Source organism: Abrus precatorius, unplaced genomic scaffold (assembly GCF_003935025.1).
Source record: "Abrus precatorius isolate BTA unplaced genomic scaffold, Abrus_2018 Scaffold7, whole genome shotgun sequence".
NCBI lineage: Eukaryota > Viridiplantae > Streptophyta > Magnoliopsida > Fabales > Fabaceae > Abrus > Abrus precatorius.
The window spans coordinates 17,682,348-17,792,465 of NW_020874417.1; the positions used below are offsets into that span (position 1 = coordinate 17,682,348).

The 110,118-nt window shown below is 33.0% G+C and overlaps 9 protein-coding genes and 1 pseudogene across 12 annotated transcripts; 3 read left to right on the top strand and 7 right to left on the bottom strand.

The window, feature by feature from the left end:
• Positions 1 to 408: 408 nt before the first annotated feature.
• LOC113871578 (protein MIZU-KUSSEI 1-like) lies at positions 409 to 1,041 on the bottom strand. Its single transcript, XM_027508669.1, has one exon. The coding sequence runs from the start codon at positions 1,039 to 1,041 to the stop codon at positions 409 to 411; it is 633 nt and encodes a 210-aa protein (XP_027364470.1).
• A 5,729-nt stretch (positions 1,042 to 6,770) lies between these two features.
• On the top strand, positions 6,771 to 7,936 carry LOC113873326 (putative clathrin assembly protein At4g40080). The gene has a single exon (XM_027511397.1). The coding sequence runs from the start codon at positions 6,950 to 6,952 to the stop codon at positions 7,934 to 7,936; it is 987 nt and encodes a 328-aa protein (XP_027367198.1). The 5' UTR covers positions 6,771 to 6,949.
• A 23,007-nt stretch (positions 7,937 to 30,943) lies between these two features.
• On the bottom strand, positions 30,944 to 35,622 carry LOC113871579 (annotated as a pseudogene).
• Positions 35,623 to 51,609: 15,987 nt separating this feature from the next.
• On the top strand, positions 51,610 to 54,471 carry LOC113872575. Its single transcript, XM_027510227.1, has 2 exons — positions 51,610 to 51,980; positions 52,810 to 54,471. The coding sequence occupies exons 1-2, from the start codon at positions 51,900 to 51,902 to the stop codon at positions 53,902 to 53,904; spliced, it is 1,176 nt and encodes a 391-aa protein (XP_027366028.1). The 5' UTR covers positions 51,610 to 51,899; the 3' UTR covers positions 53,905 to 54,471.
• A 1,408-nt stretch (positions 54,472 to 55,879) lies between these two features.
• Positions 55,880 to 56,577, top strand: LOC113873595. The gene has a single exon (XM_027511784.1). The coding sequence runs from the start codon at positions 55,892 to 55,894 to the stop codon at positions 56,165 to 56,167; it is 276 nt and encodes a 91-aa protein (XP_027367585.1). The 5' UTR covers positions 55,880 to 55,891; the 3' UTR covers positions 56,168 to 56,577.
• Positions 56,578 to 70,995: 14,418 nt separating this feature from the next.
• LOC113871580 lies at positions 70,996 to 75,796 on the bottom strand. Its single transcript, XM_027508671.1, has 14 exons — positions 75,356 to 75,796; positions 75,123 to 75,237; positions 74,867 to 74,983; positions 73,916 to 74,020; positions 73,169 to 73,252; positions 72,966 to 73,081; positions 72,770 to 72,871; positions 72,548 to 72,673; positions 72,412 to 72,468; positions 72,166 to 72,232; positions 71,922 to 71,975; positions 71,691 to 71,765; positions 71,555 to 71,590; positions 70,996 to 71,112 (listed from the first exon to the last, which is right to left on the bottom strand). The coding sequence occupies exons 1-14, from the start codon at positions 75,373 to 75,375 to the stop codon at positions 70,996 to 70,998; spliced, it is 1,191 nt and encodes a 396-aa protein (XP_027364472.1). The 5' UTR covers positions 75,376 to 75,796.
• Positions 75,797 to 77,991: 2,195 nt separating this feature from the next.
• LOC113872984 lies at positions 77,992 to 84,678 on the bottom strand. 2 transcript variants are annotated; one of them, XM_027510909.1, is made up of 15 exons: positions 84,327 to 84,678; positions 82,195 to 82,336; positions 81,971 to 82,079; positions 81,709 to 81,849; positions 80,727 to 80,831; positions 80,209 to 80,292; positions 80,016 to 80,131; positions 79,761 to 79,862; positions 79,343 to 79,456; positions 79,188 to 79,244; positions 79,043 to 79,109; positions 78,861 to 78,914; positions 78,699 to 78,773; positions 78,569 to 78,604; positions 77,992 to 78,396 (listed from the first exon to the last, which is right to left on the bottom strand). In XM_027510909.1, exons 2-15 carry the CDS (start codon positions 82,212 to 82,214, stop codon positions 78,283 to 78,285), a joined length of 1,194 nt encoding a protein of 397 aa, XP_027366710.1. In that variant the 5' UTR covers positions 82,215 to 82,336; positions 84,327 to 84,678; the 3' UTR covers positions 77,992 to 78,282. The 2 variants fall into 2 exon arrangements, with proteins under 2 accessions (XP_027366710.1, XP_027366709.1); XM_027510908.1 differs by lacking the exons at positions 81,709 to 81,849; positions 82,195 to 82,336; positions 84,327 to 84,678 and having other exon boundaries at positions 78,025 to 78,396; positions 81,998 to 82,063.
• A 2,665-nt stretch (positions 84,679 to 87,343) lies between these two features.
• LOC113871222 (chloroplast sensor kinase, chloroplastic) lies at positions 87,344 to 92,552 on the bottom strand. Of its 3 annotated transcripts, none has more exons than XM_027508165.1 (9): positions 92,125 to 92,552; positions 91,853 to 92,023; positions 91,453 to 91,773; positions 91,187 to 91,252; positions 91,036 to 91,104; positions 90,384 to 90,476; positions 89,158 to 89,381; positions 88,587 to 88,860; positions 87,344 to 88,083 (listed from the first exon to the last, which is right to left on the bottom strand). In XM_027508165.1, exons 1-9 carry the CDS (start codon positions 92,467 to 92,469, stop codon positions 87,835 to 87,837), a joined length of 1,812 nt encoding a protein of 603 aa, XP_027363966.1. In that variant the 5' UTR covers positions 92,470 to 92,552; the 3' UTR covers positions 87,344 to 87,834. The 3 variants fall into 3 exon arrangements, with proteins under 3 accessions (XP_027363966.1, XP_027363967.1, XP_027363969.1); XM_027508166.1 differs by having other exon boundaries at positions 87,433 to 88,083; positions 91,453 to 91,722; positions 92,125 to 92,540; XM_027508168.1 differs by lacking the exon at positions 87,344 to 88,083 and having other exon boundaries at positions 88,701 to 88,864; positions 92,125 to 92,542.
• Positions 92,553 to 93,424: 872 nt separating this feature from the next.
• Positions 93,425 to 95,829, bottom strand: LOC113872238 (GDSL esterase/lipase At3g26430-like). The gene is made up of 5 exons (XM_027509636.1): positions 95,489 to 95,829; positions 95,179 to 95,388; positions 94,567 to 94,736; positions 94,215 to 94,485; positions 93,425 to 93,829 (listed from the first exon to the last, which is right to left on the bottom strand). Exons 1-5 carry the CDS (start codon positions 95,772 to 95,774, stop codon positions 93,552 to 93,554), a joined length of 1,215 nt encoding a protein of 404 aa, XP_027365437.1. The 5' UTR covers positions 95,775 to 95,829; the 3' UTR covers positions 93,425 to 93,551.
• Positions 95,830 to 97,551: 1,722 nt separating this feature from the next.
• Positions 97,552 to 104,116, bottom strand: LOC113872237 (eukaryotic translation initiation factor 4B2-like). The gene is made up of 3 exons (XM_027509635.1): positions 102,668 to 104,116; positions 98,162 to 98,593; positions 97,552 to 97,958 (listed from the first exon to the last, which is right to left on the bottom strand). Exons 1-3 carry the CDS (start codon positions 103,804 to 103,806, stop codon positions 97,934 to 97,936), a joined length of 1,596 nt encoding a protein of 531 aa, XP_027365436.1. The 5' UTR covers positions 103,807 to 104,116; the 3' UTR covers positions 97,552 to 97,933.
• Between the last annotated feature and the right edge of the window lie 6,002 nt (positions 104,117 to 110,118).

Consider the following 110,118-nt stretch of genomic DNA (forward strand, 5'->3'; position numbering starts at 1 on the left):
GGTGATCATTTCAAACAATTATGGCGAAAAAAGTAAAAATCTAAGCAGCATATGTTCGGATTTCAGACAAAACACTATTGATTCATTTTATTCTGCAAAACGGATCCAAATAAACCGAAGCAAAACTAAGTAGTTAATAATTTCAATAGAGAACGGCTCTGAAAAATAAAAGCCTACCAACTTAACGTTCTCCTCGGAAAGTATGACAATCTGACCATGATATCCTACTAAGCAGTTTCGTGAGAGAAAAATGAAAATAACAAACAAAAACGAAAGAGTTCGAAGGATAAAGCCATGGTAGCTAATATGCTAGCTCTGGTCTGGTTGACCATAATGATTAAGCACAGCTCAGAAAGCTAAGGGAAGTGATGAAAAAAGAAACAAATAAAAAAATAATAATAATCACCTTCACCTAATAAAGAAAATACTAAGTTCTTGATCTATGTCTCCATCTGGATTAATCAAATGGAAAGATTCACAGTTGGATGAGGCGCGAACCCTCTTAAAGTGGGCTCTAAGGTACATAAGTTGATCATCTTTATTCACGAAATCCTTCAAGTTCATTACACCAGTTCCCACAACAACCGAACGCATCAACCTCAGCGCTTCAAAATCGGTATTCGATGGCCTTCGCTTCAGAGCATACCCCACTCTCTTCCCATTGCAATACATAGTCCACAAAGGCGTGGACAAAAGAGTGTTGCCACAACCACTATTACTCTCTAACGCGATTCTAAGCGTTCCTTCTCTCATTTCCTTTGCTAAGATGGTTGTCGGAACTGCTAGTTCTAGGAGGAGAATTGGGTTGGTGGAGTTGGCGTTTGATTGAATGCAGAAACTCACGTTTGCTCTTCGGTACCCGAATATTGTGCCTGTGATAATGGGTGATGAGCACTTAGTGGTGTTTTGGAGGCACTCCTTTTGTATTGCATCTTGGTTTTCTATAATGGTGGCGCAGTTGCACGTGGGGATTAGTAGTTGCATGAGAGAACGTAGCAGCCTCCATGACCTAACTTGTTTGTGGCACTCCACTGTAGTCATGCCAGTCTCCGTGTTGTTATAATTACTTCCTTTAACTTGGTGGTTGTATTGTAGGTCTTGCGTTTGGTTTAGGATTTGTTTAAATACTATAAATTAAGATTATGTAATGTACACCAAGTACTTACCTTTAAAAACATGAATGGTAAGTGCTTGTTTGAATGAGTTTTTATGGGACAAAAATTAAAACTTTAGTATAATATATGAAAACCAATTGGAATATGAAATTAGATAAAAATGCTGCTCTTTATGGTTTTTCATTTTTTTAATATTGAACGGTTGACCTCATGCACACTTGTTCGAAAGAAATCCGCAAATTCACGGATCACAAAGACATGTGTCGATTAGTGAGAAATTAGCCAATCAGGTTCAATATTTTTGGCTGGCCAACCAACAAGAATATCTAATGTAACCCCGTTTCTGGATCTGAAACAACTAATGCACACGCTTCCAGAGATATAGTTCTTAATTTGCTGCTTTATCTCCCTTCTTTATTCGTTGAGGCCTTTCTTTCATTTGTGGACACCAGTACCTGTAGCAAGCTGGAGCAGCCATAGCTGAAAATAACTAATATATATGCAAATAATTAGGTGTCTTCTCGATTTCCATTGTTTTGGCGTGATTAATTTTGATTTCAGCCATTGAAAAGGGCAGAAAATTTGGGATAGAGATTTCCGTACCGCCATAACCCATTAATTCATTATCATTCAATCGTTAGGCCACTAGATTTTGGACCATAGAAAAACTATAGTTATAATAAAAATTTATTATTAATAATTTTTTATTGAATTCCCTTAAATATACATTAAAAAATGTTTAATATATATACACACACGAGCATCTTTTTTCATGCTTTCCTCAAATATGTGACCTGCTTCAACAAAATAAAAGAGAAAAAACGATATGTCGGACTTATTATAGCAGACCCACAAACTAGCACTAAATCCTATTTTCATGTATTATTTTGCATAAACCATGTGAGATGAACTTGGGGGCAAAGCGTGTTGTGTGGAGGCTAAAAAATTGTGGATGTTTACCTTTCTAGCCTGGTTGCTCCACTCTTGTCCTCGCCTTTCCTTTCCTTTCATTTATATATTTGTTACTGAAAAAATGTCCACTAGAAAAAACCTTCTTTTTTTTTTTTCCATTTTTTTATGCATCTCCGGCTTTTTTTAGAAACGGATCGGTTTTTCCTTTTTTTTATTTTATTTTGCGAGGATCAGAAGAATTTATCAAAATTTAATTTTCATTTACGGTAAATGTAAACATTTAGATACAAGAATCTACATACAAAAGATAAAGTTTTCAAATTATATTCTAATCCTAAATACACATAGCAACATGATTAAATTAAAAATTACGGTTTGGTTACCCATTTAAGATCGATAATGGTGAGAAATCCAACCATATGAAAAAAAATAATATACAAAATTACCGGTCTTTCTTTGTGTAGACGAGAGAGAGAATATGTATTAAAAAAAAAAAAAGAGGAAATAAGCTGCTTCTATTCTACGATGTTCTACACAACATAGTAAAAGGAGGGGCGAGAGAAAAGGCTTATCTCACTTCTACAAGAGATTAACTAAGTTGCTTAAGTCTAATCCCATAGTTTTACGCGCATAACCCACGTGAAACTAATGTTAACTCAGTATTTATGGCACAGTGAACCTGATTTTTTTTAGTTTTTGAAAAAGGTAATTTTTATAATACGTACAAGTATTTTTTTTTTTAAATTTACAAAAAATAATTTGTTCCTAAATAGTTATAAGTATAAAGTACTTTAATTTTAGTAAGCAGTTATAATTTTTTCTTTTTAATAAAAGCTTTTCAAAATAGGTTCTAAAAATATAGAATAAATTAATTTTTAATTTTATAGTTTTTTAATAATCTTGACTGGACCACAAAGAGAACTGAAAATATTCTTTTTGAAGCATAGTACATTAATTCATACAAAGTATAGTACATTAATAACTCGAGTAGTACGTCCTCATGAGGGTTAGATAAAATAAATTGAAATTGGGTAAACCAACAAGGCCTAAAACTTCCTATATATAACATTGTTGACCTTTTAGCTGCTGGATATCAATTTGGGCCAAGCCCTTACTTCAAGCCCCATTAAGTTGTGTGTGTATGTCTATATATTTAATGTTCCAAACACCTCTATACAAGAAAATCATAGTTAAGAAGAGTTAAGTGTACATTGCAGGGTTCATAATCTTTCGTAGTTGTGTCACGTTGACTAGTCCTATGGGAATTTATTACAAACATGTTTGGTTACACAGGTCATATGTACATAATTTTAAAACTACAAAAAGTAGCTTTTATGTAAAAAACGTATGTACGGTGGAAACGAACGTGTAAGCAAATACATACTATATTAGCCTAGTTTTGTACCACTCACATCCAAGCCTATATAATTAACCAATTAATGTCATTATATTAGATGTGTAATTTACTCTGTATTGTTATTTGGTAAAAATATCAACAAAAACATTTAAGGTATTTTTTAAGGACACTTTCAATCATCTTCAATCTTTCGCTTACTAATACAATATTAACTTACCTTTAAATTTCATTGAACTCATTTTTAATGGACTCATTTACGAGATATTATATCATAAATTATATGTTATTTTAAATATTTATGATGCTCTTTATAACAAAATAAAATTATATTTTCATCTAAATTTACTCTTAAATATTTTATTTTTATTTGATAAATAATGAACTAAAAACTTGTCTTCTTCAAGTATCCCATAGCTATTCTAGAGAGTTTGGTAACATTTGTTCCTCGTGTGGATGATATTTACCAACAAAGAAAGAGTGGTTCTTACTCCAACAGACACAATAGTTACTTATCTCTGCTGAGCAGAGATAAAAAAAGTTAGGTCGCTTATTATATATATTATATTAAAGTTAAATTTATTTATTTTTTAAAATATATTAATTTTCTTTTAGCTAATTTAAAAAATTGTGTAAATGTTATTTTTTATGATTAATTTTATATGTTCATTATGACTTTATTTATTAACTATACGATGCTTTTAAACAAATAAAATATGATCCTAAAAAAACTAAAATCTTCAATACTTTAATAATTTTTTAAAAAAAAATCAAGAAAAATAAAAATAATTTTTTTAATATAAAACATTTATAATTAATGCTCAAATAATATTTTAAAAATTATTATAATTATTTAATAATTATCAATAACATAAATGAAAATTAAAAAAATATGTAAACTAATTTAATAATAAAATATTTATATTTTCATTAATATTAAAATATTTGTTTTCTAGCAAACTTTTTTAATAGGTTTCATGTCAGGCTAGACTATCTAAATAGGTTAGGTTAGACTGAAAATAAAATTTTTAATAAGTAACAGTTCAAGCTCAAGCCTAATAATTATGTTACAATTTATTTAGAATAAAATTTAGTCTAACCTAACTTATTTTCATCTTTACTATTAAACGAGATTAATTCAGTTATGAAATTGACCCATGAAATGACTCTCAACTTAAGAGCAAACTGTGTCTAGAAAGAATTGAAAATGCAAGATAAAAGAATTGATCAAGCAAAAGAAAAACATATAGGTAATTTAATATGTTTGTTTTCTATTTTTAAAAGAGTTTTTAATTTTTTTAAATACAATATAAATTTATATTATATTTAAAAAAAATTAAAAACTCTTTTTAAAAGAGAAATTAAACATATAGTAACAGATGCATACTTGCTTTTATGAACTCAAATTAGTCCACCGTGTCGTCGCCTTCATCCAACAAACCTTTCGGTCGATTATGTATTTATGTTCATATATATCACTAGACAACGATTTAAACATTCAATTAAATGTCTTAATTTCATGAGATCTTCAAAAATTTCATAAGAAATTGAATTTGTTTTACTATATTTGCTTACTTTTTAAATTCAATTTTAAAAGCTAGATCAATTTAAATTAAATCGAACTTTTGCTAACATAATTTTATCTATAGACTCAACATATTTCTCATATTTATATAATAAATAATTATAAAAAAACTATCAATTTATTTTTTTAAATTAATTATCCTATTTTTGAATTGCATCTTATTATTTTAATATTTTTATTAGTTTCAAATTAATATTAAATTTGTTTTTTTTTGTATTTTTACCTATAATATAACTATTGTGTTTTATATGGAAAAATCAATAAAAATAAGTATAAGATATAAAATAAGATCTTCTTAACAAAGTCACATAGCAAATCAAATCAAAGAAAAGAAAGCTATGACTTTAAAAAAATTACTTAGTTGCATGTGGCGTTTGTTTATTTTTGTTTGGGTAAGGTATATTTAATTTTAAATTTATAAGATTTGATTAATTTATGAGATAAACATGTTGATATTTTGAATTAATTTTTAATTACTTATTATATATTATTTTTATTTATTTTTCTTTAAAAAATAAAATAAAGACCTAACGACTCATCCAGTCTAAAATAACGAGTGATACAATTCAATTGAATTTAACTTAAGTAAATTTTAAATTTATAATTAAATTAATTGAATGATAAAAAAATGTTAAAACATTAAATTTCTTTTTCATTCAAACTAATCCAGTTCAATAGACGAACACTTTTAAAGTTATATCAATAGCACGTGGACTATTAATTGTTAGTATTCTTCTAGAACCTGCCTTTAAAATTTAATTTGATTCAAACAATCGTCTCTGTCACTCAACTTGTATTAAAAATTGTGAATACGATATATGTAGATTCATAACACATTTTCTTAAGATTATTTTAATTTTTAAAAAGTTGACCAATCATAAAAAATAGTAAAAAATGTGTTTTAAAAAATAATTGTTAACATTGATCTTCTGCGTAATTCTTTTTATCGTTGATTTTTATTTTAAAATTGATTTTGACTCGGCAAAATGGAAAACAACAAACACCCGGTCCGTTTACCAGTCTACGATTACTATATCAGTTTTAGAAGAAGCTACTGGTCAAACCGTTAATATTTTCCCTTTACATTTTTTTTATCTGCAATCCAGACAATACAAATTTCAGGTCAGCATCGATTGCATAAAAATTTACTATCAAAGCTATGCAAAATCCTTATTACCGTTGACTTTTAAGTTTTGTGCTTCATAATATAATGTTGCAAGTAGATTTACCAATAAACACATTCGTTGCATGCTATGGAATGGGAGAAATTAAAAAAAAAAAAAAATGTATAAGGACAAGAATAAAACAATAGTTAGGAGCACGTATACTTTGAAAGAAAGCTGGGAAGCAAATTCTTTTATTTGGGACATGTTAATTTAAAAAGTATTGTGTTAATTGTAGATTTCGGTGTTAATTTTTATCGAAGCAACACAACATTAACAATATTTATTTCAATTTTTTAATAAAAATAAATTTGTTTATTGAAAAAGTAATTTTGCTTACAAAATTTTAAAATATTACAGAAATTAGAAAAAACTTGTCTGCGTGTCACTTTCATCTCTCACATATCTTATGTCTTATTTCGTTTGAACTCATGACACAATTAGACTATATATACTTCTAAAAGGATAGAAGACCACAATTATTAAGAAGTAAAATAAATGAATAAATAAAAACTATACAAGTATATGTATAATATTCTAGAATTATGAACGTATCAACAATCTAATGTGAACATGCTCAAATGTGAATTGTGTATAAAAATAAAATAAAATGCAGCTAATTATAGCAGGAGTAGAGAAGGCAAAATGATTTAATAAAATCACATTCATACATACCCCACTTGCGCAACAAACTGGATCTTAATTCCCAAACTAGAACTACTCCCTCTCTTTCTACTTTCGGCGAGAGCAAGTGTTGATTTTGTGTCTACTCAAACTCTCACGGTTTGGTGTTTGGCTTTCAATTTCAACACTTCAAAACATGACAAAACTCACACATCTAATAGGCATACTCAAGGACAAGGCATCGCAGAGCAAGGCGGCGTTACTCTCCAAACGCACCACTCTCTCCCTCTTACGCGCCACCAGCCACGACTCCTTCACGCCCCCGACCTTCAGACATCTCTCCACGCTCCTATCCTCGGGCAACGGCTCACGCGCCACTGCATCCACCGCGGTGGAAGTCCTGATGGACCGGCTGCAGGGCACGAACAACGCCGCCGTGGCCCTCAAGTGCCTGATCGCCGTCCACCACATCATCCACCACGGAAGCTTCATCCTTCAAGACCAACTCTCCGTGTACCCCAACACCGGCGGCAGAAACTACCTTAACCTCTCCAATTTCCGACACAACACCGACCCCACGATGTGGGAACTCTCGTCCTGGGTCCGATGGTTCGCCCAGCACATCGAACAACTCCTCTGCACTTCTAGAATCCTCGGATTCTTCCTCGGAAACTCCAACTCTCGAAACAACAGAGAGGAGAGAGTTTCGGGTCTCACCAACGCTGATTTGTTGACCGAGTTTGACTCTTTGGTGAGTTTGGTAGAGGGGATTTGCAAGAGACCCAATCCTGCGTGCAACAACGGGAACAGGTTGGTGGATGAGATAGTGAGTTTGGCGCGTGGCGATTGGGATGTGATAGGAATTGAAGTGTGTGTTCGTGTGAGTGAGTTTAGGGAAAGGTTAGGGGGTTTCAAGTTCGGAGAAGCGGTGGAATTGGTTTGTTGTTTGAAGAGGCTGGAGCAGTGTGAAGAGATTGTGGTGATGATGGAAGGGTCACGTGAATCGAGGTTGTGGGATTCAGCGAAAGAACTGAAGGAGAAGGTGGGAATGGGAGTGTATAGGGAAGAGGGTAAGTTAGTGAATGAGAGTAGAAAGTTACGAGTTAGTGAGTCGGATCGGTTTGCTGCCCGAGTTCTTAGTTACAATGATTTCCTCCGCTTTCCCTCTGGAAGGTTGTTGTAATATAACATCTTGATGTTCATGTCATTAAATACGACAAAAAAATCCAATTTCTGTCTATTTAGTGTTATATACTATGATATGAAACAGGGATGGTTCAATTCTATATATGTTAGAGTGAGATTTTTGCTGAGAAAAGAATGTTGTCGTATACCAAATAAAAAAGAACATGTATAAGCTAAATGGAATCTTTCACGTAACAAGCATTGGGAGCAGCAGCTGCATTCTCCGGAATGCACTCGTAGGGGTAACTTGTTGAAATGATAAGAAGAGCATGAGAATAGTAGTTAGGGTCCACGAATTACACAACAAAGCAATATAAATAAATATCTTTAGCTACCCCCGACAAAGAAAAAGAAAAGAAAGCACCTCACGGCTCGTGTTACCAATCAAATGGCATGCGAAATAAATAGGCTAGCATGGAGCAAATGCCACATAAGAAGACGTAAGTTCATCATTCCAACATCTCACTTCAAATTTCATCTTGAAATTTCATCTTTAGGCATGTTTCTCTTTCACATGACTTGGGATTGTTAAGAGTCATATAGTTCTCTTTCTTTGAAAATCAAAGAAATATTTGAATACTTCAAATTCAAAGGAGATATATCTTGAAGATTAGTTGAACCTAGAGATGACTATTGGTAACTTGGATGACTAAATCTCAACGGAATCAAGGTTAAGAAGGATAAAGGAGCAAGAGATTGACAGCAATCTAGGTCAGTCAAACTTATCCTATGTAAAACTTAGATAATACAAGATGACAATTTTTGTATAAACAACAAATATTACTTGTTTACTTGATATCCACTTTTTTATTATTATTATTATATAACATCATAATAATGTCTATTGTTTCTATAAACGCACATCTTTCCAAACTTCTTATATGGGTTGAAAAAGTAAGGAGTTTCAATACAATAAAGTATTAATTCATTTTATAATAAATAACAGCTAATAAAATATTAATCATAAAAATTTGACATATTCATATCTATATCTAAATAATTAAATATAATTATTTTAAGAAATAAGAGTTATACAGTAATTTATGGCCTATCAATTGTAAAATAAATTATATATATATATATATATATATAATTTTAGAAAGATACATTATTATTTTTAAAAATAGATTTAATTATATTTTTAGTCTTGTACTTTTAATTTATGTACAATTTTCATCTTTTAATTTAAACTGTTCATACCTATTTTTTTAATTTTAGAATTGTTTAAAGTAATTTTTTCACTTCAAAATTTTATTTAATAAGTAATAAAATATAAAAAATATGTATTATTAATTTATATAGATTTATACATAAATTATGTATAAATAATAACTGTAGCAAAACATGCGTGGCATTGTTATTAATTAGGCATTAGTCATAATGATTAAAAAGGGATCAATGTAAGCCACATTTGTTAAGATGCATATCCATTTGGAATGCTGCTTATAAGCGGTTTCTTTATATATCATAGTTGCTTAAAATATAGTCAAGCTTAATAGGTCCGTTCGGTGGAATGAAGTCAATTGTAAACTATCATTACATGACAAATCAAAAATTAAAAACAAACTATGTGATTGATTGCTGTGATTCTGTTACAACATATTCATTTTCTTTGACTGTGATTTTATTTGTGTATACCTCAATTTCTCCTTAATCATTATAAAACTTCTTAGCTGGCCTTGTTATTTTATCAAGTTTTTTTGGCCTGTTATTTTGTCAAGTTTTTGTCTATTCCTTCAAGGTCTGATTCTTCCAACTCTCAGCATTCAACAATGTTGAACAGCTCCAAGAAGATATGTCTATTCCATTTATAAAATATATTAACATTCCTCTAAAAAGATTGTAGCCGTTGCATTTATCTGATGAGATGAAGTTAGGACAACGACACAGACTTCAAAAGAGTTCGGCTTTAACAGTGAATAGTTAGACAAACTCGAAGAAATAATTAATTCCAAATAACAAATCTTCTTTCTCCACGAAAGTTAAATTGGAAATTAGATTGAAGGATGAGATAGAAACTTTGAAAGAAAGACATGATTGGATCAAACAAGGATTGTTCGCTAAAACTCAGCAAAATCATAGAAAAGAAGGAAATAATGCTTAAAACTAGGGATGACCTTAGGGTCTATCATTGATTTTGAAGAAAATTGTTATTCTTTTCAAGTTTTTATTTCAATTTCAATTCTAAAGTTTGTTGTTCTTTTTTAGTTTTCATTTTAATTTTAATTCTGAAAGTTAGGTTTTTTTTTTTTTAAAATTTGAATGAACTTTGTTTTACTGATTTAATTTGTTTTGTCTATGATTTTTGTTCTGCCGGGTCTTTTTGTTGGTGTGATTCTTGCTTTTCTGATTTTTTGCTATCTAATCTAAGTTTCTGAAATTTTTCTTTTTCTTTTCTTGTTTTATTGTTTATGAATAAATATTGTAGATTGTTTAGTTAGACTTGATAATGCACTCTGACTATTATTTTTTTATTTTTATTTTTGGCTAAAAAAAGGAGCTAAAAGCCCAAACAACACCAAATTATAGAGTTTCTAGTGAGCCTTATACCAAGGGAATCCATACAAAGAAAGGAGAGAATACTATGAGGAGTTGATTCAAATATTGAGGGGTACACATACTCCTCTAAACTAGCCTTAGCTAGGCTGTCAACACATGAATCAGCCTCCCTACAAATATACCTAAGTCTGATACATTTGATGGGATGAAGACTACTCTTAATGTCCTGTGTCAGCTTAAACAGCGAATGAGAAGGAAGTTGTACCTCTTGAATGAGGTGAATAGCTTGTTGACTATCACGACTTCTTTTTATAGAGAATTAATGGCATTTTCGCTTACCTTTTTTATATTCATTTATTTAATTTGTGAGGCATTATATATCAGTAAAAGAGTATAAGTTTTCTAAAAACTAAACTTCAACATTCAAATATACAAATAACAAGCCTCATGGGCATTTATATACAATATTCAAAGTCTTTACATAAATTTCCACACTTACATATGCTAACTCAGTGAAGATTGAATACAATTGTTTAAAACATAAATTACATTATTTGAAAAGTATGGCCTAAGAGTCTAGACCTATTACTAAAACCTAGACTAACCACAAATATTCAACACTAAAATTTTCTCAAAATGCCAACTTTGTTGTCCTTCAGCTAGATCTTCTAGCTTGAAAAGTAGACGCATTCCCTGTACCTTTTGTTCACGTACCAACGTACGATCATTCAGCACACATATCAACATAACAAAAATGCAAGGGAGAGCTTATATAACTGACAACCTTATTAATGAAATGTGAATGAGTATAGATAAAAATTTTTAAACAGCTCATAATAGTTAGCACACAACACATTACATAGCTTCATTAAAACAATGTAGCATGTCTAGCCCATTCCAATCTATCTAATGCAAATACAACAGTTTAGTTTCCATCTAGTTTCACAGTCTAAGTAATCCAGATGAATTGTTTCTGGTCTGGGAGCGACCCATCCCTGTATCTGGATCCAGACACAGCACAGCTCAATGTCCTAGGCAACTCTAGGATGACAGTGGTAAATGTGATGTAGTACAGCTAAATCAGCATATTACAGCACAGCAAAATTTTCATTTTCAGCTTTAACAACTCAGCCATATTTATATTCATAGTAAAGCTCAACATTTCAATATACAACACACAATGAAAACTAAGTAGCTCAAAATACTAATTAAATATTCCAGCATATATTAACACTCTCGGCTCATATGTCACTGCATTCCAGCATGTTATATTTTATCATGGTTTTCTAAATAATCATCAGACAGTTGAGAAATCTACTTAACTACACAGACTCTTGGTTTTAGTCCAAAATTAACTCATACAACCCACTATTCTTAGCTAGAATGAAATAATTGATATAAACATCACGATCTCTATTAAATGAACTAGATTAAATCAGGTAAGCTCCTCTAACCTGGAATGAATTCTAAGATATTGTTTCTAGTGGGTTCTGTAGAGAGAGGTTGGCCGTTTGAGTGTGGAATAAAGCTTGAACGGTTCAGATCTATTCAAAATAACCTGATTTAAGTCCCTTGAGAAAGAGAGAAAAGACATAAGGTAAAAACTGAAAACTGAGCTCTGAGAACTCACCTAGATCTCAATGAGATAGAAGATCTCGCTTTGATCGGGAAAGAATTTAGCTTTGAGGAAGTTTTTTCTAAGAGTAATAGGAGAGAGAACAAAGAGAGAATGAGAGAGAGAAGCTATCTGGTGAAAAAAATGAAGTTTCTGAATACTGAGGCCCCTTAAATACCCCTCCAGCCCATGCACTCTGTAACACCTTAAATTTAATTTCAAAATAATAAATTTTCGCAAATTCTGGATAATAAATTTTCACTTTTAAATACCACTTCAGTACGTGGTTCCATCAATATTTCAAAATAAAGTAAAGGGTTACAAGTTTATTATCCAATAACCACTACAGGACTTATTCAAATACAACAAATTTTAAAATACTGTTCTAAGTCCTATAGCAGTTCCATCCGCCTTTCATCGAGTTCGGTGTTGATCGTCTTGATTACTTGAAAAATAAACGTAAGGGTGAGTACCCTACACTACCAAAACGCAACAATCAATCATAGAATCTCACCTCCAAATCATTTAAAATACATTAAAACAAGTATAATCACAGTCAGCATTATCTCACAGTACATTTTAATTCCATAATTCACAACATATTATACCGGCGTTTCACGCCCATTCACAGCATATCATACCGGCGTTACCCGCCCCATTTACAGCATATTATACCGACGTTATACGCCCATTTACAGTACATTATACCGGCGTTAGCACGCCTCATTACAGCACATTATACCGACGTTAACACGCCCCATTACACGCATGCAACATTCATGCCTCACACGACACCCAATCCATATTTCATTCGCAATATACGGCACTAGGCCCATATTGATTTCACAGCACACGGCACATAGCCTACAATTATCCATAATACACGGCACCTTGCCTATTTTCATTTGTATTGCACGGCATATAGCCTACATCCACTAGTAGTTCACGGCACGTAGCTTACATTCATTTACACGTCACCGTACACAACAATTTCCATCCAATACATATTCTCTCATCCTCACACACGATATTCACATGTCATGGCGCATGCCCTCATCACATTTCACAATCAACTTTCATTCTCTACACGTTTTCTACCTTCTAACTCAGCCACAACTCCATATTCAATAAATTTCACATAAAAAAAAGAGTAGGGTAGAGTCCCCCTTACCTTGGATTGACGACCCACACTCGGATTTTACAACGGAAGTATTCTCCACACAGGTTTCGGCCTAAAACAGATGGAAAAACTCCATGAGAACCCAAGGAAACCGAGAAACAGGAAAAAGGGGATGAGAAACGGAACCCTAACCATTAAAACTCACCTCCAAGCGTTTCCCACATGGATTCAACCTTCAATCAAGCTCCCGAACGGCTTTGGAGGCAATTAATCGGTGGAATAGGGCTTTAGGTCAAGAGGATTGAAGAGATTTGGGAGGGAATGTGAGAAATAAATCTCAAATCCCTAAACTCCCTTTTAAAACCTCTCTGATCGTGACACTCTCGCTACAACGATAAATTCTCGCTGCAGCGAGGCATCTCTCGCTGCAGCGACAACCTTTGTCGCCATAGCAAAAAACTCAGACGAAATTGCATTCTGGTTTCTGCAGAATCTCACTATAGCGAGACTGCACCCAAAAATGTACTCTTCTCTGTCACTCTCTCGCTACAGCGAGGAGGCAACAGTTCGCCCTTTTCTTCCCAGGTCCCTCGCGCTACGGCAAGAATTCTCCTCACTATAGCGAGGATGCCTTGCATCTAGGCACTCAACCTATTTTTAGCCCAATCCAGTCATGCACACATAAATACACACATCCATATACTTAATATACATAAACATCATTATTACACACTTGAGTGCACGTTCCAATACTCATTCGCACACTATAAATATTGATAATTTATATTACCAAAATTTGGGGCGTTACAACTCTCCCCACCTTTAAGGAATTTTGTCCTCGAAATTTAACCAAACATATACAGTTACAAGAACAACCCCAGATACAATTCTCTCATTCTACTCTCTGTTTCCCATGTGGCATCTCCCTCATCACTTGAGCTCTATATTACCTTCACCAATGAGATCTCTTTCCCCCTCAGCTGTTTAATGTGGTGATCAGCAATTCTCACCGGGTATACGTCATACGACAAGTCCTCTCTCACTTAAACCGGGTCAAGATCAATCACATGGGAAGGATATAGCACATATTGCCTAAGCTGTGACACATGGAACATCGGATGTAGATTCGAGAGGTTTGGAGGCAACGCAATCCGGTATGCAGCAGGACCAATTCTACTCAGCACTTCGAACGGTCCATTGAACTTAGGAGATAGCTTCCGGGATTTCAAAGTTCTCCCAACTCTGGTCACAGGTGAGACCTTCAGAAACACATGGTCCCCCACCAGGAACTCTAACGGCTTCCACCTCCTATCACAGTAACTCTTCTGTCGATCCTGGGCAATCTTTATTGTCTCTTTGATCATTTTGATCTGCTCAGTCTGCCTTTGGACCATATCTGGAGCACACAGAGTCGCGTCTCCAGTTTCATACCAACACAACAGAGTTCTGCACCTCCGCCCATACAAGGCCTCAAACGGTGTCATTGCAATGCTAGCATGGTACGTGTTGTTGTACGTGAATTCTACCAGCGGCGGGCACTCTTCCCAAGTTCCTAGCTGTTCAAGTACACAAGCCCTTAATAAGTCCTCCAGGAAATAGATGGTCCGCTCAGTCTGACCCTCAGTCTGTGGGTGATAAGCCGAGCTTAGTCTCAACTTAGTCCCTAACGCCCGTTGCAGGCTCTCCCAAAACCTCGAGGTAAACCTCGGATCTCTATCTGACACACACTAGTTGGCACTCCATGCAGTCTGACTATCTCCCGCATATATAACTCTGCAAGTCTTTCCAACTTATACTTCATGTTGATTGGGAGAAAGTATGCAGCCTTGGTTAACCGATCCACTATCACCCAGATGACATCATAGTTGTTCTTGGTCTTAGGCAACCTAGAAACAAAGTTCATGGAAATACTATCCCATTTCCACTCAGGGATCTCCAGCGGTTGTAACAACCCAGGTGGACACTGGTGTTCTACCTTCACCTTCTGGCAAGTTAGGCATCTAGCCACATATTCAGCCACGTCCCTCTTCATTCCATTCCACCAAAAACTCTTCCAGAGATTCTGATACATTTTAGTTACACTGGGGTGAAAACTCATCCTACTCTTATGCGCTCCCTCTAGCACCATCTGTCTCAGCTCATCCACTTGAGGAATGCACACTCGATTCCGGAACTTAACCACCCCGTTCTCATCACAGTGGAAATCCAAGTCCTTTCTCTCATCCTTCTGCCTCATCATGTCTTGCAGGAAGACATCTCCCTGCTGAGCATCTCGGATGTACACCAGAAAGTCGTTGTGAATCATCGTCGCTCTAAGATATAAACTCCTCGGCCTCACCTCCATTGCCAAATTCATGTCCTAAAATTCCTCAATTAACTACATTTCTTTCACCATCATTACTGCCACGTGCAATGATTTCTGGCTCAACGCATCGGCTACCACATTTGCCTTGCCAGGGTGGTAAGACAATGTGAAGTTGTAGTTCTTGAGGAATTCTATCCATCTCCTCTGCCGCATATTTAGTTCCCTCTGGTCAAACAGGTACTTCAAACTCTTGTGGTCACTGAACACTTCAAACCTCGCTCCATACAGGTAATGCTTCCATACTTTAATAGAAAAAACCACTGTGGCTAACTCCAAGTCATGGGTCAGGTAGTTGACTTCGTGCGAGCGTAACTGTCTTGAGACATAGGCAACCACTCGCCCGTCTTGCATCAAAACACAACAAAGTCCATGCCCGGACGTATCACAGTACACATCAAATTTATGCTCCGGGTCGGGTAGAGCCAACACCAGTGCTGAAGTCAACCTTATTTTCAACTCTAGGAAAACTAGCTTCACACCCGTTGGTCCACTTGAACTCTTTTCCCTTGCGGGTCAGCTTCATTAAGGCCAAAACTATCTTAGAAAATCCTTCAATGAACTTTCTATAATAGCCTGTTAGTCCTAGAAAGCTGCGAACCTCAGTCACGTTCGTCGGCGTCGGCCATTCAGCCACTGCTTCCACCTTGGCAGGGTCTACCGTGATTCCTTCCCTCGACACTACGTGTCCCAGAAACTGGATCTCTTTGCCAGAATTCGCACTTGGAGAATTTCGCAACAGTTGTCTCTTCCTCAGAATTTGCAGAACAATCCTCAAGTGCTCAGCGTGCTCTTCCTGAGTCTTTGAATAAATTAGGATGTCGTCAATAAACACCACCACAAACTTATCCAAAAACTCGTGGAAGATTCTGTTCATGTAATCCATGAACACCGCAGGCGCATTAGTCACCCTAAACGGCATCCCCAAATACTCATACTGACCATACCACGTCCTGAACGCCGTCTTAGGCACATCCTCATTCTTCACTCGGATTTGATGGTATCCCGATCTCAAATCGATCTTCGAGAACAATGCGGCTCCCCTCAACTGATCCATCAAATCGTCAATCCTTGGAAGCGGATACTTGTTCTTGACTGTTACCTTGTTCAACTGCCGATAATCTACACATATCCTTTTGTTTCCATCTTTCTTTTTCACCAAGAGCATTGGTGCTCCCCATGGTGACACACTCGGTCTCACAAACCATTTCTGTAACAAATCTTCTACTTGCTTCTTGACCTCCGCCAACTCCATTGGTGACATCCTGTAAGGTGCCACAGAAATTGGATTTGCCCCCGGAATGAGGTCAATAGCAAACTTTATTTCCCTCTCAGGCGGTAGCTCAGAAACATCTTCGGGGAAAACTTCCAAAAAATCCCTCACCACCAGAATATACTCTGGCTCCACCACGCTCTCGGCCTCTATTGAGAACATAACCATAAAAGCCTTGGTATTTACAGTGTTCTCCCACGCCCCTTGGCTCGTAAGCCTTGGAACCTTTGCCATTGTCGTACCGAAGATCAAAGTCTTCTCCCTACAATTCAGCAGCATATGGTTGGCAGCAAGCCAATCCATTCCCAGAATCACATCCAATTGAAAAAGAGGTAAACAGATCAAGTTCACCTCAAACTCTCTGCCATGTACCATTTTTGGACGCCCCAGACACACCTATGAAATTACAACCGGCTTACCTGTAGGGGTAGTCACCACAACATTGCACAGCAGTTCGATCACATATAGACCTAGACTCTTCACACAGTCCACCGATATAAAAGAGTGCGTAGCATCCGAGTAAAACAACATATCAAGTAATTTGCCTTTAAGTATGCATTTACCTCGGATCAGCTCCTCAGATTGTGAAGCCTCTGCTCTAGTCATAGCAAAGACTTTCCCAGGAACACTCGGCTTTTGCCTCGTACTCAGCCCCGCACTTTCCCTCGATTCAGGCCTCTGAGTTGTACTTGCATTGCCACTTCGCTTGGTGGCCCAACACACATTAGCAGTGTGCCTCGACTTCCCACAGTTGTTGCAAGTAATCTTTGGTTGTGGGCAGTCCTTCACCATGTGTGGCCCTCCACACCTAAAGCACTTGAGTGGTCCTCTGAAAGAACCCGATCCCGAGCCACTCCCACTGCTCTTCTCTTGAGACGAGCTCTCTCGGGATTGAGAACTGTTCGAGCCCAAATACAGCCCCTTTAAAAACCTCAGGGGTCTTCTATCATGTCTCACCGGGCCAGCTCCCCTAATGTCCACTATCTTACCCCTTGTGTTAGCTTAAAAAATCCTACTCTTGCTCACCAGAGTGGGCAAGTCCGTCAGTTGAAACACACTGACTGCAGCTCATACGTCCAGCCTCAATCCATTCTCAAAGTGAGAACACAAATATTCCTCTCCATCCCTATGCTGGTAATGAGGTTAGTACTTCATCAGCTCGTGAAATTTCGCAGCATATTCCCCCACAGTCACGTCTCCTTGATTCAGCTCAAGGAACTCTCTAGCCTTCTGCTTTTTCAGGTCCCGGGGAAAGTAATTCCCTAGGAAGATTGCCTTGAAGGTCTCCCACTGGATGTAACCACCTTCTTGTGGCAGAGTCTGACCGGCAAACCTCCATTAGTCTTCTACTTCACCACACAACAAGTAAGTGGCATAGGCCACCTTGCTCCTCACGGCACCCCATAGCATTAAAGACTTTCTCTACATCAGCCACCCACCTTTGAGCTCCTTCGGGATTGAACCCTTCCTCAAACTTCGGAGGATCATGCCTAGTGAAGGCAGACAATCCTTGATATTCAGTTGGCTCTCCGCCTTGATTGTGTACTAGAGCCTCCAACATTTGACCTATGCGCTCCATGTGATCATTAGTACTTCTAGATCCTCTACCTCTACCAGACATGCTTAAGCTAAGCTAATCACAAATCAGCAGTCACATCTCAGCATATCAGATCAACCAATACATTTATAATTTAGGCAAACGAAACAATCAACACTTAACCTTGGACGTCACGTCTCAGCCTGACACCCCAGTCCAGTTGGATGAACTGCTCTGATACCAAAATTGTAACACCTTAAATTTAATTTTAAAATAATAAATTTTTGCAAATTTTGGATAATAAATTTTCACTTTTAAATACCACTTCAATACGTAGTTCCATCAATATTTCAAAATAAAGTAAAGGGTTACAAGTTCATTATCCAATAATCACTACAGGACTTATTCAAATACAACAAATTTTAAAATACTGTTCCAAGTCCTATAGCAGTTCCATCTGCCTTTCACCGAGTCCAGTGCTGATCGTCTTGATTACCTAAAAAATGAACGTAAGGGTGAGTACCTTACACTACCAAAACGCAGCAATCAATCGTAGAGTCTCACCTTCGAATCATTTAAAATACAATAAAACAAGTATAATCACAGTCAACATTATCTCACAGTATATTTTAATTCCATAATTCATACCATATTATACCGGTGCTTCACGCCCATTCACAGTACATTATACTAGCATTAGCACGCCCCATTACAACACATTATACCGACGTTAGCACGCCCTATTACACGCATGCAACATTCATGCCTCACACGACACCCAATCCACATTTCATTCGGAATATACGGCGCTAGGCCCACATTGATTTCACAGCGCACGACACATAGCCTATAATTATCCATAATACACGGCACCTTGCCTATTTTCATTTGTATTGCAAAACATATAGCCTACATCCACTAGTAGTTCACAGCACGTAGCTTACATTCATTTACATGTCACCGTACACAACAATTTTCATCCAATACATATTCTCTCGTCCTCACACACAATATTCACATATCACGACACATGGCTCTCATCACATTTCACAATCAACTTTCATTCTCTACACGTTTTCTACCTTTTAACTCAGTCACAACTTCATATTCAATCAATTTCACATAAAAAAAAGAGTAGGGTAGAGTCCCTCTTGCCTTGAATTGATGACCCACACTCAGATTTTACAACAGAATTATTCTCCACACAGGTATCGGCCTAAAACAGATAAAACTCCATGAGAACCCAAGGAAACCAAGAAACAGAGAAAAATGGATGAGAAATGAAACCTAACCATTAAAACTCACCTTTAAGCGTTTTTCACACGGATTCAACCTTCAATCAAGCTCCCGAACAGCTTTGGAGGCAATTAATCGATGGAATAGGGCTTTGGGTCGAGAGGGTTGAAGAGATTTGGGAGGGAATTTGAGAAATGAATCTCAAATCTTTAATCCCTATTTTAAAACTCCTCTGATTGCGACACTCTCGGTACAGCGATAAATTCTTGCTATAGCAACAACCTCTGTCGCCACAGCGAAAAACTCAAACGAAATTGCATTCTGGTTTATGCAAAATCTCGCTACAGCGAGACCCTATCGCTACAGCCAGACTGCACCTAGAAATGCACTCATCTCTGTCGCTCTCTTGCTATAGTGAGACATTTCTTACTAGAGCGAGGAGGCGACAGTTCACACTTTTCTTCCCAGATCCCTCTCGCTATTGCAAGAATTTTCCTCGCTACAGCGAGGATGCCCCGCATCTAGGCACTTATCCTATTTTCAGCCCAATCCAGTCATGCACACATAAATACACACATCCATATACTTAATATACATAAACATCATTATTACACACTTGAGTGCACGTTCCAATACTCATTCGCACACATATAAATATCGATAATTTATATTACCAAAATTTGGGGTGTTACACGCTCTTGCCTAAGCGAGCTACTTCTTGCTTGAGCGAGATCTACTCTCGTCTGGGTGAGCTATCCCTCGCCCGGGCGAGAAAATCAAACAGTAGAACGTCTCAATTCACTAATATTCTCGCTTAAGCAAGAAGCATGTCGCTTGAGCGAGATGCATCTCGCCTGAGCGAGCAACATTCTTACTTGGGCGATATTGCGTCTAGAGAACTACCTATTACTCCTACGACACATCGCTTGAGCAAGATCACCTTTCGCCTGAGCGAGATTCTTTCTCGCCTGGGCGAGGTTACAGCTATGACAATCCTATTCACTCTCGCTTAAGCGAAACTAATCTCGCTTGAACGAAATACCCTGCACCCAGACTACAAACACTCAACACATTTAACAATCATTCTTCAATTCACACGACACTTCACATATATTAACATCATCATATGACACAACAATTGCTTTGCTCCTTATTCAACAATTACATAACCTTTATATTCCAACATATAACTAATTCACATGGTTCAAGTCTACACAACTATAATCAATCGGCCTAACAAGAAATACATATAATTACACTAATCTAACATTTACAATCACTCTCAATTTAAACCCAATGAAAATATTTCTTCATAATCAGTTGAATACCAAAATAGAGGGTCCAAAGTTCAGCTTCTAAAGGTGAACAAGGACTAATTCTCTTGTTAAATCCTAGCAGCAGATTTCCTCCACTATCTAGCACAAGCCCACCACAAGCAGCAGCACCAGAACTCCTAGAGACTGCAGCGTCCAAATTGAGCTTCACATGGTTGGGAGGAGGAGACGTCCAATTCACCATAGGCTGATAAGAGACCTGTCTTTGCAAACAACTGAGAGTATTCCTATCATGAGAAAGAATTAAAATAAGAAAGAATTCTATGGTGTAGATTATCAGGGTCCAAGGAACTGTTCTAAAAAACTAAGGCATTTCTATCCTTTCAGAGATTCCAACTAATAATCCCAAAGAGTCTCCTCTAGTCAAAAAAAGAGGCTATGATTTAGGATAGATAAGTTAAAAACCAGCCAATCTAATACTCTTTTACTGAAAAAAAAAAAATCATCCACTGATGAGGGAAAACAAAGTGGTTCCAAATGGATTGGGCATAAAAACAATCCCTAAGCACATGCATAAGGGTTTCAGAAGCCTCACGACATCTAGGACAGGTAGAAGAATATGTCATATTGCGTCTGCAACGCTCCTTATTGCTCAAGAATTTCTCATGGGCCACTTTCCAGAAAAAAAGATTAAGTTTGGGAGGGCCGTTCCTGTCCCAGACAAGCATAAAAGCTTTTTTGTTATACTCAGGTATTAGGATAGAATTTGAGAGAAGATTATTGGCCGACTTAAGAGTAAAAATCCTATTACTAGTTCTATTCTAGAACATGGAATACGCACCACCCAAACTTGAAGGAGGATTTATGAGGGATGTGGCTTGGTGTCGCAACCGGGGTCACAACGGGACAGCGATGAAAAGGAGTCACCACTAAATTTTATTAAAGAAAACGTTGGAAAAATTTTTGATAAAAAAAAAAATCTTCGAAACCAGATTTGGGTTAGGAAGTCGTTTACGTGTAGGAAAGGTATTAGCACCTTACGACGTCCGTTGCGTAAAATGGTTACCTTATAATTAATTGTGCAAAAATTATTTTAACTTAAAAAATATTTCACTCTAAAATTATTTAACATAAAAAATTATTTTAACTTAAACCCTAAACCCTAAAAGAAAACAATTAACATTTCTTACTATTTTCAAATTTGTTTTTGTTATTACTTTTTAGATTTATTTTAAATTTTTACAATTTTTTAGAGATGTTAATTTTATTTTTTAAAATAAGGAAGCACACAAAAAAATTTATTTGAATTAATATTATTATTTTTTTATTTTTGTATAAAAGAACTATATTATATAAAAAAATTTATCTTAACACTTTATTTTCTTTTTGTCTTTATATATTTTTTATTTTTTAAAATAAAATAAAAATTTCATTTTTTATTTTTTATAAATAGAATGTGCTTAAAATTAGTTTAAAACAATTTAAAAAATATTTTTAACCTAAAAAAAATTAAAAGGTCAGGTTCTCGCTCCTATGTATCCTCTGTATGCAACGGAAGAATCAAAGTTGTCAGATAGTTCTTTTCAAAAATTGTGTTTTGAATAAGTTTCAAAGATTTTCAATCTTTTTTTTGTTGTGAAAAACTTGATTTTTTTTAATTTTTTAAGTAAATTCACTCCTGCATAGAGTTCAAGTTAGCACACGGCTACTCAATAAACCCTTACGATCTAAGCAGGGTTGAAGATGGATCCTTCACTCTGTTAAAATTACTTGGCCGTTGCATGGATTCCAAAGACTCCTTTTTTTTTTAATAATGAAAAATTGATGTAACTTTTAATATGAGATTCTTCCACACAAAAAAGGAACAAACAAGAGACATACATAACAAATAAATAAATGCAAGAGCAAACAAAAATGATGAGAAAATAACTCTAATTTGATTAAGGAATTAAGTTTTTTTTTAAGGTTAGGATATGCAAAGAAATTAGGGTTTTTAGAATTTTTGAAAAGAAAGAATTTTTTAAGATTTGAAAAAATTAAATATTTATATTTTACAAAATTGTTAGGGTTGAAAAAATAGTTTGTTTTAGACCTTGCAAAAAATTGAATGATTTTGGGTTAGAAAATCAAATATTATTTTTAGAGTTTGCAAAAAAAAAAAATTAGAGTTAGAAAAAATAGTTTATTTTTAAGGTTTGCAAAAAAGGTAATACAAAGTTAGAAAAATAAATAATTTTCATGGATTTGAATTATTATTTTTTTTAGGGGTTTGACTGAGGGAGAAGTAATTTAGGGTTAGCAAAATTACTAGAATTTATAAAAGGAAATTTTATTGAATTTTCTCTTTTCATTTATTTATTTATTTACTACACTTGCAAAAAATGTTAGATTATGAAGAAGAAGAGAAGAACGTACAAAATAAATAAACAAAGAAGGAGAATCCTTAATAAATATAGGGAGGATGAGAAATGAACAAAGAAGAAAAATTCTTATTAGAAAAAGGGATGATGGAAAATGAACAAAGAGGAAAAATCTTTATTAGATAAAGAGAGGATGAGAAACAAACCAAAGAATAAAATGAAGAACACTTATTTGATGAAATTTTTTTCTTTTTCCCCTCATGGTTGGATTTCTCCTTCGATTTGTTCTCTGTAATCAATCTCGAGATGTGTTTTAAGATTTTTGGCACTGTCAGATAATTTTCTTTGATCCCCTCTCCTCATTTTGCTCTTTGTTTCCTAGACTCTCTCTAGAACTCTCTCAAAGAAGTCTCATAAAAATAAAAGGTGTTCACCTCCCCCCTTTCTAAAGACCTAAGCTTCCTATTTATAAGCCTTTTCTAAAATCCTAGATCCTATTTATTTATTTATTTTTAATAAAGGTTCCCTTATTTTTCGATGACCAGTAAAAAATTTACAAACTACTTTGACCATTTCTAAATCTAATTTTAAATTTAAAAATTGAAAATTTGAATTTAAATTTTAAATTAGTTTTTTTCTATTTTCTTAACCTTTTTAAAAAAATAAAATTATATTTAATTTTTTATTTTGAAATTTATTATATTTAATTTTTTGTTTTGAAATTTATTTTTGACAGGGACCCGAATAAAATTGGGTATTCACAATTGCCCCTCTTTAATTATATTTTACTAAATAATATAAATAATAAAATTTTTCATATTATTATAGTAAGAAATAAATAAAGAAGTGAATTAATTTTATCTGTGGTCCTGTGTAACACAAGTATTGTATACGAGCCAAGTTTTGGTGAAGGAGAACCAGTCAGGTTCTAGACATTGTGAAAATGTAAAAGGTGTCAGTCAGATTCTGGACTTTGGAAACTTTAAAAGTGAAGGTGCTAGTCAGATTCTAGACTTTTGAAACATATAAAGGTGCCAGTCAGATTCTGGACTTTGATAAATCTAAAGGTGTCAGTCAGGTTTTGAACTTTAGAAAATATAAATGTGCCAGTCAGGTTCTAGACTTCTGAGAAAGTAAAGGTGTTAGTCAAATTCTGGACTTTTGATGAAAGTAAATGTGTCAGTCAGGTTCTAGACTTCTGAGAAAGTAAAGGTGCCAGTCAAATTCTGGACTTTTGATGAAAGTAAATGTGCCAGTCAGGTTCTGGACTTTCAATGAAAGTGAACGTGCTAGTTAGATTCTAGACTTTAAAAAATGTAAAAGTGTCAGTCAGGTTCTGGACTTTGAAAGAATATATACGTGTCGGTCTAATTTCAGAGGAAAGTATAGCAGCCAGTCAACTTCTGAACATTTGCATCAGTACAAAGAGGCTAGTCAGATTCTGGGCCTTAACAAGAAAGTAAGGAGGGGAGAGGAGAGGACTTGTTTTGTCTGCTCTGTCTTTCATTTGATGATAGGTCAGGAAGAGAAAGGAGGTCTGGTCCTGTTCCTAGTCTTGTGTCTGAGTGTCAGATTTTAGATTTCGAACATTGATAAGAAGTAAAAGAGTTGATAAGATTTCAAGCTTTAACAAAAAATTAAAGATACAATTAGCTACTGATCTTTGGTAGAACAATAAAGAAGTAAGTCAAGTCTTGACTTTTGATATGAAAAAAGGCATGAGAGCTTTGGAAAAAGAGTAGGAACAAAAAACTCCAGGAGGCATACTAGGCATGTGAGCATGTGAAATGAATAAGTACAAGGCCTACAAAATGAGGTATGTGTGAGGCTCACAAGATGATTCAAACATGCAAGGGTGTAAGATGAGAATAAAACATAGGCATGTGAGATAACAGAAAGCCTTGCAGGATCCAACTAGAATGAAAGTAAAGTTTATGAGATATAAGGGCATGAGTGGTGGAATAAGCATGTGGACCTTTAAAAAAAATTGGTATGAGTGCCTCTGAAATGTGAAGCATAAGAATTGTGAATTGCAACAAGCACAACATTCTTTGATGCACAAAATACATGAAGCTTATGATTAAGTACATGTATTGGCTTAGGCCTCAGGGATGTATGAACACGGGTACTTGTAAGATGAATGGGCATTATAGCTTTTAAAACAAACTAACATAAAAGCCTAAAAGGTAAAATAGGCATTAGGCCTAAGATTACATTAGGCACTAAGACCTTGGAGATGAAGCGCACGTAAAGACTTATGAGATAAACTTACTTGAGGGCTTAGTTGGTAAGCGAGTAAGAATAGATGCGCTAACCTATTAGGTACAACGAGCTTAGAGATTAGTTGTAAGATGGTTAGGTACAGAAGTATGTAAGATGAAGAATGCACAAAAATCTATTAGAAGAAACAAGCACAAGAGCTTGAGATTAGTTGACATCATAGCTCGTAAGGCACACGGTGAACAAATATAAGCATAACAAGCTTATGAGACTTTGAGGTGAGTAGCAACTAGAGCTTATGAGATGCAATAGCAAACACAAAGACCTATAAGATTAGGAAAGCATGACAAGTTATGAAAGATAACATATATAAAAGTCTATGAGATGATAGGTGCGAGGCTTAAGGTGTGGCAAATGCATGAGCCATTAAGAAATAATGAGTACAAGGTGCTAAGGAATGAAGTAGACACAAAGACATTTCAATGGTTAAAGAAAAAAGAAAGAGTTATGAGATAAAACTAATTAGACGATCTTTGAACTAGGAGTAAATGGTGTCTTCGATAGGAAGTGGGCATAGGGACTTGAACAACATGAACAAAGGCTTATGAGATGCGACTAGTAGGGCGATCTTTAAACCAGGAGTCATTGGTGTGCTCGATCAGAAGTAGGCATAAGAACTTGAACAACAAGAAATCTTATGATGCAACAAGTGTGTTTATGAAATAGAATTGACATGAACGTTTATCATATGCAATAAGCACAAAATAAAGCTAGAACTATGGGTGCCTGAGAGATCAAGATCATCTAAGTAATATGAAAGACAATCCTAGCTGAATTAATTGATACATGATAATGTCGAAGGTGCAAGATGTCAAGATGATGTAAAATGTAAAAAAAGATGCAAAATGAATATTAACAAATTATTTTTATTTTGAAATAGTTTAAAACCTATCATCTTTACAAAGTCATGCACCCAATGAATCAAAATATGAGCAATCAAGATGGTGTTCAAAAATGATGCAAGACAAGTTATTTTCATTTTCAAATAGTTTAAAGCCTATCATCCTTACAAAGTCATGCTCCTTATGAATCAAATATGAGCAAGGACTCATTTTTTTTTTTTGGGACACATGTTTCCTTTCGATATATGTTTATCGAAATGCAAAATGAGTTAATGGTGAAGCAAAGAGGGTAATGTACAGTGGGTGAGAATGAAATGCATATAGTTTGAAGTGGATGGAATCAAAATGAATGATTACAATGATACTGTAGTAATTTTTTTTTAATAATTTCTAGTAGCACATGTCAGTAATAGTAACCATTCATTAACAAGCTTAGGAGTAGGTTAATCAAACTTAAAGTCTTATCAATTATCCCAATTTGAAGTCATACACTTCAATTGGTTCTCTTTTGCCCCAATTTGCATTCATGTCAACTTAAATTCATCAATTGCCCCAGTTTGAAACCTTGGAACACCATTTACTCCAATTCAGGGTCTGAAACTTATTGATTGCCCCTGTTTGAATCTATGTTATGCCATTTGCCCCAGTTGAAATTTTTTTTTTATTCCATGAAACATTTTGCCCAAGTCTATATTCTTGCCACTTAATTTTTTTCAACTTAAATTTATCAATTGCCGTCGTTTTAAAGCTTGGACACCTTTTACTCTAATTTAGGGTCTACATTAATTGCCCTTATCTGAATCTATGTCGTGCCATTTGCCTTAGTTGAAAATTTTCAACACACCAACTGTCCCAACTTGAACTCTTATACTGCCTTTCAGCGACATTTATGATTCTTTTTGACAATTTTTTGTTGCATATTTTTCAACTTGTGAAACTTTTCTCCTTTATTTTCTCTTCTTTTTTTTTTGTTGTATTTTTCAAATCTAACAATCAAATCTTTTTGTTTTCTAACTTTTGCCTAGGTTGTTCTTTTGAGTTTTCAACCTAGCAGACAGTTTTTTCTTTTTCTTTCCCCCACCCTCCCCTTTTTTTTTATCTTTCCAAACCTGATAGTCATTTTTTCCTCACTTTTGCCTAGGTTGTTCTTTTGAGTTTTCAACCTAGCAGACAACTTTTTCTTTCTTTTGCCCATCCTTTTGTTTCTTTTTTTTTTTTGTCTTTATTTTCTTTTGGAAGAGATCTCAACCATCATATCTGCGAGAAGTAAAGTCTTATTAGGAAATCCTTATGGCGTAATGTATTCAACCTTAGATGTCCAAGTAGGGTCTAATTCATGAGTATGATCACATTCTTCATTTTCAAACATTGTTCCCATTTGTACTTTTTATAACAAGATTTTGTCTTCCTTGCGAAAAGTTATCTCAATTCTACACAAAGTTGCCCTAGTTATATGTGTACGAAAGTACGATACCATTGCACTTATTCTTCTTTGATTTAAATCTCTTTCTTTCTCCCAAAATAATTGCCCCAATTGCAATCCAATCTTTGTGACCATTCATTACACCGATATTCATATATCAAGATAAAGCTTCTAAATACATGCATTTTTTTCATTTGCTTGAATAATGAAACAGTCAAAGTTACTTGATATGATACTACCATTATTGCATTGTTTGGGATAAAAATTATGGATAGTGAACTTAAAACAAAAGATAATGAGTAAGAAAATAAAGTTCAAAATGTACAAAAAGGAAACGTGTTAGTTCAAATTCCAAAAAAAAGGGATACCCTAAAGCCTTAGGTAAAGCATTAGAATTATTGCAAAATTGTTTTGAAGAATTAAAAATCAAAGGAAGATTGATGGTTTCTCAATTGTTAAATTTTTATTTGGCGAACAAACATAGAAAAATGTCTTCCTTGGGGTATGACATTCCATCTTAGGACTCAGTTCAAATTAATGAAGTAAACTGAATAGGCATTGGAGAGATATCTAAAAAGAACCAATTTACTCTATTTCTTTAGAGATCATTGTGGCTTTAAAATCCTGGTCATTTTTACCTTTGGTTGGTTGATATCCCTCTTCATCTCTTGGTTATGGTATTCTAACTCATGATCATGTCCAATTAGGAACGTTCAATGTAAGGATGTAAGATTTGAAATTGATTTATATATATATATATATACAAAAGATAGGAATTGGTGGTGAAAAGGCTTATATGTTTATTTTTTATTTAAAGAAGTTCCCTAAATTCTAACACTATAAGTATGCTTCCTCTTAGGTCAGAAAGTGGTCGACTCTCATTCTAAAGGAGCATTCACTCCTCAGTAGATGAGGTCTATCTACTAGCAATGTGTAGAACATCATATATTTTCAATCAAAAGACTATTGTTCATCAATGAATATTGTTTAAATCAAACTCAATAATGAGTAAACATAATCTTGATATTTCTCATTTGCTAATATAACATTGAACAACTTTAAATATGTGAATGCATTAATTATTTTTTTTGTATACGAATGCATGAATCATTTTTATATGTGAATGGATGAATATATTTTTTTTTTGCATATACGAATTCATGAATATTTTATTTTTGTATGGATCAATTCTTTTTGTATATACAAATGGATAAATTATTTTTTTTGTATATACGAATTCATGAATATTTTATTTTTGTATGAATCAATTTTTTTGTATATGCGAATGCATGAATCATTTTTTTTTTGTACAAAACGTGTAGGATGAATAATTATGAATGTGATTTTAAACAAATGAAGGAACAGGATAAATTTTGTAAAGAAAATATATTTTATTTTTATTTATTTTAATTTTTCTATATTCCTATGGTAAAAACTCTAAGTTTTGGAGTTCACTATGTCCTTTTGTTAGTGCATGGTTTCATAGATAGATATAGATTCCTATGGTCTTGTATGTTTCCCAGATTGTCCCTATTAAATAATAAGGACCTAGCTCATGACTTAGTCATAAGTAGGGATGTGCCCTCTCAATATGAGTAAGTCAATGTACTAGTAACAATCTAAGTGGTAGCTCAACAGCTACCAAGTGAGCATAAAGTCCCTCAATAGTAGTTGTTAAGGCACATTCTACTCCTAGGCTCGCATAGGCTTGGGTATAAAGCCCAAATGTGTGTGAGGTAAGTGTTAGTGATGTGTGTGTATAGAGCATACAAGTCTTTACCCTATTAACTACCCATCTAACACAAACTAACAAATACCAAAAAATGTACAAAAGTCATCTACCCTAAGACTCAAAATATAGTAAGAGAAATAATAGTAACAAGATATTTACAAAAATAAACTGAACAATAAATAAAATAAAAGGAATACACAAACAAAATGATGAGTGAAATAAAAAAAAAGATTAAAACTTTTGCACACTTAATTAGATTAGGTTTGACTCTTAAAAATGTCCCCAGTGGAGTCGTCATCAGTCGCAACTGGGGTCACAATGGGACAGCGATGACAAGGAGTCGCCACCAAAGTTTATTAAAGAAAACGTTAAAAAAACTTTTGATAAAAAAAACTCTTCGAAACCAGATTTGGGTTAGGGAGTCATTTACGTATAGGAAAGGTATTAACACCCTACGACGTCCGTTGATTAAAACGGTTACCTTATAATTAATTGTGCAAAAATTATTTTAACTTGAAAAAATTTCACTCTAAAAGAAAATAATTAATATTTCTTACTATTTTCAAATTTGTTTTCGTTATTACTTTTTAGATTTATTTTAAATTTTTACAAATTTTTAGAGATGTTAATTTTATTTTTCAAAATAAGGAAGCACACAAAAAAATTTATTTGAATTAATATTATTCTTTTTCTATTTTTGTATAAAAGAAATATATTATATAAAAAAAACTTATCTTAACACTTTATTTTTTTTGTCTTTATATATTTTTTATTTTTTAAAATAAAATAAAATTTTCATTTTTTATTTTTTATAAAGAGAATGTGCTTGAAATTAGTTTAAAACAATTTGAAAAACATTTTTAACCTAAAAAAAATTAAAAGAAAAATGGACTTGACGAGTCAGGTTCTCGTTCCTACATATCCTCCGTATACTTAGGGTTGTCAATTTTAGGGATGAGGGTGATCCCAGTGTGATTGATAGAGGTAATTTTAGAAGGATTATTAAAATTATTTTAGACAAAATTAAAAATAAAAAGGACTAGGTGTTGCTACTGGTTTTTGAAGAAGATGGCATGAATGTCATCTAGACTAGGAGACTTGAGATTAGCTATACTAAAGAGTGCAGTTTTAACCTCCTCAAGGGAAATACTAGAGAGGAGGAGAATCCTATCCTCTTCTCTCGGAGGGGGAAAAGATACCTGACAGGACAAGGTACTATCATGAGTATTAGGATCATGGTAGATATCCCTAAAATAACTAAGAGTCATGGACTTAAACTTATCATGATTATAAATTCAATTCTCCTGGTCATCTTTTAGGACTTCAATCAAGTTTTTACGCCTATGTTAAACTGCTGCTCTGTGAAAAAACTTGGGATTCCTATCAATTATTTACAATTATTTTTGTGCATTTTTCTTAAAGATAAAATAATGGCATAATGCTTTAGTAGATTTATTTAAACGTGTTCATTGAATTCTGAGTGTCTATTTCTAAGATGACAGATACTCTTCTTCTTATGAAGTCAAAAGGAATCTCGTCTATCTTCCTCCACTTAGATGGCTTGAACCTGAATTCATTTGAATATACATATGCTAGAATTGCATCATCCAGAGGATACTTCTGATCATACTTAAAGTAAGAGTTAAGGAAAGCATAGCGTAGAACCTTTTCTTGGGGTAAGTCCCTCCAATCAAGATGATTAACCATGATTGCATGATTCATTTTAAGGGTTCTTGTCTTGTCTATACAAAAGATATTCATGCAACATTAAAAAAAAAAGTACATATAAAAAAAAATGCTAAAATGATGCATATATATATATATAATCATAGGTTCTTCTCTCCATCGGAACAATAGGACCATTATGCTCATTACTAAATTTGTTGAAAAGATAAAATAGAACCAAGATATATCTTTTTTATCAGAGGTTGAATCGATCATCAGAAGAAGAATTAGGCCAAAAATTAGGATATATTATGGAAAAATAAATCAGATCTTGATGAATAATAATTTGCAACTTGACAAATTAAAGGAAACTCTTCAAGTATTCAAATATTATTTAATGGACAAAAATGAGAGAATTTATAAACCTGATAGATGCAATAATATCATTTTAAATCCATTCTATTTGAATTGGCATTTTATCCATCACAATTATTATGAAAAAAAGGTTTCCAATAATAAGTCTCAGGAAATTTATTTGTGAAAATGTATGTATAGTGCAAACAAAAAATGCACCACACTTAAAATTGGGTCAAGTTCTAACTATTCAAATAGATTTTGTAGAAATAAGATCGGCTAACCCTTATTTGGCAATTCCAGGAGCAACTGTTCATGGACATTATGGAGAAATACTTTATGAAGGAGATATATTAGTTACATTTATATATGAAAAATCAAGATCGGGTGATATAACACAAGGTCTTCCAATCTCAAGCATTTTCAATTTTCCCGTGAATTTTATAGTAAAATATCTCACGATTTGTTGTCATTCTTTATCAAATCACATTAATAGATTTAGCAAAAATAGAATTTCTTTTCTTTTTCTTTTTACTGAATTACATGAAATTTTACCTAATCCTATGTATGAAATACCTATTATAAAAAGAAGAATAAATAAAATATGATTATATACTCAACTATGAATTTGCAACAAAACAAACAGATGGAATCGAAATTCAAATATAAATATAAAATGGAAACAAATTGAATAATTCCACTTTCATTTTTGGATTTTTTAAGGCATATAAAAAAAAAAAAGATTCCATTTATACCATTATTCTGATATTAAATATTCCAATTTAATTTGATACCTGAAAAAAATCAATTCGGGATAAAATATTATATTTATAAAGCAGAAACATAAATGACTCCTATGAATATGAAAAATAACTAGGTTAGTATTAATTATTAATCAATTTGAATGAAAATTTGAGAATGATTATTATAGTGATGAATATTTATAGAATAATAAATATGAAATATATTCTAAATAAAAATGCTTTTTCTAAAATAAAATAAAAATAAATTATTTCCAAACAAATGAGACTAGTATTCGAATATACTAATATTAATATTATTTTATCAAATAATAATATATTCTTAAAAGTAATTTAAGAATTCTTTCTATTCTATTACTAAAACTATATATATATATATATATATATATATATGGAACGAAACAAGTCTCTTAATCTTATATCTTTTACAATCATTTTGGACCTTATGTTTTCATTCAATTTTAATAATATTATTGTATCATTTTCTTTTTTCACTTGGATGTGCATTTTTATGGTTATTTGGGGGCATATGGATGGGTTCAATTATTAACAGACAAGGAGTTTAGCACCATAAACGTACCTCAACGCATATGATTAGAGGTTAGATCATAATTTAGACTCAAGCATCATACGAAGAAGAGTCAAAGAGTTCATTATTGAATATTTATTTCTCTATTTATTACTGTCAAATTTATATTTATTCATTATGTTTCTAATATATCATTCCTATACACACATCTCGATAATGATATATTTTTACATTATGACTTCCCCTAGCTTAATCTTAAAAATTAAATAGCATGCTAACCTAATCATTAATTGTAGATTCCAATTCTCTTTTCTCTTTTTTTTTTACTTTGATTTTCGAGACAAGGTAAGAGATTGCAAGGGGTCAGAATTGTAACATAAATTTATATGTTTACTTAGTTTGATTCAAATTTGTGCAACTGCCATATGAATATAGTGCCCAAATCATCAATCATTTCATTTGTAACGTGAATTTATATTTACATTGATCCCATCTCGTGTATAGCTATTAAACTCTTTACATCTGTCTTTGGCCATAGTAAGTGCTCCTCTTGCAAGGCATGTGTTAATGATGAGGGGAAGCATTTGAGGATTGAGGGTAGATGCAACTGAGATCGTGAAAAAAAAATACTTTCGCTCAAATCAAGAAATGTAGTGTAATTTATCACAAACATGATTGTAACAACTACTAGAATAATAGAAATAAGCAAGTAAAATATCCATCAGAGACCCTTTTCAAATTCATCTGGTAGCTTCTTCTTCCAACCTTTTGAAAACATGGTGCTCATGCAAGTATTGGATCCAGTAGGTATAAATAAGCCTGTTCTGGTACCCGATAACACATTTGTGCCCTGTAATGTTCACAACTAATCAATTCACAGAAAAATTTTCTATTTAATCTGACAATCTTTGTTTGAAAATTAAATATTATGAAATTCTAAAGGAGGTAAATAATGATCGACATAAATTTGGATCCTCATGAGTTAAGTGCAACAATAATGTTAGTGTGTTACTGTGATTTGAGTTTCTTAATGTATACGATTTAACGGAAATCATCTTTGTCAAAGAAGAGAATTAGAGAAATAAACTTACTGTTTCTATTTCTATTCATGTCCTTAAAATATTCACACAGATCTTACCTACTCTCTCTCTTTTATCTCTCTTTTTTTTTTCTCTATCATGTTCTTTATTCATATGGCTACATTAATCAATTCCTAGCATTTTGTTCTATGAAGTATTCTTGTTGGGGCTTTTATGGGATGTAACTCTATAAATTGAAGCTATAACTTCCATTGTAACAAAATAGATAGAGGGAGTTGTGTTACTAACCATAAAGCATATGTTCTTTAAATCTAGTGAAGGAGTGTTATGATCTTCTGTGATGTCAGCTGTTTTGTCAGTTGTCCAAGATTCTCCAGTAAGTGAGGCCTGTTAATAAGGTATGAAATCACCATGTTATACTTTGTTAAAACCATCCACTTAGTCCAACATGACCATCATCAACTAAACATGCAGATTTTTCAATCAATATGACATACCTTACAACAAGTTGTTTAGAAGATAACAATCTGACATCTCCAGGAAAGAGGTCACCAGGTTCAAAAATCACAATGTCACCTGGAACTACATCCGTATGATCAACTTGAACTATTAATTCTGTTTGCACAACTCTACCAGCGCATCTTTGAACTTTTATTGGGCATCTTACGAATTCTGAAAGCTTCATTGCTGCTGTATTCCTAAGAGGCACACACAATTAAGGTGCAAGTTTAAAGGGAAGAGAAATAAATATTCATTCATTCAACACAACCAACTATTGCAGAAAATACCTGATAGAAACGGAAGGTGACACTGATGAAAACCAATATCAGCATGATAAATCCATTTGGGTTGTCACTGATAATGAATGACAGCTTGGAAAAGAATACTCGAGTGGAACATTTGGACCATTTTCCCGCAATCTCCTATCTGCTTCTGTGAAACTGAAGCCTGCGCAGAATTCAGAAACACCTTTCAGATGGAACTAGAGGGTGGAGTTTAATATACTGACTACCACAATAAAAAGCTTAAAACACTATACACTGCTATCTATTTTATTTGTACTGATGTACACAAACGTAGGTAAAACTCTAGTTTTGTATAATACAAAAAGTATTGAACTAGCTAAGTTTTATCTTAACTCTATGTTCTGAATATCTCTGATGTACACAACCATGCATCCAAGACATATTTTCTATTCACAATTACAATTTCCAAAGTCAATCTACAAAATGAAAAATGATATTTAAACATCCGTACAGTATTTTCACCTCTCTATTATCTTTTTTTTTTTTTTTCTCTAACTCTTTCCTTCTATTATATTATATTACTTGTTATATCTTTTATTTCTATTTATTCTTTTCTATTCTCTCACTAGATGTACATATCAAGCATTTTTCAAAGTAGTGCAGAGTGCAGACACTTGCCTCTTTCTGTTGACTTAACGTATTCGAAGACCAAGTTTTTGTCTGATTGAGCCAAAGTGTATAACCAAGAGTACACTTTCTCTTCTTCCTCAGTTCGGGAGCTCTCATTAACTTTCCCTACAATTGACCTAAACCCACATAAATAAAGCACCAAAAAAAGGTACCTTGATGACACTAACCGCAAAAGGAAGATGTGTAAATAATATTATATATAAAGCATTCTTAATTGAAAATATGAGGCGCCACAATAATCCTAAGACTAATAAAGAGGGGCATCGATCTTTGTGGGTATTTGGTTTGTTTACAAGAGTTTGTCTAATGGTGTTGGAATAAGGAAGCATGTAATTGTGATGGTCATTATGGGCATTTGGCAGAGAAGAAGGTGAAAATATGAAATGACAAATAGAAATGCGAGGAAGAGAAAGGGTGGAGTTGAGAAAGAAGAGAGAAATATGTCATTTTGTTGAACTCAATGTTCGGAGATTTGAATAGAAGGTGGACACTGAAAGGAAGTATGCATTTTTTGAGGTGAATCTTACTATAACTTCTCTCCCATGTCTCTCCTCTAGTTACCGTTTCAATTCGGTGAATTCTCATTCTTTAATTAAATAAATAAGCAAGGAAAAAGATAAACAAATAGACAATGGAAAATGTTAATCATTTCAGAATTAAAAACAAAAATATTTAAAATCATTTCATAATTTTAAATATATCTCTGAAATGATTTTTAACAATTTTTTCTAATTTCTTAATTCATTTTTAAGAATAATTATTAATAAGACCCACAAATATGGGACATGTAGCAGAAAAGTATTCAAACTATGTGTTGTTTTTCTTTTAATTACTATGTGTATCAAAAGAAAATGTTTCTTTTTAAACAGTAATAGTTCGTTTTTCTTAGCTGTTTATTTCGTTTTGGCAAGATGTTATTTTTCAATTAAATAAACAAGAGTTTATTTGATTTCTACTAAAATTAGACTAAAAAATTCAGAAACTCTTTTAAAAAAGAAAAAATAAATATGTAAATTTAATTATTACAAAATAGTTATATGTAATGTTATTTATGAAGCTTGTCAATTAATTATTTATATATATTTCTCATCATTCAAATAATAATAATTTATGTTTAAAGTAGTTGAAAAATATATTTTATAAAATTTAATTTCTATTTAATATTTTTACCTATAATCCTTGAAACGGGCAAACAATGTGCATTTTTAGTTTTATTTAATAGTTGTCTACTTACTTTAGGCCTTTCTTAATATCCTTACTCGTTGAAGATTATTTAAATTTTTAGACTTTAGTCATTGTTTCACAGGTTATTTTTTAGCACTCTCAGTCAAAATAGTATTCATGTTTTTATTAATTTACTTTTCTTGATAATACGAGAAATTATGGTTATTTATATTTTCTAATAAAAATAAGTAAAAAAAAATAATTATAAAGTGATGAAAATACTGACAAAATAGAAAAAACAAAGCATAAATATCAAATTTGAATGGATATTTATATGAGAATGTCCAAAGAAAAGTAATCAACATTATTTAAAATTTAAGAAAAGAGACGAAGAGAAATCTATGTCTATAAAAAAAAACTAATTAAAACATATTTGTACAATGAAAATAATTTTTATTTTTTCTTCTAAATTTATTTTGTTTTTATACGATAAAAAAAATAGAGAACAAATACTTTTATTAAAAATAGTTTTATTTGAGCCAATAAAATTACCTTAGGTAATAATTTTTTTAGTATTTAACATAATTATTAAGTATAATTTAATTTTTCAAGCATATTAAGTTTACTTCCAAGCCTTGAATTTTTGTGAGAAAAGTATTGAAAATTTTGTAAATTAACACGTTCAAATACTAAACTATATAAAACTTTCATGAACTAAAGAAAATATATACTATTTTCAAAACTCAAACTATCTTTCTAAATTTAACGGTTACAAAATATGTACTGTTTTTCTAGATGAAAATGTTCCCGTGTCATATTTGCTTTTTTAGTATATATTTTTTTTTTCATGTGACGAATTGCTTTTAGTACTTTGGGGGAAAAAAATTCCAGACCATCAATCCACTTTTCAATTACAATATGCCATTAGGAAATTTAATAGTCTATAAGCTTAATATCTCCTTGATTAATAGTATAGTAGTAAAACTAAAGAGACATGAAATGTAAAGAGTATGGATTAAACCATGTCCTACAGGAAATAGGAGAAAAATATCTTATTAGTTATTTTTTTTCTTTTATTTGTTTTATCATTTAAACCCAGAATTTTATAGTTCCAATGCATTTATATTAATAATTACAAAAAACAGTTTTATTTGTGAGGTTGGATTTCTGCAATATGACATGCATGGAATCAGAAACAACTCATGCAACTAGATACCCAAATTTTCAAGACGGAAAATTTAATGCCCCACACAGCGGCTTCTTGTAGAATGGTCCACACTCACCTTATGCCTTACTCTCAATATCTATACAAAATAAAAATAAAAATATGATATATTAAGATAACTTTAATTGTATAAAATTCATAAAAGTATAATAAGAATGATTTTGAAAAGTAGAATAAAATTTGTAAAACAAAGGGTGTTAAGCAATGGAACGCTATTTTTTAATGCTAACCCAGTTTTTTTTATTTTATTTTTTATTAAACCAAGTTTGATATTATCTTCTTCCATGTACTTAGAGTTGAATTGTTGAAGAGGTCAAATGTTATGATTAAAAAAACTTGTTCAAACCTAAGCATGGAGTTTTTTTTTTTAATTATTAAAAAAGTTTGTAAGAATGGATATAGATATTTGGAGATCCAACATTATTTTTGAAAGTTTTTGTTACACTTTGAAAACAAGAGAGATGAAAGTAAAAAAGATAAAATATTTGAGTAGTCTGATTAATATATATATTTTTACTGCAAAACAATCAATATTTTTTAATTAAATAATATAGAACATATTTAAAAGCATACATTAATACTTCTAGTGTTAGGCTCCATACCACTATTGAATAAAGAGAATTATTTGAACTCCCATTGCTTGTATGATATTTGACATGACTATGTAATTTTGTATGTGAAGTACAATAATATTTATAAAAATAATAACAACATAAAAATTATTTTATAATTAATAAGCATCTCATATATTATAGTTATTTTAATTTAAGATAATTTTTTGAAAGATAAAACTAAAAGATTGACAACTATAATAAACATGTACGTGATCATTCATTTGAATAAGCAAGTAAACATAAGTACTTGGGATTTAAGAAAAAAAAAAAAAAAAACCAACTGACAATAAAAGTAAAACTTTTGAAAGAAATTAATTTGACCATGTAAGTAACTAACACTTAGGACAAAAACTAAATACAATTGTTTTAAAAATAATTATTTTAAAAGTGATAAAATTTGAGAAAAAAAAACTAAAAAAATTTAAATTAATCAACACTAATTAGATATTTAATATTTATTTAAAATATAAAAATATTAAATAATTGTAAAATCATGCATTATAAAATAATACAATGAAAAAATGTTTTAACTCTAAAAAATAGAAACCATATTATGTGAGGATGAATGAAAAACATTAACTCTTTAAAATTACATTGATTATTTCACAAGTATATCTGAATGAATTGAGCTGGCTTGCGTTAATGAAATTTAAAAAAATTGTCACTAAATAAAATTTAAAAACTGTAAATTAAGTAAAATAATAGTGTAGTGGCGTGCTTTTACTCATTGCATTTGGGTTTGAGGCACAGAAGCCCAATCAGTTAACAGGAGCAGTTGCCAAAACCAAACCCCACCGATTTACAAAGAGCATTTCAAATCACACACATGCAGTGCCAGTATCATTGTTACAATCTTTCAAATCACAGAATATCGCATCTTAACTAATTTTCAGAATATCACAGGATATCGCAGAATATCACAGAATATCGCATCTTAACTAATTTTCAGAATATCACAGGATATCGCAGAATATCACAGAAAATCACAGAATATCGCATCTTAACTAATTTTCAGAATATCACAACTTAACTAATTCACAGAGCATGTAACCGATTGCCCAAGCACAAAAACAGGAAAGCACGTTTCCCGTGTTAGCAGGTAATCAATATGTAGTATATATATATATATACATGGACACTTCCTTTTTATATCACTTCTATTTTCCAATTCATCTCTCTTAATTCTCAATGTCAAATCCTTCTGCAGCATCCTCTGCCGATCTTATTAATCCTATCCCTACTAACCGAGAGTTATCAAGAATATTGGAGAGTATCAGAGAAGCAGAAATTGTAAGAGAATTCCTCCAAGCCGACAATTCTCATTGTCCAAGAGGAAATTTATCCGATGCTTTATTGGCTACTGGTTACTGTGCTCTAAGCAACTTACTAAGCATTTTAAGAACTCATACTATTATTGACATAGTGGATCATCATTTCAACTCAGTGAATAAGTTGTTGAATGATTTGAAAGTCTGTGGGTTCGATGGACAGTGGTACAAAGAATTGGAAGATACTCTTGAGAGCCTACGAGACAGCAGTCATTATTCTCTTCTCCAACGAGAAATTAGCTTACAAGCCGATCTTCTGCTAGAGATTGAAGTCTCAAGATCAAAGATTCAATTCTGGGAGCTCGAGCAGGAGCACTCGAGAAAGAAGATGCTTGATCAATGCAACGAAAAGAAGGAAAAGATTATGGATATGCGAGAAATTGAAGTCTCAATATCAATGTCAAAGATTCAATTCTTGGAGCTGGAGCAGGAGCACTTGAGAAAAATGCTTGATGAATGCAACGAAAGGAAGAGAAAGATTATCGAGGATAGGCATAATTATAATTACCGCTATGAATTTTGAGATGAAGAAAAAGATTCCTGCTTTCCTTTCTTTTCTTAGAGATTTCTATGTTTCAATGTATTAGGTTTTTTTTATTTGGTTTGTAAGTTTATTTCTTTATTTAAGTAATTTAGGTTAAGTTGATGCTGTAGTATTGTAGTAAAACTATCGAATGCAATTTCAACTGTCTTTGTGCTATCATCTTTCACAGCAAAAAATTTTACATATATCGATTTGAATTTGAATATTTTGATATTCTGGATTGAATGACTTTTTAAATTTCACCTGTAATCACTGGGCAGGCTACATACGCAATATTTGTTTATGAATCTTTAGGATGCCGTTTGAACAGTAATTATGAAAGGAGAGCCACCACTGGGGATGGGAATGGCTCAGCCCATATGCATCAGTTGATGAAAGCACTCCAGTCGCTTCCTCGAAGTGGCTTGTCAACTTGAGAGTGCCTTCGACGATTGCCTTCGAGGAGGTCAAGGCAGGGATGGCTCGTGTGGAGACATCACTCAAGGAAGAAGTGGAGGGGCTCAAAGCAACTAAGGAGAAGCTGAGAATCAAGGTTTCAATCCTTGCCTTGAGAGGGCTGTGGCCAACGGAGTGTCATGCACTCTCCCAACTCCAAGAGTAAGGATCCCCGAACGCAAGCCATAGAACGTAGTGAGGGATGCTAAAGCTTTTGAGAACTTTCTTTGGCGGATGGAGCAAGACTTCAAGACTTCCAAGATGGAGGATGAGGAAGAAAAGGTCAAGACGGCAATCTCATACTTCATCGATGATGCTACGCTTTGGTGGCGCCGGAGGTATGCTGACCTTGAGAAGGGACTCTGCAGAATCATGGGAAGAGTTGAAGATTGGACAGGGTCGTGAAATAACTTTCTATACAATGATCCGTGATTTGAATAGGAAATTTGCCATTGACTGAACATCTTTCTTTTCAGATGGTACCCTTCGAAAGGCACCTGAGAGAAAATGGTAGTTTTTATTCCTTCCTCTTCCTTCTCTTTCTTTTCTTTTCAACCAACAAATTATTGTTTCGAGACTTATTTTACATTTTTGCAGGAACACAGGAATGAGACATGGCCTTCGCAGTTGTAGTCTTGTGTTTCTGTTTTGTTACAAGTTTTTTTCCTCTCTCTTTCAATTAGAAGATTAATAATAACTGACAATGGTAGGTTGACCAAGTTGGACCTTTAATAGACATATGCTTTGAGGAATATATACTGTGCTTTCCTTACGTTAGCTGTGCGTAACAATTTTAGTGCAGTGTAGCAGCTGTCTCTTCTGATTCTAACTCAAGACTGCCAGGTTGAAATGTTTCATTTATTCCTAGCTATATGAATGTTGATAGACTTGGAACATGACTGATAATGAATTATTTCTAATCAGATTTATGCTATTTGATCAGTTGGATGTTCATCAAGTTATAAATACATTCATGTCCATGGTAAAAAAAGTCAAGGTTTTAACCCCAATCAGAAATTCCTTATGTTTATTCAACTTTAATGTGTATTCTAGTAGAAGCTGTTGATTCTGCATGTGATTCAGTTTGTTGCTTTGAATGTGGAAGGGGTTAAGTTTGTTTGTGTCAATATCCTTTTGATATCTTTTAAATGTGTTCGATTTCGGAGATGTAGGTATATGACAAGGGCACTTGGTTAGTCTCTTACAAAAATGTTCCTCAGTTCAGTAGAAGTGTAGTTCTTCCCAATATGTTTCCTTCTGGGAGAGGCCAACAGGATCCTCTTGGTAGTAGTTGTAATGTTGACATAGGAGATGACATTAGTAGTGGTGTTAATGGAATGCTGGAGATGGTAGTCAAGCAGTAGAGAATCTTGTGACGACTGAGTCCGCTGAAGAAGTTTCTGATTTGCCTTTAGAGAAAAGCATTTTGCTACAAATAATTATATGTAGTGTACTAGTGTTATATATGAAGCTTGTCAATTATTTATTTATATATATATTTATCATCATTCAAATAATACTAGTTTATGTTTAAATAGTTGAAAATATATATTTTATAGAATTTAATTTCTATTTAATATTTTTACTTATAATTCATAGAACTGGCAAATAATGTGCATTTTTAGTTTTATCTAATAGTTGTCTCCTTACCTTGGACCTTTCCTAAATACCCTTACTTGTAGAAGACTAACTTTTTCAATCTTTATGTACATTCAAATTCTTAGACTTTATCCATTGCTTTGTGTTCTCTCAGTCAAAATAGTATTCATATTTTTATTAATTTACTTTTTATGACAATACGAGAGATTATGATTATTTATATTTTCTAATAAAAATAAGAAAAGAAAAATAATTATAAAATGATAAAAATACTGACAAAAAAAATAAATCATAAATTTCAAATTTAAATGGGTATTTATCAGAGAATGTCCAAAGAAAAGTAATCAACATTATTTAAAATTTAAGAAAAGAGACCAGAGAAATCTGTCTATAAAAAAATTAATTAAAACACATTTATACAATGGAAATCATTTTTACTTTTTCTTCTAAATTTATTTTGTTTTTATCTGATCAATACATTTTTAAAGTACAAATATTTTTATTAAAAATAATTTTATTTAAACTGACAAAATTACTGTAAGTAACAATTTTTTTTAGTATAATATAAATTTTCAAGTATATTAATTTTACTTTCAAGCCTTGTATTTTTGTGAGAAAAGTATTGAAAATTTTGTAAATTAACACGTTCAAATACTAAACAATACAAAGTAAAACTTTCATGAAATAAAGAAAATATATACTATTTACAAAAATAAAACTATCTTAATATATACAGTTTTTTATTTTTCCTAGATGAAAATGTTCCCGTGTCATAATTGCTTTTTTAGTGTAATTTTTTTTTTGTGACAAATTTCTTTTAGTTAAATAAATATTTATATTAATACAAATTAAAATATATTTTTTAAATATATTATATATAATGCTAATTTAATCAAATAAATATTTATATATTAATACAAATATTTTTTCTTATGATATATTTTCTCATATATGCATTCGTTTATTTGAATAATATAAATATTTATAATAAATTTATTAACTTCTTATTTTATATAAAAGATTATTGTAAATAAAAATTTATAAATTAAAATATATAATAATATTCCTCAAAATGAGTATGTCAACTTTTTCATAAAATTAAGTTTATTTACTTAATAATATTAAAAAATTAATTTAAATTATTTTTATATACTAACATGTTATTAAACATATTTTTTATGTTATTTAGTTAAATTTTTTTGTATTTAAAATTAAATTAAAATAAATAAAATCTTACACATAATAAGTTATAATTTATAATTAAGTTTAATTTATTTAATATTTTTTATTAGCTTAAATCACCAATATAAAAGATAAGAAATAACACTTTGATTAAAATAAAAAAATTACCTTATTTGGACCCTCATGATAAACCTCCAGACTTAACTTTTAATATTGATTTAGATAGTTTTAAAGATAAGGGGCAATGTCAGCCTAATAATAGCAACTTTGTTGAGAATATTGTAGGAGTTCTCCAGCATCCTAAGGATGCTTTCAAAGTAGCCTACTAATTTATGAATTGTCTCTTTTGGAATTGTAAGGGGGTTGGGAGTAAAACATTCTCTAGAGTTATCAATGATCATGTTAAGATCTTTAATCTAGACTTCATTGTCTTATTTGAGCCCACAATCAATCTTGAAAGGGCTGACATGATTATTAAAAAATTTACCCTTAGTGGGTATACTAGGGTTGATGCTGTTGGTTTTTCTGGGGATCTGGTGCTGCTAGAATTCTAGGAAATTAAAAATCAGTATTTTAGAGAAGAATAAGTATTTTATACATTTGAAAATTTCTAATGGTTAAGGGGATTGGGTTTTGTCCTCTGTTTATGCTAGCCCTTTGGAGGCTGCTAGGGCTGAATGTTAGAAGCCCCTTATTTCTTTTAGTCAGTCTACTAATGGTACTTAGTGCCTTGATGGGGACTTCAACTCTATCCTCTTTGAAAAAGAGAAGTCTAATGAAAGGCCAGCAAATTTAAGTCTTATTAACCAATTTGCTAGTTGTCTTAACTCTTGTGATTTCCATGATTTGGGTTTCAAAAGAACCCCCTATACCTGGCAGAGAGGTAATGTCAAGGAGAGAATAAATAGAGTTGTGGTTAATGATTCTTAGAGAATGCTTTTTTAGAATAGCTCATTAATTCACTCTCTATTCTGAAGTCTTATCATGTTGCTCTTTGGTTAAAAATTAGAGATAAAAATAATAATAGATCTGGACATAAATCCTTTAGGTTCTTAGCCCCTTGATTGACCCATGAAGACTTCAAAAAACAAGTCAAAAACTCCTGAGTTAGCTCTAGATCTTGGACTGAGAATATTAATAATTTTAAAACTAATATTTTGGATTGGGATCAGAATGTTTTTGGTAATATCTTTAAGAGAAAGAGAAGACTTTTAAATAGGATTAAAGGCATTTCTAACAAGTTGGCCATTCAAAATAATATCTTTCTTGAAAATCTTATGAAGTCCCTGTGGGCTAAGTACCAACAGGTGTTAGATTCTGAAGAAATATTATGGTTCCATCACTACAAATCCTCTTGGATTCAACTAGGAGATAGGAATAATAAATTTTTTCATAGAGTTGCTGTTATTCACAAGCAGAATAATCAAATTTAAGCCCTCAAGAATAATGAGGGTGAGTGGGAGTTTTATTCTCTTAAACTCCAAGACTTGGTTGTCAGATACTTTAGTGATCTCTATACTGATAGAAGTCCTGCTAGTGATTCTCTTAATACTATTACTAGGTTCCCTCCCCTTAGGGAAACTGATATCCTAGCCATAGATTCTGAGCCTACTTTAGAAGAAGTCAAGGCTGCTTTATTCAGTATAGGAAATCTTAAAAGCCCCTGGTCCAAATGGGCTCCATGCTATATTCTATAAAGACTAGTGGGATTTTCTTGTCCCATACCTTTTTAAATTTGTTTCTAATATTTTCAGTGACCCTGTTGATATCTCTGAGATTAATGACACTGTAATATCCTTAATTCCTAAAGTAGATGCCCCTGGAACTCTTTCCCATGTTATTTATGCCAACCAAACTAGTTTTATCCATGGTAGGCAGGGTATTGATAATATCTTGGTTTTACAAGAACTGGTCCACACTTTTCATAAGTTAAAACCTAGAAACAATTTTATAATTATTAAAATTGATCTAGACAAAGCCTATGATAGACTTAGGTGAAGTTTCATTAAAGAGACTATGCATGTGATGGGTCTTAGCCATAGATTTTCTAATCTTATAAGTCACTGTATCTCTTCATCCTTTATATCTATTAACTGGAATAACAGTATAACTGAAGCTTTTAAACCTAATAGGGGAATAAGACAAGGAGATCCCATTTCTCTTTATATTTTTGTGATGTGGGTTGAGAGGTTGGCCCATATGATTCAAGATAGGGTTAATGAAGGTAGTTGGGTGCTTTTTTTCCTTTAATAGTAAGGGTCCCATGATTTCTCATCTTTTCTTTGCTAATGATATCGTTTTGATTTCCAAAGCTGATTTTACTAATGCTAAAATTATTTCTGAGGTTCTTAAGGAATTCTGTTCTGCTTCTGGGTTGGCTGTAAATAGGGAGAAATTATCTGTCTATTTTTCTAGATGTTGTGACCTTAGTCTTAGCCATGATTTGAATCATAAGTTAGATTTTAGAAGTACTACTCAATTTGGGAAATATCTTGAGGTGCCTATTAGTCCCCTTCTTCCTACTAGACAGGATTTTAAGTTCATTATAGATAAAATTAGGAAAAAACTCTCAATTTGAAAAATGAATTCTCTATCCATGGCAGGTAGAATAACTCTGGCTCAATCTTATATAATGAGTATATCTAATTACTTTATGCAAGCTGTAACCATTCCTCACTCTGTCTGTAAAGAAATTGATAAGATGTGTAGGAGTTTTATTTGGGGTTCCTTGAGCAATAGGAAATGTCATTTAATCAGTTGGGAGATTATTTGTAAACCTAAGAGTGCTAGAGGTTTAGGATTCAGAATCACCCATCTTGTTAATAAAGCTTTCATGATGAAACTGTGTTGGAGGCTCATAACCTTCCCTAATGACTTGTGGTCCCAAATTTTTTATAATAAATATAATTTTGTGTTGGGCAAATATCCTATCTGTCCTAATACCATCAATTCTCACCTCTTTGGAAAGTTATGATGGTTGTGTGGGATTGTTTTTATCATGGGCTTGGATGGAATTTAGGCAATGGTATGTCTGTTAGGTTTTGGCTAGATAGTTGGATTTATGGGATTTTTCCCTTTCTCCTATTAATAGTAGTGAGCTGGAGGACCCTATGGCCCTGTATTCTCATCAGGGCAATTGGGATTGGGTGAGAATTAAAAAAACCCTTCCTAATTCAATTTGTGATAAGATTGCTCTAATTGATCCTCCTATGTTATCTAATAATTCAGATAAGTTCTTCTGGAAACATAACAACAATGGCTTGTTTTCTATTAGTTCTGCTTATAATATGCTTATTACTGCTAATCAAATTAATAACAGTAATATTAATCATCAGGTTTTTAAGCTCATTTGCGGCTATAAAGACTCCCCTAGCATTAGTGTTTTTCTCTGGAAAGTTGCTCATGGTAGATTATTAACCAATGAGGAGAGATTCAATAGGAATAAGTCTAATTCTCCCCTGTGTGCTAGGTGTAGTCATGGTAGTCAAAATCGAGATTATACGTAGGATCGGAAAAAGGATGAAAGATCGTAGCTCATAGGATCATAATACGGATCATAAGATCCTACAAAATTGTATAAATGCATGTAAAATAGTATAAATATAAAGATGGGGAAGTAAAATAGATACAAATGAGGGAAGGGAGCAACACTCAATTCAAACCAGAGACAGGGACATGCTAAAAATAAAGACAGAGAAGGAGGAAAATATGGATCAGGTAAGGTATTCTGTTAGAAAGACTATTTTACCCCTAAAAAAGACTTAAAATAGAGTCATTTTAAGGGCTAAAAAGAAAAATTGGATTATTTTTAAAAATTAAGAAGTCCTTTTTACCCTTAATAAACTCTAAAATTTGCTTTATTCTGAGGATAGAAAGGGAAAGTTGACTACTTATACTCCATTGGCACTGTTGCACTGCGAATGAGGAAATAATGGTTGCAAATACAGCTGGGATGGCCACCACAGCAAAATGCTCCACTTTGACAAGGTTGCCGGCGTAAAGCAGAGTGCTGGCACAGATAAGGTCGCCGAAACAGACACAGTCATTGGAGCGAAAGCTATAAGGATTGCAGACCAAAACAGAGCACAGAAAGCAAAAAATCCCAGATGAAATTGCAGGAAAAAAATCCAGTCGTGGAGCCAAATCACAATCGCCAAAAAAACGCAAAGAAGTTACACAACAAAGACATAAAGTCTCACAGAACAGAGTAAAGAAGAAAGGAAGAAGTCGCAGTACGGAGCTTTTGAGATTTTAGGGTTCCAACTCCTTTAATGAAGTCGGGTCGGGTCGCGGGTCGTTAGCCCAAAATATCTTCTTCTTTGCACATCGGAATCATGCGTTTTCAACGATTTTACGTCCCAGCAAGACCGATCCCACCGTTTCGTGTTCCTAGCACCGACTCAGCAAGGAGGCGTGGCTGGAGATTGTAGAATTGTACGATTCTATGATCCAAAATGCGATTTTGACTACTATAAGTGTAATGAGGCCCCTGAATCTATGATTCGTGTCCTTAGGAACTGTTGGTGGGCTAACCAAATATAGAGCAAAATCTTTCCTAATATTAACTGGGCATCTTTTTTAAGTTTGGGTTTAACTAATTGGCTAATTTTTAATCTCACTTTACAGAATTTTTCCATGTTTCCTCTATGGCATTCCCTATTTGCTAATGTCGCTGGCAACTTATGGAAAGATAGAAACTGTAGTATTTTTCAAAATTCTCCTTTAACTAATGAGACTTTGCTAAATAAGATTGCTTGTGATTTTAATTATTTGCAGTCTTGTGACAGAGGTGGGCTGAGAGCTAATTCTGGGTTGAGGAAGCAGCAGAGTTTGATTAAGCAACTTCCTCTTCTTGAGAAGCAATTCAAGCTCAATACAGATAGATCTGTCATCCAGAGAGCCTTTCCTTAGACTTGATTCTCTTAGCATTTGTTGGCCTAAACTTAGTAGCTAGTGTGTTTTTGTTTTTTTGGCTGTGTAAGCCCCCTTGAATAGAAGAAAAATATATTATTTGAATTTTGATCTGTTACATCTTAAAATAAATTGCAAGGAAAGGAAAAAAAAAAAACTGTGCCTCACTTTAAAAAATCATGAAATCTATATTTATTTTTTCCCTTTACTTACACTTCAGATAATCCATACAAGTGCTTAATGAAAAGACTTTCCATTTTTTATTTTTTCCTAGCAGTTTTCTTATTATTTGAGCAATAATTCATTTACTTATAAAAGTGATAGTTACCTCTATTTCCAATTTTTTTTTAAGAACTTTGGAGTTGGATACGTGTCTTACTGTCTTACACCGCAAGTGGGAACATGCAATCGAAAAGCATAGAGAGACACAGGATACCAATGAAACTAAATTAGAAAATACTAACAAATTTGTTATCATTATTAAATTTCATTTACGTGCCTATTTCTATAAGTATCATCTATTAAAAGATAGCATAATTATATTTATTGGGGTTGAAATTTAAAATTACAAATTAAATTGAAACAATATTCTATCCTCTGATTCAATGCTGTTAGTTATAAGGCCTTCATCGTCTTTATCATTTTTACTAACCCCTCTCTATTTCCAAGTGTTAAACAAGAATGTTCGAGAGTCCGGATGAGCAGATATAATACTGAGATTACTCATAGCAGTCCGCTACAGCAATCTTCGTGTTACATCCGTTTCTCTGGGACTCTCCAGCATTCTTGTTAACTCTAGGATAAATGCAGCCAACGGAAGAGAAAGACGAAGATTACAAAGATAAACGTATTTATAACATGCACTACACTGTAAACTTGAGAAGAAGATTTTTCCTTTACTTTCTTTTCTTTCTTATTTGAGCTTTTTATGTTTTAATGTATTAGGTTTCTTTTTATTTGGTATGGAAGTTTATTGTTTATCAAGTAATTTAAATTAAGCTGATGTTGTTTCGTCTCTTCCTTGTAGTAAGACTTTCTGTTTGACTTATAGAGTGCAGCTTATCTCATTGTCAACATCAGTTAGGAATAGCCTTTCAGCCCAACCATGCAAGACTCTTCTTAATGTATCTTAATTTTAAGAGTAATTTTTCAATTAATCTTAAAACAGATAACTCCAATTATAATAATTTTTTAAATACACAATTTACTAAATTTATTATGTCAAATGAATCATTGATTTAACGATGTTAAAGATTGATATGTTCGCAAAATATATGTTAAGTTAAATTTTGGTGTTTTATTAGTATAAAAATTTTTACACTATTAATTAATTAGAATGTATTATGAATGTATTTTTATATTAATTATTATAAAAATTAATAATTTTTATCAATAATATAATCTATAATTGAATAAAAATATAAAAAATATTTTCACTATCGATCAGTTTATCTAAATTAAACTTGTATACAATTTTTAAATTCATGAGCTAATTTTATTTTTTATGAATTAATAAAACCCATATAATATTTAAAGATTAAAGGTGTATTTGAATAATTATTTATTTAAATACATATTTAATAAATTTTTAAAAATAATAATTTATGTCATAAATTTAATAATAAAATTTATTAAAATAAATAAAAATAATTTATTTTGATAAATTAAAAAATATTTTATAAAAATTATAAGATAATTTGTATCAATAAATAATTTGTATAAATTTATTGATATACTCTTCTAAACATATTTGAAATTAAAATAAATTAAAAATATTATTTTAATTTTTAATAATTCAAGAATGAAATTTTCTAGTGCCATAAGTGTATGACATGATTGATGTTTCCCTTACTCATAAAAGTACATGATCAATTTTATGCTGACCGAAAGATCATTTAAATGGACCGATTCAAACCTAATTGTTCCACTCTTGATCCGATTAGACTATTGCATTGCCAATTTGCACGAGGGAATCGTTCCACAATTTCCCAAGTGTGTGTCATATATTATTATGACTTTTCTAAACTACGTAATATTACATAAATTAAGAATATATATATATATATATATATATATATTTATTAAAATTTAATACATTGATGTTACTAAGTATTATAATTTTTTTAAAAATGATTATTTATCAATTTTATAATGTCTGATATCGCACAAGAAAAAAATATTTTATAAATTAATTTGAACTAGTATTATATATATCTTTTATTTTTTTCGATCCTCGTCTTGTAGTGTGACTTGTTTGGAAATAAGGAATAAATTAACCAGATTGAATCGAGTAGTTAAAATTTAAACACAACTAATAAAAAAAAGCTCAAATTTTAATTATTTATTAAGACGAGAGAAAAAATTTTAAATTTAATTTGATAAAAATACAAAACAAACTTAATTTGTTTATGGTGATGATTTATTAATTATTTTACATAATATTCGGCAAAAAAAAATGGAAAAATCATCCAAGATAACGGTGAAGCTTAAGTTTTTATAAAAAAATCCAAAATGGCTTGATCAATTTGCTGTCACGGCGTGTAATATTTGATATTTTTATTTTGCCTATGAGTGAGGATATTCCGCATTGAGTACTGTAAATAATAAAAATAAAGCGTTGGGGCCTTTTGCGAGACGTTGGTTAAAGCGTGACATGGTTGGCAGCAGTTCGAGGGGAGGCCCACTGGGAAGGGAAACGGAGCAAAAGGTGAGCGACAGGCTCGTGGTGGGGGCCCACAACACAACAAGAAGGGCCCACTCCCAACCCTTACTTTTATTCGCTTAACCCATTCATCATCGCAACCATCGCCGTGCCCATTTTGGATTGGACTATTCCAATCCAACTATGCAGGTGCGGCAGAAGCCCCCCTTTGTTGCTGTTGCTGACAATCGAAACGACGACGTCATCTTCGTTTCCATTGCACGGAAACAACTTTCTAGTAATCTTCGTTTGGAATTTGGATTATGAAGAATATATCAAAGCAAAACCGGGCACACATGGCCTGGCTGCCACGTGTTACTGTTTTGAAAAATTCTAAAATAAATATTCCAAACCAATAAATATTAAATCCCATAATTACACGATAATAATATAATTAGTATTAGATTAGCACTCAGAACCTGAATCAGTTGTCGCGAGGCGGTAAATACATACACACAACGCGTGAGGATTGAGGAATTAAAATTCGAATTGACCATAATGCCCTCGGTGCGTGTCTACATGATAAAAGTAGTGGTCGACGAGACTTTGGGTTATGTATTCGGGAAAAGGAATATTATTAATAATCAAAAGCGGCATCGTATAAGAAATTGAATGAAACCATTGAGAAAGTGGAATCATCATCAATCTCGTAACGGAACTTTTTTCAGTTCCATAGCTGTGTGGAGACGACAAGTGCCACCCATTCCCCCATAGATACTGCGAGGCTACACTGCATCTTTAACCTCTTCGTGGGAATAAAAGACATTAAACCTCTTCGGAGATAACACACGTTGCTTTGCTTCTCCACTAAGATTTCAACGAGTCGTTTTGCGTGTGGTGTGGTTGCGATCTGGTTTTGATCGATTGATTGATTGCTACTTTGGAGCGAAGGGGAAGGGGAGAATAGAGTGGACCCCAAAATGTGGTGGATGATGGGCGAGACCGGAGGAAATTACTGTTCTAAGAAGAGCGATGATTTGTGTAGCAATGTTTGTGGCCAGGTATATAAATCATCAACAAATAATTAAATATATTATTTTTATTTTTATTTTTATTAAGAATGTTACTTTTTTAGTTTATGTGCTTTAGATGTAAGTTAATCTTTCTGCTGTGGCTTCGATTCGCCACTTTAATTTATGGTTTCGGCGATTCTGTGAAAATTAAGTGAGATTGAACGGTTTTTCCTTAGAAAACCGTTGATATGGAGATGGACACAAAATGGATATAGTGTAATGCATCGGTGAATTGTCATGTAAATTTCGTCCTAGATTTGCTCTTTTTTTTTTCCTTTTTTTTTTTTTCACTTGTGTGTTATTTCGTTGGTGTTACTAATTTATTTATTTTTGTACGTGCGAGGTATACGTGATCTGAATTTGGGTAAGGTTGTGTTTGAGGTTTTAGCTTCTGGCTTTTCTAATTTTAGCAAAGAACTATTTTTAACGGTTTGTAAGTAAACGCGCAGGAGGACCCCTTTTACCATATTCCCTTCTTGTTTCTATTTTCGGGAAATTCATTTGAAGGGGATGGGGTCTCGGTTGGATTTGAACGGTTGCAAGGTTCCTCACATGAACAGCTTGCATTTTGGGGTTGTTCTGGGCATGTTTCTTATCTTTGCATGATACAGCTTTGGCTTTATGATTACAATTACCCATTTAAGTCAAACGATTCTTGAATGTTTTCACCAATAGAGAGGAGCATTGGCCATTTTGATTATGGGTTTTATCTTTGTATGATCTAATGAAGGTGCATTATATATTGATTTTCATGATTTTCCATTCTTGAAGGTGGATTTTTTCTGTTTATTCATACGTTTGTTCCTTAATTATACAGGAATCAAGTCAAGCTTCGGGGATGTCAAGAATTCGCTGCATTCTGCGTGGTTTGGATGTGAAAACCTATATATTCCTGATTACGGTTGTCCCAATGTGCATCTTTGGATTCTATATACATGGGCAGAAGATCTCCTACTTTCTTCGACCTCTATGGGAAAAACCGCCCAGGCCTTTCAGGGTCATCCCTCATTACTATAATGAAAACGTCACAATGAAGAATCTCTGCAGGCTTCATGGCTGGGGTGTCCGGGAGTATCCTAGACGTGTTTATGATGCCGTGCTGTTTAGCAATGAGTTGGAAATACTTACCTTGCGCTGGAGAGAATTGTACCCCTACATAACTGAATTTGTTCTCCTTGAGTCAAATTCTACATTTACAGGATTGCCTAAGCCTCTGGTTTTCAGTAGCAACAGGGATCAGTTCAAATTTGTTGAGCCCCGGTTAACTTATGGAACCATTGGTGGGAGATTTAGAAGAGGAGAAAACCCATTTGTCGAGGAGGCATATCAGCGTGTGGCATTGGACCAGCTCCTCAAGATCGCTGGTATTACGGATGATGACTTGTTGATTATGTCTGATGTGGATGAGATACCAAGTGCTCACACTATTAACCTCTTGAGGTGGTGTGATGAAGTGCCTTCAATCCTTCATCTACAGCTGAAGAATTATCTCTATTCATTTGAGTTTCGTCTGGATGATAAGAGCTGGAGGGCTTCAGTTCACAGATACCAGAGTGGTAAGACAAGATATGCACATTATCGCCAATCTGATGACATATTGGCAGATGCTGGCTGGCATTGTAGCTTTTGCTTCCGTAGAATCAGTGATTTCATTTTCAAGATGAAGGCCTACAGCCATTATGATAGAGTCAGGTTCTCTCATTATTTAAATCCAGAAAGAATTCAGAGAGTAATCTGCAAAGGGGCTGATTTATTTGATATGCTGCCTGAGGAATACACTTTCCAGGAAATCATTGGTAAAATGGGACCAATTCCCCATTCCTATTCTGCAGTTCATCTTCCTGCTTTCCTTCTGGAAAATGCTGAGGAGTATAAATTTCTGTTGCCTGGGAATTGCATGAGAGAGAGATGATCTTCCAAAGTCATTCATAATACCGGCTTATTGCTAAGCTTGTAGCTTGTACAGCTCAAGTGACTCCTCTCGGAGCTTTTAACTGAGGTTGTGATTATTGTGTGCCACTCATGTGGCTGTATCATTGTCCAGTGAGATATTCTTTGAGTTCACATAAATTCTTTGATCTAGGGGGAATTCTGTATATAATTTAGAGTTGGACTTGATTCAAGGGGAGCAGCATGTCCACTTATGAGCAATTGAAACTTGAAAGCGCTGTTTGAAAACAGACTTGCCTTTATGAACTACTACTGTGTTTATCTGGTATTATTGTGTGGCTGATCCCCAATACGAGACAGATTCGTTTAAAATTCCTCACTTTTTCCTGTTTGGGAAGTTTTGTTTTGCAGACAAGTTTATTTCCTTATCATCCGATTGCTTGGCTATATTCATAACAATGCTGACTTAGTTTTATGCATTATATAAATATAATTTGGTTGCTATCAATTAGATACCGTTCCGATATGTGATTTTGCTCAAGTGAATGCTTTATGATGCCCCCTTCTTTTAACTATTTGGAATCCCTTTTCATTCAATATTCCTCCTTCTTTTCCTTCAATTTGGGAGTATGAGATTATTTTCCCCGTTTCATCATAAAAATATCCAAATTGTCACGATGGTAATTTCGTTCTGTTTTATTTTGTCATTTGTGAAGATCCGACCTGAATCATAGTATCTCTACATATTGGAGATTCCGCTGTCGTCCATAGATGTTAACCTTAATTGAGTGAACATTTTAAGCTTTTGGTATTTTAATTTTTCATTTCTCTATTATGCTTTATCTGCATTCCCCCCGGTTTCTTCTCTATTTCTATCCTTACAATTTTATTACGTATAATTTTATTTAATCATTATGATTATTATTAGTGGGGTATAGTTTGTAGCATAACAATTGTTGTTATTTATTATTTGATCGTGTATGTTTAAACTTTTGTTACAAAATTATCGATTATTTAAATATAAATTGTTTGCTGAATAAACATCTAATAAATGAAAGGTGACATGAATTTGTTTCGCCCTATAGAGAAAATAATTTTGGGGAGAGAACTAAAATACTTAAGAAGCCAAGAAAACGAGATCCCCCTGCTTCCATTCACGGGAATACAACACACAACTGACAGCCAGTGCCACACTGCTTCTCGTGGACTAAAATCTTATTATATAGTTTTTTATTTAATTGACAATTTATTTATTATTAATTAATTGGCTTGTTGTAAGGTAGATGATGATGATGATAACATGGTAGATTATTAATCTAAATATACGCAATTAAGAATAATTTTATTATTGAATAAATTCCGTATTTAATTTATGGGAATATACTAAGTAAGGACGGATCTAAGGTGGGATAAGGGCAAATTCTGGTTTAGGCAAGGCAGTTAAATTCGAACTTATGGATACCTATTCAATCATGACCCAACTTTAACATAGAAAATCTACTATGATTGGGCTTAAGTTTAAATCAATTTTTTCAGTCTGGGGGCAAATGGGCCACGTGAATCCTCGAAGTAATACTATTTACCATGCGACTGAAATAAAATTCCGGATATTATTTTTCAAACAATTTGATGAGATTGAGCAAGAAAGTGGGAAATGTTTTTACGAACCTTTAGATACATCAACAATTTGGCAGGTGAGAAGTGAAGTGAATCGAATTTCATCCTTGCCATGCCTTAGAGCATAATAAAATTGGTTATTCGGTGGCATTGGAATCTTTGAACAATCAAATGTACCGAATTGGATGCTCCATCGAGGCATCCAACTGCATAAATATCTCCTCATTATCTGAATATTCTTCTGCCAGAAAGGAAAAGAGGCATTAGATTCCGTCTTATCATCATCGAATAACATCATTAACCCCCTTACAATTAATCATTCAGGAATGCAATAAACTAAACTATAAATATTAGCTGAAATTAAGAGGAAGGTGAAACACAACCCTCGGAAAATGGCATACCAAAACTACAATGAGAAGTACTACAGGTGGCGATACCCCTATGACGAGTACGAGGCAGCACGTCCGAGGCAGCACAAGGGTCATGTGACACATAGGACGACAAACCATGAAGCCAAAGTAGAAGGGAACGTGGAGAGTAGTGAGGAAAGTACTAGGTTTGGTAATCACAGTGCTTTCAAGAGCGTCGACCAAGAAGCTGAGGCGTTTATTCAGTACGAGCATAGAAGGATGGAATTAGCCAGGCTCGCGTCAATCAGGCCTGAATGACTGACTCTCTTCATTCTTATCATCAAAGGTTAATTTGGTGTACCCTTAAAATGGTTAAAAAAATTTGGAATGAGTTTTTCATAGAATGTTTTTATCAATAACTCATTCCTTAATTTTTTAGCTACTTTTTAAGATCCCATCAAATGAATCGTGCCCATATTACCCACATCTCATATCATGTACAAAAATAATACACGCGTCGCGTACTTGGACATGTTTTTCTTTTTTTGTTTTACCTAAATAAATGCATCAAGGCCTCACTCGTTTGGCATGTTGTAATTGTTTCAACCCTTCTTTCAATTTCCTTATTTCCCCCAATTTCAGGATGCTTTGTTGCATAATGCAAACAGCAATCTATGATATGATATGTAAAATTGCGTGATCAAAATGAATACCAATCGTATCGTTCGGTTCTTTGACTAATTAGGACTAGTATTTGAAACTTAATTCTTAATATGGACCTGTTTGAGATTTGTCTTACTATTTTTTATATATTAGAGATTGAGAGCGGAAAAAAAATTTCATTGCTGTTGAAATTACGCTATGAATAAAGGTTTTTTTAAATTGTAAAACTTTGATAAATGACTCAATCTCAACGGTTGAAACTACAAAGTTTACGATGAAATGATGGATGGCGAAAACAGAACTTTTTTATTTAATTAATACATATTTAAAAATAAATTCTTAAAATATAATTATTTTTAAACTAATTCCTTGTCTGAAACTTTTTTTACCACATCACCAGTTATATCAGCTATGCATCGAAGATAGTTTTTTATTTATTATTTATTATTACTTTATCGGCCACAAACGTCCAATACTAAATCAAACATGTGACACATGAATAGTAATATCGGATAAAAAGAGACGTTAGCTATTATTTTTAAAAAAAATTACACTCTATCAGTCATCTTTGGGCGATATTAGTCAAGATTGTGACATGTGGCGAACAGGAAGAAATATCAGACTTTGTGGGACGATAGCGCTATTGGTGGTCAATATGCGTCAGCTCTATCGCTTTGACTTGGACGATACTTGTGTTGTCCTAACACGTGGCACAATACATCCTTTTATCTCTTAGTTTCTTACTGTCCAATTTTACTTGATATATATACATGGAGGAGGTTCCAAAAATGCAGTTTGGATTGGAGGAGCGGAAGAACATTTTGAGGTTAGTATATTTTGTTATTAAATTTATATTTTTGTATTAATAGTGTAAAAATTTAGTATGAAATTTAAATTAATTTATTTTTATTATTAAAAATTGGTAAAATAAAGGAAGAATTTAAATATATTTAATATAATATTTATGTAGATTTATTGATAAGTATATATTTATAATTTATTATAATTGATTTATGGAAGAAAATTAGGAAAAAAAATTGTGATAAACATGTAAAGTATAAATTTTGTAATAGTGAGTCTACTGTATTGTAAATGTAGTTATTGTTGTAGTTGTTAATTAAATAAAGAAATAATAATTTCTTATTTAATAGGATTTGAGAAGAATAAGTGTTGAAATGAAACATGTTAGGATGTACAAGTAGGTAATAAGTTATTATATATATATATATATATATATATATATATATATATATTATGTAACAAATAAATATGGATGTTTAGAAAATTTAAGAATTTGATTAATATTTTAAAATGAAGCATAATAATTTATTAAAATATTGAAAAATGTGTGAAATTTTGTAATTATAATTGAAATATGAATGAGTTCATTTGTTATTGACAAATAAATAAATAAATATGTTCTAATTGAGTAGTATAATTTGTTGATGCAGGATGACTGATTTTGTGATAATTGTATAGTGAAACAGTCGAATATTTTCAAGTAATGAAGGTGTTACGTTTGAAAGAAATAATAAAATGATTAAGATTGAACATGGAATAAGTTTGAAGACATTGATAAGAAAGATTCATACAAAACTGAAATTGTCTACTAGTCAAGTTATATCTAGATTGATTTCACAATTTTTAGTAGACCCGATTGTTAGATAATATACAATTATGGATATATGTGATATGAAGATACTGATTCTATGTTAAGTGTTTTTCTTCAACAAAATCAGCGAAGTGCAATTGAAGTATATGCAGATATTGCTTCTGATGAGAATTCTTGTATTTAGTCACAAGGTGTGGACTTAAATTTATCATGTTCACGTGATAACATGTCTAAAGAAGATGAACCTCCATTTTTATCAGGTGTAGTAATTTTATATTCTCTTATGAAAATATCAATTTAATTTCATTGTAAGTATATTTACCTAACAATAAATGTCATGGTTGTGTAGAATGTGAATATAAGAATGAAGATGATGATGACAATGAAATTGAATGGGGGGGATCCTGAAGAAACTTCATCTAAATCTGATTTGGAGGGTGGAATTCATAGTAACTTAAATATAAGTGATAATGCTGGAGTCGAAGGTATTAAGTACATTAAGTTGTTACAAAATATGTTTCAATAATAATGTAAAATAAATCGATTGTGTTGTAATATGCAGGCTTGGTTGAAACTCCTTTTTGGAATTCAAGTCCACAATATACCTATGTTAATTGGGAACATGCTGATGATGAATTGGAAAATATAGATGTTGATCCTGATCAAGGATGGAGGAAGGGTGATACATTATTTGTTGGGCAAATATTTGAGTGTAAAAAAGATGTTAAAATGGCTATTAAAAGCTTTGCATTGAAAACACATCAAACCTATATTATGATGGAATCAAAACCAACAAAATTTCATGTGAAATGCCCAAATCATAGTACAGGATGTCCTTGGAGGGTTAGAGCAAATTTGGGCAAAAATCTTAACAAGTGGAAAATCACAAGGTGTGGTGGAGCACATACGTGTGTTCATGCAATGATGTCTCTTGACCACAAAACATTGGATTCAAACTTCATTTACAATTGCGTTCTTGGTAAGTTGCACTAATTTTATTACAATACGTTTGATGGGTCTATATATATTACTAAAGAACATTATACATATTTATATTCTTAGTTATAGGTATGGTAAAAGAACAACCATCGGTACCAATCATATTAATCTAAGAAAGAATTAGTGGTCAATTTGGCTATCAAGTTTCTTACAAGAAAGCATGGAAGGCAAAACAAAAAGCTATAGTTAAAGTTTTTGGTGATTGGGATGAATCGTATGCCACATTGCCAAGATGGTTGGAGTACGTGCAATTACATTCATCTGGGTCAGTATACAAAATTAAAACCAATGACTATGTGAGGGGTCACCAAGTGGATAACAGATATAGAGTGTTTCATCAGTTATTTTGGTCATTCAAACAATGCATCACTGCTTTCAACTTTTGCAAACCCTTAATACAAGTAGATGGTACATTCTTGTATGGTAAATATCGTCAAACTTTACCGATTGCTACCGCACAAGATGGAAATAACTGTGTCCTTCCAATTGCTTTTGCCAGTGTGGAAGAGGAAACTTTGTCAGCATGGAAATGATTTTTGGCTCTTATCTGTCTTCATGTCACTGAAAGGGCAGGTATTTGTTTGATCTCTGATAGACATCAAAGTATTAAAAGTGTCATTTCTAATGCACATATTGGGTGGCTACCACCGAACGCATATCATGTGTATTGCATTCGTCACATAACAAGCAATTTTAATCAGCGATTCAAGAATGCAAGCTTAAAGAAAGAGTTAATCAAATTAGGTACGAATGTTGCTTTGGCTTAACTCCAAATATTATTCAGTCGTCACGTATTGATTAATTGTCATATTATTCATTTCTTCTTATAGGATATGAAACATGCAAGCAAAGATTTGAAAAAAAACTTGAACGGTTTTATAATGAGTCACAGGACATTAGAAGTTGGATTAACTGCATCTCTAAAGAAAAATGGTCTTTGGCTTATGATCACAAAGGAAGACGTTATGGGCATATGACTACCAATTTATCTGAAGCTGTGAATAAAATTTTAAAAGGTGCACGAAATTTGCCAGTAACAGCATTGGTGAAATGTACATATGCACGGTTAGTAGAATATTTTGTGAAGCATGGTGAGGAAGCAACAACAGAGCTTGATAATAGTAGTAGATATTGTCGTAAGTTAATGCAGCAAATGGAGAAAAATCAGCAAGAAGCTTCTTCACATCAAGTTCGATGATATGACATGTTGAGAACAAGGTTTGAAGTAGAAGAGACTTTTAATCCTATCATGCAACACTGTGGTAACAAGTGGACTGTGATTTTATCCAATAGATTTTGTGAATACGGAAAGTTTCAGGCGTATCACTACCCATGCTCACATGTCATAGCTGCTTGTGCATCTGTGAGTATCAATTATTGGCAATGGGTTGATCCCGTTTATTCTGTGCAATATGTTGTTAATGCATACTCATCTGACTGGTGGCCACTTAAAAATGACAACAATATTTTAACATCGAATGAATGGAAGTTAGTACCAGACGAGGAAAGATCAAGGGGAAGAGGTCGACCAAAATTTACCCGTATTAGGAATGAAATAGATTGGGTGGAGTCTCAACCACGTCAACGATGTCGTTTATGTAAACAGACTAGTCACAACCAACGCCATTGTCCTAGGCATAATCAACCTACATGACACTTGTTAAGTTCTGTTAATGCATCTGTATTATTTCAGTCTTTTGTTACCTTTTGTCGTTTATGTAATTGACTCCCTATTTTAGGATGGTATTATAATACTATTCAGTATCCAATGTATGGTAGAAATAACTGGGAACATGGATATATTAATAAAGTTTCAACAAAGCATCACATACTCATAATACATAATAACCAAATATATAAATAGAATGCTAATATCACTCTTGTGTGCCCTGCTCGTCATGGTCCTAATCTGGTGTGAGGATGTAATGACGACGTCGATCTCTGGCCTCCCTAGGTTACGTCTCACATCATGCTAGGTAAGATCTGCAACAGCTCTAAATTGGGCATTTAGATCAATGCCCCAATCCCCCAAGGATACTGTAGAACGCCCTCCTAGTGACCCAGTAACTGGACTTGGAGCGGAGGGTGTAAATAGTAACAGATCATACAGAGACGGGGTCATAAAATGATGAAAGTCTGGAACATAGTCTTCTGCAGTACTGAACGGAGATATAGAATGTGTGGTAGGTTGTGATGAGTGAAAGTATCAAGTCTGTGTAGACTGAGATGGAATGGAAGGTATCTGTGAGGGGACAAAATACAACCATCTTGTCTAACTGGAAAAGGCGGTATAGACCATATGACAGCTTGCACCTGTCTCCTCCGTCTTTGAAAACCTCTCCATTCTTTGTGTCTCTCAGGTTGTTCAATATCAACATGTGGCTCCTCAGTGTGTCCACTTTGGACAGGTGGGTCAACTCCTTGTGACGGTTCTAAGATCTGAGTCTGTTCACTCTATAAAGACAGCATGGTCTCAGCTAATGATCACAGCTCATCAAAAGTGAATGATTGTTGGCCATCAGTAGCCAAGTAGTATGCCTTCTCATGTACATCTCCTTACACAAACATAATATTATGCTTGGTTTACAAAATACAGGATAATTATATAACGAAGTTAGGTGGGTAATACATACCATTAATGAAAAAACAGCTACATCTCTCATCATTCAACGTCTAGTATGACGAGAATACCATCGCATGTACTCTGAATTGGAACTCAATAAGCCAAGTTGTGGCTCGTTGCTGAAAACTCAATCCAAGCGCCTCTCCCATAACGCTAAGACATGTCTGAACTTATCATTCCAATTCTCTCTAGTCTTACCTCTGAGTGTGATGTCATGTAATGCATCAAGTTGAAAAGGATCTCGAGGAATGTGTTGGACCATCCCAAACTGACGCATTACACGATCCGGTTGGTGCCACTCACAAATCTGTATACAAATAAGGGGCACCATTGACCTCCAAATAATCATCCCTTCTAAGCAAATTGGAGGCAATGTAGAAAGTAACTGTTGACTATAAGGCTGCCAAACGATCTGTAAATTGAATAAAAACAAAATTATAAAATATTGTTTAAATAACAAAATCGAAAAATAACGTTTAAAATTACAATTAAAAGCCATACCTCATCATGCTTAAAACAATCAAGTTTATATCTATAATATGCAACATCTTTCTTCCCTCTTCTAGGCACCCCATTTACTAACCACCTAAACACCAACAAAATTTATAAAGTATAAATATACTCCAAAGTATTAATGAGATATAAAAATTGATTACGGAACTTATGATATAGTATGCATACCTGGCACTATAAGAAAGATCATGTCGTAAATGTGGAGGATTAGGAGGAGCCAAACATGAGAACCTATCCCACGCTCACATAACCAGCAATGGAGTCAAACCTCCAATGGCAAGTCTATCAATGTTTGTTGCCATGCGTAACTCTCTGTACAAAAAATTGAGAGCTGCTCCTCCCCAGCTATACTGCCCTGTGATGACAAAATCCTAAAGCAACGGCAAGTAACGAACAGTGACCTAGCTGCTAGAGTAATCTGCTAGCATAAACCCTCCAATAAGTCTAAGAATATAAGCTTTAGCAAATCTCGTAAGCTGGCAATGTGACTGAAATGATGGTCTAACCAACTAAGCTTCAAGCTACTCCCTACAAAAGCTTCCGGTGGTGGTCTAATACCTACACTGTCCTCAACCATCTGCGGCCAATTACCACTGGTATGTGTAAATACTAGAAGCCCATGAACCCGAAGACCTATCTGGATGGCTATATCCTCAAGCGTTATTGTGCACTCTCCTGGTGGCATGTGAAATGTATGAGTCTCAGGCCTCCATCTTTCAACCAATGCAATGATCAAATTTCTATCTAATGGAAAGTTAGCAAGGTGAGCAACTCTACCAAAGCCAGTCATCTCCAAATGAGGTACAATCTCTGCTGGAATACCGTCTATGCCAACTGGTATGAACTGAGACTTCCTGACCTTCAACATTGGATGCTCTCGCTCATTCCAAATATGTTCAAAGACATGTATACTTTGAAAACGCAACAAAGATAGATCCTCTGGCCCATGATTAATTATCATACCTTCAGATGAAGATGAAACCATCTAAATATTTAAAAATATATATTAGCATTATTATATCATTATAAACACATTAAAAATAATTATTCATTTATACAATTTGTTAAACTACTAATAATACAATTTTAATATTGAATTTAACAGAAGATAAATAGAATATAAAATGAAAAAAATATATAGTCCCAATTATATAACCCCCTAAAGTGTTTTTAAAAATTGATAATAATATAACATGTCTAACACAACAATTATGTATTTTATTTTTATGTCTCACAAAATATCAGTATACAAATTTCTATCATATATCTATATATAACAAATTGTGTAATACAATTTTAATATTTTATGATTTAACTTAATTTAGATATTTTTATATATTTTAACTATCATAAAATATATTTTTTTTTATTCTTAAACATAATATTACAACTAATAATATAATATAATATAATTTTTCAGACTTTTTACTTAATTATGTATTTTAAATTTAATATTTTATGATTTAACTATATTTATATATTTTTTTATATTTTGACTATCATAACATTTATATATTTTTTTGTTCCTAAACATAATATTACAACTAATAACAAAATTGCACTACTTATACATGAATTTTTTAAATATCAAGCAGGATCTATATAAATTTTTTTTATCACAAATTAACAAATATATTAATTACAGTAAACAAAATATTTACGTACACTGCTGGTGTTAATGGAGGATGATGGAGAGGAAGAGAAGAAGCCGTGAGCGATGTCAGTTCCCAATATGCCACGTGTCAACATCACACCTAATACCGTCCAAGATAATCTCGACACGTGGTAAACTTAATCTCTAACCGTCCATTTTAAATTTTTATCGTCCCTATTTGGATAATACTGCTGCGTTGTTGACACGTGTCTGGTCTCCTCCAACTTCCTCTTATTTTATTAATATTTATTTTTATTTTTATTTTTTCTGCCGTTTTAAAAATCCACGTGTCACATGTTGGATTAGTATCGGACATTTGTGGCCGATAAAGTAATAAAAAATAATAAATAAAAGACTATCGTCGGTGCATGGTCGATAATATTGATGATCTGGCAAAAAAAAAATTTCAGACAAAGAATTAATTTAAAAATAATTATATTTCAAGAATTTGTTATTAAATATGTATTAATTAAATAAAAAATTCTGAAAGCAGATATAGAAAAAAATAGCGATGTAAGAAAATATCATATAAACAGTTCACTTAAGGAAAAGATGTTTTTTAAAATATTTATATTATGAATATATAAGAATACATTACTAATATTTTGGACAAATTTTTTAAAATTTTTTATTCGGTTTCATAAGAGCTGTAATTGACTTTTACCAAATAATATATCAAATTTAAATAAAACATTTTTATATTATAATTTAATAATAAATTATTATATTAACAAAAAATATTTTAATAATAAAATTATTTTAAAATCATATTTATTATAGATTCTAATTAATTAATAGTGTAAATTTTTATAATGAGAGTGCTCGTAATATATCTTTGTACTATTGTAGAAATTAAATTTACCATATTTATTATCTTTTAACTGATATATGGATAAAGTTGTTGAGCGGATTCAGTACACTTTGAATCTGATCACGCCAAAAGAAGTCAATTGATTGTGTTCAATGGAATTGATCGAACAATATAAATTCATAGTTTAGTGTTTTTAGTACTGTGTTCGAAAAAATTAAAATGCTTTTATTTTGTCAAAATTAATGGTATCTTCGAATGTGTAAATATTCAATATCATCAAATAAAAAACGTGTATGCTTCTAGCTATTTAACTTCGTATAGTTTGATGGGATTCCCACATTCTATCCGTTCTTATAGGTAAAGTGGAAATAACTTGCGTCTTTTCGACTTAGTTATACAAATTCATGTACTGCACTATATATATAGAGAGGGTTGTTGAGTTTTGCTGTTCAGCTATCCACCTTAACAGCCTCTACAAAGTACGCAACATAATAACATCTATAAATGGGCAACAGCATATTGGATTAGTCGGTTACAAACAACAGCATAGCGATATACTAGGAGATTATTCCAACACGTCCCCGCAAGATGGTGGAGGCTCCAACGACACCAATCTTGGACTTGAGAAAATTATGACGTGTCGCTGACAAGGGTTTAGTCAATAGATCAGCAAGTTGATGACTGGATGGGACATGAGAGACGTTAAGTTTGTGTTGTGCCACAAGGTCCCGAACAAAATGATAGTCAATGGCTAAATGCTTCATGCGGGAGTGAAAGACTGGATTGGCACAAAGGTAGGTAGCACCAATGTTGTCAGAATGGTAGGGGTGGGGACAGACACACCCAGTTCATGAAGGAGTTGTTGCAGCCATAGAAGTTTAGTGGTTGTGGAAGCAATGTTGCGATATTCAGCCTCTGTTGAAGATCGAGCTACGGAAGATTGCTTTTTGCATGACCAAGAAATTGCATTTTGGCCCAAGTAAACTATATAGGCTCCAGTGGACTTCCTATCACCGACGTCTCTACCCCAATCAGCATCGCAAAACGCTGTGAGATCTAACTAACTTGACTGACTTGGTCAAATACAACCCATGGTCAATGGTTGACTTTAAGTAGCGCAAAACACGCTTGAGAGCCTGCATGTGTACTGACGTAGGGGACTGCATGTACTGGGACAGTTTGTTGACAGGGAAGGCGACGTCCGGTCGTGTGAGGGAGAGATAGTGGAGAGAACCCACTAAGCTGCGGTATAATGAGGCATCACAAGTAGTGGAATCAGGCTTTTCCGTGGAGGAGAATGAAGTGGACATGGGAGTGGAGACTAGTTTGGCATCTGCCATATTAGCCCGATGAAGAATGTCACGAATAAAGTGATGTTGGGTGAGGAACATACCAGAGGGTGTGGGTAAGAGTTCCACGCCAAGGAAGTTACTCGGAGCTCCAAGGTCTTTAAGAGAAAATGTTTCAGCAAGAGAGCGTTTGAACTGGTTGAGGAATGAGACATTGTTCCCCATTAACAGCAAGTCATCAACATATATAAGAAAGTAAGCTACTGTGGCACCATCTTTAATAAAGAGAGAGTTATCAGATTTAGAGTGTTTGAACTTGTGCTTGAGCAAGAAATCTCGAAGGGCATGAAACCATGCACGAGGGGCTTGTTTAAGCCCATACAAAGCCTTGTGGAGCTTGCAGACATGATGAGGTAGACTAGGATGCACAAAGCCAGTAGGTTGAGACATGTAGACGTCCTCAGAGATAGTGCCATGGAGGAATGCATTATTGACGTCCATTTGGTGGAGGGACCATCCTTGTGAGATGGCAAGGCAGAGAGCAAGTTTGATAGTTTATGGTTTGACAACTGGACTGAATGTGTCTTTGAACTCTATGCCTGGACGTTGGTGAAAACCTTTGGCAACTAACCTGGCCTTGTGTCGAGCAATTGACCCATCAGTGTTGCGCTTCAGGCAAAAAACCCATTTGTTTCCAATGACATTGTAGTGAGGCTGAGGAGGAACAAGTGTCCATGTACCATTTTTCATGAGTGCAGAATATTCATCAGACATGGCTTGCCTTCATTCTTCATGTTTCAGTGCTTGGGAGACACATGTTGGCTCACTGGATGAAGGAAGTGGATACTTGGACACTGCAAAGGACCGTTTTGGTTTAAAAATCCCATGTTTTGCACGAGTTAACATCGGATGAGAAGGAATGGTGACTTTTTTGGTGCGTGTGGGGGGCGATTCTGTTGGCGACTGAACTGGAGGCAATGGGAGTAAGTTACAGGTGGTTGGGTTAGGTAGTCGGTCTAGTGTAGGAGAGGGGGCCTGCTTGGGGGTGAAGGAGCTGAGGGGGGTGATGTTGGGACTGATATGAGGGCATCAGGTTTGGATGGGTTGTTTGGATGAAAGACGGTTAATGGGGAGGGATGTGGTGACGGAGTAGTGGATAGACTAGGATAGGAGGGATTTGGAGAAGGAGAGAAAGGGAAAATATCTTCTAGAAATTACACATGTCTGGAGTGGTAAAAGCGTTGAGATTGCATATTGTAGCATATATAAGCACTTTGAGATAAATTATAGCCAAGGAATATGCATGGTTCAGAACGGGGTTCAAGTTTGTTGGAAGTGTATGGTTTAAGCCATGGGTAGCATAAACAACCAAATGTTCTAAGTTTAGTATAGTTGGGGCTTTGTTTGAGGAGGATAGAAAATGGAGATTTCATGTTGAGGCCTGGAGTGGGAAGACGGTTAATTAAGTAGGCTGCAGTTTGGACAGCAAATGACCAAAAGGTTGAAGGTAGTGAGGCTTGGTGAATTAAACATCTAGCAGTTTCAAGCAAGTGACGATGTTTTCGTTCTGAAAGTCCATTATGTTCTGGGGTATGAGGGGGTGTTGTTAAGTGAGTGATTCCATGTGCTTGAAGAAAGTGCTTAAGTTTTATAAATTCACCACCATTATCAGAGTAAAGGTTTTTGATTTTGTGGTTAAATTGGTTTTCCACGAGGCTTTTAAAGATTGGAAATATAAGAGAGACATCAGACTTATTTTTCATGCGATATAACCATACATATTTGGAGAAACGGTCAATGAAAACAACATAGTAACGAAAAGTATCAATTGAATTAACTGGAGCAGGGCCCCAAACATCAGAATACACAATTTGCAAAGGACATGAGCTTGTCAATGAAGACTGCTTAAAAACTAGTTTGTGACTCTTGTTGGCAAGACAATTGGAGCATTTATTAGAAGAACCATGAAATGTGAGGTTGTTGGACTTTAGAGTTTGTAAAAGGATGCGGGAGGATAGATGACCAAGTCGATGATGCCAAAGCTTGAGGGAAGGAGTGGACTGAGCTGTAAATGATTGATGGGTGTGGGAAGGTAACTTGTATACATTGCCATCATTCAATCCGCGTAGCAGAATTGCCCCCGTGCTCAGGTCCTTTACCTCGAAATGCAGAGGAAAAAATTCAATGAAGACTTGGTTAGACTGGCATAATTGAGAAACAGAAACCAAATTTTGTGTAACACCAGGAACACAGAGAACATTAGATAAATGTAAAGGTTTTTGACTAGATAGAATAGTAGTAGAGCCTTTATGGGATATCGAGAGTGCAGTACCATTAGCAACAAGGAGTTGATCCGTGCAATCGTAGTTGGATTTCAGGGAAAGGTTGTTAAGATCATTGGTAATGTGATGAGAGGCTCTAGAGTCGAACAACCATTCGGGAGACAGAATTTGCTTGGGAGCAATGTTGACTGCATGAGCAGTAGGTGATGGGTGTTTGCGGAAGCTTCGTTTGAGTTTAAAGCACTATGACCACGTTTGTTGCACACTTGGCAGGTGTCACCAGCATTTGCATTGTCCTTGCGAGAGCCAGAGCGAGGTTGATTATGAGTTTTGCTACGTCTAAATGACATAGATTGATGTTGGGCTAGATTGGCAGTGACAGGGGTGATGCGTTGAAGGTGCTCCTCTCGTTGGAGAAACATCCCAAAGTCCAACAATTTTTCATAGAGTTCTTCAAACAGAATAGGGGTGTCACGAGTTCGAATGGAAGCAGTGAATTCTCGAAAGGAGGGTCCTAATCCATTAAGAGTATGGATGACGAGGTCTATGTTGTCAAGGGGGTGCCCAATTAATGCTAACTCATTTGCAATGGAGCAAATAGATTGCAAATAGGAAATCACCGAACTGGAGCCTTTGGTGACAGCATCGAGTCTCTCTTTGAGAGACTAACACGTGAGCGCAATCTATTAGAGAATGCTCACTGAAGAGCAAGCCAGGCATCACGAGAGGTGTCAGCGAATGACATAATGGAGCGAGCTTCAGCATCACAGGACCCAAGTAATGCAATGTAGAGTAATTTGTCTTGTTGTACCCAATGTGAGTAGGTTGGGTTTGGGATAGGGGTATCCCCATTGTCGATGATAGAAGGAGGACATGGTGTTGCACCGGTTACATACCCCTCAAGGTCTCGGGCAATGAGCAAGGAGTGCACTTGTTTGTACCATGCTGGATAATTTGAAGAGTTCAACTTGATTGGTAATTGTGTGGAAGTATTAAACTCCACAAGATCTTTTGTTTCAGCCGGGGTGGGAGAGGTTACTGAGGTTTGAGTTGTGGAGGCCATTGTGGATCGAGATCAGCCGTGAGGCAAATGGCTAATCTAATACCATAAAGTGGAAATAACTTGCGTCTTTTCGACTCAGTTATACAGATTCATGTACTGCACTATATATATACAGAGGGTTGTTTGAGTTTTGCTGTTCAGCTATCCACCGTAACAGCCTCTACAAAGTAGGCAACATATTAGCATCTATAAATGGGCAACAGCATATTGGATTAGTCGGTTACAAACAACAGCATAGCGATATACTAGGAGAGTACTCCAACAATAGGCACTGTACCTTCTGCTTCATATTTTTTATAGACGTGTTGAATGAATAAGTATAAATATTCTGGTAGAATCAGACTGAATGATTCAAAGTTCTTATATGAATTAAGATATTTATTCAATAAGAATTTATAAACTTAAAATTAAAACTTGCTAAAAATGAATTAAAATAAACACAGTTTAAAAAATTTCTTCATAAAATATATATAAAAGTAAATTTTAAAAAAGATCACAAATCATTTTATTGGTTCAAAGAAACTTGGTTATGTCAATTCCCTGTCTCGTGTTTTCATTTGACATTGAAAGTGGTACTACTACAGGTACCATAACAATTGTTACATCTGTATGTTTTGACGTTCTTTCAGGTAATTTATTTATCCACTCGTTGCAATTTGTGGACTACATTGGGTTCTATTTTATTACTTAAAATTCAAGGACAGCTGTGTTAGGTTGCGAGCTTTCTGCGTCTATCATTCAAGGAAAGAGAGTTTATGATGCAAGCAATCCTGTTGACTTGTCACCGAACTTAAACTTCAAGCATTTGAAATTATCGAGAAAATAAATATTAATAATATACTCTTTTAAATATATTTTGTGTGATTGGTTTGCTTTTTAAAAAGTTAAAACACTTATTTTATAAATTAATTAATTTTGAAATTTATTTTAACTCTTAAAAAAATTAATCAATTATAAGAAATATGTTAAAAATGGGTTATTAATATTTTTCTGTTGATAATGGTAGAAAATATAAAAATAAAGAAATCAATTGCCACAGCCATCAGCAACCATGGGAAATATAATCCAGAAATTTCGCCGGATTTAGGCATCATGTGTTTATGATTCAAATGTATCCACAAGAAATAGAAAAACTGACATAACCTGCTATCAGATTTTGTGAAAGATAGTGTTGCTTTGTTCTGCTTTTAATTGGTCTTGATAGAAGGTTTATTTATTCATTATAATAAAATGCATGCGTTATACGTTATGCTTTTTCCTCTCTCCTATTTTCTTACTTTCGGCGGTGGATCTCTACATCAAATGTTTGTTTAGTTCCCTATCTATCGGCACTCTAAGTTGTTATTACAAATAATTAGTGTAAGGTTTAGTTGAGATTATTTTTTGATTTATGGAGTTTCTTAAATTAGATAAATGTTTGACTTTTAAATTATGCAAATATTCTTATTAATTATAGGCACCACCAAATTGGAAGTATATATTTTAATTTATTCAAAAAATTGATTTACTTTATTTTTTTCTTCTGTAAATATTTATTGAATAGTACATCAAAACTAGCTCTTACAAGCTTAAAGCAATATATATCAACATAATAATGTAAAAGTCGAAATCATATGTCTAAGAATTTCGTCTGTCCCCTAATTATGAACGAGCAAATTAGAAAAATCAATTCCCTTGGATTTGTAATAACCCCTTTCTGCGTTCGTCAACCTACCCTGGAACATCCTCCACTCCATGCCACACCTCTCCTTCACCTATCACCAGTACCACATTCACACCGATCAAAATTTATTACAAATTATCTTAATTTCATTCTTTCTATTTTTAAATTAATGTTTTTTGAACAACTACTAATTAATATAAAAGAAAAATGTCGAATTTTCACTTGTTAGGTTGATAGATATTAAGCAAAAAGTCAAAAAGTAAAAAAAATAAGTGATGTAGTAATATATTAAAAAATATATAAATAATTTTTTGAATTTGTGTTTAAAGACATATAATAAAAAATTATATATGATAAATTTTATTAAAAATTACAGTATTGAATGTATTAATAATATTAAATATCATATTTTTAACTAAAAATTTATTATTTTTTATTTTTTATTATAAATTATTGAAAACATATTAAAAAATGAAAAAAGTATACAAATACATAAATATCCTTATTAATTATAAAGTGTGTACATAACATACCGCCCGCCATGGAGGTTTGCCAGTTTGTGCTTCTCCCTGCCATGCCCACAGGAAAACAAATAACAATTACAGATCTGCATTTGAGTGAAATGATGAACGTTAAATAAAACAAGAATAATTATGGGGAAAAAATTACCTGATTCCCTAGTGAGGGAATTCCTTGGTGAACAATCCACTGAGCATCAACTACTCCAATCTTCTCATGGGCAGGCTAGATCATAATCAAAACTTTTAGTTTAATAGTTCTTAGCATATCAGAGTTCCAATGTTTTTACTTTCTTTTGGTGTGTGTTTCTCCCAAGCCACACAAAAAGTAATTAGTCAAGAAATTATATGAACTGAAGTAATAATAAGTTAATAGGCTCACCTCAACACATTTTCTGAAAGCAAAATCAAGACCCCACCCATGAACAAATTCATTCTGCAATGAGCAGTGTTACAGTCATAATTTATTGGAAGCCATCAATGACTGAGCAATTGGTTATTAGACACAACCAATCAAAATCTAAAGACATGTTAGTCGATTCAATATTATCTTTAATTTTTTATTGGGTATGATGTGCTCATGCAAGAATTGTTCTCAATCTAAAGAGAGTAACCATTAATCGAACCTGAATCATATGCCATACACAGCGCCATGCGTTTCGTGAAAACACCGGAGCCATAATCTCAACAAACCTGCATGTTAACATTGTTAACATTATAAAATATTAAAGAAATAAAAATATAGTTTTCACACTCTCGTGATTCCAAATGCAATCTCATCAAAAATTTTTTATAAATAACTCTTTATTTATTAATTTCTTATGAAATTGGTTAACAATATAAAAGAAGAAAAATCTTTAACAAATACTTACGCTGCACAAGGAGGCAGAAGGGGGTACTTACACTTTCCTGGTCTCTCCTCTGCTTTTCTGATAGAAATCAAAGAAACAAACAGTCAACACATGATAATTACTTACAGCACAAGAAAACTGATGACATTACTCGTACTTGTGAATTTCACTATCATCTCTTCTTTTTGTCATATTCCAACACACCCTTCCTTTAGAATCTTTAGGGGCTTCCAAGGCAGGCTGTGAAATCTCCAAGCCATGCTTCCTCACCAGTTTTAGGTATCTAAAATTGGAATTAAGGGGCGTATAAAACTTCCTTTAACAAAACCAAAACTAACGGAAAATTCACATTATATCTAATAGTCTAATTAATACTCACTCTTCTGCATTAAAATGTTCAACCCCAAGGTCTTCATCCCACATGAAAATATAGTCATATGGTGCCACAATGTCTGGATGTAGAAACCTCTTGGCGTACCACCTAAGAGGAGGAACAAATAGCAGAACACTTTTAATTGGAGTAACAATATTAACAGAAAATGTCAAAATGAAACCTTTAAGCAGAGAATTTTTACCATTTGGTTTGTTTGTGAACACTGACATGAATAGCCTGTTTTGACCACTCAAATTCATCCCATTCGGTTGCTCGGCCATCATAATGAAATAGAAGGATTGTGAAGTTCTCTGAAAACTGTTCAAGTGACATATCTAGTTCAAAGACATGTACACGAGCCTATGCACAGAGAGAGAGAGAGAGAGGAAAGGAGAGAGAGAGAACCTTTTTCACGGCTGCATCAATATTCTTTTTCTGCTCATATCCAACAGTAAAGGTCACAAGGTACTTTGGCTTAAAGGTCAAATCCTGCAAGTGAAAATTTAATCAAATTCTCTGTTCATGAAGAAACCACCACAACATAAATATAAGAGGCACCCCTTGCCCAAGATAAAAAAAGAAGAAAAAGAACAGAATAGAAACAAATACAGAGAATAAAGCTGGAAGAAAAATGCACATGTGGCAAACAGGAAAATAAAAGTAGAATAAAAATAAGCTGACATTTTTATAATTAAAAGTAAAAACAGAAAACATTTCCAAAATCAAACAACTCCTTAGTTTGCTATCAATATTCCTCTCCGGATTATTTCAATACAGTATTTAGGCTGTTATAGTAAGTTTCCTCCGTGGAAGTAAGCAAATGTCAAACAGAAGATTAAGATATCTTTTACAATTTCGGTTTTTCTAATGTGCATCCAAGAAAACACAATAAAAAATTAATAAATAGTAAATTTTGATTAAAAATTACAATATATAATATTATCCATGCATTGAATACTGTGATTTCTACTAAAAAGTTATTATATATAAGTTCTTGTTTTGTGTCATTCGACACATCTTAAAAAATCCATTACAATTTTATTAACTATAACATGATGTTTAACACCACATTAATCTGTCTTAAGCTGCATCCTTTTATTACATTGAAGGGTTTAGCTACATTGAACGCATAAACCGTTTTAGTATACTCACCTCACTGGGAATACCCCACAATCTGCGCAAATATAAGTCTGATTCTGCTGTAACAATCCCAGGGGCTAATCTTTCTGCACCTCTTGGATTTGTTGGGACCCAAATCTGCAAGCAATCATGAAAACAAGTAGCTAGCAATTGACTTAACGCAGACATTTACAAGCCATATTTTCAGGTATTACATAATATGAAATCATAGTTGAAATCCTTTAACAATTATTAAGAAGAGGATGGAGAGTAAAAGGAGAGGCAATAAGCTTCTGAATCTCAAGTAGCTATAGTTAATTTTCCTTTTTCACTCTGGTCAGATAACCACATTAACATTCTGATAATATCTTATTTTCCTCATATATTTGGATAATCATTTGATCAGTTATTGAACGAATCCTGTTTCTTTCACAAGGATTCTGCTTTCAATAATTCAAATTTTCTTGTTTCTTGATGGTGGTGTGTGTGCGCCCATGTAAGCAAGAGAGGAAGATTTTACAAGCATATGTAGCATAAGACAAATCTTGAATGCATAAACAAAACATAAAAGAGAAGTAGAGACACGTGTTTAATGATTATACTTTAGCTCTACAAGACAGTAAACATCTCTAATTGCTTCTAAAATCAATCACTTCAGCGCACCATTTGCTCAGAGAATATAAATTTACCCTCTACTTTCTATAGAACCTTATCTGCCACAACCCTTTAAAGCATGATGCTCAAAAGTCAAAACATTAAAGATGTAAAAATTATAGTAGTTTTTTGGGTAAGAATTTCTCCACTGCCGCAGCCCACTTTGTTAAATAAATAAGGTGCATGAATCTTTAATGAGTTTATGGACCTCAATCTAACTTATGATTAGTTCAATAAATTATGTTTTTACTTTTTCCTAACTTTCTTGAATCACTGTCCCCTAAGCAACTTTTAAGGTCCTTCATATGAATTACATGATAAGATGCATACCTTCGACGAGTTGTTAAGTAACTGATCTTGGGATGAGGTGTCACTGTTATTCTCGTTGCTATATGTATATCTGTCCTGTATACAAGAGAGATGAAGCAGGCCGTACGGAAGATTCAACTACAAATTGTTAATCAATAAGAAACATTAGAGCTCCGTTCTTAAGGTAGAACAGCCATAAATTAATTAACATCAAACCATGAATAAATATCCTCCCAAGCATAAGGTACACTAGTAAGAGGATGTTCAATTTCAGCACCTTTGTTATTGACCGTGAAGAGAGTGATAATCCTACAATCAAGCCGAAAAATCCTCCAGCAAAGAAAAATATAATAAGCCTCATACTTTCATTCGGTTTCCTTCTAATATTAAAACTGCAGGCAACAAAATACAAATGTCAATTTAAGGGAGTTTCTGACTTAGACCATAGCATAAGCAAAATCTCATTAGAACAAACAAAATAACAAGGTTGGCCATCTCCAAAGATTATACCTGCGAGTAACGGTCCCCATTAAATCCTACCTTTTCTGATCGTTTCTTCCATATAAGAAACCAAAATGCTTATTAAATGAAGAAAAGCCCTGTTTAAAGTGAAAAGAAGAGAACTAAATGCTATAATATATGCCCCCCAGATAACGATTCAAAAGAACAAAAGGAAAAACACACACAAACTCATGGTATGAGAGAAAAAAAAATCATACTTTGGAATATAACACCCCAACTATGAAAGTTTTCTACATCCAGAACCCAAGTGGAAAGGTAACATATGACAACTATGGAAGCCTGAACAACTTTAGAAAGCACACGTTATAAGTGCAATCGAAGAAATAGCACAAAATAAAGTAAGGAGCTACCGTTGAACGTTGAAACAAATGTGAACTATAACTAAACTAAGAAACGCATGTGCTTTCCCCCCAAATAACCTCCGCAAGTAACTTATGCGGTTTCTATGACAAAATGAGATACGAAACCACGTGATATCCCAAGCTTAGTAGCTCAAAACTTAAAAAACTACGGGCACTTTTTTCCATATACAAGAAATACACTCACAGCTTGGTGGATCCTCTCCCTTTGTTGAGAAATGCTATCACCACTCTTTCTTGTACAATTTTTTTTCAACACAATAAAATATACGCAAGTCCCCTTGAGTAAGAGCAATGTAAATATATATTTAGTGAATTCTGCTCCTTTATTAGTGAGTTGCTGTAAAAAACAAAGGAATGTGATGAAAAGGATGGTATTAGATATTAATACCACTTGTCCCTTTATTTGCGAACAAACGGTATGAGAGAGAGAGAGAGAGAGAGAGATTTTATATAAATTTGAAAGGTGACTCGGAATTTGGAGAAGCGCCTAACTCACTAAGAAGATTGTTTGACGAAGTTAGGATCAGGATGTGCATGCATTTCATCTCATCCTTACTGTATGTGCTATTCTATATAAATATATAGCTTCAGTTGTATTATTAACTAATGTATGTGGCGTTATAAAGCTTTGGTTTTTACTCTTACAATTCATTCATCAATTTCACTGTTTCTCGAGTCGAAATAAAATGTTTTTATCCGATTGGTATGGAAAAGGTTAGGCATAGCTCAATATTTATTATTTCCTTTTTCTTTTGGTCAAATCAATTATTTCCCTTTCTTGTTTACTTGGTTTTCTGATAATTTGGTGGGTTTTGCCCAACAAGGCCCAACTTTTTTATGATTGCCTGTTTGAAGTTTCACAAAGGTTGTCCCAAAAAATAAAAGAAAAGGCTCACACATTATTCACAACAAGCATTGGAATAAACAGAATCTATTGTGTCTAAAATATATTAAAGAAATAAAATAAACATGCATAAGTAATTGGATGTAGTTCTTAAAGTTTAAAAATTATAAAGAGCTCATACATATTCACACTAAGACTAACTTCCGCTCTCAATATTTTATCAGAAAAATTAAGCAACTGCAAGTCTGCAACGACATTTAACAAAAAGAAAAGAGTTTACATTTTAACTCAGTCATACAAAGCCATCCGCTGCCCAACATCTTTTATGACTTTTAAAATATTTGACTCAGAGTCAAATTTGTTTCCAAGATTCTATTCTAAATAGAAATTGCTGAGTCTTCATAGTATTTATTTATATTCTTATATTAATTTGTTTAAATTAAATTATCTAATTCAATAATAAAAAATAAAATGATTCTTTAGCAAAAATTAAAATAGTCATTTGTGTGGATATTATATATTTACTAAGCTACCAGCAAATTAATTAAATTAACTTATTAATCGAGATTGACGTTTCTTAATGTCTGGATAGTACGAAGAATAATGTAGTATTTTTTATTTTAATGATAATAAATTAAAGGATATTTTTTAATAGTGGACAAATTACTCTTCTTTTTTTAATCTAATTTTTAAGGGTTTTTTTTTCTCAAAATCTAACTCTTAAACATACCCTAAAATTAAAGAAAAGACAGGTACGATTCAGGGAACCTCATTGACCAGTCACCGGCCATGAAGTTAGAAGTTAATGAATTGATAACTGTGTTATAAGAAACAGCCGAAAGAACAATAGGTTGTCACAACAATCACACGAAAAGGTAGAAAATTTTGCATATTCTCTGTTTCCATTCCTATTGCCTACAAGTAATATTCCTAAAATAAATATAAGTTCCCACACATAATACAAAATTATTAAATTAAAATAATTTATTAATTCAAATTTGAGATATATTACAATTATTTTTAAATTTATAACATTTTATTTATTTTTAAAAATATTTTTATTAAATAAAAATAAATTAAAAGATAAAAATATCTAAAATTAAAAAAGCATATGAAACTCCGCTTTCTGAACAGTTGGTGTTGCTTTTTATTGTAGTCTTTTTGCTTGTTTTTGTCCTTATATTTTCTTCTACCAAAAAATAAAAGTCGCATATGAAAACATCAAATCAAGACTAATTTAAAAAATACTTTTCATCTTTATTAATATATGCTAAAATTCAAATTAAAAATTAAATAAGATTATAATAATCTGAAATTTTGATTTAGCTAAAAAGAAAGAAATCTTCAATTTAAAATAATATATTAAAATTAAAAAAATAGTATTTACAAGGAATAAAAATAAATAAATATGAAATGCTCAAACGTAATATATAAAGATAAATCGAGTCTGAGTCTGTCACAAAGGGGATGAAATACACGAGTTACGCCATTAGTTATATTTACCTTCATCTAATATTCTAGCCTTCAGCGCTGGAATTCCACATGGAACTGTTGTTTTGTCCTTAGCTAGGACTCGTGTAAGTAACTAGTGTTCCAAACATATAAAAAATAAAAGAAAAAAAAAATACATGTGGAATGAGTACAAAAATTATATAGCATGTGAAAATTAAAGCTCAACGGTGAAGATGGGTGTGTGTACAAGACAACTTTCAAGGGGTACTCGAATTAAACATATCAATTCCAACGGCCTTATAATATGCGTCTTCTGCATTAGCCAATCGACTCTGAAACATTGTCCACTCCTTTCTACACCTCTCCCTCACCTGCCACCACCATCATGGTTCATCAAAATTTCTGTTTAATGAGAGTATTTACATGAAATAACAACTTCATCCATTATAACACAGTTTCTTTGATAAATTAAATTGAGGGTAATAATGCAAGCAAATTGTTATATATAATCAAGCTCAGCTGCATGAAATATGCATAACATACCCCCTGCCATGGTGCTTTACCAGATTGTGATTCTCCCTACCAAAGCACAGAAAAACACATAAATATTCTTGTGGTGGTGATATGAATAAAATTATTGGTCTAACAAGAATAATCATGGAAAACAAATTACCTGATTCCCTAGAGAGGGAACACTTTGATGAACAATCCACTGAGAATCAACAACTCCAATCTTCTCATGGGCAGGCTACATGATAGTGAGAGATATTAGTTTAATGTTATATAGCATAGGAATTGCAATTACAAAAAATTGAAGTAATGAGATAACACTCACCTCAACACATTTCCTAAGAGCGAAATCAAGACCCCACCCATGGACCAAGTCATTCTGAAATGCACAGAAAAATACAATCATAATTATTATAAGACCCCTATGACTCTCTCAGTGCTTAAACAAACATAATTAAACAACTAACCACTGGATATTCAGAAGAGAATAAGACAAAAACATTTAACCTGAATCATATGCCAAACACAACGCCACGCATCTCGTGAAAACACTGGAGCCATGATCTCAACAAACCTGCAGACATAACACAACTGAATACAGCTGGGTATAGGTGGGTAGCTATACAACGATGATACTTCAACTGATACTTACGCTGCACAAGGAGGCAGATGGGGATCACTGCACCATCCAGGTTTCTCCTCTGTTTCTCTAATAGAAATCACAGAAAATAAACAGTAGGTACACATTCTTTTACATAACGAACAAGTACCAAAAGAAAACTGGCATGGGATTCTCATCTTTCTTACTTGTGAACTTCACGATCACCTCTTCTCTTTGTCATTTGCCATGTCAACCCCTTATTAGGTTCCAAACCAGGTTGTGAAATCTCCAATCCATGCTTCTTCACCAGTTTTAGGTATCTGCAATTGAAATCAGACTATCAGAGCATATCAAACTTCATGTTTAAAAGAAAATATAAAATAAAAAAATCCTTAGGTATATAAATATACATGTAATTTTATTTTGATCCAATATCAATTATAGAAGTTTCTAACACCATCATCCAATCACATATTACTGCACATTTAAAAAGTTTGATCATGACAGAAACTAAAAAGTCAAAGTCTAATGAAAAATTAACACATAATTCGAGATAGTGTTAGATAAAACTTTATGCTGATTATATCAAAATTAAACTGTGATCATATCATATTAAATACTCACTGCTCAGCATTAAAATGTTCTACACTCAGGTCTTCATCCCATATAAAGATATAGTCATATGGTGCCACAATGTCAGGATGCAGAAATCGCTTGGCATACCACCTAGGAGGAAAGACAATCAAATGCTTAATTAATATCATAACATAATTGAATTAGCAGAACATTCTTGGTTTTGCTTAGGCAAACGATAATAATGGTAGAATTTGCAGAAAAAAATTTGTCATCCAGTACTAATGATTAGCAATCGATTCTTACCATTTGGTCTGTTTGCGAACACTCACATGAATGGCACGCTTTGACCACTCAAACTCATCCCATTCAGTTGTTCGTCCATCATAATGAAATAGAAGTATGGTAAAGTCCTCTGAAAACTGTTCCAAGTAACAGAGCTAGTTTAGAAACCCATACACAAGCTTATGCATGAGAGAAAAAGAAACTAACAGACAACCTTTTTCACATTTGCATCAATATTATTTTTCTGATCATAACCAACAGTGAAGGTGACAAGGTACTTTGGCTTTGAGGTTAAATCCTGCAAGCAGCAACTTAATCAGGTGCTTTGTATATAGATAATATATCACAATAAAAACACCAGAGGCCTCTCCATTCCAAAAATTTGAAGACTGGCCTAATAACAGCAGTCAAGTTAGAAGAAAAATGCACAGGGCAAGCAACAAATGTTTTCTATGGCACTACTCTTTCCCAAATTGTCTCAATCTTGGATTTGAGGTGTTATATCAAGTTTACTTCAGGGAAGCCAGCAAAGAATCCAGTCAGGAACCACAAGTCTTTGACAAGTTTAATTAACAGCAGTAACAAGACCTTGATTTGTATATAAATGCATTTTTCTATGCATGCAAATGAATATGGTTTTTATATTTCAACCCCGGCTAGATCCAAAGAAAGAATGAAAATTAAAGAAATAAGAAAGTTCTACTAGCACATAAATTGTTTTAGGATACAAACCTCACTTGGCTGACCCCACAATCTACGCAAATAGAAGTCTGACTCAGCTTCAATAATCGCAGGAGGTAACCTTTCTGCACCTCTTGGATTTGATGGAACCCATATCTGTAGAGAGTGGTGAAAATATGCAGCAATCTTTATTCAAACTTTAACCAACCATTTTTTACAATATTATATAATACATAATCAAATTCAAAAGCCGTTAACAAAAGAAGCACTGCCTTCTGATTGTCATAGTTGTTATGCGTTCTATCTAATTTTATTTTTCCACTTTTGTAACATACCCACAGCAGTAATTTCTTACTCTGTACCTTACATTTACATAATCATTTTATCAATTAATAAAAGCACCCCATTTCTGTTCACAAGGCATCTTGCTTTCTACATTTCAACTTCTCTAGTTTGTTGATGTTGAAATAGTTAGTAAATGTGCGGGTGAGAGAGAGTTATAGAAGTATATGTAGCTTGAGATAAACAACTTATCAATTAACAGGATTTCCTAAGAATACATAATGGCTAATCTTAGGATCAGCAGTATGGCGCACACTGGAAAGCCAACCAAATTTGCTCTTGTCTGTTACTACAGCTGCATTTCCTTTAAAATAAATAAATAAAAGGGCATCAGCAGACTAATAACAGAATTTTCAGCACCTAATTTACTCAGATAATCTCAATTTTCCATTTACTTAATCTGCAGAACCTACCCACTACAACCATTTAAGGCATTGCTGCCAAAACCTTGAAGATTTATTGTAAATTAACTCATTGAAAAAATTTACTTCACTTCTCTTGCCCACTTACCCATCCTAGCTTCTCTATCATCCTTAATTCAACAAATATGAATTATTATGAGGTTATGGACCTGCTCCAACTACTTCAGCAAAAAAAATTTCCTTCTCAATGAAAGAAGGTATACAGATATTAACTTTCATGAACCCACGAACTTTAGTGTCCTTCACAAGGCTGACTATGAGATGTGTACCTTCAATGTATCATTTAATCGCTGATACTGTGATGAGATGCTTTTATTTTTCTTCATAAGAGATGGCGCATTGCCCCCTGCATATTTCTCTTGAATGAAAGAAACATCGATGGAGGGAAGCAGGCTAGATGGGAGATTCAACTGCACGTTGTTAAGCACTGTTAGAATTACATTATTAAGTCCAACAAAATCAAATCATCAATTTAAATTCACTGAAGCATAAGGTACAGCCAAAAAAAAAAAGAAGATACTCAGTCTGTACCTTTGTAGTCAATGCTGGAAATGATACTCCTACAAAAAAGCCAAAAACTATTCCAACAAAAGTTGTCACAATAAGCCTCATAGTTTCACTTGGTTTTCTATTGGGAGAACTGCAGTTCAACAAGATGCAAATGCCAATCAGAGTTCCGGATGTTAACAGGCATGTGCAAAATTTCTTTAAAAACAAACAACATTAACAAAGTTAGCCATTTCTGAAGATTATACCTGCGATTACTGATCCCCATTATATCCAAGCTGTTCTGATTGTATGTTCAGATAATTACACGCAACTATTCTTCACTAGCTAGCAAGTGGCACACATCCTCCATACAAGAAGCAAAGAGGAATTGCTATAAGAAGGCAAGCCCTGTTGAAGGTACAAAGAAGAACTAAGCATGTTAATAAGTGGAACTAGAAAATGGTTAAAAAAAACAGGGGAAATACACCCCGGTATTAGATAAAAAGATTAGAATAACCTCAAATCTCCCTGTTAGAATATTACATAATATAAATTAGATGTTTCATTGGTAGCCTTACTGCATTGGGCTGCCACCAGTTGTGCTACACTAAAACTTACTTTCTTAATTTTGGTAAAAGATGTCTACGATGATTCTGCATTCTTCTTTAAAATAGTGCATATATCAAGGAATGATGGTTCCTTATCCCTGATATGTTCTTTTATGAAAAGAGACAACTTCCTGGTTGTCAATGTTTGAATTGATCGCTAACCTTGTTAGTTCAGCTTCAACTAGTTCTGTGATTTCTCCAAAACATTGTGCGAACAGTGTAATTCTAAGACCAGTTCCCAATAGTTGGCCTCAAGTCTGGGCCCAATATACCATTAAGTTCGCAACTTGTCCCCTCTAAAGAAAGAATAACTCACTAGATTTGTCACTTTGTAGTTATATATGGCATTGTGTCTGTGACAACGAAGAGCACTTCTCTAGGGAAGATTACTCCTATGGCTAGATTTTCAAATGTGCTATGGAGGAAAAAGTAAATCCCGATAATCAATATTATATAATAAGTGAAAAAAACTGCCAAATGTTCAGACTGATGGAATATTTGTAGACCCACCCTAACCCTATTCTATACCAGAATATGATAATCCAACATAGAATTAAATCCCTAAATGACAAATATCCCAGATCAAAAATACTAATTTCACAAAATCCTAAACTAGCTCCCCATTTTATATCAGTTTGGTTATGCAATATTCCAGTCCACATGTGTAGTTTCCCCTGTTCCAGTTTCGTGTTTAGCACTGTTACGGCTGTTTGGTTCCTAATCCTACATTGATTGTGGTTGCTTCTGGCTATGATTCCCCTTGCTTGGTCCTGTTGACTCTAATTACAAGTTTACCACTGATTTGTGTTCTCTTCCAACCAAAAGCCGTTTTCAAGCCATATTTTGTATTCAGCGTTTTTGGGTCTCCAAAATTCTTCATGGAGCTTCCAAATGTTTTCTTGATTAATTGGAGAAGTTTGGAGCTCAAAAGTGTATGATTGTTTGTCAAGAAATTCCTGCAGCACCTCTTCCCAGCAGTGTCCCTTCCTCCTAGGCCATCCAACATTCTGACCAACTAGGCAGCTCTTCAGGCTGTGAATACCCCAATCATCACATTACATTGTTTCTCCACCAGCTATTCATTGTTTGCAAGGTCTCATTTGCTATGTTGTCTTTCCAGCATCTCTAAAGCACTATTCATGATGGAGAAAACATAATATTTTAGGATTTTCTTTGAGTTTGTTTATTTGTAACATGCTATGTTAGTAAGCTTCAAGGAAGTGTTAGAATATCAAAATTATTAGTGTTTTAGGAGGAACATTTATATTAGTAATCTTATTGAACTCACGCGTATTTACATTAGTACTCGACCTTGCTTGTCCGAAGCTAAGAATTCAGTTTAAAAATAAGAGGAGGAACCATGTCTCTTAATTAGAAAACACTGCAAACAGATTCAAACAACTTCATAATTTGATATACATGTGTACAGTTTATCTCAAACTAAACACACCAGTCATATCAACTATCCACCGTAATTATTATTTTTCCATCTAAACCCAGAATTTCAACACAGCTAGTCTACTCGAACATTTCTATCATAAAGTGTTCCACTTACACAACCTCATTCATAAAGAAAAGCATAATAAAGAAAAGCACGTGCTTTTCCCCTGATACACCTCCGCAAGTGGCGTATGCAACCAAGGGATATTCAAATCCGTAAAAGCATGTGACACCTTCGTGAATTACGGGAAACAAAGTATGAAAATTAAACAAAAGCAAATGGGAGAAGAATATATATACACACATCATTTCTGAAAGCGTATTGAAGAGCGAAGAAAGAGGAAACGTACTTGGAACTGGAATAGCCCAAATAGGAGGAAGCAAGATCTGGCAAAAAAAGAGTATGTTTTTGTGAAAAAATCAACACTTGGGTTGGTTGTTGGTAACTGAAATCTAAGGTTTATGGAAATGGTGGTAGTGATCGAGTTCTCCAAGGAGAGGAACAAACGAGAAAAACAATGGATTCAGCAGCGGGCACTGATTTTAAACAACCTTCCAACAGAATCTTCTCTCTTAGGTTTCGGTTAGCAAATCACTACCAAACATGCATTTTGTTTTGGTTTTGGTTTTGGTTTTGGTGGTACTTCGGTTTTGGTGTTCTGATTTTGGGGCAAAAAAAATATAGAGGATGATAATAATAATAACAAAAATAAAACACAAAAATTTGAATTTAAATGGAATCATTGTTTACTAGCTTTGTAATAAATATTATTTTCTGCTGACAAGAGATAATTGTCAGTACGGGGATTTAGGCGGAATAATTGCAGGTCAGTTTTTAACTAATTTCTATTACGTGTCTTTTACCAATTTACGATAGCTCTTGACTCTTGTCTAGTAAATTTGAATTCAATTTTCGTTCTAATCAGAAAATCAAATTTTATTTATTATTTAAGTAAATTAATATTTACTTCTTTTCTAAATCAGGAATTTATTTCAAATAGAGAACTAAATTATTATTAATAAATAATTTCATAATCTATTCTATATTTTATCATAGTATGAACATTAAATTTTCAATTTAATGATTATATATTTTTTTAATTTTTTTCCTCAAAAAAGCATGATAATTTTAAACATAATATTTATTCAGCTTAATTTTAATTTTGTTGTGTATATAATTTTATCAATAATAAATATATTTTAAAAATAATCTAGCTCTTGCACGATTTACATTAATTAATAGTAAATGCACACAAATAAAAGATGTTAACTTATTTTATTGATGCATTGAGTTTACTCATAAGTATTCAGTATATGGCATGGGTGTTTATGAAAAATATGTGAATGTAAAAAATATATATAAAAATTAAAAAGAAAATATTATTTTATCGGGAATAAAAATTATGAAGAAGATATAAATTTAATACATTTAAAATTTCAATTTTAAAAAATAATCTAATAAAACAAAATCCCATTAAAGACGATTAAAGAAATATGAATCTTAACTAAAATAATTAAGGAAACGATATTTTTTCTTTAATTTGATATTTAATTAAAGAAAATATTATTTTAATTTGATATAAAATATATTTCATAAAATAATAAAGGACATGACTATATGAAAATGAGAATAAGTGTAAAAGTTATTTAAATTTCAAGTATAAAAACTTGAAGGGATGAATAAATCTTTATATTAACAATTCTTTAAATAATAATATAATTTAGTTTAAATATATTGATAATATAACAAAATTTGTATTATCATTTAATTATTGATGATTATCATATCAATATAAATTATTAAGTTTAATAGAAAAAACTAGTCTTCAATTTACCAAAATAAAACTCATAATAATATAATAATTTAAATTATACAACAATTAAATACTATATTATTAATCTCATTCAATAAAACAAGAAAATATCAATATAGTGCACAAGAGAAATATGAATAACGTATATTTTAAATATATTTTAGAACACACTTTTTGTGGTTGGATAGTTTTCAAAGAAGTTAAAGTAATTTTTAATGTGTGATCAATCTATGACACAGGTGATTTAAATTTAAAAAAAAATAACTATATAAAGCGTATTTAAAAAAGCATTTTTTTTATGCAATTATTAATAAGAATATTAATGATCAATAAATTTAATGAGAGAATATGAAGATTCCTTTAGATATTACAATCCATTTCTTAGGACAATAAATGAAGTCATAAAAAAACAAACAAGTTTTAAAATTATTCGTAGGATTATAGTTATTTTCAAATTAAGTGCTATTAATAAGGTATCTTCCTTAGCGCTGGACGTGGTTAAAATGTAACTCAATCAATAAGGTCTTACATCAAATCATTCATCACAATTGCTCTTGACAAGGCCCCAACACAGCATCACTTCCCATGAGCTACCTCTAAATTTGTTGGCGACAACTGAATTGTGCTGTTTATTAATGAAAAATGTATAGATATTCAGAATTTGATCTCGACTTGGAACCTAGCCTGACCTAAATGCTTCACATCAAGACTAATATTGTACTCAAATAAAGATAAAGTTTTATTAATATCCTTCATGTGGGGTTAGGATGAGTATGAGTCAATACTTAAATTACCTATCATGTTTTACACATGATATATATATTTCAATCCCACGTTTGGCTCTTGGCAAGTACCTGTATCCTCTCTCTCTAAGTAGTTCAACAACACCTTACACTAGTTTAATCACACCAATTCAAATATCATGACCAGACTACCTAGTGGCCCAGTTCATGGTCTAATCAATCCAACTTTTATAATATTATTGTATTTTATTTTAATTTGTGGAATGCTTATTTTCATTACGTGTCATTCTGAAAATTTTTATATTTTAATACAAGATTCTCTTCTGCAGTATCAGAGAAGAGAATAAATTAATTGATAAATTAAAATATAATTATTTATTTTTATTTTAATGTTAAAAAGTTCATTTATAAAAGAAAATTTAGAAAAGTTACATGTTTAAAAATTATTACAAGTCTTTAGCTATTAATGATAAATAATTTTATTTTGATAATATTAAACAGCATTGAGTCAATAGTCAGACAGATAAAAAATGAAATAAAGCATACATTTTTTGGCCTGACCTTACTGTCATTTTGTTTGAAAAAAGGCTGAACTCCAACTTACGGTAAATTCTATTTCATTTTATTTATCACTTTTTAAAATGACAAGGCTTATTCTTTTTTTCGTTTTTTTTTGTTATCTCTCAGTATTAAGTGAAAGAATAGTGTTAATGGGATCAAATAATAATTTAGTCAAGTGTGATTCAGTTAATTTCCTTAATCCTTATAAAAACACCTTAATTGACTGATATTCTAAAAAAGCCGAGTACAAAATGATGATGCTTTCATTTAAATTTTAATCAAATTAATCTGTCTATATTATATAACAAATACACGTCTGCGTGCTGCACTTCGTATAAATGAACAATCAATAAGGATAATTTTTCATTCATTTCCGAAACTGATAGTATTTTCTTTATATTGGATGAAGGGGATTCAAAAGGTACAGATGCTGAAGCTTCAGATTCCTGGTGTCTTGTAAACCCCACAAGTTTTCGTAAGATGGAATACACATACACTGTTTATTAAAACTGTTTACATGACACACAGCAAAGTCATACAGAACTGTGAACCGAAGGAATCTTTATGAGCTATATACAGGACTGCATACATATCTTTTGCAATGATGGGGGAAAGAGTAATATTTACCAACCCTTGATTTCACAATCTTATTCTGGCCAGTTTCACAAGTGCTATGATGTAGAATTGTTTGAGAAGGAATGTATTTATCTTCAATGGAAGCTTCAAACTCATGCTATACCTCATGGGCGTGGCTGCTCTAAATCAGATTTTACAATTGTCGATGGAAGCCAGAGTTCCAGACGAGTTCCGCCAGCTCCAAGCGGAGCATCTTTTATCCGAGGCGAAACAATGCGAACAACACAGCCATAATTTTCAAGTATCTCACGGGCAACAGTCAGTCCAGCAACAAAGTTCCAAGTCATATTGTCTTCAATCATATTATCAGACAAAAGTTCTTTTCCATATGGTGTGAGTGAGTGCATCTGCGTCTGCACCCAACAACAATTACTTTTCATTTTCACAAAATTCAATTCACATAGCAAGTTAGCAACAAAGCACTCAATCAAATAGTTGTCTGAATAGAAGCTACAAGGAGTTGGCTTGAGGTGGTTTCTGTAGCTTGAAAGGTGTCATAATTCAAACATTGGTGCTATATGTGCCAGAAAAGAAATGTTTGAATATATATACAATATCAATGTAATTTTATGAAGAGCTCTACATCTCCTTAGACTTGCCTAAGATCTTATTAGGAATCAGGCAAACTAAAATAAGAAACAGCTGGAATTTTTTTATCAAATTAATATCCTTAAACTAAGCACTAATTCCACAGAAAATGGCATCAATATGCTGTTTACCCAAGCCCAAGAAGGCATTAGAAGTCCCTAAGTTCTCCACGGAGATTCTTCTAATTTACAAATTACATAAGACAAATTCCAGTTTGTTCAAAAGAAAAGTGAGTAAGCACAGCAGAGTGGGAGCGGATGGAAGTTACCATATAGTGCATGTCAGGTCCATCATCATCAATAAGTACAAGGGTACCCCCAGCAGGTGCAGCAGTAGATACAATTTCAACCTTCCCTCCAACGTGTGTGCGTAGTAAAGCACCTTCAATAAGATTGCTGAAAGCCTGGCGCAAGGCGGGTTCTTCTACAGCAGCTAGCAAAGGGGATGAGTGTTCACGTAGTTCTACTACACGTTTTTGATTCTGGGCTAGAGGTCTCACTGAATCAACCAAGTCTGTCAATACTTCAGAAACATTGCATGGTCTTCCTGACGTTAATAAAAAGCATGAGCAAACTAAACGCAGATAATAATTAATTTGTCGAGAGAAAAAAGAGATAAACATCTAAAAGCCAAGAGCAGATACCTGAAAGGTAATGAAATAAATTAAATATGTAAGATATTGATGCAACAAAAAGTGCTGAGTTAGGAGTTTAGGTTTTGAGTGGGATATCAGAGAATTAACATAAAATGGAACAAGCGTATATATAGAAGATGGAAATGGGGGCAGATCATGGCACTATCAAAAGAAGCATAAGCAATAATCAGTCTACGAAACCTACCTGATTCCATGTTGTAATGGAGAAAGGGCCGAAGGTGGTAATGGCATCTCCATATCCTTGACAGCAGCACTTAAACAAAGTGACTCACTAGATTTATTCATTTGATTTGCAGAGCCATCCCCTGGAAAGCTATCTAACAATTGAGATCTTGCTGACTCAGCAAGTATGTGAGTAGAACCATTCATTTTCTTGATTGCTTCTTCATTGTAGCGCACTATATTAGCCTACATATTGGAGAAAAGATGAACATCAAAAGCAGGGATTTCTGTATGTGTGCGCTTGCATATACAATGCGTGTCAATTTTTTTGCATCTGGAATGAAGGACAAAGAACATGCCCCCTACACCATATAGGCATGTACAATAACAAGTGCCATTTTGAGTGTGTCATCATGTTGCGACAATTTTCTTGATGATCAATCAACCAATAAATTGTTGACATATGTTGTGGAAAATTCAATCAAGGAAAAGAATAGATATAGCAAAACCTCCAAGTTTATTGGGTGGGGGAGTTGGAATTGTGGGAATTTTCAACTCCTTATTGCATATTCTGCATTGTTTTTTGCCCAACTTTGCCCTATTTTATTACAGAATTAAAGACATGCATCGCCTGAGTATAAACATGACCTAAATTCTTGATTTCCAATCAATTATAAAATTAACAAGTCACTTGGTTCTTTATGCTATTATTGTTTTATGCCTTGCATGACCAAACTTTTTATTTTGATAAGGGAAAGAATGTTAACAATTCATGAACACTGGATTAGAAATGGCGATTTGCAATTGGTAAGGGAACGCATAACTATAGAGAAATTGGACCCACAATTGAATGAAAGTGAAGCCAAAGCCTTAGGCAATTTTATAACTGAATTCCTCACATACTCTGTGAATTTAGTTCCTAATTCCTCTTTTTCATTTAATTGTCTCACAATCATTCCTTTTCAAAAGTTTGGACACCAAAAGGTTTTAGAGAATCAGGTAATTGTTTACTGTATTTTGAAAGAACCTTTTTAAATTATGATGCTTAGGACTCGAATCACTTTATTATTTTTGTGACAGGGTGCACTTGCCCATAACTATATTTTGCAGGCAACAATTATATAGAGGAAAAGACAATAAGTTATGAAGACTAAAGAGCTTCCTGTGTTCACTAAATATTAAATGATTATTGGTATACAAAAGGCACTTGCAAGTATGTATGACTATAAGTACAAGGGAATGAAGTACCTTTGTCAAATATACAGCATCCTGGAGTTGTTGGAGGACATCCTTCAGACGATCACCTTGCACCAAGATGTCTTCAACAATGTCATATGAAATCTGCAAAGTTATTGATTATATGACATTCTTGATATCCAATAACCATAAGGTATGAATAGCTATAGTTGAGATTCAACCCCCTTTGAGACTGAACTCTTCATTTTATTATGCAGCATGTTTACACTAATTTTCATGATTGATCTATTTCCAATAAGTAACTTTTTTATCTAAAATCTGCTATGTCCTCATTAATTTTAAATACTACAATGGAACTTGATTCAAGGCATCATGAATAAGATAGCCATCAATCTTCAGTTCATAAAACTTAGCATATTTAGTACACATGAAGTGCATGCTGAAACAAAGGCTTTTTGGAACATTAAACCCACCTAAAAAGTAATTTAATGATGCTTTAAACAAGTGCATAGACACAGTCACAAACTAGGAATGATCATGGGTCAGTTCAACAGATGGACTGGCCTGGTTCAATTATGAAGTTCATTGTAGAACCAGCATATGAAAATATAGTTAGGCCCAAACTATTGGGTTCCCCAAGTATGGAAATCCAAGTGTATGTAAATTCACATTTCATCAATTACGATTTATACTACTTTCAAACCTGACTTCTCTTTGTTTGTGTAGACAGGATTTTACTTAAGGTTTGAATGCTTGAGAGTGGACCACGGATCTGTTTAAATTTTAAAACAGAAAATTAGAACAGGATAAAAATCAGAGATCAAGGGAATGCAATAACAGTCAATAACTCATACTTGCTCAACTAGATTACCCATCCTGACATTATTTTGCCATGTTGATTGCTGAAGTAACATTGCTTTCTGTAAAAAGAGTATACCCATGAGCTAGAAATTCAGGCCCATACCAAATGTCAAAAAATAAATTAAAAGCACTTGCATTGCATACTAAAAAATAACAGTCAGTCTTACACAATCTAATGATAGCTTTCAAAGCACGGATTCCAATAGCAAATGCTAAGAAATGTCATGGTTTTACTGTAAAAAAGAAGCAGTATATAAACCTGATCCATAACATATGCCATAGCTAGAGATTGTGAAATGTTGACAGCATTTGATCTTTGCTCAGAAGTGAAGTTGCGCATACCAATAGCCTCATCCTTGACCCGAAGGGTCTGGATTTCCCACGACTTCTTATCCAAATCCAAAAAGGGAGGCAAAGAATAACGTTCCTCAACAGACATGCGATCATCTGGTCCATCACTCTGAGGTTTCTCACAATTTTCGAGCTCAACCAAAGGAAGCTCGGCAACCAAGAAACCAACAACAAATGGCTGTTTCACCATTGGCAGAACCACAGCCTTACATTCAGGGACAACATTAACCTACAACCAACATCTACATTAACATACATCCTACTCAACAGGAATAATCAGACACAGAGCAACAAGATAATCTACACACTTGCAAATTGGAAAGTGTAGCCTCAGCAGCACGCAATCCGGCAGGAATATTAAAATGAGCGACAAGAATGACAATGCCCTCTGCCTCTGACTCTGCATCTGAAGGGTACAGTGCAACCCTCCGCAGCTCCAACTGATCCATCACATAACTACCAGCTGGTCTAACATACACCTGAACAACACAAACATGATACAAACATTTTGGTCCATATAATTGAATGAAGCATGCACATTAATGCAATTGGAGAAAGGGAATGAAACGAAAAGAGCAACCGATAGTAGGGCTTCGGGGACGATCCTGCGAAAGAGGTGGAGCTGTTGGAGGCAGAGTGCGTGGAAGTCGGGGCTGGGAAGAACGAGTCGGCTACGGCGGTCCTTCTCGACTCGGTGAGTAAACTCGACGGGCGAGGTGGAGGCTCTGCGAATAGCGGCGGCGAGTGCGGCGGCGGAAGGGTAAAGGGAGTCGTCATCGGAGAGGGTGACATGGCGGAGGGCGTGGTGGTTAGGGTTGGCGTTGAGGGTTTGGAGGAAGCAATAGTGTGGGAGAGTGAGTGAGTGGGATTTCAAGGGAAACCGTAGAGTGAGAGTTTGTGGAGTGAGAGTTGCAGAGACAAGCATTTGGATTAGCTTTGCCAAACGAGACAGTTACAACCAACCACAATTGCACCCAAAACTTCGTTTCTTAATGTGCTCAGCACATTAAAATTATGTGCAACTTAATCACTAACCTTATAAAAATGCTATTGATCCACGATGTTTTGAATAATTTAGAAAGAAACATGCACGGTTAATAAAGAATGAAAATAATCATTTCTTACTAGGTCTGCATTTTCAAAAAAATTAAAATAAACTTAACTAAGTGCACACATTTTAATAATCTCATTTTAAATAATATTATATTAAATAAAAATTAATAATTACAATTATTTATTTATCTTTTAATTTTTTTCTATAATTATTGTTTACTTGACACAATCTCATTGGAGTCGTAATTTTATTATTTATAACAAAACTCTTCCTCTAAACATGAAATAATACTTTTCAGTTGACGTGGATGTTTGGTGATTGTTACTTATCTTTGTTAATTTTACTATTTCAATTTTTGAAATTTATTTTGTTCTTTAAATTAACAATCACAAATTTTCAATTGAAACATGTTGAACTTGAGTGACCCAGATTTAAGTTTAATTTCGATATTATAATATTAAATTTTATGTATTTTTCTTAAATCTTTTTAAGAAATTGTAATATAAGTTAGGAATTTCCGCAAGAATATGTGAAGGAGCGAGATTGATGGAGGAAATAAAAAACCCATGATGATAATTGAGGAAAGAATCAGAGAGAAGTTGGAATACGAGGTAAGATAGTGAAGAAGTCCTCCCCGCCCCCATCTCATGTAGTTGTCTTCTTTTGAGTTTGCCAAAGTCTCTTTACCTGATCCAAGAGAAGTTTCTTCCATCAGAAGTTCTCTACTCAATAGCTTTAGGTATGCAATTGCATGCTGCTAAAGGTGATCCTCATTTCTCAGTGTTATCGATAAAATATTAAATGTTGTTATTATCACAGGTGTTTAAATTTAAATTTTCACATAAATAAAATTTGTCAAAATAATTCATTAAACATTTTATAAAACCAGCTAGTATATCAAAATTCACTGTTACAAAAACATGGATTAATTTAAATCTCCTGACTGGGGTGGATTAATGACTATGGATGGATGCATTACTATAACAAGACATTTTTAGAGAGGTAGGTGGATCTAAATAGGAGCCATTAGCTATTTGTTGGAAGATCCAGCGATTAGCAGCTTCGGTGTAATGGATTCCGTCCCAAACAATCCTTACCTTTGGATCTTTGCATGATTTGGCTACCCCAACCACTGTCCCATTCAACCTCTTCGTTGCTCCACATCTAGCTTTATTATTGAAGTTGTACTTTCCACCGTGTCCACAGCATGCTATCACTCCCTGCTCGAAACCTTTCCATTCCAAACATTCAACATTTCATTACATTTACAAAGGAAATGATATTAAAAGGAGAAATACTTCTCTCCAAAATAACCAACACTAAATTACTTTAGTCTTTAATTTTATAAAATTGACATTTTAAAATATAAAATTAGCAGATAAAAATTCTTTTAATGCTCTCTTTATTAAAAAACAGTCATTTTAGTTTTAAAAATTATAAAAATAAGAACTAAAATAACTGCCGACATTTAATAATGTCAAGAATTAAAATAGTATCTATGTAATTTAAAAAACTAAATTCACTGGTATTAGTAGTTTTAGGAAATAATTTAACATATTACTGTACTATAAATGAAATTTTAAAGCCCGCTGCATGTGGTGCTTTTAATTGCTTACCGTATCTTTGGGCATGGCTGATGAGTTTGTACTTCAATGTGTACACGTCAACATAGGTGATTGCAGCCTCAGGTAACCTTTTCCTAAGTTGAGCAACAGCTTCTTTCAATTTGCGGTTGAAATATTGGGCCACCTGGTTGAATGGTTTAGCACACCCAAATTTATCTATTTGGGCTGGGCTCGTGGGATACCGATCCAGCATGTACGGCAGGCATCCTAATGGGCCTGTGTTGTGTATCCAAAACGACCTTCCACCTTCCCCATACACACCCTGCTTCACAAAAACACAATGGTTTGATTACATAAATTTCATACACATCAAATTATAAAAGCATAAGGTCAGAAGAGTGACCTTTATGCCATTGGAGAACTGGCGCAAGACATCAGGTATATATGCCTTGACTTGTTCTGAGGTCAAGTTTTGTTTGAAGCCCGCAGTGAGATCATTTTGGCCAATATCAAAGGTGTATAGAGCCTCAGAAAAGTACTCCTTCTTGGGCAACAAATTCTTGAACACCCCTCCTGTAGCAAATTAAAATATGATTTGGCCCCTCTTAATTTGTTCAATTTTAATCAATTAGCCAAAGTTTAATAAAGTTCGAGGTGGAGAGATAAAATCTAAGCCTTTCAGAGACAGGATCTTCTTCTTATTAATCTTTTGGCTAATTAAAAATACATGCCATCCAGTATTTTAAGTATACGATTTTTCTAAAATATACAATATTATAATAAGTTATATACTATATTTATCAATTTAATATATTGATATTATTAAATGTTATAATTTTTAATAAAAAAATATTATATATAACTTATTATCTGCATAATGTGAAAAAATCGTTAAGTATAATAATTTAATTAATATATAAAAGGTTTTCTTAAAAGGACATTAATAGTACTTATAATTAAAAATCATTTTTAATTTCTAAATATAAATTAACTTGATAGTGTTAATAATTTGGACCTTGTTTGCGAATGAGATTGGATCTTGTTTTGAAATCAGAGAACTGCACAAACTGAACGTCTAGGGATATGGGACTGTATCCGCTCTGAAAGATGGTGTTGTTCTGAGGTCTGACGGTGGACCCCGCCGTTGCGAAATTGACTCCGTGACTGAAGTTTGAGCCCACTGAGTCCAAGTAAGCACTCAGGTAAGGCAAACCCAAGCTTTTCGCTGTTGAAATTGAATTCAATTCAAATAATCATGACTTGCATTTTGGATATAATTCAATTCAAGATAGATGTGCGTAATTGATGTGTCGGAGATAAATAACCTAAAAAATCGATGATGAGACGGCCGTCGGAGAAGCGTCCGGCAGAGGCGTGGAAGAAAGTGATTCCGTTGGGGAAAGGAGCATGTCCGAATGCTGCAGCGATAGCACCTGTGTCAGAATTGGAATCTCCGAAGTTGAATATGGCCGGAAAACTACACTCCCTTTCGCTTACACTCGACGCTTCAGCAACAACTATTAAAGTTAAAACTACGATCCATGACATTGTTTCTGTTCGTTTCTCTGCAACAGCCTCCATTCCTCTCGTTTTTTGGATACCCCATAACATCTAATCAAATATAATATATAACATATGGAAAGAGAGCGTTGTCTTGACTGCTAACCGATATTTTGATTTCGTTACTTGTTCTTTAATGAACACAAAACACAATTTTTAACATTAATTTTAAGCAATTAAAAATTAATTTTTTATTTTTTAAATTATTATGTTAAGAACATAAATGTACAATAAATGTTTTTAATAAAAATTATTTTTAAATATTTAAAATTAACTTCAAGAACTGACGTTAACATAATTAATTTTTTAACCGTACTTTTTATATTTTAAAATATTTTCTGTTTAAAATATAAAAAAAATTAATAAAATGTATATTCGTGTTTCTTTAGTCAATTAACTTGATGGATAAGAAAAAAATTGTTAGTAATTTTGTGCATGACAGAAGTAAAAATCATTTAAATTTTATTTACAACAAAAAGTTTTGTAGATCATTTTAAAAAATTTTATGTTAAAATATCATATAAAATTAGATAATAATTTTTATATAAACTATGACATTAATTAACTATTTTAAACTACGTAAAATAACTCAGTAAATAAAAAGGACTAAAAAGGGTAATTAATGATTATATTTACAAGGCCCTTTCACTAAATCAGAAAAATTAAGAAAATATGTTGAAAGTAATTAATGTATTAAGTTTTGAAAAATTAATTACAATAGTTAAAGTTTACTCCTATTTAAAGTTTAATTTCATTATCATATTAATTATTAAAAAAATTAAATGGTTCAATAATTACGAAAGATATATATGTAAAAAAAAAAAAAATTTCTAAAATTTTGTAAAAATTCTTATGTTAAAAGTTAAAAAAAAAAACATTCAAAGATATTTTATAAATTGAATCGAAAGGAATAATAATTTTAACAATAGTTCTCACAGGTCTCTTTTTATATGACATTGATTACAAATAATAACAACAAATTAACGTGTATTTAAGTTTTAAATTTTAAACTAAAATTAACTATCAATAAAAATAACCCTCAAATTAATTTTTAAGTATTTTTGGTCCGGTGTACTCAATCTTTCTTAAACAATTGAGGTAGCTTAAACAAATTTAAGTTACTTCAATTTGTTTAAGAATAAAATGCATGTTAAAACTAAATTTATACCTTATTTACAAAATCCTTTCAACTAAATCAGATAAATTATAAAATTTGTAAAAGATAATTAATGTATTATTTTTTTAGCATATTAATTACTACATTCTTAGTTAAAGTCAAACTTCTATTATGTTAATTAAGTTAAAAAGGTTTAATATTTATTAAAGGTAAATATATAACAGTAAATACTCCTAAAAATTTATAAAATTGTTATATTAAATATCAGTAAAAACCCTTTAAAAAGTTTTATAAACAAGAGCCGAAAGAGTAAAAGATATTGCATTATTCATAGTAAGAAAATATTTTTGCAGCGTGTCCATAGCAATGCAAATATTCATCGCAGAACCGTGAATCGTTTAAAATTAAGCTGGTAGAGTGTAGCCCTTTTGCAACATGAATCGAAATTGCTTTTGGAAGTCATCTTGCAGGCTGAACGACATTAAGCTTCACATTTTTACGACCGTCCAACGTTTTATGACAATACCATTATCACCTACTCTACCATTTCACGCAAGAATGAACAATGCTATCAAACCAGTTATTGTGTATATCAGGGGGGAAAAGGCACAATAATGGAACGACATCATTGTTCACGACAATAAACGGTACTTAAAAAATTTCCATCACCACCAATTTCATCCTCACAGCAGAGGAATGCAGCTTGAGAGTTGAGACCACTGATGTTAGAATATCAACTGGTCAATATTGCATATGCAAAAATGGGGGAAAAATGATTTTATATCAGAAAAATATCACATTAACTAGCAAGTTCCATAATCCTCAATAAGAATTAAGTCCTAATAAAATTACAGGCTTTTCTGCCTTCATCCAGACACCCAAAAAATTACCAGTTGGGAGAAAACAAATTTACAATGTTTTTGAGATGCAATAACAGATTAGGCAAAAGTTTTTAGTGCCAGTACTCAATGATTGTTGCTCCAATTCCTGGAGTAGAATGAACAAAACGATTAGAAAAGACAAGTAACAAAATAGTATTAGGTTCTGGTCATCAAAAGTTTAAGATAACTCGTAATCCCCACAAAACTGCAGTTCACCATCTCTCTCTTGACCTTGACCTGAAAGACAGCAGGTGTCAGCATTCTCATAACACAAGGGAAGAAGAATCGAAATTGAATTCAAAATCATTGTCAATTCTGTCTTAACCACTAACCACTAAATATGTTGAGTAGCAAGTCACAGCCGGAATAAGCAAACTTTTACCAGAATTGCAAGACTGGAAGGAAGAAAAAAAGATAACAAAGGAATCGTATATTCTCACCTATTCAAATCTCTGCTACCTGAAAACCATCCCCTTTCCCTGCTACCTTGAAATTGTCTTCTGTCATCACTAGGACGCATCCACATATCTCCTGTGCCACGGGATTGAGGTCTGTCTGCAAAATCCACACTTCTAGAATCCTCAAATGAGCTGGAACGAGAAGGTGGCCTATCAGAAGAAGCAGTAGCTTTTCCTGCCGATGAACCTGGCCTTTCAACAGCTTTCTGCCCAAAACGAACTTTGTCATCCAAATCATGGATAAGAAGCTCCAGCTCCCTTTCTTTCTGTGCTAACAATGCAAGTGCAATGGTTTGGTCTCCACCAGCCTCATCCACAGATTCATAATTTGAGTTTATTGTAGATTCTTTTTCAAGTTCCTTCTTCAAATTATCAATTTCTTCTTTTAATAATTTTTCCTCCATTGTCTCAGGCCTGAAATGTTACTTCAGAAGTCAAAAATTCACAAATAAAGCATGGCCTAATTAATCAGACGAAATTATGAATCAAGCAGGGTGAAGAAAATAAACAAGGACAAGTTTACATTTATGAGAGCAAGTCCTGATTTATGCCAAACTACTAGGATTTAGGAGTAAATGATAGAGAACCATGATTAAAACTTTTAGCAATCAACCTGTTGGAATTATAGGGCTTAGGTAAGGAGGAAGAAAAGGAGAAAAAGATTTCTAACAATAAACTGAAGTTGATAGATAGCTGTGATACAATACTGTAATTCAATACTCCTTTTATACTAAAAAATTAGGTCATACTAGTATCACTACTCCTACAAGCACAAGGCAAACTACCACATAAACTCAATAACATTGTAGCACTTCCTCAAGCTTAAGATTATTACAAAAAGTAAACCCACTAACACAAGACAATAACACAGCCATCTTAACTAAAGAATTCTATCTCGGACCTTTTCCCTAAAAGCCCCCATATAAATCCAAACTGGTCTATAAAACATTGGTTCAGACCAGCACCTAAGTCCAAGTCCAAACAAGCCATGCCAACGCATAACAACAACAGAAACCAAAAAGAGGTGAAGCAGCGACCAAGCAGGTCAAAAACAGGCATAAAAGCAACCAAACATGCCAAACAAAGTGATAAATTGATGCAGAACTGCTAAGAAAGAGAAAACAATGCAAATCCAACCACAAACAGGAAATGAAAGTGTTAGAAAGAAGGCTGAGAAATGTCACCCATCTGCAGAACAGAGATGATGAAAGGAACTGAATTTGAAAAATAAAACAGGAATAAAAAACAGCTTGAAACAAAGATGCAAGAAAACTAGACAGAGCTCTGGCCAACCACTTCCTTTCACAGTCAATATCAACTCCTCACCAGATTCCAGTGCCAGTCACACCCTAACATTATGCCTCTGGCCACTTGCATATTTTAGAGAAGGCTGAAACAGAACTCCCAAAATAGAGCACAACAACAGCGTATGAAAATTAGTATGCCCCAAAAAACTATAGTGCTTGGAAACCATATAATCTAACTATCTCTTTCCCAAAAGCTCAGCTACTTCATTAGAAGTACAATAAGGATGATGTAAAGAAATGAAATTGGCAGACTTGCTTAAGTAATCTATCACCACCATAATGTAGTATGCTCCCTAATCCTTAAGTAGTGCCACAATGAAATTGGCTATGCTTTTCATATCTTATTAGAAATAGGCAATGGGTGAAGGAAACTCAGAAGCTTGACAGCTTGGAAGTTGTGTTGTTGATATATATATAGTTCACCATATCCCTCAAGCCATTTCAATATGAAAAGCATAGCCAATCTTTTGAAGGTTTTGGTCACCCTTGGATGGCCTCCCCAAGGAGGTCTTGAAATTCCTCCAAAAGCAGTGGAATATGCGCTAATTAGCTTGGTGAAACTAACCTTGCCTTGAAACAAAGACTATGCTGTAAAGCAAAACACTAAAGGAGTGAGGTAGGGTCTTGCAACACCAATATAAGTAATTCCGATTGATGATCCACCAAAAATTGATCAGTATTTCAATCAAATCGAATTAATGATTTTATACCGCACGTAAAATAAAGCATCAGCAGCTGCATTTTCAGAGTCCTATTTATACTGGATCACAACTCAAAACCATGCAATCTACTGACCTGTTTTAGCTGTTCCAATCAACTGACCCATTTTATCTGTTCACCAGCTAAAACTTGTTATTTTGATATGACACATAGGAGTTTGTGAATCTACACTCGTTCTCTAAAGGGAGTAGAGTGTAGCAAACTACACCCTTATGAGTATTTTAAGAAACTCAACTTATAACTTGCTAATAAACTCTATCCAATTCCAAAGTGTATATATACTTGATAAGTTTCAAATTAAGCAGTTGCATTTCTACTGTCTTACACACTTATAATTTGCTAAGATACTCTATTCAAAGTATATATATACTCCCTATCTTCAACTAGATCAACTCTAATTTGACCTATCACCTATATTGTTTGAACCCACATTGTTTAATATTTTGTATTCACCTCCTTTTGAGGTCATACGATAAAATGTTGAAGCTTGAATTTAGAACTTTTCTTAGAGGTACCTTTAACTTCACATTTGATTTCACCATCTACTTCATGGTTTTACCACATTTTCCCCCTACTAGAGTTTGATTTGATTAAAAATTTTAAAAATATCCATATCATTATCATTTGAATGTAAAACTATAACAAGTAACATCTTTCAATAACTTGAACCATGCACTTCCACTACAGAGTACAGCCACCTTTAGACTAGAAGCCATTGTGCTGTACGTTGTGTTAATTGATTTACATGAAATGAAACCACTTGTATTCCCTCAATGTTCCAAAGATTGAGGGAATACAAGTGGTTTAAATACCAACATTTTAATATTTAATTCATGTGGAATTCAATAGGCAAGAAACAGAATGAGCATTTGAATTTCACTCCAAAAATTGTTTAGAAAATAGAATTATCAACTTTTAAACTATTATCTATGGACCCAACCCACCTAATGCCCGTGGTACCGTAGTAAGAGTTAAGACATACAATTCTTTAGTATGTTGCACCTCAATATATAATCAATATGCTAAGACAAACTTGGGTATTGACAACCCTCTCTACTGTAGCCAGTTCACATAAAAACTATAAAAACAAAATTTACTGACAAACTTTACTAGGTCACAATTTCTGCATTACAAAGTCTAAGACATCCCTCAAGGAATTATATAAGGACTTAAAAACAATAAACCCATTTGTTCAGTGCCACAAACATGGTATCCTACTACAAATTATGGTGATAAGAAAGAATCATTGAACAAAAAACTCCCATCCTCCAAAATTCACAATAGCTGAAAAAATGAAAAAGCTTACAACTATTACCCAAAAAACTAATGAATATGTGAAAAAGACAGGAAGAAATTTATTGAATTATCCAACCCATCCCCCAAATAAGTGAACAAGTACCTGATTTTCCATGTAGTAAATCATAAAAAGAAAGTGACAAAAAGATGTTAAACACCACTTGTGCATAAGAGCCCAATAACTGGAAGCCTCATTATTATAGCAATCTATTGCACTAAAATCTTCCTTGTATTTTCACAACCATTATATTACATCCACAATTAGCTCTTGGGCTTGGATTAGAATATATAGTCATCATTTTCTTTGCTAATAAGGAAAACATGTTACGGAGCATAACTTTCCAAATCAAAAGTCCCCAATACAAATGATTTCATCACCAATAATGAAATTCACATTCATCTATTAGTTCCATCCAAAAGCTTACCATATTAGTGTAGTAAAAATAAAATACCCTCTAATTGGTTCAGCATGAACTCTCCCCAAGCCAAATGTCCAATTCAGCAAAAGGACAACTTGCTTGGGAGGAGGGGAACAGGAAAGGACGTCCAAACAAAGAACCATAATTTAACAGGAAAATACATAGTAAAATGGATTGGTATAGTTATAATTGTCCATAACCCATCAAACAATGAATAAACTAGACAAAACACCATGATCATAGTCTACACTCTACACCAAAGGCATTTCCAACCCTAATAGGCAGTTGCCATCCATTTATTGCCAATCCCGGAGTAGACTGCTCATAAATTTTACCTATATATCATGCCATGTAAATTGCCTAAGCTATGAATGATTCAATAAACTAAATGAATTCAACAGACACCATAACAATTCACCGTGAAAGGGACATGTAAATAACAGGGGCAAGAGCTCTTTCAGGTAACCACTTACAACTATTAAACCCAAGCAAATCAGGAAAAACCAGACAGCCACCTAGAAACTAAGCTTATAGCACTACATCAACTCTCCATTACAGACATAGTGATAATAGATACAAGTTTAAACAACAGAGCAAACGAGAAATAAGAAAAACAGCCACCTAGAAATTTGGCTTATAGCACTACATCAACCCCTCCATTACAGGCATAATGATAATAGATACAAGTTTAAACAAAAGAGCAAAAAATAAATAATAAAAACACGAAGATGGCTAAGAAATGAAACCTGTCAACACCACGATGCTCCAAATCAAGATCAATCTTCCGCCAATCCATGCCTCGCTCGCCCAGCAAAACCTCCCTAGGCTTGGCGTCCCCAAAGGGGTTCACCTTAGGCTTTGATTTAGGCACAGTATCAGTCCCCTGCAACCCGGGACCCTCAGAACGACTAGATTGGGCACTAGAAGGCCTGCTAGAATGTGCACTCGTGGGTTGGCTCGTCTTCTTCGCCTCAATCTCCGAATCCATCTTCTTCCAATCCAAACCCTTCTCAGCTAACACCTCCTCCCTCGGCCTCGCCGCGCCGAACGGACTCGGCTTATTCGTCTTCACTGGGGCTTCATTCACCGAACCATCGCCTCTAGGGGGATCCAACACCAACCTCGGCCGCTCCACTTCACGGGGAGCGCCCCTCGTCCATCGATCAGGCTCCACGTCACGCGGCGCACCCCTCGTCCATCGATCATGCTCCACGCCGGAATCACGATAGCCAGAACCAAACGTGGAAGATCTAACAGAAAGAGGCTTCTTACCAACCGCCCAATTATCCACACCATCGGCCCTTGATGCACCACCAAAACCGCCACTACCGCCACCGCCGCCGCCACTGTATCGATTTTGCCGGCCTGAATCGAACGAGGGGAGAGGTTTCTTCACCGACGCCCAATTGTCTACCTCATCAGCCCTCGACGGCTGATCGAACTCCGAAACCCTAGAAACTGGTCCCCTGCGTTCTTCATCAAATCCACCGTAGGATCTCCTTCCCCCGCCCCAGGAACCGTCGTTGTTGCCGCCGTCGCGGTCTCGCGTGCGGGGACCGGAGCGGTCGTAAGAGGAAAAGCCACCGCCGAGGCGATTGAACTGCATTTCCTCGCCGGAACGGTCCTTCGGACCGGTAGGGAGACGGAGAAGCTCATCGGGCGTTAAGCCCTGGTTCTCGCCGGAGGCATAACTGCCTCTGTTGAACTCAGAAAGCGTCACGGTGGTGCTTTTCTTCTTTTTGGGCTTGGCGTTGACGGCTTCCTTGAGGCTGGGAAAGTTTTGGGCCTCGTTAACGGCGGCAGCAGCCTGGGCCTCGCGCTCCTCGGCCTCGGCCCGCTCGGAATCAGCGGCCCAGGCTCCGATGTTACCCCAGGGTTTGGACATTCTGGTTAGGTTTGAAGATCTTGAAAAGGGGAAGAAAATGGAGTCTGTTTTATGAACTGAGCCGGGGCTCCGTCAATGGAGCCGGAGCTCCGATAACATGCAAATGAGCGGAAGAGGTTGAGGAATGGGTAGAGTGCGTGCGTTGGTTCGTTGTTACAGAATGAGAAGGAGGATCAATGCCAACAATTAGCGTTTGAGTTGGGCGCGTGGGAGCGTGTTTCTTCAGATATTTTCACGCGCGGATGAGGGCAAAAGCACGGTTTCCTTGCACTTGGGAATGTACAATTTAGTTTTTGATCAATGCGGCATCGTGTTACCCACCTCCCTTTTCATTACTATATTTTATTCACTTTTTCCACTTTTGGTTTTCTCCTCTTTTTCCTGATATTCATTGTTTTTTTCCCTTTCCATACTTTTTTTAGTTCATTAATTAATGTTAATATTTTGTTTTTTACGCTTTAAATGCGATGAAATTTAACTGTAATTGTTGCGAATTTTAATCTTAAAATATCTTATCTAACACATTCCTTCTTCTTTGATAAAGAGACACCATTTGTTATCTTTTCCATAGAATATGATTATGTGATTTTATCAACATTCAAAAATAAAACAATTCACAATGAAAACCTCTCTAATATAATCATAAATTCTCTCACTCTTTGTTAATTATACTTATAAATATTTTTATTATCTTAAATACACGGATTATTTTAAAAATATATATGCTGCACACTTACCTATCATCGAGATTATAAACAAATGTTTATTTAACTTTATTCTTATCCCAATTTTCAAATAACAATGTCAATATTTTTTTATTTTTTTGTGTTTTAGTCTTAAATTAAAATTATATTTCCATAATTATAGCTGATCTCTGTTAAACAAACAATTAAAACAGAATTTGATTTTTTAAAACAACAATCTTTAAATGTCAACCTTTTAAATTTAATTCAGTCAAAGATTTTTCAAAGTTTATTTATCTAATTGTGTTCAATTCGATGATAGTGAATGAACAATAACAATGACCATTAAAATAAATATTTAATTTAAAGGGATAAATTTTATTAAGAATGGTATTCTTATAATTTAAATTTAAAATGTTAAATTAAAAAAAATCATTTACATATATTCTTGAATAATTGTATAATAAACAAAACATTTGTTAATTTAATGTTATTTGCTCTTTCATATTATGAAAATTTTATAGTCAATAATATTATCAAATTTGAAATATTTTAACAGTGAAAATACATCATTAACGGATAGATGAGAAAATTTTCATTTTACACACACAGTGAATGGATAAATAAACTAATTTATGGCTTTATTTGTGTATGTAATGTTTATTGGTCGTTTACACTTCCTTTCGAAATAAACCAAATGTCTTTCTGAAGTTATGTTTAAAAATTTTGAAGTCTTAGACAAAATCTATTTGTAAAACTTAATCTAATGTAATTTTTATTTTTTAAATAATCTAAAAAATTCATAATCAAACAATTTTAACCTTTTACTGTAAATAAATAACTTAATTAATATACCCACAATCTAATCTTATTTTTATTAATTTTTTAATTTGTATAATATTACACATAATAAAAAATTATATATAATAATTTTACTATTAAAAAATACAATATTTAATTTATGAATGTATTATATTTATAATTAATTTTATATAAAAGAATTTTCTAACATGTACAATATTGTACAAGATAAATTTCAATAAATATATCACTTAACCAATCTGTATTAATTATTTTATCATATTTTTTTAAGAAATTATTTTTTATTTTTTCCTTATTAATTAAGTAGTAAATTTATAAGAGTTTACCCTATACAAGATTGCATAAATTAAAAAACCTGTTATATAAAACATCTTATCATATACAGTATTATATAAATTAAAATATTATATTTTTATAAGTGCACCACTAATCCATCCCCATCCTATTGGACTATTGGATTTAAGAGGTTTCTTTTTTTTTCCCATTCCAATGAATTGCAGAGTAAAAAAAAAAAAATACAACAACTATAAGTCAAATGTCCAATAATAATCATATTGGAAATAGGAACACATGATGCGCCATACCTATTCAAGATTTTGATACTTAAATTATTAATTAGTTATTATTTTTTTAAATAGAACTTTAAACATGTGAAAATCTTAGGCAACCACCTCAATTACAAAAGATAAAAATCAATTACAATTTTTAGATATTTCTAATTAAAATTAAAGTTTTATTTTAATCATTTATGACATTTTAAAAATAATATACAAAGTATTTTAAATATTATGCATAGATTTTATTTTTACTAAAAAGGCTCCATGACCTTATATCTTAACACACATATTACTTAATGCTAAGATAATTAAGCTAGCACCATGCGCGTGTCTATTAGAAAAAGTCATTAATATCTTATTTAATCAACGAGTGGTATATTTGTTAATAATCTGCATATTTAACTTGATTTTTATTTACCTGTGAACGACAACTATCGGCAACCATAATAATAATAATATACTTAATAAGTTAATAATTTCCAAAATAAGTAAGCAAGTACAAGATGGAAAAATATAACTTTGGATCTTGAAAATTAACAATGAATGATCCATCGTTTAAGTCTGCTCCCAAAAAATGGTCCATTGTTTTGGTCTCCAGAAAATAAATGACAATCGTTTTTTTAATGCACAAACTTTCTCCCATCATTATTGGTTACTTAACTTTGCTTACTCTAATTAGCAAATGATTAAGATATAGCGTCATAAACTATGATTTTCCACTTTCTTAGCACTCAACTTTTTGTTTTGGAACAACCTTAGCACTCAACTAACTTCTTAGTACTTGTCTTGAAAATCAACATGCTTGGAATTGTTTGCAAAGAAAGGGCTAATTTGCTTTTACATTTGTTGAAGAAAAAATTGAATTTAGAAAAAATATATATAGCATTTTAAGTTTCAACGTGTTTTAATTCTCGTGTCACGCATATTTTAAACTGTTAATTTTAGTAATTTTGAGAGAATAAAAACAGTTTTTTTTTTTTCAATTTTAGTTAAAACATGTTATGTTGTGGGCATGGATTGATATTATGTGTTACGGCACAACATTGTTAGACATGCGCCTGAATCATATGTGTCATGCATGAATTTGTGCGACAAATTTTATGATGTATTGACATTATTTAAGTGTTACGATCGTCCTCCCAACACCTGATAATTTTTTTAAAATGTTGTGCAACTTATTTTAATGGTACACTTATCATTTATAGTACCAAGGTAAACTACACATATATTCTACATGTAAAAGCTACCCAACCGACATTTGTTTCGCATAACATTTAGTTTTTGATAAAATAGTTTTTTTTCAATACCATTGTGGTTAATAACAATAATAACAGTAGAAATATTATAATAGTTATAGTAATTTAGTTTATTACATTGTTAAAGTAATTTTTGTTTTCTTTTACTGAATAAGTGTGTGTGTGTGCGCTTTGCATAATGTCGTGCTTCTTTTTTTTAACACAAGTGCACATTAGCATCTGTGGGAAAGGAATAATCCATTTCTTCCATTCGTTGTGTTACTTAGGATTCGTGCCTTGTCAAATTATAGCCATTGAAAGTGCATGGAGTGTGCCGTTTTCTTTGTCTAAATGTAATGGAGTTCGTGGAGTTCAACCTATCTCGAGCAGGAATTTGCAAGTACCCAACACATTCTCAATCAAGCAATGGGCTTTTAAAGCTTTTATTTGCACAATCCATCCAACTTATGTTTTTATATGATTATGAAGAGTGTGATTTTGAAGGAAAAAGAAATGAAGCTCATTTTTTAAAAATAAAGAGAAATATATATTATTTATAAAAATAAATAAAATATTAGGATGTGTAAAATAACCAAGCAAAAATGTAACCACTAATAATTTGAATCGAAGAATATCATAAACTTATCTCACTTTCAATAAATGTTAAGATACATAATTACTTTCTTATTTTATATATACCTTAGAGTCAAAATGTAAAATCTAAGTACTCCATACCTAATATTTTCCAGAACAGTGACATTTTCACACCCTCGATGTTGATGGGGTGTAGAATCAATATTGGTAAATAGAAAATGGAGAAAAAAGGGAGAAGAAATAAAAATAAAAATTGAAAGAAAATCTGATTTCAAATATAATGTAAGAAATATTAGGTGTCAGAAGTTTTTTTTTTTTTTTTCAAATTCCTTAAACTTCAACTGTTTTTCTCCTTTCCAATAACCACCTTATTGCCCACAAGTGATGAGCAAGTAAGGCATTGAACAAGTTGGTGACATTGACAATAACGCTGTTGCAGCCACCAATATTGCATGATATTCTAAGCATTCGTTTGGCAACATTGCAATTGTTATGAAATATGTCTCAATGTGAATACGATCACCTACAGTTACGGGTGATAATTTAATCAATTTAATTACTGACTATCTAATGCATAAACTAAATCAACTCAGTCATTTATAAAAATAAAAATAAATAAATGAATTGAATCACCATTGATTATTATATAGATAATAGCCATCAACATTTAATGAAAAAAACATTTTAAATATAATATTTTTATATTTAAAATATCAAAATATAATTTTCTTTTCATATTTACGTAGACAATTGCTAATAACAATTTTTTACTCTCCATAAACTTAACCATCTCATCCATGGAAGAAGGAGTAGAATAGTATCATACTTGGTTATTGGAAAATACGCTAATGGCATTTTCTGAAAGAATTTTTACGGCAGTTAAAAGTTTTCCAGGTAGTCACGTAAGAGAGAAGGGGAGAGTTTGTTCATAATTCAACCTAAATTGCATTGCAGGCATATTTAAAAAAGAATTCGTAATGATAACGTAAGTGATTCTAATCGTAGAACTATAATAATTCTTTAATGTTATTATTGGTATTAAATTTATCATGAAAAATAATTAGTAATATTTAAATTTGATATTATTTTAAAAATCTTTATTGGTTTCATATTAATAGATTAAGTTTATAAAACTTAATAAAAATAAAAATGTAATTAATATTTTATTAAAAATTTAATTTAATGTATGATTATTTTTTAAATAGAAGTAAATATTATTTATAAAAGTAAAAATTTACACATCTGAAATTTATTTTATAAGGAAAATAAAATATTAAGTATTTTAATTACTAAATATTTATTAGCAATTGTCTTAAATCAAATATAACTACATGATTTTAAATTTCTTAAAATATTACCAAGCAATTGCTAACAAATATTTAGAACTAAAATAAAAATTTAAGTTTATAAAAATTAATACAAGTAAAAATGTAACTAATATTTTATTAAAAATTTATTTTAATAGATAATAAATTTTAATAAAAGAATATTAGTTATAAAATTTTTAAAGTTAAATAGGAGGAATGTTTGGTAATTATTGGTAAATGTGAAAGAAATTAGACTTTATAATTTGAGTTTCTGTAGGTTTATAGTAGGGCTAGACCATGGTATATGATACGAGGGTAAGAAAATTTGTAATTGTCTGATACTGTTACAAGTATAGATATAGTTTCAGCTTTATGATTAGTTACAATACTAAGTGAACTACAAAGTCTTAAGGGATAACGTAACAAAGACTTACGAAAATTAAGGGAATAAAAAAATTAGAGACTCATACATGATATGTAACGATGCAGGACTAATGATATGAATGTATTTTATAAGGAATGTCAATTGATAATTTTTATTCTTTTGCTAAGTATTGGGCATGGTTCATTATGTATGTCATGAATTGGATATGGTTGTCACCCACAAATGGAGCAATCAGCCCCAACAATAGCAATTTCACATAGAATCACCACCCACTTAGTAGCAAGGGATTCTGCCATATTCAACATAATTGAGTGAGGGATTATATTGGTCACCACAAAAGGAGTAGTGGCAGACATTTCAATAGGATGAATAACTCTCACACAAGCACCAACACAGACAGCCTAGAATAAAAAAAATATTTATCATGTTCAAGAAACAAAGAATTACAAGGAAGAATGCTTGTTGATTTCAATAGCGGTAGTGACATATCTTGTGAATTATTGTGCAATTAAGACTTTGTAATTGATTATGCTCAATCTTCTTGAAAAATTCACCATTGCGACTTTAACCTAAATGAGGAGGCATTCAATAAAAAAATGGTCATGCATCAAGGTTTTGTAAAAGATAATGTGTATCAACCCTAGTTTATGACACTGAATTATGAGGTTACTATTCAACTAATATGCTTACTGTCATATGATCAATGGTCCATGCTGATGTTGTCTTGAG

Coding starts and splice junctions, on each gene's coding strand:
- LOC113872238 (XM_027509636.1), bottom strand. CDS start 95,774: ATGTTATGGGGTATCCAAAAAACGAGAGGAATGGAGGCTGTTGCAGAG. Junction 94,737..95,178: donor CAATCTCATTCGCAAACAAG/GTCCAAATTATT, acceptor AATTTGCTACAG/GAGGGGTGTTCAAGAATTTG. Junction 94,486..94,566: donor AGTTCTCCAATGGCATAAAG/GTCACTCTTCTG, acceptor TTTGTGAAGCAG/GGTGTGTATGGGGAAGGTGG.
- LOC113873326 (XM_027511397.1), top strand. CDS start 6,950: ATGACAAAACTCACACATCTAATAGGCATACTCAAGGACAAGGCATCG.
- LOC113872237 (XM_027509635.1), bottom strand. CDS start 103,806: ATGTCCAAACCCTGGGGTAACATCGGAGCCTGGGCCGCTGATTCCGAG. Junction 98,594..102,667: donor GAGCATCGTGGTGTTGACAG/GTTTCATTTCTT, acceptor GTAACATTTCAG/GCCTGAGACAATGGAGGAAA. Junction 97,959..98,161: donor GGTAGCAGAGATTTGAATAG/GTGAGAATATAC, acceptor GCTGTCTTTCAG/GTCAAGGTCAAGAGAGAGAT.
- LOC113871580 (XM_027508671.1), bottom strand. CDS start 75,375: ATGGGGACCGTTACTCGCAG. Junction 72,872..72,965: donor GTTCACAAACAAACCAAATG/GTAAAAATTCTC, acceptor TCCTCCTCTTAG/GTGGTACGCCAAGAGGTTTC. Junction 71,976..72,165: donor GTGTATGGCATATGATTCAG/GTTCGATTAATG, acceptor TGCTCATTGCAG/AATGAATTTGTTCATGGGTG.
- LOC113871578 (XM_027508669.1), bottom strand. CDS start 1,041: ATGACTACAGTGGAGTGCCACAAACAAGTTAGGTCATGGAGGCTGCTA.
- LOC113873595 (XM_027511784.1), top strand. CDS start 55,892: ATGGCATACCAAAACTACAATGAGAAGTACTACAGGTGGCGATACCCC.
- LOC113872575 (XM_027510227.1), top strand. CDS start 51,900: ATGTGGTGGATGATGGGCGAGACCGGAGGAAATTACTGTTCTAAGAAG. Junction 51,981..52,809: donor GTAGCAATGTTTGTGGCCAG/GTATATAAATCA, acceptor TTAATTATACAG/GAATCAAGTCAAGCTTCGGG.
- LOC113871222 (XM_027508165.1), bottom strand. CDS start 92,469: ATGCTTGTCTCTGCAACTCTCACTCCACAAACTCTCACTCTACGGTTT. Junction 89,382..90,383: donor ATGCTGTATATTTGACAAAG/GTACTTCATTCC, acceptor TCCAATATGTAG/GCTAATATAGTGCGCTACAA. Junction 88,084..88,586: donor GACCTGACATGCACTATATG/GTAACTTCCATC, acceptor TGTTGGGTGCAG/ACGCAGATGCACTCACTCAC.
- LOC113872984 (XM_027510909.1), bottom strand. CDS start 82,214: ATGGGGATCAGTAATCGCAG. Junction 79,863..80,015: donor GTTCGCAAACAGACCAAATG/GTAAGAATCGAT, acceptor CTTTCCTCCTAG/GTGGTATGCCAAGCGATTTC. Junction 79,110..79,187: donor CATCTGCCTCCTTGTGCAGC/GTAAGTATCAGT, acceptor TTATGTCTGCAG/GTTTGTTGAGATCATGGCTC.